This window comes from Haliotis rufescens, unplaced genomic scaffold (assembly GCF_023055435.1).
Source record: "Haliotis rufescens isolate VD_foot unplaced genomic scaffold, xgHalRufe1.0.p SCAF_8, whole genome shotgun sequence".
Taxonomy (NCBI): domain Eukaryota; kingdom Metazoa; phylum Mollusca; class Gastropoda; order Lepetellida; family Haliotidae; genus Haliotis; species Haliotis rufescens.
The window spans coordinates 1,478,526-1,615,774 of NW_025964372.1; the positions used below are offsets into that span (position 1 = coordinate 1,478,526).

Consider the following 137,249-nt stretch of genomic DNA (forward strand, 5'->3'; position numbering starts at 1 on the left):
CTTTACTTCAACACCACACATCCGGTTATGACAACACTGTGTATTGTTGCAGGGTCAAGCGGGTACTTCAAGCAAGGTTTGTTCACTGTCTTACCACCCGTTAAATACCACACAAAGCAAAGTACACTAATCTATGGTGGTACTTTACAAATACTGACAGATAAAGGAAGTAACAACGTGCATGTTGAACGTCGCTACGGATCTACAGTGAACAATATTCACGTGGACTGGACACCAATCCCAAGGACAACATATAAAGTAGGGACATGCACAGTTGGTTCGTCAACGTTCATCCGCTCAAATACATCTTTCGGTGTCCTGGGATACAGTAATTATCGCATCGACAATGGAGGCTTCAGTTTCAAATCTCCAGATCATACACGTAAGTATAACCAAGTTTAATTCTTGTTCTCTTCAAAGAAATTGAATTGTTACATAAATTTTGATTGATATGTTGTGTATGAAATAAACCTTTTTTTATAATTGGCAGAATAAATCTGATAACTGAGATTGTTAGTGGCTGTATCCTCGAAGGGGGTTGAAGTAGTGCAAAAGAATTGTCTCCTGGAGAGGGGATGTAAGACCACAGTCATTCAAAGTCGATTTATTCCTACCACGTAATCGTAGAATACGTGTTCTATTAATGTTTGGCTTAATGTGCCAATGATTTGCTAACACCTGAAGGGATGATATAAACCCTGCTAGGGTCCATGCAGGTAGAAAAAAGTACTGTAAGTCCCCATGGTCCCTAATATGGTGATCCGTCTTCAGTTGCTGGTGATCTATAGCCCGTTTTTATATTGTGTTTCTGAAAAATAGTGTGTTTTATCATGCTCTCAAACTAGTTTTAAATAAATCAACGATTTGATATGATTTTATACAGTCTAGATATACTTCTTTTTTATTAATGCATAATTTTGGAAGATGGAAGATTTACTCCAATGAATGATCGTTGATTCATAACATATCTTGCGCTAGTTTACTTTGCTGATTTGTAACGAAAATCCGGAAAAAGGAATTAAATAAATATGTTGCATTTATATTGGCAGTCATGGTATCAACTCAATATCAATTAATATTTGCTCATATTTTTCAGAGACGACACAAAAGATTAGTTTTCAAACACCACTCCAAGGCCCGATGTTTGATGACAGTGAGTATTTTATTATTTACTCTGTAAAAGTTTATGTATAGTATATAGTATATTTCGCAACATAAAAAAAAAAGCATTGAATCAGTTTGAATCAATTTGCATTTTTACGTTTTAGCAGATGGTTGTGCACATGATAAGTCAAGATGATTCTTTCAATCAGGTGTTCATGTGAGTTATGGTCATTGAACGCAGACATCAACTCGTGTAACCCTCTTGGAACATGATGCATGTCTGCAAACTGGAGGCATTGACATGCAAAGATATGAAAATGAGCCTTCGACTGAGTGTGCACGTGTAACAGATGGATGCACGTGAAGCACTGGAGGTTGGACATAAGAAACGTCTCCAGTGGTGTTGTACCGAGTACTGGGTCTAGCAATGGCCGACAAACTAATTTCCTGGTTTCAACCATTTGCCTGGCTGCTCTCCACTTAACAAAGTCGTTGCCCTTTTCTGTCAAGTGACCAACGATGTGTGACATGGGTGCACAAAATGCACGTGCAAAGTCTAAGTCAAGTATGGTTGTGTTTTTATTGTCAGTGATGTTGTGTTTTTGTGCCAGACTACACTGACAATTACATGGACCCTTTGTGCCCATAATCTTCATATTCAGGGACTAGAACATGAATCACTACCTCGTGCGATTTTGGCAACACAAATTAGTATAATGACTCCAACTATTTAAAAAGGGCAAAATGCATTCATTTTGTGATTGATTGGGGTCTCTTTACCAGAATGTTGAAATATGTATTTAAAGTACCATCACATTTTCCATGTATACATATTTGCTTGTATTTTGTTTAGGGACGACACCAACGATTAAGGGACAAACTCCTCTGCAAGGTCCGCTATTTAATAACAGTAAGTGACTTGTTTAAGTAGCACCTCTGTGAATGTACAACTATTGTGTGACATATAATTAGCGACATTAAAAACCCAGTTTTAGGTTCAGACCAATGTGCATCAATTCACACGTGTACGTTCCTTCAGGAACATGTTGGTCTGAGTTATCGTTATGGAACTGTGTGTTGCTGTCAGACGTGCGTTTTACTTCAACACAAGTGTGAACACCCTGGATCCTGATGCATGCCACCAGACGTGGGGTCATTGACATGAAAATATATTAAATGAGCCTGGGACTGAGTGTGCAACTGCAACATACGGATGGACATGGGTGCACAGATATCAGTCAAGTTCGGTTGCGTTTCCGTAATGTCCGTGGCGTTGTGCTTTTTACATTCACAATTTGTTTATTCTATGATTGAGTGAACAGTATCTCTGTCAAATCACAGACTGGCAGCTTGGGGTGGAAGGAAAACCCGAAGTGATACAGTCTTAGAGGTTAAACACTTTGAGGAAACCACCTTCTATGAACATCAATGAAATGTACAGAAAATATATTTTAAAATGTTTTTAGAGACATTAAGCTTTGCATGTAAGTGATGTCCATTCTAGAACAAAACCCTAAAGTTTAGTTTGTGGTACTGATTTGTTATATGTTTCCAGACGCTGCGATGATTGTGGTAGTGTGTTGTGGGGTGATCATTGTGTCCCTGCTGGTCGGTTTCATCGGATATGTTCTCTATGTGTAAGTATTGCATCCTGCTGTGGTTGTCTATGTGGTGGGTGGTATGGGAGTGAGACACAAAGTAGGCAGACTGCGACAAATATCGGAGACGTCTTGTTGACAAACCCACAACTACCTTCAATCTGTCCTAGTGCCTTCAACCACTTTGATGCAGTTTTCCTTTGGAATGATTAACTACGAACAATTAAACCATAATAATATCACAGCATTGTTATCACTCCTATTTATTTTACAGAGAAAATGATTTAATTTGCTCGTCATTTTGAAGGACGTCGTCGTTTCTTGCAGGCGCAGGAAGATGAAATCATCTAAGGATAATTGCACACAACGTCATCCGGCTCCACCGACACCCACAGAGAGTTCTCTGAACGCTCCTTTCTCCCAGCGCAGTAACATATACCTGGAGCTAGATAGAAGAAACAGCCCAGAGAATTTCTACGAAAATATCGTTAACATCAGCGACAATGCAGACAACATCCAAGCATAAAAAAAAGTTGATATCTTTGTAGTTCTCTTGACTGTAGGTCATGTAAGTGTACATGTATTTGCGACGCGTCGTAATGCGTTTCTTGTTAACATAATGTTTTCGACATTTCTTCTGAAGGCGCATGAAACCCATATGATTAGAGTCATGTCTCTGAAATATATGAACTACTTCTGACATATATGTAATATACCTATATATATGTGTGTGTGCACATTTATACTATAGATGTTGTCTTTTCACTGTATACCTTGTACTCTTCATGAAATGGAGGAAATAAAGAAGATCTATCTATCTGTGATTAGAGTCATGTCTCTGAAATGTGTTCACAAATTTCGAATCCCATTTCAAAGTGTCAATATTTCTGGATGTAGCCTGTGGAATAACCCTTTATTTGTTTGGTATATTTTGGTGTTTGCCCCCGCTACGACCCTTGATCTTCGCCACAGTTATCTCCCCTTCTGGTTTATGACGCCGTATTTTATGACGTCAGCATGTTGACCCTAAAATTTGATCACATGTCTTTTCGCAATATTTAGCCACATGGTGTTACTGGTCTGCTAAATACCTTAGCTTATGATCTTAATTTCACTTCCAAGCATTTCAAAGTATGCTATATGTTTCATGTATTCACTTTCATCCACATGCACACAGGTGCACACTCATCCATTCATACACACACCCGCATTAAACTTTACAGAGTGTCCCTAAGTTACACTCAGTAATATAATTATACACTCTGTAATAATTTAACTCATACCATTTGTCATACCATTTGTGATACGCAATAACCATAACGACAACACGTGGCCTTGCTGCCAAACAAACACTTGCGCTTGTTAATCGTTTTTCAAATGACGTCATATTATGACGTCATATATATTACGTCATTTCACAAACACTCACTTCGCCATCTTGTAACTCCATACAATACGCTGTATATTTAGAAAACAGTTATCCTCCCTTTCCTTGCTCTTGTCGCAACTTCATGCACATTGCATCTTAAACGTCAAATACTATAAATGCTGTTATTGTTTATCACTGATTAGTGTCTTATATTATTATATCTCGTCAGGTGTGGCAAGGTTTGGACGGACGCTGGACCGATTAGGTTTCGCTCGTATGCTCGGTTGCCTGCTTGTACAGTGGGAGCCCATGCCAGCCCTCATGCTTCCGTGGGTGGACACAAATGCATAAAGCTCATCAGCTGTACAGGAGAGGGCACATGGTTTTCACTGCTGCTGGGAGTTATCTCCCTTTGCTTGATCTAGCGCCCGTCGCCGCTTTCCACAACGTGGCCTTTTGTACCTAAACATTCTCTTCTGTTGTTATTCTGTGCCATACTAGAAAACTGGTCGGCCGATAATTCTGATCCGTACGACATGGCTGTCATATTGATAATGTCATTTTCATTTACTCGCTTGAGAGAGTCTGCCCGGAGACTGCCTCCGTGGTTTAGTGGACAGGGCGTCTGCCCGGGGACTGCCTCCGTGGTTTAGTGGACAGAACGTCTGCCCGGTGACCGCTTCCGTGGTTTAGTGGACAGAGCGTCTGCCCGGAGACTGCCTCCATGGTTTAGTGGACAGGGCGTCTGCCCGGAGACTGCCTCCATGGTTTAGTGGACAGGGCGTCTGCCCGGAGACTGCCTCCGTGGTTTAGTGCACAGAGCGTCTGCCCGGAGACCGCCTCCGTTGTTTAGTGGACAGGGCGTCTGCCCGGAGACCGCCTCCGTGGTTTAGTGGACAGAGCGTCTGCCCGGAGACCGCCTCCGTGGTTTAGTGGACAGAGCGTCTGCCCGGAGATTGCCTCCGTGGTTTAGTGGACAAAGCGTCTGCCCGGAGACCGCCTCCGTGGTTTAGTGGACAAGGCGTCTGCCCGGAGACCGCCTCCGTGGTTTAGTGGACAGAGCGTCTGCCCGGAGACCGCCTCCGTGGTTTAGTGGATAGAGCGTCTGCCCGGAGACTGCCTCCGTGGTTAAGTGGATAGAGCGTCTGGCCGGAGACTGCCTCCCTGGTTTAGTGGACAGAGCGTCTGCCCGGAGACTGCCTCCATGGTTCAGTGGACAGGGCGTCTGCCCGGAGACTGCCTCCATGGTTTAGTGGACAGGGCGTCTGCCCGGAGACCGCCTCCATGGTTTAGTGGACAGAGCGTCTGCCCGGAGACCTCCTCCGTGGTTTAGTGGACAGAGCGTCTGGCCGGAGACCGCTTCCGTGGTTTAGTGGACAGAGCGTCTTCCCGGAGACCGCCTCCGTGGTTTAGTGGATAGAGCGTCTGCCCGGAGACCGCCTCCGTGGTTTAGTGGATAGAGCGTCTGCCCGGAGACCGCCTCCGTGGTTAAGTGGACAGAGCATCTGGCCGGAGACCGCCTACTAAGCTTTCTGGACAGGACAGACTTGTCACCGAATGTGTAACAGGAGCGACCATAATAGATATCTTATAAGACTAGTAATTGATATGCACATTTGTGCATTACGTAAGTTCCTAATTTCTAAGTCTTGTAATCAAACAGATTCGCATTTATATATTAAAATGATTTGAAAAAAAAATTAAATCGACTAGATGATCCGGGATCACTATTTGCAACCTCAATCATAAATGTCGAAAAATATGTGAACATCGAGTTCATGAAAATAGTAAAAATATCGACTGGGTGTACATTTGCACCTCTGTTGAAGTTCGCCAGTCTGCAAACCATAGTTGAGAGGGGGGAAGGGAGAAGATTTGTCGGGCTAGGGAGATTTATGTCTGAAGGTGATCGTGAGTGAGCCTTATCTTAAAGTAAACAGACTTGGCCAAAACGCGATATATGAGTTGAAAATCGATATGTGAGTTGAAGTGATTACTGTTTCTACTCAGTCACACAAACATACAAGTAAAGAGAAATGTACCCTGGACCTATATTTTGTTATTGATCTTGTGGCGTTGTTACCACGCAGTCGATTCAGCTCGTCAGGGCAAGTTCATCAACAAGAAGGAAGTTACACCAAGGGATTCGGTAAACATTCTCCACGACACACATAATGTAATAATGATAGACGTGGGTCAGACTCAGAAGTTGGGGACAACAGGTTATTGGCAATCAAGGAGCTAGCGTCATAGATTACATTATCTGTTCATCTGGGTTGTTTGACGTATGTTGTAATTTCAACATAGTATCACACACGGAATCCTCTCATCTTCCTGTCCTTGCTAGCTCAAATACTTCTGTGCAGAGTAAACCCGTGCAAGCACATAGTAATAAGAAGGCTTGGACATTTGTTTTGGGTCAACGATAAAAGCTTGCCAATTTATGAACAACTTGTTGAGCAGTGAATGCTATTCTTTATCAGAAAAGGCTGTTGACGAAGTGTCAGACAATATAGATAAAGACAAGTGTCAGGGGCCTTGTGGGCGGCAGCAAGTGATAAGAAAAGAGTGAGTGAGTGAGTGAGTTTGGTTTAACGCCGCTTTTAACAGTATTCCAGTCATATCGCGGCGTGTCAGCTTAAAGTGGGAGGAAAGCCCGAAGTGATGCAGGCCTCAGACGTTTACCACTTCGATGAAACCCACGAGCACGGGTATGGTGCTGACAAACCTAGAAGATAAGAAAAGAGCCTGTACGTTTAACACATGTAGACAACAGTGGTTTGACCGTGAATGTGAGCTACTTAAAAAAGAATGATGTAAATATTTAAACAATTTTAGGAGGAAAGGATAATAACTCATTTTATCATATAGTGGGTAGGTTTCTCGGCAGGATAAAGCCAACGGATAAAAACGATATCCGTTGGGGTCATATGCGGATAGAGATCGAATATCAAAGGTCAAGTAGGGGACTACTTTCACTGTTTATAAACAAACATGGCGTCGCCCTTGTCATTCGGCGATCGAGTCAGAATTAACCATCAGGAATCTGGATAAACTACAGGGATAATTGCTATCATTATCAAAAGAACAGTCTAATATACTGAAAATCTGTGTCTAACTGTGACGTAGCTGAGGCATTTTATAAGTTTTGGCAACTTTGGAGATATAAATTTCGAAACAATTTGGCGAGGGCACGAGGCCTAGCCAAGCGGGATCAGTAGCCATATCTGTGCTTGTAGACCTCTGCGGCTTGAAACCTCCTCAACAAATTAAAATAGTTGGATTTGGCGGAAATATGTTTGAATTGTTACCTTGTTTCGTTTTGTCGCTGTGTGTACATCTGACGACACTTCTTATCGTTATGACAGGACAGACCGACTGTCAACAACATCTGACCCTGGTCGTGACGTCTCATAGACTAGGGTTAGATTAGCTTCCCTTTGACAAAGGGCAGTTACTCTAGCGGACAGACCGATGGATTGCCGCGAAAGGCAAATAAAAACAATTGTTGTTTTGCGTATATGTTGCTTCGCCACTGTATAAGAAACAGATTTCAGTTGGAACTATATTGGTTACTGTCACTGTCCGACTGACACATTACTTACCCTGTGACGTAATAAATATTAATGCGCGCATTCCAGGAAAATTCGCAATGTTTCGGTAATGTTTTTTGAGTGAGGGAAAGCGATTTTGAAGCACAGAATTAAAGAATGACATTATATGATAAAGAGGTTATCACGTTTGTGTGTTTGGGGATGGTAAATATCCTATATTAGGAATAAACACTATGTATTTAGCTCGCCAAGGCTCGCTAAATACAATGTTTATTCCTAATGCAGGATATTTACCAGCCCCAAACACACTCGCGTGATAACCTCTATATATGAGTATGATTATATTAGAAATAAATATAACAGTGTCTGCAGAGAAAAGAAAGCGCTTTTTTCAAAGGGAAGCAAAAACACTTGTACATTGTATACCCGATTCTAAACAATTTTGGACCACTCTTAAAGGGCTAAACACTAACTGTTATTCACAAAACAATATTCCAATTGATGATAGATTTAACTATTTCAAGGATCTGTGACGTTAAACTTTAACTTACTCAGTAACTCAAGAATCTATTTTCAACCTCGGAGAAGAAGGAAAGATGTTTTGAAATCGACGAATCGAATGCATTTGTTAACTCTTTTTGCCAGCTTACTTAAGATATTCTTGAATCACCTACAAGAAATGAAATTTCAGAAAGCAAATTTCAAAAGTAATAAAGCAGCAAGTGAAGCAGATGTTCTAGCGATGTTCTAGCGTTAGAGCGTCCGCCCGGAGAGCGGAAGGTCCGGGGTTCGATCCCCGGCCGCGTCATACAAAAAGACGTTAAAAGATTGTACTTGTTGTTACCCTGTCTGGCGCTCGGCATTAAGGGGCTAAAACAAGGACTGGTCGGCTCGGAGTCAGTAAACTGTGTCTGAATGGGGTATTCATGTTAAACTATGGTATCTCAGTGAGCTAGCACTATAAATCGGCATCAGTCCGGACTAGTACAAGCAGCCACACACACACATACACACACGTGCATGCACGTCGCTATATAAGTGCAATAATCTTGGACGCGACGTTAAACCCCATTTCACCTCACCTTCACGTACAAGCTGTCTACAGAATGTGTTCTAAACGCACCAAAACAGGCTTAGTCCTCGGTGGTGTGTCGTGTTTAATTTTTTCATATTGTTTTTACAGGCCTCACCATAAACAACGGACCCGTAGTCAAGTTTTTCAGAAAGTCAACAATGACACCTTAACCATTATGAAATGTCAGCAGGTTGGCTGCGGTGAGGTGAGGTGAGGTGAAATGGGGTTTAACGTCCAAGATTATTGCCCTTATATAGAGACGTGCTAGCCCACTGAGATACATCGCCGCAGTTTAACATGGATACCCCACTCATGCACAGAGACTCAGAGCCGACCAGTCCTTGTTTTATGCCCTTAAAGGCCAGCGCCAGGCAGGGTAACAACAAATACCATCTATTAACGTCTTTTGATATGACGCGACGGGGATCGAACCACTGATCTCCAGGTAGACAATCTGTCCACTAGACCACGGAGGCGGTCGGTTGGTTATGGCTAATGGCGCGCCATTTTAGTGACTTCCTTAATTATATTCATTATTTAATTCATTTTTTTATTAATTCATGAAAAATGAATACAAAAACATGAAAAATCGTATTGGATACATGTGCCAACTATCGCTTTGCTGAGATGGAATAACAAAATTTACAATGCCCCCTGCTGATTGGTTGTTTTGTCCGCGGAGTTCGCGCATGCCTGTTTCCAGCACGTGCAAGTTGTCGGCAGCAGGGTCGCCTCCCCTGACGCTCCATCCCCACGTGCCGCTGTAACCATGGTGATAGCCCCAGCTGAACTGCTGGGCCGCTGACAGTCCGGCTCCTTTCTTCTGACTGAACTCACCGATGATGACAGGCTTGTCCAGGGCGTATTTTGTCGCCGATACCTGTGGAACGTTCATACTGAATCATATGTGTTGATACTGAATCATATGTGTTGATACTGAATCATATGTGTTTATACTGAATCATATGTATTGATACTGAAGCATATGTGTTGATACTGAACCATATGTGTTGATACTGAATCATATGTGTTGATACTGAATCATAAGTGTTGATACTGAACCATATGTGTTGATACTGAATCATATGTGTTCATACTGAATCATATGTGTTGATACTGAATCATATGTGTTCATACTGAATCGTTTGTGTTGATACTGAATCATGTGTTCATACTGAATCATATGTGTTCATACTGAATCATATAAACCACAATTCGACGTATCCAGGGCCCCGTTCCTCAAAGCGTTTTAGCGCTGAGACGACCGTAACTCCCATACTTTAACATAGAATTACAATAGTCGAATAATGTTACCCTGCAACAATCTTCCGTTCAAAATGGTTTTCATCTGGTTTCAATCTCATTAACATCAGACCTTTTTCTCTCTGCGAGAAGATCTGTTGTTCTGTCAGGTGAACTTTCAAATGAGCCAATAAGCATCGAGTGAGTGAGTGGGGTTTAACGCCGCTTTTAGCAATATTCCAGCAATATCACGGCGGGGGACACCTGAAATGGGCTTCACACATTGTACCCATGTGGGGAATCGAACACGGGTCATCGTGACGAGCGGACGCTTTAACCACTAGGCTACCCTACCGCCACTTCGCAGCTTCTGAAGTATTTAGACAAGCATATCTTATTTCTGTATCTCGAAAATGTATACAATTCAGTTCCGATTGCAACATATCATGTCGCGCAAGTACATTATTTTGCACACCCTGTCGTTTCTGGGCGCCTTTGAATATGAGATCAAAATTTCCGAATTGAGGTGGTGAAGAAATTAAGCCGAATTGATTTAGAAAGCGGACATCTGATTGGCTGGAGAAGCTTCAAGGTCCGCCAAGGAGTCGCCTTACAAGACCCTCCCCGTAGATGTCCTCGGATCTTTACACTAAGAGTTATGGTGTTGGAGTAAAAGATGTAGGTTTAATTAGGTTGATCTAGAACGATAGCACATTGAACACAAAAATACCTATGTAATATAATTCAAAACGTTAATATTACTTGATTGCATAAGAAACTTTTGCTATAGTTAATATATGATGCAACTGAGAAAACAGATCAATACATGCAGGTTTATTCCACTCACTTTAAAGGGATCTGTTGGCCAGTAAATGCCCAGCGTGGAGTAGGTGTGTATCTGATAAAGGTCAAGGCCGCTGTTGTTTTGACCGCTGGCTAGCTGTAAACAGTGGTCAGAGTAGAAGTTGCGTCTCGCAAACTGATTAGTGACCGACTTGTACGTCCACGACCCCACAGTGACCAGAGCCTGGAGTAGAGGTAATATGGTGTCATATCTACCAGGGAATAGAGTAGAGGTAATACTGTGTCATATCTACCAGGGAATGGAGTAGAGGTACTACGGTGTCATATCTACCAGGGAATGGAGTAGAGGTAATACGGTGTCATATCTACCAGAGCCTGGAGTAGAGGTAATACGGTATTATATCTACCAGAGCCTGGAGTAGAGGTAATACTGTGTCATATCTACCAGGGAATGGAGTAGAGGTAATACGGTGTCATATCTACCAGGATATTGCATTTATATTGCGACGTGCATGCACGTGTGTGTGTGGTGTGTGTGTGTGTGTGTGTGTGTGTGTGTGTGTGTGTGTGTGTGTGTGTGTGTGTGTGTGTGTGTGTGTGTGATGCTGATTTACAGTGCTAGCCCACTGAGATACCATGCCGCATTTTAACATGAATACCCCACTCAGACACAGTACACTGACTCCGAGCCGACCAGTCCTTGTTTTAGCCCCTTAATGCCGAGCGCCAGCCAGGGTAACAACAAATACCATCTTTAATCGTCTTTTGGTTTGACACGGTCGGGTAATACGGTGTGAGATCTAAGACTTTATCTACAAGTGTCTGAGGTATATGTAACACGGGAACAGGGGTATAGATAATACGGTGTGAGATCTAAGACTTTAGCATAGGTGATACAGTATCTACAAGTGTCTGAGGTATATGTAACACGGGAACAGGGGTATAGATAATACGGTGTGAGATCTAAGACTTTAGCATAGGTGATACAGTATCTACAAGTGTCTGAGGTATATGTAACACGGGAACAGGGGTATAGATAATACGGTAGGGGAGCACGGGTGGCAACCAGTGATCAATCTAACGCGCACCAAATCGTTGTGCAGAGTTGCGTCAGGATCCGCTAATCAAGATTCCTCCTGTTTATGATCCCTGGTTTGTCCGCAGCATAAAATAGCTCGCGGTTTTACCCAACTGATTTCTGTCTACGAATTTACTTAGTTTCTTCCTCTAACATTAGGTTGTAAAAATGTTCAAAGTTGCTTAAAAGCCAACTCACTCACTCACTACTCACCTCATTATCCTCCTCGTGAATGGCCGTCACCTGTCGTCCAATGAAAACAAGGAGTCTCTGTAATGGAACGTGAGCGTGTGTCCAATCAGCGAAGTCCAAGAAATTGAGCGACGTGGTGTCATAGCAGGTCTCGCTGGAAGCGTGGTCTGGAAGTACAAGAGCAGGAATACGTTTTAATACTCCACAAGTGCATCTTGGTGAATCGGTTATTAACGTGTACTCCATAATCCAAAGTCCCCATTTGCTGGTATTTTCTTTCTTTTTTTAAAAATATTTGTTAAAAAATTGGAAAACAATAATTTGTCCTCTGTTTTTGCCCCCAAACAATTTTTCGCTGGACATGTTTGCAAATGGCTTCTCTTTTCAAAGAAAAATACGTGTTTTGAGTAAAATGCTTTCAACAGAACACTTTGGTCGTATGACAAAAGCTGAAGCATGTGCGGCAAACAAAGAGCTAGGCCTACGGAAAACAATATAAAAAGTCCTAGTTGGTACGCAATAGGTTGTATCGGGGGTACGGGTGGCCCAGGCGTCTAAGGCGCAGTGATTCGCTGTGCAGAGTTGCGTCCATTGGGCACGCCAGAAACCTATGATTGTGGGTTCGAATCCCGGTTCGCCCCGATTATGTTTCTAGGTTTGTCAGCACCATACCCGTGCTCGTGGGTTTCACCGAAGTGGAAACGTCTGAGACCTGCATCACTTCGGACTTTCCTCCCACATTAAGCTGACACGCCGTGATATGACTGGAATACTGTTAAAAGCGGCGTTAAACCCAACTCACTCACTCACTCTAGGTTGGATCGTTCTATTGTATAGGCCACTGTGGCACTTATAACTTTTCTTTCGTTAATGCTGTTCCTAATCGTGCCGTGCGTTTCACTTTAGGCTTACGCAAGTATGAAGCGAACAATGGTGTTATCGGCGATATGGGTTGGCCGCCAACTGGCGTTTATCAGTGGAGAAGTGTGTCAAGATTTTATAGACGCTTGTGTAAATTAGATTGTAATGGAGTAACTTCCACTTTTTTATTTGGAGTAATGAAAAAGACAAAACGTAACTGGAATTACAGAGTTCGTGGACAACTTAATTTAGCTCATTTTAAAAACATAAACTTTGATTATTATATCGTATATGTTGTATCACAAATTACTGACGTTAGTTTTTGTGATTATGTACATAAATGAAACATGAAGTGTCACGAGCAGGCAGTAAAACTGGAAGAGGTGGTAACAAACTGCGAACCTTTAATATAATACCTTTAATACTTTTAAAAATGAATTTGGTTGTGTATTTTATGTATATTGTAACATGTCTCGTCCACATAGAAGGGCACTGGCCCTTTGTAGATGTGGTGTAGCTCCCCTAAGAGTTGAAACTGGAAGGTATGGGGAAGGTTACCGGTGAAGGGACCACATGGTCGTTCAAAGATTCGGAGGAATCAGCAAAACTAAAGATTATAAAAAAACATGTATGATTTATTATTGTGTGCTCGAAGCGTGAAAAAGGACTTAAATGCTACGTATGGACTGTAAAAATCATGATATATGTCTATTAAAGCCTTTAAAACTGAAATTATTTAGTGGTAAGGTAAGGTACCACACAGACGGACGCACTTTTAGGCAGCATAGAGTGAGGACAGAGATGCTGCAGAACACGCAGGGAAAGCAATATTTTACGTTCGCTTCATCGGGCACCTTTCATCATTCCTCACAGGGTAACAGCGACCGCGATCTGTTTCTTACTGCCCCACATATGCTTGCTCTGACCAAGTTTCTGGTGGAGGTTCATGAGTCTCAACATTATAACATGACTGACTGACAGAGTATGATTTTAAGCCGATTTTAGCAATATTCCAGGAATTTATCACGGCGGGGGACACCAGAAACGGGCTTCACACATTGTACCGAAGTCGGGAATCGAACCCGGGTCTTCGGCGTGACGAGCGAACGCTTTAACCACTAGGCTACCCGACCGCCCCTCATTTTAACATGAATAATACAATATGTTGACGGCAAAGCGACTACAAAATACTGAAGTCAGTAAAGGCGCTAACCGACGTCCACGCATCCTTCCGGTTCATTGACAATCTCCCACATCCCTAAAGCTGAGTTGTTCCTCAGGGCCTTCACAAGCGGTCTCAACCCGTTATCTATGTACGACTGCAGCTTGGAGTCGTCATACAGAAGGCCGCCCAATCTGTGCCCTGATACAGAACACAAAAGGTAAACCATGGTTTATCATATGTTTAAGTACAATGACATTCCTTAAGTAAACTGCCGGGGGAAAGAAAGTATAGGCCTAGGTTTGACGGTGGCTAACAATGAAACAAGAAATGGTTATTCGATGGTGATGTATTTGATACGGATATGATGGCACCTTGTAAAAGTCCAATTTCCACCCTTGCCTTAGCTGGAATTTCTGGGCTTGATCGTAGCCCATTAGAGGCTATTACGAGTTATGTTCCTTCTATGTCCCGCTTATTGACCAATCAAAATCCACCTCTCATATCACCTGCATTTGCTTCAAACAAAATGGCGGCGCTCAGTCAGGACGATCTGATCGATAATCAAAATCTGCATTGTGATAAAACGGGTCTTACATCGCGAAGTGCATCAAATCACGTGAACACCTTGATTGAAAACATGAAAAGATTTGGAAAATATCTGTTGACGCTGAGTTGGCGGTACACATGTTTCACAAATTCTGCAATCGACCGAAATCTGCAGTTGACGAAGCGGGTGTTCATTTCGTTACGCGATTTTGATTGGATTGTGCATGGACTCGTCAGACTTCATAATTCCAGCCTAGTTCGGCAAGGGTGGAAACTGGACTTTTATACTCAGTTAACTCTCTTGCCTCGGGAAGAATATGGAAGTGGTTTGGACCATCAGTTGGTGACTGTTTTCACCCAAGTAACTTTTTATGACGTTTGTAATTTGTTTAACACTTCCATATGCGTGGTATACAGGTGACAGTTTAATGTGAATAACATGGTATTCTGACTTTATAAAAAGCAGACCGCAACAGTGGGAATTGTTAAAGCTAATGTAAAAAAAAAATCTGTGTTTTCCCAACTGACCGTTATCTTGAGCTGCCGACCCAAAACCCTTTTTCTTCTTTTTTTGGAGTTGTATCATAGCTTCCATAGTTGATCGTTAGGTTCTGAGCCTCACATAGAAGAAATTGTGTAAAAGTGAAATATTGCGTTGTGGGCGTTACATGATGGCATACAGATGTACCCACAAGAACTTCAGTCAATTGACTCATTGCTGTGAAATATACAGGGGTCTGTTACCTTTGGAAAACGAACAAACTTGAGAAACATCGTTGATCAGGAACTTGCAGAATAGGAGCTTTTGAGATTTTGAGATTAGGCTGTGTGAAAATTACCAGGTTTAACGGCGCAGTTCCACAACACTAAGGTGATGAGGATGTTTCTCTTCCCAGCCTCGTTCAGGAAATCGGTAAGGTCATGGATGAGGTAGCGGTCAAGGCCGGTCACAAAGCCAGAGCTGTTGAAATTCGGTGTGGACGAGCCATCGATGTGGAGCCACATCCCTGCATGTACAGAAACAGGGTTCATTTTATTGCATACTTTTTTTACGCTAACTCCCATCAGCAATGGAATTGGGAACAGCTACCATCTATCAGGTGAAGTAGAAATAATATTAACCAAAGCTACCGTAAAATATATTTTCATATCCAGAAAATACGCGGTATTGGTCATTGAGTTGTGTTCAACACCCCTGTCGAACAGTATTGGAGTTATATCACGGTGTGTGAGGTTGATGTGGTAGGAAAGCCCGCAGTGATGCAGGTCTCAGACTTTTACCACTTTAGTGAACCTCACGAGCACGGGTATGGTGCTGTACAAAGTAGTGGACAAATCGTGAGAATTTGTGTGATTTCTCCAACAAAAACCATTTTTCTGGTTGATTTATAATTTATCTATACTTTTGCATAATGACCTTATAGTTGCGTCAGTGTTACCTGTAAAATACACGCTCACAATGGTGAAGATCCGGGTCAGAAAAGGTCTCCACCACCCATGCTTGCCGTAAGAAGCGACAATGCTTGTCGTAAAAGACCACCATCACCACCCCACCCCATCAATATCGCGGCGGGGGACACCAGAAATGGGCTTCACACATTTTACCCATGTCGAGAATCGAACCCGGGTCATCGCCGCGACGCGCGAGCTCTTTAACCTCTATATGCTACTTCGCCGCCTCCGCTCAGACATGAGTGCTCGATGAATCCCATTAAATGTATTCTAGGTGCGCGTTATTCTGTAAGGCACGCACACACAGAGGAAGTGCAATATAGTTTCAGTTTCACTCAATAGGCGCTGAGAGAAATACGACCCGGAGTCACCTGACCTACTTCTTGTTCCAACTTCCGTTTTGAAAGGGTCAATTATTCGGACATGTAACAATCCAACTCGTACTCTGACAAACTGGTTCACGAGGACCAAAACGTTTCTGACACACGCGGTTACACAGGATCTTTTACATGTATGAGACAAGCGTTCTGTCCATGAGAGTGTTTAGGCGTTTGTTGTATTCATTATTATTATGAATATGTCGACCCTAAATTTATAAATGTGAATTAAAATTTAAATTTATGAGGGTCATTTTTCAGTTTATTGTTCAACGACGCACTCAACAATTTCCAATTCATATGACGGTGGTCGGTGAGTAATCGATTCTGGACCAGACACGCCAGTGATTGACATGAACATCGATCCATGCAGTTGGAATACGATGTCATGCATCAACCTCATCACAGAGCCTCATCATCCGATGCTTGGCTTTAACAATGTTTCGCTTTAACTGGTGTGATATATTTTATCTTTCACGCTTCCGACTGTAATATTAAGACACCACTTTAAACAAGTATTGTTTTGCACAATTTTAAATATTTTTTCTGGAATAATCCGTAGATCAAGTAACAGAAATTAAAAGGCAATAATTAGAATAATCAAACCAGGCGTGAACAGCCACGTACAAAGACACTCTCTCTCTCTCTCTCTCTCTCTCTCTCTCTCTCTCTCTCTCTCTCTCTCTCTCTCTCTCTCTCTCTTTCTCTCTGCTTCGAATACTTACGTAACGAGTTACCTCCATTATCGTAAATACTATCCAACGTTTTCATCAGCTGAGGCCGAGTTTTGTTGTAGTGTCCTTGTCCGAAGTCACACGCGTAGTTGACCCAAGCCTGATTGACCCCTGAGAGATACACCTTCTCCCCACCCAGCCTCAAAGCCCCGTCCCCCACATACAGCTTACTCTGCCCGAGGGACAGCACAAGGAGGCAGGAGACGGTCAGAGCGTGCAGCCACGCACCATCCGAGGCCATTGTTGGGCAGTGTGCTTGTTGACAGCAGAGTATGCCCATTATAATCAGGTATACGGCGTCTAAACAGACCGTGTCATATCAGTTTCAGTGATTGAGCTAACGACACGGTCTCCGTGTAGCCGAGATACACACAATCAGCTGTCAACAGCACACACCAGCTTGTATAACGCAGATATGGAAGTGCCAGTTCCTGCCAGCTTATTAGGGCAAACGTTCATTGTTGTCGCATATGAATTCCTTTGCCTGATATTAAAATAATAATGATTTCCCATCTTTTCTATTTGACAAAATACATTTGGGGCAGAGTTTTCGAAGAGTTACGTTTGTAATCTATGCTGCCAGGCAACAGAGAGTATACATCTATGTTTGACGGTGGCTAAAAATGAAACGAACACACGATTTATGGTGATGTAATTGATATGGGTGTCATCGTTGTTTTTGGACCGCCGCAGGGTTTCGTCTTTTGCTGTAAATTCTTATCAAGGCAAAAGTGAGTGAGTGAGTTGGGTTTAACGCCGCTTTTAACATTATTCCAGTTATATCACGGCGTGCCAGCTTAATGTGGGAGGAAAGCCCGAAGTGATGCAGGTCTCAGACGTTTACCACTTCGGTAAAACCCACGAGCACGGGTATGGTGCTGACAAACCTAGAAACATAATCGGGGCGAACCGGGATTCGAACCCACAATCATAGGTTTCTGGCGTGCCCAAGGGACGCAACTCTGCACAGCGAATCGCGGCGCCTTAGACGACTGGGCCACCCGTGCCCCCTATTAAGGCAAAAGGAACTTTAAGTTATAGTTATGCTTTATATTGTTGGCAAATAATTGTCTGCCACACAAATTACATTGTTGCAATGTGTTTTTAGAAGAAAATACATATTTTGACTCATTGCTATGATTAGACAAATATCAGGTTTTGCGGGGGAAAATGTCTGGTCTCAAGACAAAATCTCAGTGATCTGCCACCAGTTATGTTATCATTCCAATGGGAGCCGTATGTTTTGTTCGTGCAGATGTAGAAGAGAGATACTTTGTCAGCAACGACATCACATTTAGGATGGTGTTTGTTGTGAGGTGAGGTGAAATGGGGTTTAACGTCGCGTCCAAGATTATTGCACTTATATAGCGACGTGCATGTAGGTGTGTGTGTACTAGTCCGGACTGATGCCGATTTATAGTGCTAGCTCACTGAGATACCATGCCGCAGTTTAACATGAATACCCCACTCAGACACAGAATACTGACTCCGAGCCGACCAGTCCTTGTTTTAGCCCGTTAATGCCGAGCGCCAGACAGGGTAACAACAAGTACCATATTTTAACGTCTTTTGTTGTGACGCGGTCGGGGATCGAACCCCGGACCTTCCTCTCTCCGGGCGGACGATCTACCACAAGACCACGGAGGCGGTCCCCATCATTTTATATAAGACCAAATGATAATTATGTTTATTTATACGTTAAGCTAACGTTAGCGCATCTTGCATTGGCATTGCATGTAAACCAGTTCCTGGATCTTTCAGCGCGACATCAATACAGTGAGTGAGGGAGGGGGTGGAGTGGAGCGGGGGATGGGTTTGCGCTGCTTTGAACTGTTTTGACAAAACGACACGACGTGTTAGCTTAATGTCGGAAGACAGCAAGAAGTGATGCAGGTCTCATACGTTTACCACCTTGGTGAAACCATGAGCACAAGTATGATGCTGACAAAACTAAAAACATAATCGCGGCGAACCGGGATTCGAACCCACAACCATAGGTGACTGGGCCGGCAACCCGTGCACCCTCAATATAGGGTCCAACAAAGCTAAGCCGGATGTGAAGTCAAAAAAACGGACTGAGCGTTTAATTAAAAAAGATGGCCTTTACCGGCTCCTAGACAAATGCAAGTTTACGACGCGCGTAGAAAGCCGGAAGCCTAACCTGAGACGACAACGCAAGGATGAAGGTGAAGGTATATTATAACCAATCATCTTGCTTCCTTCCCGTGAACACGTGACATCATTTTGACGACAGGATTTATCTCCCTTATACCGTGATCGTGGTCGCTCTCAACACTCTGAATTGTGTACAAAAGTTTATCGTTTAAATGCTCTTTTTTCAGATATTTTCAGTTTGACATAGCATCTGGAACCCCTTTACCTATCGTAAGGTTAATATTATTTTCTAATGAGGAGGCTCATATTGATATAATATAGACAGGCATACATTTAATTGTGTTATTAATTATATTTGAGTAACCACGGGGCTTGGTGATATTGTGTTGTTTCTGCCAGGGTCACTGAACTCTCTTTTCTTTCTATAATTATATACCTTAACGCAAATCTGGACACTTAACCGCCTATTTGCAACTGTTGTTCATAATCATAAAATTATATTTGCTCAGTCCTTGGCCTATCGTTCGCCCTTAGGTTTCACCTATTTCGTGGCATTCTGTTGTTTATGACTCGTGATTGAATACTGAAGGAAAGATTGATAATACACACACACACACACACACACACACACACACACACACACACACATATATATATATATATATATATATATATATATATATATATATATATATATATAATTTCATCCGATTTGTACTGAAACAAAGAGGAAACATATTTATTCTATTTATCACTATTTTATCGCACAATTTCGAACGAACCACCACGGAACGAAGTACTGTGTGTAACCCAGTATCCTACACTAGCCTTAATTTTAAACATCATATTCATATCAAATAAAGATCAGTAAACCAAGCGAACCTGTTATATATTTAAAAAACGTCATTTTAAGGCGCTTCTTTTAATGAGGGTTCATATTTAGAGTAGCTTCCCTTAATCGCGCTTCATGTACTACAGTTCGCGAACTCTCGCGAGATTGCTATGACAACAGTGGAAGCCTCAAGATGGAGTACACGGGCAGCAGCTACAAGGGAGACCATGAAAATGGACGGTAAATATTGATTACAATTCTGTTAATTCAAACAGAATAGAGATACAAGTGTTTTGTGAACGTGTGTATTAGTTCGAACAACAGCTCCCCGAGTTGTCATTTCGTGAACCTGTTCTTAAAATGACGTCAAGTGATGCACGTGAAAAAGATCTTTTTAGATTATCAACAAACGATTATCAGCTGATAATTTGGCAGTGTTACCGTTTTTGACAAATTGACAACACACCATGAAGATTGTAAAAATGACTATCCATGATACATGGAGGTATGTACGAATTTAGTAATGGGATGACGTTCTGTTTTCCTTTTCTAAGCAAATAATATTTTAAGTTATATTGGGGGGCTGTATATTAGGTGTAGAGTTGGCCACGCGAAAGATTTGAATTTTGGGAACTTGGGGTAGATCTAGGTAACGTTGCATTGCGATAAAACTCAAAATTAGCAGAAAAATAATTTGTTTGCATTTGTATGGTTTTGTTAATGAATAAACAATTAAATATCCATAAACATTGAAAGTTGGATGGTTTCTAAGTTTTTCAGCTGCCTCGCTAAATGAGGGGCTTGCCCCCAACACAACGCCTTGAATTAGACTAAATGCCTCCATAAGTAAATGTAAGTTTGTTACAAAAGTTCATAAAAAATCCTACGTGTCAGTGGAAATGTGACCCTGATGGATGTCAGTGAATAGGTTACCGCAAGCCATTATGGAACTCTTTTTGAGTAAGTTTTTGATGTTGACATCAATTTTCAATGTTTATGGATAGCCTGGATCTTCATCTTTGATGTTTATTCATTCAAATACAAACAGATTTTTTCTGCTGATTTTGAGTTTTTTCTTGTGTTGTTATTTGAGAAGCATCAAACACAGTGGATAGGTGCCAGTAAAATGCAATGTTACCTTTTATGTTGGCCATATCTGTTTGATGCTTCCATGCGACAGAATGTCCATTTGAAAAATTGGGGAATAAAGCTGAGAACACGCAAAAACAAGTACCCCCGTATTCATTTGTATTGTTTAATGTGATTTAACCACAAAATTGAAGATGAAAGCAATTCCTTAGAAAATCAGACATCAACATTGAAAAATTACTCGAAAATAGAAGTTCCATACTGGCATGAGGCAACTCGTCAGGGCCACATTAAACCAAACATGTAGCGTTTTTTATTAACTTATGGTGACCGAGAATGATATTTACTTTGAAAAGCTTTTATTTCAATGACTTGTGTTAACCAACCCCCTTTTAAGTAAGCAAGATGGCTAAAAATGGCTGCTGAAGAACTTATATCAGTTACTTAGGTAGGAGCTCGCACACCCATTACCAAAATGGCGAAAGATATCCGGATGTGTGTGTGTGTGTGTGTGTGTGTGTGTGTGTGTGTGTGTGTGTGTGTGTGTGTGTGAAAAGACAAAAAGTAATTCTCACCTAGTCTTTGCTCATTTAAAACAAGAAACAGTCAAAATGCAATCATTAATTTCGTCATTGATTTTCATCTTTAGAAATGATTTGTATATTTATTAATTGTTTTCCTTCCTGCCTACAGGTTTTGGTCTAGTTTTATTTATTAAATTTTATAACAAGGAATTAATTAAACGTGATTATTATTTTGTTTTTCTTAAAGAATAAAGTCAAATCATGAAATGGTAAATGTATTTTCAGAATGGAGGGTAAGGGAACGTATATGTTCCCCACTGGAACCCGTTACGAGGGTGAACTGAAAGACAGCATGTTCCATGGTAAGGGAACGCTGTTCTTCACCAACGGCAGCAAGTACGAGGCAACATGGGACAATGGCTATGCTGTAGAGGTAAGTTGTCATGTGCAACACACATATGGAATGATGACATTTAATGACTTTAACAATTTTTGAAAGGACATTTTCCATATTACAAAATTTTAAAAGAATTTTTATGGCAATACGGAAAACACTCAAGTCAGTGTCCCAGAATAAACTGATCCGTGTTGTAATGCTAGGAAATATGCTAAAATGTTTTGTAAATATCACCTGAAATAATCCTATATATAAATACTGGCTTTGCCAATACAATCTAACACATAATTCTATCTAAGTGTTCAGCCAGCGGGGACCAAAAATATCAAAAGATGTCTCGGTACCCTTTTGCTGTTTGTTAGTCAAGTCCTGCTACTTGGACAATTTCATGCTTCATGCAGGGCATGGACTTTGTCATGCTATAGTCCTAAGTTAGGAGTAGGGGTAGATTTAACAACAAATTGGTATGTAGCCAGCAGGGAGGACACAAAGGGGCTGAACCCGAGGACATGTCGCCACCTGGCAGGGCTTTGGAAATTTTAGAATTCCTGAAACGTCTTTTCCATCAGTCTGAAATTAAATTGTGGATTCCATTTGCCTCATTTTTTGGTGGTGATTAATGAGTTAACCATTCACAAGACCTCATCCCCAATAAATATATTTTCATCAAAATTACATGATTCACCCAGAGTCCAATTAAAAATTTAAACACCCATGGAGAAGGGCTGAAATTTTGACTAGCCAGACGGGCCTTCTACTTAACGTTTCAGCAAGCCCTTTGTAATTGTAACTGGCCACAGGCCAATGGGCCAGCAGTCATTTCAACCCCTGCATGACAGAGGACAGGCTTATATACCACGATGTAGTTGGAACATTGGTGACTGCCATGTTTAACAAAGTTCCCTTTCACTCCGGAAGTGTTCTATCAGTACAAGTATTCCCCACACCACAGGGCAAGTACACATTCTCGGACGGCCTGGGGTACGAGGAAGAGAAGTGGGAGTACTGTGATGGCTATGACAGGAGGTTCTACACTGAAATCTGCAATGGACTCAAGCCTGCAGGTAAGTCCCATACTCGTGCTCGTGGGTTTCACCAAAGTGGTAAACGTCTAAGACCTGCATCACTTCGGGCTCTCCCACACACCAAAAGACGTCAAAAGATGGTACTTGTTGTTACCCTGTCTGGCACTCGGCATTAAGGGGCTAAAACAAGGACTGGTCGGCTTGGAGTCAGTATACTGTGTCTGAGTGGGGTATTCATGTTTAACTGCGGCATGGTATCTCAGTGTGCTAGCACTATAAATCGGCATCAGTCCGGACTAGCATAAGCAGCCACACCAACACATATACACATGCATGCACGTCGCTATATATAAGTGCAATAATCTTGGACGCGACATTAAACCCCATTTCACCTCACCTTTCCTCCCATAACGTACACGCTGTTATATAGTGAGGGAGTGACTTTACTGACTTGGGTTTAACTCCGCTTTGAACTGTATTCCAGTTATGTCACAGCATGTCAGTTGTGGGAGGAAAGCCTAAAGTGATGCAGGTCTTAGAGGTTTTCCACTTTTGTGAAACCCGTGAGCTCGAGTATGATGCTGACAAACCTAGAAACATAATTGGGGCAAACCGTATTCGAGAGCAACAAGGGATGCAACTCTTCCTCTCCCTGCCGTCATATAACTGAAATACTGTTCAAGACAGCAAGTCGCTAATTCATTTTAATGAGAATAACAGTCTATGAAAAAAAATATATTTGGCCAACTAGCTTGAACATGTCTCTTAACATCATCTTATTAGATTTTAGTGTTGTCATATGGACTTTCTTAGCTGAATTTAATGGATTGAACAGAATTTTACTGGCATCGTTCTTCGGACTAGTGGCTGTAGTCGCTGACTGGATTAACCAAAATCAGATTCAGCAGATTAACATACAATCCATTGCAGGTCGATCTCAGCTGACGAACCGTGTCCCCCCACGAGACATCCCCGAGGGCTGCTACGACTGTGGCGATGGCTTCTACAATCCAGTATCTCGTGTAGTTGTTGATTATAACCAAAAGTTCTTAAGGAATGCAGGTGAGTTGTTTCAATGTTTGACAATCTCAAAGAATATACTGACAGCGATCATACCAAGGGATAAATAATCTGTAATTTCAAGAGAGTTATTCTAGTATTGTCATGTTAGGAAAAATACAAAAAAAGTCACTGAAGTCCACCTGCTGCTATGAAGTATTGTAAAACAATCAGGAGTGGGTCTCGCAATTGGATTGACGGGAAAATGTGACCACAATATATCATAAGATTTTCATCCACATTTACAAAAAGATTGAGACGGGAGGCATTTTACTTTACATGAATGTATGATTATGACACAACAGTGTATGATAATGACACAACAGTGTATGATAATGGCACAACAGTGTATGATAATGACACAACAGTGTATGATAATGGCACAACAGTGTATGATAATGGCACAACAGTGTATGATAATGACACAACAGTGTATGATAATGGCACAACAGTGTATGATAATGACACAACAGTGTATGATAATGACACCAACAGTGTATGATAATGGCACAACAGTGCATGATAATGACAACAGTGTATGATAATGGCACAACAGTGTATGATAATGACACAACAGTGTATGATAATGACACAACAGTGTATGATAATGACACCAACAGTGTATGATAATGGCACAACAGTGCATGATAATGACAACAGTGTATGATAATGGCACAACAGTGTATGATAATGGCACAACAGTGTATGATAATGACACAACAGTGTATGATAATTGCACAACAGTGTATGATAATGACACAACAGTGTATGATAATGACACAACAGTGTATGATAATGACACCAATCGTTTCCCTCCAGATGATGATGAACACGACTGGATCGTGAGGACGTGCAGGAAGGGCTGGGACGAGTACGTGGGCTACACAGCCAAGCCCACAGCGTGATGCCCTCCATCCTCCTCGCCCTCCTTCTACACACTCCGTCCAATCTTTTGTAACAGTTTATATTTAAAACTCAACTTGTTGAGGATTTAGCCCCTTTTATTTGAGATATATTTATCTAAACTTTTGAGAGTAAATTCATACAAGGTAATGAGAACCATTTTACATCAAATTTTGTATATTTCTACAAACACTTTCATAAAGTTTCTAAAGTATTGTGTTCTGTAAATCACTGTTTTCATGACTTACATTTCTTCCAACCCATCCGTATCAAGAAAGAGCACACTACCATATTTGTAAATATGTATATTTATTGGTGTATGTATGAACAGATGAATAAATATTCCCAAATGTACAATTATGTGTTGGTCTTTATTTCAACAAATGATCTATTCAAGCAATCATTGGTGCACAACGTAAGAGCTGGCTTGTCACAAGGCCGTCAGAATCTCAATTCATGGCCTTTACAGTCTAGCGCTTTCCCTGATGCCAAAATCCAGTAAAACATGTGGGAGTCACAATAACATCAAATATTAGATAGCTGTGCAATAAAGATCAATGAAGAACGAAGCATGTTTTTTTTCATGATGAAACGTTGTTTCATCATGACATCATTTCTGGAGATTTGAACATGCGCTTGCAACTTCATGACATTATTTTTGAGAGGGAGGTGAGTTGTTACCCATAGAAGTATCTGGGCAACACAGAAAAACACAATGGCCAAATGATTGCACCCAAAAGTGGCAACTGGTCATGGGAGAAAAGGTACCGATAATCAACGTGAGAATTATGAAAAAATCTGGGAAATACCAAACTTAACCCCCCCGTTCATAAAATGAACTCATCCAACATTGCCAAGGTTGGATTGTATTCTGGGATGTTTACTGCAGGGAAAATATACCGTTCAGGGTTGCACCCCACATGGTTTATTCTCCCTGCAGTGTTTTATTGTACGATAAACAAGTTTCTTACATAAACATCTGCACAGATTATTGACAGAGAAGTTAGAATGAAATGAGGAAGTTTGTACATGTTAAACATGATAAGCATAGAAGGACAACAGACAGCAGCATCCGCAACTATCCAAGGCATCCTACCTGTATTCTGTTGATGATGAACACCCTGGACCCATTCGCTACAACAGCTTCATTTTTAGCCCTGTTCAAACGATGTGATGCTAAAATAAGCTGTCCAATCAAACAACTCTCACAACTTAAATACCAGGATCCCGTTCCACAAAGTTATCTTTGCGCTAAGATGATCGTAATTCCCCTACTTTAACACAGACTTACGACAATTGGTAGTGCTAAGGTCATCGTAACTCCCCTACTTTAACACAGACTTACGACAATTGGTAGTGCTAAGGTCATCGTAACTCCCCTACTTTAACACAGACTTACGACAATTGGTAGTGCTAAGGTCATCGTAACTCCCCTACTTTAACACAGACTTACGACAATTGGTAGTGCTTAGGTCATCGTAACTCCCCTACTTTAACATAGACTTACGACAATTGGTAGTGCTAAGGTCATCGTAACTCCCCTACTTTAACACAGACTTACGACAATTGGTAGTGTTAAGGTCATCGTAAGTCCCCTACTTTAACACAGACTTACAACAATTGGTAGTGCTAAGGTCATCGTAACTCCCCTACTTTAACACAGACTTATGACAATTGGTAGTGCTAAGGTCATCGTAACTCCCCTACTTTAACACAGACTTACGACAATTGGTAGTGCTTAGGTCATCGTAACTCCCCTACTTTAACACAGGCTTACGACAATTGGTAGTGCTTAGGTCATCGTAACTCCCCTACTTTAACACAGACTTACGACAATTGGTAGTGTTTAGGTCATCGTAACTCCCCTACTTTAACACAGACTTACGACAATTGGTAGTGCTAAGGTCATCGAAACTCCCCTACTTTAACACAGACTTACGACAATTGGTAGTGCTAAGGTAATCGTAACTCCCCTACTTTAACACAGACTTATGACAATTGGTAGTGCTAAGGTCATCGTAACTCCACTACTTTAACACAGACTTACGACAATTGGTAGTGCTAAGGTCATCGTAACTCCCCTACTTTAACATAGACTTACGACAATTGGTAGTGCTAAGGTCATCGTAACTCCCCTACTTTAACACAGACTTACGACAATTGGTAGTGCTAAGGTCATCGAAACTCCCCTACTTTAACACAGACTTATGACAATTGGTAGTGTTAAGGTCATCGTAACTCCCCTACTTTAACACAGACTTATGACAATTGGTAGTGCTAAGGTCATCGTAAGTCCCCTACTTTAACACAGACTTATGACAATTGGTAGTGCTAAGGTCATCGTAACTCCACTACTTTAACACAGACTTACGACAATTGGTAGTGCTAAGGTCATCGTAAGTCCCCTACTTTAACACAGACTTATGACAATTGGCAGCGCTTAGGTCATCGTAACTCCCCTACTTTAACACAGACTTACGACAATTGGTAGTGCTAAGGTCATCGTAACTCCCCTACTTTAACACAGACTTATGACAATTGGTAGTGTTAAGGTCATCGTAACTCCCCTACTTTAACACAGACTTACGACAATTGGTAGTGCTAAGGTCATCGTAACTCCCCTACTTTAACACAGACTTATGACAATTGGTAGTGTTAAGGTCATCGTAACTCCCCTACTTTAACACAGACTTACGACAATTGGTAGTGCTTAGGTCATCGTAACTCCCCTACTTTAACACAGACTTACGACAATTGGTAGTGCTAAGGTCATCGAAACTCCCCTACTTTAACACAGACTTATGACAATTGGTAGTGTTAAGGTCATCGTAACTCCCCTACTTTAACACAGACTTACGACAATTGGTAGTGCTAAGGTAATCGTAACTCCCCTACTTTAACACAGACTTATGACAATTGGTAGTGCTAAGGTCATCGTAACTCCACTACTTTAACACAGACTTACGACAATTGGTAGTGCTAAGGTCATCGTAACTCCCCTACTTTAACATAGACTTACGACAATTGGTAGTGCTAAGGTCATCGTAACTCCCCTACTTTAACACAGACTTACGACAATTGGTAGTGCTAAGGTCATCGTAACTCCCCTACTTTAACACAGACTTATGACAATTGGTAGTGTTAAGGTCATCGTAACTCCCCTACTTTAACACAGGCTTACGACAATTGGTAGCACTAAGGTCACTTTGTGGAACAGGGCGCTGGTCCCATTTCCATGATGATAGTGCTACGACTGAGAATCAATGTTCACATATTTCTGCCACTTGTCGCAGCGACCGTGTTGTGGAACAAGGTCGGTAATGAACATGTTTGTGAGACGAGGAATGCGAGCATCATAACAGGTCCAGCTGGATCCCAAGCTTCCTGACTGTTTCCTCCGGCATACAGAAGACCGGATTGACCGGGCAGATCGTTGTCTCCCCCATGAGGGACAATCCCGCGACCCCGAAGAGCGTGTGGAAGGGGTCCACCTGAAACCAAACACCAGAGATCAACCGGGAGGACATTCTAGATCAAGAACAGTGAGGTTCAGAGTGAGTGAGTATGGTGTTACGCCGCTTTTAGCAATATTCCAGCAATATCACGGCGGGGGACACCAGAAACTGGCTTCACACATTGTACCCATGTCGGGAATCGAACCCGGGTCTTCGGCGTGACAAGCAAACACTTTAACCACTGGGCTACCCGACCGCCCCAGTGAGGTTCAGAGATGATGTGCATTGACAGGGGGATCAAGAATAAATGTTGTATAAAAATGGGGTTGGGTGGTGTTTGTGTCAGCATCTATAGCTAAAATGGATTGAATTATCATAACTTGATAATGCCCTAATATTGCTTGACGACGGGCCATTATCACGCCCATTGGTAGGTGACGTCATATTGATGTTCAATAGTGACATCATCTGGTTTGTTCTATGACGTTTCCATATTTGTAAAAGTGGGTCAGTGACATTCTTTGTGTGTTGATTGCAGTAAATGTTTCAAAACCGATATTGTTTATTTTTATTTGATAACAAATTCTATCCATTTTAGCTATAATAATGGTAGCACTATTTTTCAGGGCATTATCATTTGCAGAAGCCCTCAGTCTTTTCAACTGCCCTCCTTCGTTGGGCAGTTACCGGAAGACCTCAGGCTTCTGCAAATGATAATGCCCTGAAATATAGCATTACCCTTGTAATATCATACAGGCCTAAGACTCCTACAATACATGTCCTGTCCCTATAATGACACTTACAGCTGTACAGCTGTCATGTGTGGTGAACTATTTTCCGAGATCGGATCACACACAAAGTTTAAGCTCAATGAAACAAGAGTAAGGAGAAGATGACAAATCCCCCAGCGCCCACAAAAGCAAATGGCACCACTTCAGCCTCTGTTTATACAAGTACCAAGTTTGGATGTAAAGACATTCACGATTTTCAAGTTATGCTCCAGAAACAAAATAAAATACAGACAGACAGACAGATGGACGGACAGGCGGACGGACAGACCAGATCCCGGGGGAATAACAAGAGGGTTCAAAGGTCAGAGGTCATAGCAGTGGAAAAGATAACTATGCTCCAAAATGTATTATAAGTGCAGCATATGCTTACTGTATATCAAATTTCATAATTTTACATGTAGAAAAGGTTAGGCAATGGTCAAAAAGGACAATTTATTCACATGGCAGTGATTTTTAAAGCAGTGTGCAGTTCTGAGAGCTCTTTTAAGAAACAATATTGCTTGGATCATCTGTACAAAGTTTAGCTTCATTGACATTTCCAAGTTTATAACTGGCGGTGTGAGGTTGGAAACACTGCCCTGCTGGCGCCAGAGTATGGAGATACCCACCATGTCTCCGGGGCGGTCAGCGAAGCCTCCCGTCTCCTCGTCCTGGCACGCCAGGATAAACTGAATCAACTTGTCCTGCAATGTAAACAGTCAGTGAGGGAGCGAGTATGGCTTTGAACAGTATTTCAGTTAAATCACTGTGTGTCAGATTAGGATTACATAAGTATAATCAAAAGTTTCTATGTTTGTTTGTTTGTTGTTTAACGCCACACTCAGCAATATTCCAGCTATATTATGATGGTCTGTAAATAATCGAATCTGGACCAGACACTCCAGTGATTAACATCATGGACATCGATCCACACAACTGGGATACGATGACATGCATCAACCAAGTCAGGGAGCCTGACCACCCAATCCTGTTAATCGCCTCTTACGACAATCATAGTCGCTTTTTACGGCAAGCATGGGTTGCTGAAGACCTATTCTATCCCGGATCTTTACAGGTCTTCACATGCTACAGCTCTCTTTACTATTGTTACCTTGTCGATCCAGTTCAGTTTCCCGATGATCTTGAGAGATGCCAGCACCCACCAGGAATAGCAGACATCTGGAAGCTTCTCTGGCCGGCCTGGATGAAGAGAGAAAGACTTTCACATCAGTGGACAGACTACCATATACCGCCGTCTATAATGACCCCACCTATAAAGCGCCCCCCCTAAAAGCCTTCCAGCTTGATGCTAATTTATATACCCGTCTATAAAGCGAATCAGAATTATGCACTTCACTAACGCATACACAATCCCTACATTTACAATAAACAAGTGTTTGTCTTCCCATATCCCTTTAACGATATATTATTTTTACCCTATGCCTACTGGAGAAATACCACACTCCCTTATCATGTCAAATCTATGTCTGTTAGAGGGGGACCTTCTCCGAAAGCCTTTCCATCACTGAGTACTTCGCATGACAATGAATGCTGCATTGTAGATCATTTATTACAAGTAATGATTGATTGTTACAATGTTGATGTTAATTGATAATACATGTAATATGTGTTGACACATCTGTCGCTATTCCAGGAGACACATCACGCATCGACATATCATTGACTGTAGACATGATTCCCTTTTTGTAGTGATACGTCAAACAGATCAACAATCAGGTGTAGCTGATACACACCAGGGTATGTTGCACTTAGCAATATTCCCGCTATATGATGGCGGTCTGTACAAAATCAAGTCTGTATCAGACAATCCAGTGACTGACATCATGAGCATCTATCTACACAACTGAGATACAATGACATGCATCAACCAAGTCAGCGAGCCTGACCACCCGATCCTGTTAGTCGCCTCTTACAACAAGCATAGTCGCCTGTTACGGCTAGCAAGGGTTGCTGAAGACCTATTCTACCCCGGATCTTCACGGGGAGACAAGCATGGGCTGCTGAAGACCTATACTTCCCCGGATCTTCACGGGGAGACAAGCATGGGCTGCTGAAGATCTATTCTACCCCGGATCTTCATGGGGAGACAAGCATGGGCTGCTGAAGACCTATTCTACCCCGGATCTTCACGGGGAGACAAGCATGGGCTGCTGAAGACCTATTCTACCCCGGATCTTCACGGGGAGACAAGCATGGGCTGCTGAAGACCTATTCTACCCCGGATCTTCACGGGGAGACAAGCATGGGCTGCTGAAGATCTATTCTACCCCGGATCTTCACGGGGAGACAAGCATGGGCTGCTGAAGACCTATTCTACCCCGGATCTTCACGGGGAGACAAGCATGGGCTGCTGAAGACCTATTCTACCCCGGATCTTCACGGGGAGACAAGCATGGGCTGCTGAAGACCTATTCTACCCCGGATCTTCACGGGGAGACAAGCATGGGTTGCTGAAGACCTATTCTACCCCGGATCTTCACGGGGAGACAAGCATGGGTTGCTGAAGACCTATTCTACCCCGGATCTTCACGGGGAGACAAGCATGGGCTGCTGAAGACCTATTCTACCCCGGATCTTCACGGGGAGACAAGCATGGGCTTCTGAAGATCTATTCTACCCCGGATCTTCATGGGGAGACAAGCATGGGCTGCTGAAGACCTATTCTACCCCGGATCTTCATGGGTAGACAAGCATGGGTTGCTGAAGACCTATTCTACCCCGGATCTTCATGGGTAGGACCTGTACATAGGAAGGTGTCTGGCTTGTATCTGCCAAGTTTTGTTTGTCATGAAGAAATGTAACAGGTATGGGGTGCATCAGCAAAGCATGATACAGGGACACTTGGACCAGCCATCTCGGACCATATCAGCAACTGTCCCAATCACATCATCAACTGGGACAACGTCCAAATCCTCACCAACAACCTCCATGATTTCACAAAAAGAAAACTAACAGAAGCAGTCCACATTCGCCGCCACAAGCCATCAATCAACAGAGATCAAGGCTATTTCATCCCATCCGCCTACTATGAACTCATCAAACAATAATCACTACACCTATATAAACTTATCCTGTTTATTGGCTTCATGCCCCTATTGGCTTCCACCTATGTGTTCTCTGTCCATCGTGTTGTGACAGCATCATCCCTTTGTTGCCAACACCTACCTATGTTATCCCACTCATGTATGCAATTGTTGTTACTGTTAATCCTCTACTGTTAATCCTCCACCTACTATATATATTCTGTACCATGTCCCTCATTCAGTCTTGCTTGACAATGGTATAAGGATCTATACCAAAACGCCGCTTTTCACAGTATTAAAGAAGTTGTTATCCATAAAATTGTGTCTATCTTGTCTGATACTTGGACCTGTTTGAGGAAAACACTGGTTCAGAGGAGAATAGCTGTGCATTGTTAGCAATCACGTGATCAAGTGTGACAGTGTAATGTCGTCCTCTCACCATTGAGACCTCCAGAGGGCAGCTGCCGCTCACACAGCCACCACCCCAGCAGGTCGGCGTTGATGTGATGGAGTCGCCCCGTAATCGCCAACATCCCCACACAGCAGTAGATCTGAAACACAGTTATCTCCCTTCCATCAGTATCATGTACAGGAAGCCTTTTAACTCCTTGGAACTATCAGCATCTGTAGGTCCAGACAACCTTAGTGTCCATGTGATACTATTTGGCTGATACTAGAAAAGTGTTTGTTAGTATTGGTCAATACAGCTGTGGTTTAATATGTTACACAAAAAAACCTGCAAAGAAGTCAGTCGTGGGCTATTAAAAAGTTACTGTAAATGCTTGATTAATTGCCCATACTCAGTTTAATATCCATCCCCGAACAATGCCTTATAAATGCCAATTCTGATGGAACTTTGACAACAAATGCTGTACTTGCCCTAATAAGTGCTCTGGTGACAAAATTGACAAAAGGGGTGATTACAAAACCTTACACAAGTTACATTTGATGTAGAAAAGATGAAACATCATTGAAACTTATAAATAATCGTCACCGGGCAACTATACACCCTCTCTACACTGCTGTGGGTTTTTTTAAAAATCTGTAATATACACACAAAAATACTGTAAATTATTTAGCTAAGTAAGGAGCTTATAAGGATTACTTACAGATTGGTGTAGAAGGTGGTCGAGTGGACACTCGACAATTATGTCCAATAATTGCCTCACATCGTAGTCCATGCAATAGTAATATACACACGCATGCTGACAATGTTTTTACTCTGAACTACACTGGCAACATCCCTTCATCAACAGTGCTAATTTCTATCCCATACATGTAGTTACTAGTGCATCGATGGATCGGGATTTTTTACTTCTCGATACAAGTATCGATCACAGTCGCACACTGAGTACAAAATATCAATTCTGACCTTAAATGTTTGTTATAATAACTGTTCCACTGAACACGAAACAGTAGTGCAAGTTAATAGCGAAAACATACATATTTTCAATTGTGGTGCGATACTTCACACTGCCAACTGTAAATCTTCAGTGTGCCATCCTCTCTATGAAAAAGATGGCTTACGTACCACAGATAAGAGCGCATGGAAGTATCGTGATACATATCGGATCGTGAGTAAGGTATCGTGATACATATCGGATCGTGAGTAAGGTATCATGATACATATCGGATCGTGAGTAAGGTATCATGATACATATCGGATCGTGAGTAAGGTATCATGATACATATCGGATCTTGAGTAAGGTATCATGATACGTATCTGATCGCACAGTTCGGGTATCATCCCAGCCCTAATATTTTCCCTGTTGCCCACTTAATCTTAGGATAAATGCTGAACACTGTTCATCCCCGTGCTGAACACTGCTCATCCCCATGCTGAACACCGCTTATCCCATACTGAACACCGCTCATCCCATACTGAACACGGCTCATCCCATACTAAACACCGCTCATCCCCATGCTGAACACCGCTCATCCCCATGCTGAACACCGCCAATCCCTGTGCTGAACACCGCTCATCCCCGTGCTGAACACCGCCAATCCCTGTGCTGAACACCGCTCATCCCCATGCTGAACACCGCTCATCCTCATGCTGAACACCGCTCATCCCCATGCTGAACACCGCCAATCCCCATGCTGAACACCGCCAATCCCCATGCTGAACACCGCTCATCCCCATGCTGAACACCGCTCATCCCCGTGCTGAATACCGCTCATCCCCGTGCTGAACACCGCTCATCCCCGTGCTGAACACCGCTCATCCCCGTGCTGAACACCGCTCATCCCCGTGCTGAACACCACCAATCCCCGTGCTGAACACTGCTAATCCCCATGCTGAACACCGCTCATCCCCGTGCTGAACACCGCTCATCCCCATGCTGAACACTGCTCATCCCCATGCTGAACACCGCTCATCCCTGTGCTGAACACCGCTCATCTCCGTGCTGAACATGGCTCATCCCCATGCAGCAAATGCTTAGTACAGTATAAGCAAATGTTTATTAACTTTTGAAAGTTTGAGCTATTACCATCTAAATTTCTTTCAAGTTGTTTAGTCTCTAAGAATTCCCCATAACGTAAACTTTTTAAATAAAATTAATCATCCATCGCCATCAATCGCAATCGTCAATAAATGAATCAGCTGACCTGCCCTGAGTGTGACTCACTTCCCGGCCGACACCCGAACCCTCCGTCAAAGTTCATGCAGGACAACACAAAGTCAACAGCCTTGTCAACATTGATGGCGTTCAGCTTGCCCTGGAAATAAACATACTGACAACATCCTGGGCAAAAATAATTAAATTGAGTCTGTAGGATCTGTAGCAGACCTGTATGATCTGGATTATTTGAAGAACTTGAATACAAATGTCATAAGAAGAGGTTTGTAAAGAATATGAAAGAAGAAGTCAGAATTAATTTATCAGGTTAATAACTGGCTGAGAATGGAAAAACTTACAAGTACTGCCTTGTAACACCCATGGCACATTAGGTTGGTTGGTTTGTTGTTTAACGCTGCACTCAGCAATATTACAGCTATATGACGGTGGTCTGTAAATAATCGAGTCTGGACCAGACAATCCGGTGATTGATATCATGAGCATCGATCCACGCAATTGGGATCGATGACATGCACCAACCAAGTCAGCGAGCCTGACCACCCGATCCCGTTAGTCGCCTTTTACGACAAGCATAGTCGCCTTTTACGGCAAGCATGGGTTGCTGAAGACCTATTCTACCCCGGAATCTTCACGGGTCCATGGCACATTAGGATTCAAGTTAATAACTTGTATGTCTGCTGTCTAACAAAATGTACAGCATCCAACTGCAAGATACATTCATCATGCATTACGTTACGTCAGCTGTTGTTGTCTTGATACTCGGAATACTACAATATTTGTCAATATTACTGTGTGTGCAGGTAACTCATTTGTATATGGGGGGCGGTCGGGTAGCCAAGTGGTAAAAGTGTTCCTCGTCACCCTGGAAGACCTGTGTTCGATTCCCGACATGGGTACAATGTGTGAAGCCCATTTCTGGTGTCCCTGCCGTGATGTTGCTGGAATATTGCTAAGAGCAGCGTAAAACCATATTCACTCACTCGTTTGTATATGGGCCAATGGCCTTTCATTAAACATGGAATTGAATTGAATTGAATTGACTAGATGGTTGTTTTTAGTGGTGTGCCAATCCAATCTCATTAAAATCAGATCTTAGTTCTCGCTACCGCTAAACAAAGATCTGAGGACATCCCATTAGGGTTCACGTCAGAACGACCTTTCATCCGACCAATCAGAGCGTCGCTTACCAGATCATGAAAGTGACAGTCGGAATGTGATTTCTAATCATACAGCCTCGAAAACTTTAAAACGGGGTATTCCAAACAATAGTTACGGGCTTAACGACTGAATCTATACAATCTAGACCATCTATTAGCCATTTGAGAATGTTCTTTTGTTCAGGTTTCAAATTTTTAAGCAAGAATTTGTCAAAATATGTTTCGAAGTGTAGTCGCCAATTTGAAATTAGTGCCATAAAGCACGAGAAAGCTGCCTTCTGATTGGCTAATATCAACTTCTTGTCAGTAATTCCATTGGTCGGTCAGAGTTCGCGAAAGGTCGGTCTGACGTGACCCGTAATGGGATGTCCTCAGATCTTTGTTTAGCGGCAGCGAGAATGAGATTAAATGAGATTGGTGCCAATCGGGTTCGGAATGAAATTATGGTTGAGAATAGTCCAGAAGGGAGATAATCGAGCCTCAGGTAATCGAAGCTTGGGTAATCGAGGCTCCTCTCCATCTCCCATCTCTCGTACATACCAGCAGTGACAGGCAGGCCACAGCACAGAAGGAGAATCTGGTGTCAACTTCACCTGCAATACAAGTGGAACATTGAAGGAGATGAGGGGAAATAGGATGTAATTTGAAGACTGTTGTGCTTACATGGTGTGTCTGTCTGTCTCGTACGTCTGTCTCTCCTGTCAGTCCGTCTGTCGGTTTGTACTAGACAAATGCCATGCTGCGATACCACGCTGCAGTTTAACATGAATACCCCACTCAGACACAGTACACTGACTCCTAGACCACCAGCCCTTGTTTTGTCCCCTTAATGCCCATCTTCCCGAGGCAAGAGAGTTATCTGACTATAAAAGTCCAGTTTCCACCCTTGCCGAACTAGGCTGGTATTATGGAGTTACATTTAGGCTGGACTAACGAGTCTATGCATAGTCCAATCAAAATCTTGCACCGAAATCGAAATCCGGTTCGTAAAGTGTCATGAAAATTTCGGTCGACTGCAGGATTTATAAAGCATGTGCACCGCTAACTAGTTGTCAACAGATATTTTCTGAAGCTTTTCATGCTTTTAATCAAGGTGCTCACGTGATTTGATGCACTTCGCGATGTAAGTCTCGTTTTATCACAATATAGATCTTGATTATCAATCAGATCGTCTTGACTTGGCGCCACCGTTTTGTTTGAAGCAAATGCAAGTGATAAGAGAGGTTGGATCTGATTGGTCAATAGGAGAGGCATGGAAAGGACATAACTCGTAATAGCCATTGGTGGCGCTACGATCAAGCCCAGGAATTCCAGCCTAGTTCAGGAAGGGTGGAAGCTGGACTTTTAAAGTCAGTTAACTCTCTTGCCTCGGGAAGATGCTTAATGCCGAACACCAGGCAGTTTCATCTTTAAACATCTTCAGGTATGTCGCAACTTGCGATCAAACCACTGACCTATCACTTTCCAGGCAGATGCTCTATCCACTCGACCACAGAGGAAATATACATCTTCTATTCATGTCTAGTGATGTTTTATCACAAATTTCACATTTTCATTGACAAAGTTTGTTATCTCCTATTTGTTGACCTGAAGCAATTTGATGTAGCTTTTTAATGCAAATAATACTCAAAAGATCTCTTTTTTTCCAAAACAGAGCATCCCAAACAAGGAGGTTCCCATTATGCTTGTATGCACACTGTAGTGACGGAAATGTGGTATTCACTCATACAATATAGAACCACAAGCATCAGGAGGTCAGCTGAATTATTCCGACATATTTGCATTAGATAATTAAAGTGTCAATACTCAAAAATTAAATTACAAGCTTGTGTGTAAAAATAGGATTTGTAAGTTGAAAAAAAAGGAATTCAAATTCTCTGTTTTCATTTCTGTGACAGGAATGTTAAATTTTTTAAAGTGTGATTCCATAAAGTCAAATTACGATTTTTTCCACATTTCTGTCCCCGACCCAAAGATGGAGAGACTGACTGACCCCACTTGTCCCCGACCCAAAAATGGAGAGACTGACTGACCCCACTTGTCCCCGACCCAAAGATGGAGACTGACTGACCCCACTTGTCCCCGACCCAAAGATGGAGAGACTGACTGACCCCACTTGTCCCCGACCCAAAGATGGAGAGACTGACTGACCCCACTTGTCCCCGACCCAAAGATGGAGAGACTGACTGACCCCACTTGTCCCTGACCCAAAGATGGAGACTGACTGACCCCACTTGTCCCCGACCCAAAGATGGAGAGACTGACTGACCCCACTTGTCCCCCACCCAAAGATGGAGAGACTGACTGACCCCACTTGTCCCCCACCCAAAGATGGAGAGACTGACTGACCCCACTTGTCCCCCACCCAAAGATGGAGAGACTGACTGACCCCACTTGTCCCCCACCCAAAGATGGAGAGACTGACTGACCCCACTTGTCCCCGACCCAAAGATAGACTGACTGACCCCACTTGTCCCCCACCCAAAGATGGAGAGACTGACTGACCCCACTTGTCCCCGACCCAAAGATAGACTGACTGACCCCACTTGTCCCCCACCCAAAGATGGAGAGACTGACTGACCCCACTTGTCCCCGATGAAGCTGCCGTCTTCCTGCTGCAGACTCTGAACCCAGGCCACCACTCGGTCGGCGTTGATCGTGTCCAGCGACCCGTACAGAGTGAGGATCTGCAATTAACATCACCATTAGACAACATCAACATCAGACAACATCAACATCAACATACTACCAACACTACAGCTAATGTCCTCACATCCTACCTGTATTGCACTGAGTGTACACAGCAGATGAGGGTCGTGCCCAACACTGCAGCTGATTCCTCCACACTCATGCTGGCACTGTTTAACAAAGTCAAGAACTTCCGGTTTCTCCATTCGGTCCAGCTGCCCAACAAGAGACATGGCCGTCAGACCCCAGTAGATGCCGTTCATACGCAGGTACTCTGTCATGATATATTCCTGAAACAGAAGCAAGACAGAGGTTTGTGATGCAACATGGTGGTGATTCGTGTCTATTTTTAATGGTCGCCGCACTCAGCAATATTCCAGCTATATGACTGCGGTCTGTAAATAATCGAGTCTGGACAATCCAGTGATTGATATCAGGAGCATCGATCCACGCAATTTGGATCAATGACATGCTTCAACCAAGTAGGCGAGCCTGACCACCCAATCCTGTTAGTCGCCTCTTACGACAAGCATAGTCGCCTTTTACGGCAAGTATGGGTTGCTGAAGACCTATTCTAGAAGAAGAAGAAGAAGAAGAAGAAGAATCTGCTTGTTAAGTGCATAAGTCTATACAAAGTGTATGATGGAAGCACTGTAGTATTATTCCCCCAGTCAAAGGATCAGTGGGGGGCACGGGTGGCCCAGTCGTCTAAGACGCCGCGATTCGCTGTGCAGAGTTGCGTCCCTTGGGCACCCAGAAACCTATGATTGTGGGTTCGAATCACAGTTCGCCCCGATTATGTTTCTAGGATTGTCAGCACCGCTCATGGGTTTCACCGAAGTGGTAAACGTCCAAGACCTGCATCACTTCGGGCTTTCCTCCCACATTAAGCTGACACGCCGCGATATAACTGGAATACTGTTAAAAGCGGCATAAAACCCAACTCACTCACTCACTCACTCAAAGGATAAACAACCCAAGCCGCCTGTAAGGCGCAAGGAGGTAAGCGTCACTTCTCATCCTACCGGGTACCCATTCACTGCTGCGTGATCAGAGCCACATTCAAACGTCACTTGCCCAAGGAGACATCACGTGTGCTACATGTGCTTCAGACATGCAAAGAGACGCAGCAAGGCTATGACACATGATGCAAACACATCACTCAAGGAACACTGCCGTTTGGTGAGGCAACTGAGCGCCCTCCGTTCCCCTCGTGCTGGACCTCGACTGTCACTGCATTTGTTGGTCAAAAATATACTGCTCTACTTTGATAGAGACATATTTATCTTTCCTTGATCCACAAAACTGATTCTCATATGTCTCCTGACACTTGGTCCCTTGAATCATTCAAACCAACATAATTGATAACAGAAGTGTTTTTTCAAGTTTTTAAATCGAGCACTGCTACTACAACAGGTGACAGTCAAGACCTTATTTATAGTCAGTGAGTATGGTTTTACGCCGCTTTTAGCAATATTCCAGCAATATCACAGCGGAGGACACCAGAAATGGGCTTCACACATTGTACCCATGTCGGGAATCAAACCCGGGTCTTGGGCGTGACGAGCGAACGTTTTAACCACTAGGCTACACGACCGCCCCCTTATTTATAACCCCATGCACCACACACATATTGCTTCATTCATCTATCCAACATCACATCGATGATTGATGCATCTGATTTAAGGCCCACTATCTCCAACTCGAGAGTTCTGTGTGAGGAATATTAGAACAGTACTTCAACCTGTATTCATTACACACATGGAAACACACTCACAAAACTACTTGAAAAAAGAAAATGTCTTTATTTATTTTTTTATCAGCCACTGTGCCCAGGGATTTACACAAAATATAACCAAGAAAGAAGGAAAGTTTGGCTTTACCTGTATATTTCGCAGTGCTCTGCTTAGCATTCGAAACATCACACTTAATCAGAGCTCCAGATAAGCTTTTGGTGTTGTGGGTATTTTACCCATGCATTTTAAAATCGTTGGGTATCAGTAATTCTATCTGGGTATTCAAATTTCTGTTACCCACTAGTTTTTACACATGTGGGTATTTAAGTTAAATATTTAAAAACACTAATCATCTAGTCCCTGCAAACTGGTGTCGTGTGGGTTCGAGAGCTTTGTAGGACTCAAAAATACCACGATACTTCCACAAGAAAGTGTGATGGCAAATGATCATGATGTAACTGTCACCGTGGAGTTTGGCAAGGTTGACGGAATGCCCGTTTATAATTTCAAAATAAGTTGCTAATTTGCTAATCGAATACACAGGGTTATTTCACAATATTTTGATGATACACACAAGTTATATTTTTATAGTGTATCTGTAATGTTCGTTGCGTATTTGATACGCTTGGATTTTCTTTTACTGCATATTTCTGCATTTCTGATGCGTATTTTACGCAGATACGCAGCTTATCTGGAGCTCTGGGTATATCTAACTGGTGGCTTGTGGTCCTGTGCACAGCGCACAGGTCACACATCAGGTGAGTGAGTGAGTGAGTTGGGTTTAACGCCGCTTTTAACAGTATTCCAGTTATATCGCGGCGTGTCAGCTTAATGTGGGAGGAAAGCCTGAAGTGATGTAGGTCTCAGACGTTTACCACTTCGGTGAAACCCACGAGCACGGGTATGGTGCTGACAAACCTAGAAACATAATTGGGGCGAACCGGGATTCGAACCCACAATCATAGGTTTCTGGCGTGTCCAAGGGACGCAACTCTGCACAGCGCACAGGTCACACATCAGGTGAAGTTCAGCTACATTGGTCTCGGAGAGCAGTCACATGGGTGACTGTGTTCCAATCTCATTAAAATCAGATCCTAGTATTCGCTACCGCTAAACAAAGATCTCAAGACATCCCATTAGGGGTCACGTCAGAACAACCTTTCATCCGACCAATCAGTGCGTCGCTTACCAGATTATGAAAGTGACTGTCGGAATGTGATTTCTAATCATGCAATCTCGAAAACTTTAACATGGGGTATTCCGAAAGATAGTTACGGGTTTAACGACTGAATCCTTACATTCTAGACAATCTATTAGTCATGCCAGAATGGTTTTTTTGTTCAGGTTTCAAATTTGTAATCGAGAATTTGTCAAAGTATATGTTTCGAAGCGTAGTCGCCAATTTGAAATTTATGCCGTAAAGCTGGTTTCTGATTGGTCATTCCTTTGGTCAGTCAAAGTTCGCGCAAGGTTGGTCTGACGTAACCCGTAATGGGATGTCCTCAGATCTTTGTTTAGCGGTAGTGAGAACTAAGGTCTGATTTGAATGAGATTGACCGTGTTCAGTTGCTTGACTCCTGAGTTTCTAGGGCTTCGGTCACGCCTAGGTCACGCGCCACAGTGAAACACATGTAGCACATGTCCTGTCTCCTTTGGCACTGACTTTGTTCGAAATGTGCCTCAGCAGTGAATGGGTACCCGGTAGGATGAGATGGTAATGTGACTGTTTATCTTCTTGCACCTCACAGGCAGCATGGGTTGTATACTCCCGAGGGAGCTGAGAATGATTGTTGAGTGCATACTGATCCATTGTTCAGAGTAATGTCTGAAGAGCTTAGAGCATGTTCATGCATGGATATACAGTGCCATATAAATGGTCTGTTATTATTATCATTATTATTATTATTATTATTATTAAATAGAATGACATATCTGATTATCCCTATCCAAAGTTGATAAGTATAGTAAAAAAGCAGTCTCTGTATTCATGGGCGATGGACAAACGTAGGACGTCCTATTTTGTCTGAACATCATGAACGTGGATAACTTACATAATCATCCTTCTTGGCCCCGTATGCAGCAATGTAATCTGCATGTTTCTGAAGCAGCAGGGATTTGGGAGCGTTGTCCGGGATGGCCACGTCCTTGATGGGAGTCCCCTGTCAGATCAAATGGAGTAAGTGAGTGAGTGAGTTGGGTTTAACACCGCTTTTAACATTATTCCAGTTATATCACAGCGTGTCAGCTTAATGTGAGAGGAAAGCCCGAAGTGATGCAGGTCTCAGACGTTTACCACTTCGGTGAAACCCACGAGCACAGGTATGGTGCTGACAAACCTAGAAACATAATTGGGGCGAACCGGGATTCGAACCCACAATCATAGGTTTCTGGCATGCCCAAGGGACGCAACTCTGCACAGCGAGTCGCGGCGCCTTAGATGACTGGGCCACCCGTGCCCCCCAGATCAAATGGAGGGGAGTTAATATATAGGATATGCTTTGATCAAATGGGGGTGACGTGAGATATTGTAAGGACAAGATATCTGGCAGAAATTTGCCATATATTGGGTTTTTTCTCTCATAACTATCAGGCCTCAAAGTTTAAATTTTTACCAAGTAGCCATATGGCTACAAGTATTTTATTCCAGGTAGCCAGTGGTAAAATCAAGAAGTCAAGCCAATATTGTAGGTAGCCAAAAGCATTTGAAATGATCTTTTATCAAATAACTATTACATGTAAAAGTCATAGCACTAGTCTTGGAATTGTATAATAGTGGACACTGTACCTGAGTTGTGTTATTTGTGACAAGAACAATGATGCAATTTTTGTTACTATATTACATGATATTATATAGGTATATCCTTGCTTATCCAATTAATCAACAACTAAAATCCAATACTCATTATAGTAATATTTATGTATTTCGGTTCATTGTTGACTTTAGGAGTAATTATTTGTGAGTACAATTAGTAGCGGGCATGTTTATTTTTGTGTCTACATATGTGTAGCAATAGAATTTAGTCACCACAAGATATTTTTCAATGTAGCCATTTGGCTACCTCTGAATTTTAGACAGTAGACAAATTGAAATTTAGGGTGCATTGGCGACTGTTTTAGTCGCAACTTTGAGACCTGTAATGTCATTATTATATGTTCTCCGACATCATACGTTTTCAGACGGCTCTGTTTATCGCAATTACTCGCACTATGGGGTGTGGCGTCACACTGACATTGTAAATACTCGGATGATGGCTTGTCTTTAAGATAAAGTTGTCGTTTATAAGTGAGTGAGATGTTTTACATTTGTTCATGTGATTAGTGAGAATACAACAAATATTTCTTAAGCGTTCAAAAACCCATAACACATGGATATTGTCATTGTATTAAAGGACTATTGAACTAAAAGTGTTAGTTTCTATTGCCGAAATTGACAGCAGTGATCATTTTTCATTCTGTCAACTACTTCTTTTACCTGGCCCTGTTAATATCTACACGCACCCAGAGTCTTACTCTTAGCTGAAATCACAAGCATAGGAATCAAATTCGGCGTGTGAGTTTAAAGGTAGATATAACATATCGTAATATGTACTTCATGTGTAATGGATACTAGTAATCGGGTTGTTATACCGCAACTCACAACCGAAAGAAGATATCTGTCTTCTAATAATACTCAGAAATGATCGAAAACTGAACAATATGAAACGCGATATCGCTATTATTCCAAATCTATTAAGTATTCCTTCTGAGAATTGTTGCTAATTATTCTGATTGCAACATGGTGATTAACTTACCATATTTTCTGTTGTTAAAATGCGACTGTTTATTCTTAATAACCACCCTTTGTCTATAAACGGTAAATTTACTCATCGACAGGGGAGGTAAATTTTCCCTTTCCAAGGGAGGCAAGTATCTTTGATCGGTATGTTTACAACCGCTAACAAAAACAAACATTTTAAAACTAAATCATTATTACCATAGCATGATTAACCAACAATGATATGGACAACGTGAAGACTACTAGCATCTTTATGAACTTAAAACATCGCCCATGTGTAAATACGGGAAAATATTAACATCTGGAACGCCGATCAAAGAATATTGGAAACGTTGGTCTCCACGACAAGAGTGCCTCTTATAATCTAATTCCCACTAATCTAATTCTAATTTAATGGGAAATTTGTCGTGACAAATTTGGTCTATTTTTTCATGCCCCTCCCAAAGGTTGCGAAACTTCAATGTAGATTGTTGAACAACAATTCCATCAAGCAAATCAACGCCCCAGTTTTAATTATCCTTTTAATGATTCGCATGTTTTTGCACAAGCCCGATAAATGTTTGAATGCCAGTAACTGTGCGTTTTACAATACTGGTGTGTTACTATATATCCAGTATATATGTCTGAATGTCACTCTCTATTGTACAACGCTGGTGTGTTATTATTGAATATCCAAGATTATTATTTTAAAGTGTCAGTATGCTCAGTATGTTCAGCTAATGCAGTTATAGATATATCTGTCAATGTTACCTGTTAGTGTGAAGCACATCCTTAACTGACAATCACCTATTTTACTGGGCAGCTGAAACATCTTCAATCAAGTCACACCAATCAATGAATTAGCTTTACAGTAGCCAAAGCAAAGAACGTCCCCGCCTTTTGTTTGGATGATATAATTGTTACAATTTAAACCCGAATGTGGTCCTGATTTGTTTGGAAAAGGTTACACGACCCTATGGTTTGTTTGTTTGTTTGTTGTTTAACGCCGCACTCAGCAATATTTCAGTTACATGACGGCGGTCTGTAAATAATCGAGTCTGGACCAGACAATCCAGAGACTGACATCATGAGCATCTATCTACGTAATTGGGATACGATGGCATGCATTAGCCAGGTCAGCGAGCCTGACCACCCGATCCCGTTAGTCATCTCTTTCGGCAAGCTGGTGACCTATTCTAACCCGGATCTTCTCGGGTTCGCTCGTTACCTCGAAAGCCCGGGTTCGATTCCCACATGGGTACAATAGTAGAAGCTCTTTTCGGGTGTCCCACGCCGTGATGTTGCTGGATTATAGCTACAATTTGGGATTTTATTGGGGGAAAATATTGTCCTCGGAAATGCTTGAAAAAAAAATTAAAATGCGTCAGATTGTTGTGAAAAATATTAACTGCCACAAAAAATACATTGTTGCAAGTTGTTTTGTTTTTATGAAAACAAATATTAAGGCTCATTTTAGGTTCAATTTTTTAATAAGAAAATATCCAGTTTTGCAGCTGCAGCTGAAAAATATCTTGTCTCCATGGGAATATCCCACTCTTCATCATTTAGGGAACAGCTGGCAATTGACAAAATTTCATTTCGCTTCATTTCCAAGCGTCCTACCCCTATGAAGGTGATGGGCTGTATATTGACGGAGGAGGAGAAGAGGGCTCTGTACTTCCCTGAACTGTTCGTAGAGATGCCTAGATCCGGGTGCTGAGTGGATGAATGGATATCTGGGTTCTGATGAGTCGGAGGCAGGGTGGCCCAGTCAAGGCGCCGTAATTAGCTGCCCAGAGCTGCGTCCCTCGGGCACGCCAGAAACCTAGGAGTGTGGGTTCGAATCCCGATTCTTCCCGATTGTGTTTCTTGGTTTGTCAGCACCATACCCATGGTCGTAGGTTTCATCAACGTGGTAAACGTCTAAGACCTGCATCACTTCGGGCATTCCTCACACATCAAGCTGACACGCTGTGATATAACTGGAATACTGCTTAAAGCGGAGTTATGTCAAACTCACTCACTCAATCTGTAATCTGGCTGATCGACATATCGGATGCGGTGAATTCGTAGACACCCCCAACTCGGAGAGACAATTCACAGTGAGTTCGTACACAAACCGGAAGTTAATTCGTAGACACATGTGTATATTGGAATTAAATAATTACTGTCCGTGTCTTTCACTTTAATAACCCCTAAATGAAACACTTCTTCATTGGTTACATTAACAATTTCACTTTTACATATAAACGCAACATCCCAAGGATTTTTATCAGACGAACTTAAAATGGATATCAGTCCTATACGCCCAATCGCCGTATACACGAAGGGAAACAGTGAGTGTGTGAGTGAGTGAGTTTGATTTTACGCCCTTTTAGCAATATTCCAGCAATATCACGGCGGGGGACACCAGAAATGGGCTTCACACATTGCACCCATGTCAGGAATCGGACCCGGGTCTTCAGCGTGACGAGCGAACGCTTTAACCACAAGGCTACCCGACCGCCCCGAAGGGAAACAACTCAACACAGTAACAAAATCCCCATCTGGGGCTACCGCCTACATTGGAAGAGTTGGACTATGCTACCCCTTGCCTATTGAAGGTTACTATCCATCACCATCTTGTCATATTTATACACATTACTTGCTTGTCTAGTCCCGGCAGACGTTCGTCTGAACATTTACGCCGCTTTTAGCAATATTCCAGCAATATCACGGCGGGGGACACCAGAAATGGGCTTCACACATTGTACCCATGTCGGGAATCGAACCCGGGTCTTCGGTGTGACGAGCGAACGCTTTAACCACTAGGCTACCCGACCGCCCTCATGGCGATAAACATGGCCGTCCGAAAACGTATGATCCGACGATACTTCACTTATCCTACGATGTTTGTTTGATGCTCTACTGGCACTCAGCAACATTCCAGCTACACCACGACATATTTTCTATTTCATGGTCCCTGCTGTAAATAAAGTTTAGACAAGACAAACCAATGGCTGATATTATAAGCAACCAAACCTCACCGTGGGGGAGCTGAGGGTACGAATCATCGAATATCCGAACTTTTCGTTTTTCTGAAACAAGATGACGTGGCATTGACCTGTGACAAGAAAAGGGAGGTAAGTCTAAAAGTACCGCTGAAGATATCACATGATCAAAACGCAAGGATCTCATTGGTTGATATCGACATGACCTCTCCCTGTGCTAGGTCATTTGTTACTGCGGGAACAACGCTAGCCAAGGCAAGTCGTGTTTTTTCAGCGTGAACGCTAGTATTTGTTCCAGTCGCTACCATGCCGAAGAAGAAACGTAAAAACCGTTGTCTACCAATTTGCTGTGGTGGTAAGTGTTTTATTGTGATAACCCAGCATTTATAATCTCATGTCATGAAGATAAATCTGTGATTAGTCTGATAAGATGGTGATGCCACTGATTGCAGCTTGTTTTATTTGAAAGACGGATAACAAACGTTCCTTATCGTATATTATATTAAAAGTACATAGTCTAGCGACAGGCAGAAATTATTAGAAATTTAAGATGATTAGATGAGATCAGAAATGAAGCTAAACAAAGCAATAGTTAGCAGTGAACAAACCTTTAACTTATAGCCCAAGTTGATAGGCTTAGGCTTAGATCTAGATTCATATGACGTGATGACGAAGGTAAGGTTTGCGCCGATCGTTTTTGATGGAGAAACAGGATAAATCTGTTTCCATGTATTAGGCTATCTGGTGTCAGCACCAAATTTATATTTATCTTTCTACGATTAAGAACTTAACCCAGCCCTAAATAGTGAATTCAAGTGGTTCAAACACGATATTGTCTGTTAAAGTTTCAAAGTATTTCAGTCAATAAGTAGACTAACACATAATAGGAGTTACTACAAGGTGTAGACCTAGACTGCTGCTGGAAATGGCAGCAGACCAGTGGCCATGGATCAGTTGAACCACAGGGGTAGAAATTAGCAGCACCAATGACTATGACAGCATAGGCAGTCATGGGAGGGTGCTAGCATCACACAAATACTATTCAAACAAGCAACACTTGTTAGGGCTTCTGCTAACATGTGGGGATTACACCCCTGTCATGCCCCTGTTGTTTTCTGAAATGAAAAATGTGTTTGAAGTCTTTCAAGGTGTCTCATTGTGATATAGACTTTGGAAATGCTGAATAATACCACAATATACAAACATTGTTATTTCATTTGTTTATTTTCCAGGGACAGTTTCTCCATTTGATGACTACTTTGGTGAGCAATAAGTACTCTGATAAATCATGTATATATTTTAATGTCAGAATGTATTAGAGTTGTAAGTCACCAGTCTGGAGCATGAGTAAAGAATTCCTGTGACTATCTAGTTAGACCTCCTCTGAGACTCAGTTTCACAATGGGGATTCCAGGTTAGTTCAGTTGGTCCCCAGCAACCTATGCTTGCTGTAAGAGGCTACTAAATGGAGAGGATGATCACTGGTCAGACTTAATTGACTGCATGTCATTGTGACCTACAGCATGAGACATTGCTCATTATATCAATCACTGGTCACTCAGTCAAGACTCATTTAATTACAGGCCTTGACCATATTGCTGGAAAAAACACTGCGTGCAGCATTAAACAATAAACAAATAAAATACAAGTATCTGAGGCTGTGTTCTGTTATAAGCATGATGGACACACATAAAACATGTTATGTTTTCATCACCACCTGACTCTAAAAGTACAACCGAACCAGATTTCTTATTTATTTATTTTTGGACATTTCTGCAACACATGTATTCTTGTGTCTGCCTCCACAGCACCATCTGATGAGTCGCCTCATACAGGGGAGGCTACGGAGGTGGAGTCGGGCAACTCGGAGGATCGGCAAGTCTGCCCCATATCTCCAAACTTCACATTTTCTGGAATAGATGTTTCTAATTTAGATCAGATTGGTAAGTAGTATACACAATGTATTTCTTTTTGTGTAGACCCGTGAAGATCCGGGGTAGAATTGATCTTCAGCAACCCATGCTTGCCGTAAAAGGCGACAATGCTTGTCATAAAGGCGACTAACGGGTTCGGTTGGTCAGGCTCGCTGACTTGGTTGATGCATGTCATCGTATCCCAATTGCGTGGATCGATGCTCATGATGTTAATCACTGGATTGTCTGGTCCTGACTCGATTATTTACAGACCGCCGTCATATAGCTGGAATATTGCTGAGTGCGGCGTTAAACAACAAACCAACCAACCAACTTTTTGTGTAATTTTCTTCATATCTTGATTGTGTGAAGAATAGTTCCTCTGTACCTCATGCTTGTCTGAAATGAGGATTGGGTGGTTGATTCTGTGACCTGGCTGATTGGATGTCATGGTATCTTGATGGTTTGCCTGGGCCAGACAGGGTAAAGTGTAATGGGAGATAATATTTCCATAAGAATGTTTGTTATTTCTTTATTGAAGAACCAACGCCAACACCACCCCCCACCACCACACTTACTAGATTTACACATTATCCTTACCAAACCACATGAAGCCTCATGACATTTGTCTTTGAGCCTGCAAGGTAAGGGGGCAGAGGATCACAGTGGTGTTAGAGAGTGAGTAGGAGAGAATGGTTTTACACCAATTTTAGCAATATCACCGCGGGGGACACCCAAAATGGGGTTCAAACATTGTACCCATGTGGGGAATAGCATCAAGGGCTACAACCACTTGGCTACCCCACTGCCCTCACAGTAGTGTAAAGACGCCCTCACAGTAGTGTAAAGACGCCCTCACAGTAGTGTTAAGATGCCCTCACAGTAGTGTTAAGATGCCCTCACAGTGATGTTAAGATGCCCTCACAGTAGTGTTAAGATGCCCTCACAGTGGTGTTAAGATGCCCTCACAGTAGTGTTAAGATGCCCTCACAGTGGTGTTAAGATGCCCTCACAGTGGTGTAAAGATGCCCTCACAGTAGTGTAAAGACGCCCTCACAGTAGTGTTAAGATGCCCTCACAGTGGTGTTAAGACACCCTCACAGTGGTGTAAAGATGCCCTCACAGTAGTGTTAAGATGCCCTCATAGTGGTGTTAAGACGCCCTCACAGTAGTGTTAAGACACCCTCACAGTGGTGTTAAGATGCCCTCACAGTAGTGTAAAGATGCCCTCACAGTGGTGTTAAGACGCCCTCACAGTGGTGTTAAGATGCCCTCACAGTAGTGTTAAGACGCCCTCACAGTGGTGTAAAGATGCCCTCACAGTGGTGTAAAGATGCCCTCACAGTAGTGTTAAGACACCCTCACAGTGGTGTTAAGATGCCCTCACAGTAGTGTTAAGATGCCCTCACAGTAGTGTTAAGACGCCCTCACAGTGGTGTTAAGATGCCCTCACAGTAGTGTAAAGACACCCTCACAGTAGTGTAAAGATGCCCTCACAGTGGTGTTAAGACACCCTCACAGTAGTGTTAAGACACCCTCACAGTGGTGTTAAGACACCCTCACAGTGGTGTTAAGACACCCTCACAGTAGTGTAAAGACGCCCTCACAGTAGTGTTAAGACACCCTCACAGTGGTGTTTAGACACCCTCACAGTGGTGTAAAAATGCCCTCAGAGTGGTGTAAAGATGCCCTCACAGTAGTGTTAAGATGCCCTCACAGTGGTGTTAAGATGGCCTCACAGTAGTGTTAAGATGCCCTCACAGTGGTGTAAAGATGCCCTCACAGTAGTGTTAAGATGCCCTCACAGTGGTGTAAAGATGGCCTCACAGTAGTGTTAAGATGCCCTCACAGTGGTGTTAAGATGCCCTCACAGTAGTGTTAAGATGCCCTCACAGTGGTGTAAAGATGCCCTCACAGTAGTGTTAAGATGCCCTCACAGTAGTGTTAAGATGCCCTCACAGTGGTGTTAAGATGTCCTCACAGTGGTGTAAAGATACCCTCACAGTAGTGTTAAGATGCCCTCACAGTGGTGTTAAGATGCCCTCACAGTGGTGTTTAGATGCCCTCACAGTAGTATTAAGATGCCCTCACAGTGGTGTTAAGATGCCCTCACAGTAGTGTTAAGATGCCCTCACAGTGGTGTTAAGATGCCCTCACAGTGGTGTTAAGATGCCCTCACAGTGGTGTAAAGATACCCTCACAGTAGTGTTAAGATGCCCTCACAGTGGTGTTAAGATGCCCTCACAGTAGTGTTAAGATGCCCTCACAGTGGTGTAAAGATGCCCTCACAGTAGTGTTAAGATGCCCTCACAGTGGTGTAAAGATGGCCTCACAGTAGTGTTAAGATGCCCTCACAGTGGTGTAAAGATGCCCTCACAGTAGTGTTAAGATGCCCTCACAGTGGTGTTAAGATGCCCTCACAGTGGTGTAAAGATACCCTCACAGTAGTGTTAAGACACCCTCACAGTAGTGTTAAGATGCCCTCACAGTGGTGTAAAGATGCCCCTCACAGTGGTGTTAAGATGCCCTCACAGTAGTGTTAAGATGCCCTCACAGTAGTGTAAAGACGCCCTCACAGTAGTGTAAAGATGCCCTCACAGTAGTGTTAAGATGCCCTCACAGTAGTGTTAAGAGATCCCTAACAGTAGTGTTAAGACACCCTCACAGTAGTGTTAAGACACCCTCACAGTAGTGTACAGACGCCCTCACAGTGGTGTAAAGATGCCCCTCACAGTAGTGTTAAGATGCCCTCACAGTAGTGTAAAGACGCCCTCACAGTGGTGTAAAGATGCCCTCACAGTAGTGTTTAGATGCCCTCACAGTGGTGTTAAAATGCCCTCACAGTGGTGTAAAGATGCCCTCACAGTAGTGTTAAGATGCCCTCACAGTAGTGTTAAGATGCATGATCCAGTGTTAGAATTTGCCACTAGTCCTGAAGTCCTTGTCAAACTGCCCAATAGTTAAGGTGTCATGAGGACTCGTAACAATGTTCCATTTGTAAGGGTTTTACTATGTGCTATCATTATAAGGACTATATATAGTCCTTATAAAACTGTTAGTTTCTCCCACTATAATTGGTGTGATAAAGAGATCAAACAGATTCAGAGATGAAATCTCCCCGAGGTGTTCTTGGTTAGAATTGTCCCCGCATACAGCGGCCTATGCTTGTCGTAAGAGGCGACTAAATTGATCAGGTGCTCAAAGACTTGACTGCTTGTATGTCGTCATAGTCCAATGGTAAGGGCAGTCACTTAATATCCATCTCTGGTTTGAGCCCAGTTGTGATTGTTCACAGCCTGCCTTCATACAACTGGAATATTCCTGAGTGTGGCATTAGCAACAAATAAACCAAACAGTCTGGGCAAGTCTAGTTACCATGATATTGCTGGAGTATTTACTCAGTCATGAAACAACATTCACTCACTCAGAATTAAACAAAACATAAATACCAAACCACCATTTACTCCACAGCCATAGACAGTCAAGATTCTGCCCAAGAGAACCATCTCTCATTGCCAGAAGAGCCAAGTTCTGAAACCTCCGATGAGGGACAAGACACCAAGCTGACACCTGTAGCAGCAGACAGTAAGACTCCAAGAAGAGATGCACAGTCTCACCTGGGGACAGGTAAATGCTGGATAGTGTCACATGAAAACACCATTATCTCCTGCTCTTGTAGCATGCCAGAAGACACTTTACGGACATGGAGCCTCGAGGGTTGAATCCATATCAGTGACACACAGACTGCAAATCTATTTACACCACATGGGCTCTTTACACAATAATGCACAAGCCTGAATCATGGCTTTACTTCTCATCTAAATCAAATTGTGAACCTCTGCACGTGCACATACAGTGAGTTACAAAGTAAAGCAACCTATTGAAACAACAGCCAGGGTCCGGCTTGAGATGAAAGTCCAGGGATCCTTGCTGTTGCCCTTATGCTAATGTTAAGGATGTAGGGCTCCCTAGATTCAGATACTATATGACAAACCTCAAGGACCCAGCATCCCCCAGCATCAACAGTGTTTGAAATTGTTTGGCTGCCATCAGGACCCACAGACTTTAGAAGCTTCAGACCCTGACTAAATTCTTCACACCCTCATTTATAAAACTGCAGCTTATTGTGCAAAATGAAAAGACACATAAATCTATGGCAGATAAGCCAAACAAATTTGATACTACTGGCCTCAGTCGCCTGACAAGAGATCTACCTGCCACAGGCCTAAGGGCAAGCGCTTATTTCGAACACTGTTAGAGCATGAGGAACTGGTGTCACATCATTCATCATTGAAAATTTGGAATAGTTTGTTAGAGTCTGAGGCACGAAAAACATGTTATTTTTTTAATACTGACTTCCACAGGAGGTCTTACTTGTGTGAGACCAAATGACATCTGAGATGTTACTTTCCTGATCAATCATTGGTCAGTGGACACGCCAGAGCTTGAGGTGAAAATGTTCAAATTCTGTTTTAGCCTATTTTATACTTGAAAACATAATTTTGATTCTTTTTAGCACAACAATGCATTAAACTAGCAGTCAAAATATATTCCTTGGTTAGGATTTGATTGAGACCAAGGCCACAATATTCTGACATTGAGCAGAGGTAAACACAATGAATCCATGGTTCAAGGAAACATCTTATAACAACTAGAAAGAGCCTGTGGATCCTAAACTATATAATTGTTTCTATAATGCATTATGCTGTCGAAATATAAATATATTTGTGTAGATGTATATTATTTTATCTTATTTCGTGTAAATTTTGTTTGGGAAACATAATGGTAATTCTGACTAAAGCAGAGGAAACAAACAAGAAATGGCTATTTGATGATGATGGATTTGATACAGCTATCCAAGTTATGGTTTGGAACTGAAGTTTGCAGTGTTTTGGCAACTGGCAAAGTTTTTATAATATTTGTAATTTTTTTGTCAAATCCAATTTTCAAGTTTATACTTTCTTTTGCCCAGCTGTTTATGTTATTAGTTCTGACATTGTCTTGTTCTCTCTACGAAGTGTTTCCACTCTCTGTGTATGATGCAATCACTAATCACACTAAAGGTCCTATTTCATTTCAACCATTCATAGTATGGTGCTTTGTTCATTCCCAGGATTACCCCCTGTCAATGAGGTCGAGAGGTGGTCACTTGATGCTGACTTTGATGTCTCAGCTGCACCAGCACCAGCACCAGCACCTGCACCAGCACCAGCACCAGCACCAGCGCCAGCGCCTTACCCTCCTGCCACCAGGTCATCTGAATCTGAGTCCATCCCCCTGGACCGTACAGCATCATCAGGCAGTGACTGCTCCTCAGATGCAGATACTCGCAAGACATTTTGGGCAAAACAGGACTTAAGGACCGAAAGTGGTAACTTGCGTTTGTGCTTGATATGTGTTTAATTGTTTAAACATTTGAGACCCTGTGGGAATTCTGGGTTGGAATAGGTCCCCAGCAACCTATGGTGATCGTTAGCACAGACTTGTATAACATATATTATTTTATAGGTCCGTGTCCTAAGTAGACTCAGTGGATCGAGTGGTCTGATGAAAATGTAATGATTATGTATTGTGGCCTAAAAAAACATGTGCATTTGTCATCAGAGATTGACATATAGTTCTAATATCAGCTTTAAAAGTTCGTTCATGTGATTTTACAACACTCACCCCTTAGACTTCAACTCGACCCTTCAGCCCTAATTCTTATCTGTCCATGATGCTCCCTTCAATCACCCTATAGTGAACAGCTGGCACAAATGTCACTCTACACTGTCTGGTGTGGCCCACAAACCCATGGCTAAAGCATCTGTCTGCTATTCTTGTACATGCAGCTTGAGCAGTATTGATGCATTAACTGTAAGGTTGGAGTACATTATTAGGATATTATTATAGTAAATTATTATAGTAAGTTCTCGTTTACCGTTAATTACCAGTTTTTTACCGGTAGAATTAGGCTTGGACCAGTAAGAATGTTTGTTATTTCTTTACTGAAGAACTAACACCAACACCACCCCCCAACACCACACTTATTAGATTTACACATTATCCTTACCAAACCACATGAAGCCTCATGACTTTTGGCTTTGAGCCTGCAAGGTAAGGGCGCTGAGGATCACAGTGGTGTTAGAGAGTGAGTAGGAGAGAATGGTTTTACACCAATTTTAGCAATATCACAGCGGGGGACACCAAAAATGGGGTTCAAACATTGTACCCATGTGGGGAATAGCATCAAGGGCTTCAACCACTTGGCTACCCCACTGCCCTCACAGTAGTGTAAAGACGCCCTCACAGTGGTGTTAAGATGCCCTCTCAGTAGTGTTAAGACGCCCTCACAGTAGTGTTAAGATGCCCTCACAGTAGTGTTAAGATGCCCTCACAGTGGTGTTAAGATGCCCTCTCAGTAGTGTAAAGACGCCCTCACAGTGGTGTTAAGATGCCCTCACAGTAGTGTTAAGATGCCCTCACAGTAGTGTAAAGACGCCCTCACAGTAGCGTAAAGATGCCCTCTCAGTAGTGTAAAGATGCCCTCTCAGTAGTGTAAAGACGCCCTCACAGTAGCGTAAAGATGCCCTCACAGTAGTGTAAAGATGCCCTCTCAGTAGTGTAAAGACGCCCTCACAGTAGTGTTAAGACACCCTCACAGTGGTGTTAAGATGCCCTCACAGTAGTGTAAAGACGCCCTCACAGTAGTGTAAAGACACCCTCACAGTGGTGTTAAGATGCAAGATCCAGTGTTAGAATTTGCCACTAGTCCTGTAGTCCTTGTGAAACTGCCCAATAGTTAAGGTGTCATGAGGACTCGTAACAATGTTCCATTTGTAAGGGTTTTACTATGTGCTATCATTATAAGGACTATATATAGTCCTTATAAAACTGTTAGTTTCTCCCACTGGTCTTCCCACTATAATTGGTGTGATAAAGAGATCAAACAGATTCAGAGATGAAATCTCCCCGAGGTGTTCCGGGTTAGAATTGTCCCATCATGCAGCGGCCTATGCTTGTCGTAAGAGGCGACTAAATTGATCAGGTGCTCAAAGACTTGACTGCTTGTATGTCGTCATAGTCCAATGGTAAGGGCAGTCACTCAATATCCATCTCTGGTTTGAGCCCAGTTGTGATTGTTCACAGCCTGCCTTCATACAACTGGAATATTCCTGAGTGTGGCATTAGCAACAAATAAACCAAACAGTCTGGGCAAGTCTAGTTACCATGATATTGCTGGAGTATTTACTCAGTCATGAAACAACATTCACTCACTCAGAATTAAAAAAAACATAAATACCAAACCACCATTTACTCCACAGCCATAGACAGTCAAGATTCTGCCCAAGAGAACCATCTCTCATTGCCTGAAGAGCCAAGTTCTGAAACCTCCGATGAGGGACAAGACACCAAGCTGACACCTGTAGCAGCAGACAGTAAGACTCCAAGAAGAGATGCACAGTCTCACCTGGGGACAGGTAAATGCTGGATAGTGTCACATGAAAACACCATTATCTCCTGCTCTTGTAGCATGCCAGAAGACACTTTACGGACATGGAGCCTCAAGGGTTGAATCCATATCAGTGACACACAGACTGCAAATCTATTTACACCACATGGGCTCTTTACACAATAATGCACAAGCCTGAATCATGGCTTTACTTCTCATCTAAATCAAATTGTGCAACCACTGCACGTGCATGTACAGGGAGTTACAAAGTAAAGCAACCTGCTGAAACAACAGCCAGGGTCCGGCTTGAGATGAAAGTCCAGGGATCCTTGCCGTTGCCCTTATGCTAATGTTAAGGATGTAGGGTTCCCTAGATTCAGATACTATATGACAAACCTCAAGGACCCAGCATCCCCCAGCATCAACAGTGTTTGAAATTGTTTGGCTGCCATCAGGACCCACAGACTTTAGAAGCTTCAGACCCTGACTAAATTCTTCACACCCTCATTTATAAAACTGCAGCTTATTGTGCAAAATGAAACAACACATCAATCTATGGCAGATAAGCCAAACAAATTCGATACTACGGGCCTCAGTCGCCTGACACGAGATCTACCTGCCACAGGCCTAAGGGCAAGCGCTTATTTCGAACACTGTTAGAGCTTGAGGAACTGGTGTCACATCATTCATCATTGAAAATTTGGAATAGTTTGTTAGAGTCTGAGGCACGAAAAACATGTTATTTTTTTAATACTGACTTCCACAGGAGGTCTTACTTGTGTGAGACCAAATGACATCTGAGATGTTACTTTCCTGATCAATCATTGGTCAGTGGACACGCCAGAGCTTGAGGTGAAAATGTTCAAATTCTGTTTTAGCCTATTTTATACTTGAAAACATAATTTTGATTCTTTTTAGCACAACAATGCATTAAACTAGCAGTCAAAATATATTCCTTGGTTAGTATGTGATTGAGTCCAAGGCCACAATATTCTGACATTGAGCAGAGGTAAACACAATGAATCCATGGTTCAAGGAGACATTTTATAACAACTAGAAAGAGCCTGTGGATCCTAAACTATATAATTGTTTCTATAATGCATTATGCTGTAGAAATATAAATATATTTGTGTAGATGTATATTATTTTATCTTATTTCGTGTAAATTTTGTTTAGGAAACATAATGGTAATTCTGACTAAAGCAGAGGAAACAAACAAGAAATGGCTATTTGATGATGATGGATTTGATACAGCTATCCAAGTTATGGTTTGGAACTGAAGTTTGCAGTGTTTTGGCAACTGGCAAAGTTTTTATAATATTTGTAATTTTTTTGTCAAATCCAATTTTCAAGTTTATACTTTCTTTTGCCCAGCTGTTTATGTTATTAGTTCTGACATTGTCTTGTTCTCTCTACGAAGTGTTTCCACTCTCTGTGTATGATGCAATCACTAATCACACTAAAGGTCCTATTTCATTTCAACCATTCATAGTATGGTGCTTTGTTCATTCCCAGGATTACCCCCTGTCAATGAGGTCGAGAGGTGGTCACTTGATGCTGACTTTGATGTCTCAGCTGCACCAGCACCAGCGCCAGCGCCTTACCCTCCTGCCACCAGGTCATCTGAATCTGAGTCCATCCCCCTGGACCGTACAGCATCATCAGGCAGTGACTGCTCCTCAGATGCAGATACTCGCAAGACATTTTGGGCAAAACAGGACTTCAGGACCGAAAGAGGTAACTTGCTTTTGAGCTTGATATGTATTTAATTGTTTAAACATTTGAGACCCTGTGGGAATTCTAGGTTGGAATAGGTCCCCAGCAACCTATGGTGATTGTTAGCACAGACTTGTATAACATGTATTGTTTTATAGGTCCGTGTCCTAAGTAGACTCAGTAAGTTCTCGTTTACCGATAATTACCAGTTTTTTACTGGTAGAATTAGGCTGGGACCAGTAATTCATGTGACTACCAGTCCCTGTGGACTGGCAAATAAAGTACTTCATAAATGTTTGTTGGCAATAGTATATTTTTTTTAACAAAGTCAGCCTGTCTGTTACTATCAGGATTTTCCAGTGTCTATTTTTAATTTAAAAAATTAATAACATTTTGCTTTATTTCATGGTTAAGGTTATATTTGTCTTAAATATTAAGAAAAAAGAGACTGTACTTTGTGTGAATGACGTGTAGATCTAATTAAGTTACTTCAGAGGACGTCATTGCATTGAACATGATGTTGAATTAGTTAAATTTTCATACGTTTTTCTATTTCTTGAAAGTTGGGATTGACAAAACTTGGATGGATTGGTAATTTTTAGAGTAAACAGTTGCCAGTCCACCAGGATTGGCATTTTCAAAAGCTAGCAGGAACACTGGTAAATGGCAAACCCAATTGGCAAATACACATTGGATCTGATGAGAAAAGGGTTTAGGCTGACACCTAAGGGTAATCTCGATGGTGTGTGTAGTTTCGATCTGGGTTGCTGTCATCAGCCTGGGTTTGTGAGCTCCTTATAAACCTTCTGTTTCCCACTGGATCTGATAGAGTTGTGCTCTTATACTTTGGTGTTAAACATTAGGGTTGTGACAAGGATCCTTTTGATTTTCATTCCTAATATTGATGATGATGATGATGATGATGATGATGACGATGACGACGACGATGATGATGATGATGATTGATGATTGATGATTGATGTATCCATCACAGAGAGAAGTTCAACACCACGTCGTCCAAACAGAGTTCTTGCCATGGCACGTGAGAGCCGTGTGGGTCTAATGCGGGAACTGTTCCCAAGCCCTCCACCTAAGAAGAAGACTGTGAGGAGACCAGAAGAGAAATGCACACCAGACACCTCCAGCAGTGAACTGTCTTCAGATGCAGAAATGTACAGACTTCTTGGATTGGAGAAACCAAAGTCATTCAAATACAACATAGGTAAGATTGAACTTCCCATGTTACAAATACCATGTTGAAATATATTGACCCCAAATGCTTTTCTAAATGAAAAATCAGTCACATACAAGATAGGTCAGATTTAGCTTTAGCATGTGGGAATGTTTTGACACAAAAGTCTACTCAATGCAGTGTGGACATTTTCAAGTTGGGTTCCAGGGCAAAATAAGATCCAGTGATCCATGCTTGTCATCAGATCAGACTAATGATGATAGCGTGGTTATAATGTATGACCCAGGAGTTTGTGTCAGCGCGCACAAACATCAATTGCTCATACTGTCAACCACTGGTTTTACTGTGAAGTCTTGATAATGTACTGGGAGTTGGACTTCAACATTGCTGCCTAGCATAAAACAACCAATACACAATACCAAAGTTTTCTGTTGTCTGTATGCAGTGTGTACATTTGGATCTTGGTGAAATAGCTGACCAAGTGTAATACCCTTTCATTCACAGATGGAGTCATTAGCTTGAGGCGAGCATCTACCAAAACCAACTTGCCATCGTTTTTTGTCAACAACTCCGATTCTCTTGTGGATTCCCTCCAGTCAAATTCAGGCAGCTCTACAGAACCTGAGCTTCGTAAACTCCTCGACATGAGCAAGAGTACTGATGAAGATGATTTAGAACCAGTTGATGCATTCAAGAAAGGGAAGCCACTTCCCCCTGTGAAGCACATGCGAGATCTGGATAGTCCTCCTAAAGTTCTGCTTGATATTACTCCAAAGGAGACAAAGTTTCTGAAAGCAGTGAGCAATGGGTCATACAGAGCCCAATCCCCTCTCGCACCTATTCCTACCAGTCAAAAGGAGGGTGAGATCCCTCGAGATGTATCAGAATCACTTACCTCCAAAAGAATGTCAAGACGCAGAGCCTTTGCATCTGCAGGTTCTGCCATTTTTCAAGAGGAGCAGAAAGTTCATTCCTTGAAACCCATTGGGAAGCCATCTCAAAGGAGCTCAGATGTTAGAATTAGATCCTTCAATAACCTTGATACAAGGACATCAAGAGGACCTGATCCAGTAAATACTGAGTCCAACAGGATTGAATCTGTAAGTCCACCAACATCAAACCCTAGGCCATCCTTACATCCTTCTCCACCTGACAGAAAGGCACCAGAGACGGGGGCAAGGTCTCTTTCAAGGTATCCACAATCAAGGGCACCAAGCAATAAGGTGTCGGAGAAGAGTATTGAATCTGCAAGGCAGACAGTGGACTCACAGAAACCTGACTCCACCACATCCAGACTACGACGTCCAAAAGAGCATCAGTTCAAGTCCTTTGGTAAGATGTCCGCATCAGTCAAACCAGAAGAGACATCAGTGAAATCTGCCATGGTCCTGGATTCTGGATATGGTCTTGGTCCATCAGTAGTAAAGGATCATCAATCCAGCCATAGATCAGGCTTTGGATCATATGCACCACGTCCACCAGTAGGGAAGGTGGCAGGCAGACATGGCAAGTCATTCAACAGCATAGCTCCATTGCCTTCAACTTCCAACTCAGTGGATAAGCCACCTGTTGCAAGGAGACAAACAGGCTATGAGCAGGCTCAGTCTCCCAAATGGCAGTCACCACGTGGACCTAAATGCACACCTGAAATGCTCACTGAAAGCCAAACAAAGGCTGCAGGCCTGAAAGATGGACTGCCACACTCTGTAGGATCCAAGAAAGGGATCCAAAGACTACCAAGCACCAGTAGGTTAGAAAATGTTCACTCCTCTGGTTCAAGTTCCTCTGAGAGCGTTGCTGTCTCTCCAAGACCAGCATGGGACATAATGAAAGCTGGTTCCGAACTTCTTGCTGAAGTATCCTCTTCCTCCTCCTATGAAAACAGAAACTCGAATCTTCCTCACAAGTCATCATCATCATCTGCACACTGTTCAACTTACCCCACTTCAACATGTAAGTATTTACTATTTACTGTTTCTCACTGTTTTCAAAGCCTCCAAGCCAAACAGTATTTGGAGATAATTTAATTTGTTTTTATAAACTGCAGCATGCTCCATCATCACAATCCAATTACCCTGGCAGGGGTAGCATGTTAAGAATAGATTCCTTTTAAAATCGGTAAGCTTGAGTCTCATTAAAAGTTCTTGTCAGATCTGCTGATAATGGTCCCTATACTAAAATCAAGTAACATGATGCCAGAACACACGTTGTAACAATGGACTTCAAAGTTGTCACATCTTGTTGCTGGGATAGATGTATGGATATTACTGAGATAAAGAGATACATTTTGACAAACCTGTAGCTTGCCTTCTAATTGAATATTTCTTTTTTCAGCATCACACCACAGACCACATCAGTAGGACGATAGGGACAAGTAGGTATTATGTGGCTTGATCTTGGTAGATACATTACTAGGTTTTGTGTGTTTTGACAATTTGAGCCCCTGAGTATCTGTATCCCCTTACATCCCATGGCTATTGTCTGTTTTCACCAGCAGAATCCATCACCATCTCCATCAGAATTTCCAGTGACAGATTGTTGAAACCTTCTGTTGTGTTAGACTCTTGTTCTTCGGAGTTGAAGCCCTCTGTTATGTCAACTCTTATACTTGGCAGTTGATACCCTGTGTTGTGTCAACTCATATACTTGGCAGTTGATACCCTGTGTTATGTCAACTCATATACTTGGCAGTTGATATCCTGTGTTGTGTCAACTCTTATACTTGGCAGTTGATACCCTGTGTTGTGTCAACTCTTATACTTGGCAGTTGATACCCTCTGTTGTGTCAACTCTTATACTTGGCATTTGATACCCTGTGTTGTGTCAACTCTTGTACTTGGCAGTTGATACCCTCTATTGAGTCAACTCTTCTACTTGGCAGTTGATACCCTCTGTTGTGTCAACTCTTCTACTTGGCAGTTGATACCCTCTGTTGTGTCAACTCTTATACTTGGCAGTTGATACCATGTGTTGTGTCAACTCTTATACTTGGCAATTGATACCCTGTGTTGTGTCAACTCTTATACTTGGCAGTTGATACCCTGTGTTGTGTCAACTCTTATACTTGGCAATTGATACCCTGTGTTGTGTCAACTCTTATACTTGGCAGTTGATACCCTGTGTTGTGTCAACTCTTATACTTGGCAGTTGATACCCTCTGTTGTGTCAACTCTTCTACTTGGCAGTTGATACCCTGTGTTGTGTCAACTCATATACTTGGCAATTGATACCCTCTGTTGTGTCAACTCTTATACTTGGCAGTTGATACCCTGTGTTGTGTCAACTCTTATACTTGGCAGTTGATACCCTCTGTTGTGTCAACTCTTCTACTTGGCAGTTGATACCATGTGTTGTGTCAACTCATATACTTGGCAGTTGATACCCTCTGTTGTGTCAACTCTTATACTTGGCAATTGATACCCTCTGTTGTGTCAACTCTTATACTTGGCAGTTGATACCCTCTGTTGTGTCAACTCTTATACTTGGCAGTTGATACCATGTGTTGTGTCAACTCTTCTACTTGGCAGTTGATACCCTGTGTTGTGTCAACTCATATACTTGGCAATTGATACCCTCTGTTGAGTCAACTCTTATACTTGGCAGTTGATACCCTGTGTTGTGTCAACTCTTATACTTGGCAGTTGATACCCTCTGTTGTGTCAACTCTTCTACTTGGCAGTTGATACCATGTGTTGTGTCAACTCATATACTTGGCAGTTGATACCCTCTGTTGTGTCAACTCTTATACTTGGCAATTGATACCCTCTGTTGTGTCAACTCTTATACTTGGCAGTTGATACCCTCTGTTGTGTCAACTCTTATACTTGGCAGTTGATACCATGTGTTGTGTCAACTCTTATACTTGGCAGTTGATACCATGTGTTGTGTCAACTCTTATACTTGGCAGTTGATACCCTCTGTTGTGTCAACTCTTATACTTGGCAGTTGATACCCTGTGTTGTGTGAACTCATATACTTGGCAATTGATACCCTGTGTTGTGTCAACTCTTATACTTGGCAGTTGATACCCTGTGTTGTGTCAACTCTTATACTTGGCAATTGATACCCTGTGTTGTGTCAACTCTTATACTTGGCAGTTGATACCCTCTGTTGTGTCAACTCTTATACTTGGCAGTTGATACCCTCTGTTGTGTCAACTCTTATACTTGGCAGTTGATACCCTGTGTTGTGTCAACTCTTATACTTGGCAGTTGATACCCTCTGTTGTGTCAACTCTTATACTTGGCAATTGATACCCTCTGTTGTGTCAACTCTTCTACTTGGCAGTTGATACCATGTGTTGTGTCAACTCATATACTTGGCAGTTGATACCCTCTGTTGTGTCAACTCTTATACTTGGCAATTGATACCCTCTGTTGTGTCAACTCTTATACTTGGCAGTTGATACCCTCTGTTGTGTCAACTCTTATACTTGGCAGTTGATACCATGTGTTGTGTCAACTCTTATACTTGGCAGTTGATACCATGTGTTGTGTCAACTCTTATACTTGGCAGTTGATATCCTCTATTGTGTCAACTCTTATACTAGGCAATTGATACCCTGTGTTGTGTCAACTCTTATACTTGGCAGTTGATACCCTCTGTTGTGTCAACTCTTATACTTGGCAATTGATACCCTCTGTTGTGTCAACTCTTATACTTGGCAGTTGATACCATGTGTTGTGTCAACTCATATACTTGGCAGTTGATACCCTGTGTTGTGTCAACTCTTATACTTGGCAATTGATACCCTGTGTTGTGTCAACTCTTATACTTGGCAGTTGATACCCTCTGTTGTGTCAACTCTTATACTTGGCAGTTGATACCATGTGTTGTGTCAACTCTTATACTTGGCAGTTGATATCCTCTATTGTGTCAACTCTTATACTAGGCAATTGATACTCTGTGTTGTGTCAACTCTTATACTTGGCAGTTGATACCCTGTGTTGTGTCAACTCTAATACTTGGCAATTGATACCCTGTGTTGTGTCAACTCTTATACTTGGCAGTTGATACCCTGTGTTGTGTCAACTCTTATACTTGGCAGTTGATACCCTCTGTTGTGTCAACTTTATACTTGGCAGTTGATACCCTCTATTGTGTCAACTCTTATACTTGGCAGTTGATACCATGTGTTGTGTCAACTCTTATACTTGGCAGTTGATACCCTGTGTTGTGTGAACTCATATACTTGGCAGTTGATACCCTCTGTTGTGTCAACTCTTATACTTGGCAGTTGATACCCTCTGTTGTGTCAACTCATATACTTGGCAGTTGATACCCTCTGTTGTGTCAACTCATATACTTGACAGTTGATACCCTGTGTTGTGTCAACTCATATACTTGGCAGTTGATAGTGGTTGGAACAACTGGTTGTGTTGATTCTCTTTCCCAACAGTTGGAACCCTCAGATGTGTTGATTCTATATTGGGGCAGTTGGAACCTTCGGTAGTTTTGACTGCTATTCTTGGCGGTTGGTGCCAAGGGTATAGTTTTCTCTCTTATTCTCTCCAGTCGACAGTGTTGACTTTTTCCTTTTCTCCATCTTTGTATCATACCATCAAGAAGAACAAAATATATATTTTTAGTAGTAATCCTTATCAAACTAGATTTAATCATAAGATTTATAATAACTATCAGCAAAACAAAGCTACAGTACACTTAGTATTTTGTGTCTGTATGGGAGGCAGTATTTTGTGTCTGTATGGGAGGCAGTATTTCCTGTCTGTGTATGGGAGGCAGTATTTTGTGTCTGTATGGGAGGCAGCATTTTGTGTCTCATGGGAGGCAGTAGTTTGTGTCTGTATGGGAGGCAGTATTTCCTGTCTGTGTATGGGAGGCAGTATTTTGTGTCTGTGTATGGGAGGCAGTATTTTGTGTCTTCGTCGGAGGCAGTAGTTTGTGTCTTCATGGGAGGCAGTAGTTTGTGTCTGTATTGGAGGCAGTATTTTGTGTCTGTATGGGAGGCAGTATTTCCTGTCTGTTTATGGGATTCAGTATTTTGTGTCTGTATGGGAGGCAGTATTTTGTGTCTGTGTAAGGGAGGCAGTATTTTGTGTCAGTGTATGGGAGGCAGTATTTTGTGTCAGTGTATGGGAGGCAGTATTTTGTGTCTGTATGGGAGGCAGTATTTCCTTTATGTGTATGGGAGGCAGTATTGTGTGTCTGTGTATGGGAGGCAGTATTTTGGGTCTGTGTATGGGAGGCAGTAGTTTGTGTCTGTGTATGGGAGGCAGTATTTTGGGTCTGTGTATGGGAGGCAGTAGTTTGTGTCTGTATGGGAGGCAGTATTTTGTGTCAGTGTATGGGAAGCAGTATTTTGTGTCTGTATGGGAGGCAGTATTTCCTGTCTGTGTATGGGAGGCAGTATTTTGTGTCTGTATGGGAGGCAGTATTTTGTGTCAGTGTATGGGAAGCAGTATTTTGTGTCTGTATTGGAGGCAGTATTTCCTGTCTGTGTATGGGAAGCAGTATTTTGTGTCTGTGTATGGAAGGCAGTAGTTTGTGTCTGTATGGGAGGCAGTCTTTTGTGTCTGGGTTTATATACAGTATATAGTGTCTGTATGGAAGGCAGTATTTTGTGTCTGTATTGGAGGCAGTATTTCCTGTCTGTGTATGGGAGGCAGTATTTTGTGTCTGTGTATGGGAGGCAGTATTTCCTGTCTGTGTATGGGAGGCAGTATTTTGTGTCTGTATGGGAGGCAGTATTTTGTGTCTGTATGGGAGGCAGTATTTTGTGTCTGTGTATGGGAAGCAGTATTTTGTGTCTGTGTATGGGAGGCAGTAGTTTGTGACTGTATGGGAGGCAGTATTTTGTGTCTGTATGGGAGGCAGTATTTTGTGTCTGTGTACAGGAGGCAGTATTTTGTGTCAGTGTATGGGAAGCAGTATTTTGTGTCTGTATGGGAGGCAGTATTTCCTGTCTGTGTATGGGAGGCAGTATTTTGTGTCTGTATGGGAAGCAGTATTTTGTGTCTGTATGGGAGGCAGTATTTCCTGTCTGTTTATGGGAGGCAGTAGTTTGTGTCTGTATGGGAGGCAGTATTTCCTGTCTGTGTATGGAAATCAGTATTTTGGGTCTGTTTGGGAGGCAGTTTTTTGTGTCTGGGTTTAGATACAGTATATTGTGTCTGTATGGGAGGCAGTATTTTGTGACTGTATTGGAGGCAGTATTTTGTGTCTTCATGGGAGGCAGTATTTTGTGTCTTTATGGGAGGCAGTATTTTGTGTCTTAATGAGAGGCAGTATTTTTTGTCTGAGGTTGAGATGCAGTATTTTGTGTCCAGTATATACTCTGACATGGAGATGAATTATGCCTGTGTAAAACTGGCCACATTATCAGGATGTGTGTGGATACAGATGCAGCTAGAGTAATTTCAAAGTGGAATTCTTTAAGTTTAATAGATGCAATGATTCTTTTAACATTTTGGAGCGGAGATTTTGTTATGTTGACACAGCTTTCCCTTTGTTTTGGGAAATGTTTTGTCTATAAATATTCTAAAGCAACAGAGATTTTGACTAAAGGATGCTGAGTGTCTCAAAAGGACATTTGGTGAAATAGTTTCAGATGAAGTAAATTTCAGCATGATGAGTATAAACCCTCGGTGATATCTTTAAATTAAAGTTACTGTTTTAATAATGTTTTCTACCTGATCAGGCCAACATAAAGATACTTGTGTTTTAAGGTAACCTGAAATTAATGGGTTGGTGTTTTTCTTTCTGTATTAAATAAATTTTTTAAATGTTTAAAACAGATGGCTTGCTTCGAACTGCTGTTAGTTGCAAAGTTCTTCAAATTTGTTGGTCAAACTATCTTCAGCAACAACAATAATTTCTTTATGGCTGTTTCCATTTGGGTTGTAAATGAAACAAAGATTTGAAACACAAGTATGTGTTTTTACTTACAATTATCCCTAAAACTGCTGCTCATGGTGCTGTGGATGTTGACGATGATGATGATGTTGTGGATGTTGAAGATGATGATGATGATGATGATGTCAGATGATGATGATGATGGCAAAAAGGACAAGGAGGAAGTTGACTCGCAATTTCTGTATAATATTTGACATGTTTTTATAACAATTTCTGTATAATATTTGACATGTATTTATAACAATTTCTGTATAATATTTGACATGTATTTATAACAATTTCTGTATAATATTTGACATGTTTTTATAACAATTTCTGTATAATATTTGACATGTTTTTATTACAATTTCTGTATACTATATATGTGTTTATTTATGTCAGTCAGTTGTTGACATGTTCATTTCATTGAATGTGATATTAGTACACTATCTTGTCCTGTTGATTTTATAGTCCAGATGAAATCCACATGTAATGGATACTTTTTCCAGGGTTTTAATATCTACCAGTGGCATACAAAATTCAAGACACTAGTATTTGCTGATCAATTTTTATATTATGTTTTGTTTTACCTTTTGCATGCTTTTCAACAACAAAGCTTGGTAAGAAACTACCCAAATTAAACCAAAGCAACTGTTAATGGCTATACATAATGATCAAGGTTTATTTTAAGAATGGCAATCACTGCCAATGAATTCACTATCATTGTACATCTGTGGCTATGTGTTGTGATCAGCCATATAAAATTACAGCTAACTGAAAGGATGGATCATACACCCTGCAAGTGTCAAATGTTGCTTACAAGTCAAGAGGTATATTTACATGTAATGGAATTTACCGATCAAGCCATATTTTTCCGGTCAGGATCCTGTTGTATGAACTTGAGAACAGAAACATGGAGGTTGCTGAATGAAATTGTTATTATTACATGATCTTTGATGTTAACATTCTACATAAACCTTTTCTGTGCTAGTTTGTTTGGTGTCTTGCTCCTTATTATCCCCCGCCCAACAAAGTTGGCGGGGAATATAGAAATGGGCTCCGTCCGTCCATCACGTTTCGTTTCCGGAGCATAACTCAGAAGGCGTTCAATATTTTTTCATGAAACTTTGCAGGTCTGTCAAGTACATGCTGAACTGGTGCCTTTTGCTATTTTGAAATTTTAGAAAATTTTATTTTTTACGTTTCCATGGCAACAAGATGGACTTAGGTTCCAAATTTACATTTCCATGACAAGTTCCAACTCGGTTAAAAAAGTTTAGGGTTTGTTTAGATTTCATTATGTCATATATTCTGCAACAGGGGCGGGGGATATAGCCACGTTAGTGGCAAACTCTTGTTTATTTTGTGAACAACTTGCAATATTCTACCAACTCTCACCTGGCAGTGAGCTTGTCATGGTGAACTGTCTGGTTTTTCCGTCGTTAACTTGTACATTTTTTACATTACCTTTAAATCTTCCAAGGCCTATGAAGCAGTAATTTTCCATGAATCCCATCTATGGTGTCTCCATCAAGTGCAAACTGAATTCAGATCCTATTCTAAATATGGCCGACATGGCAGCCATATTGAAAAACCCATAAATGGCCAAAACATGTCGGAGAATAACGTACATTGAATAATATACTAATGTACATTACACCACAATCTATCAATAATATTCCCTCACTGCTCGGAGCTGTTTTTTCATTCGCTGTTTCTTATATGTGAACAATATGGCAATCTTTTTAAGGTGCTTATGTTTTCAAAAATGCGAACTGCTAACTACAAAGGCTACTTTCAGTCTTACATATAGTGGGAGCATCACAAATTTATTTGAAAACATCCCACCTGCTTATGTTATTTTAGGATGTCAAAATAATAGTGTAGTTTTCACAAAAGGTTTGTGTATTTATCAAGTCACCCCTTTCATGCAAACTGATGGAGTATTTGCTATCACATGAAACATTGAAATACAGGGCATTATAAACAGGCACTTTGTGTGTTCTATAGTCAGTTATGGTGTCATATGCAGAAACTGGCTAGATTGGATGCAGTTCGCAAACACTAAATTGTAATGAGATCATTGTCACATAAGTTTTCTGTGCTGTTCTGTTACATGTTAGCCGAGGGGGCACGGGTGGCCCAGTCATCTAAGGCGCCGCGATTCGCTGTGCAGAGTTGCGTCCCTTGGGCATACCAGAAACCTATGATTGTGGGTTCGAATCCCGGTTCGCCCCAATTATGTTTCTAGATTTGTCAGCACCATACCCCTGCTCGTGGGTTTCATCGAAGTGGTAAACGTCTGAGACCTGCCTCACTTCGGGCTTTCCTCCCACATTAAGCTGACACGCCGCGATGTAACTGGAATACTGTTAAAAGCGACGTTAAACCCAACTCACTCACTCACTCACATGTTAGCCGATTATATTTCGGGGTCGTGTCCCAAAGTGAATCCTGTCGCGAAGATTGAAGTTTCATAAAATTATTGCTTCATAATTCAGGTGAGCTACAGAATCTTGTTGCTCTGGGTTTTTTCAAAGGTCACATGGGCTTTGTGAAATGTGAACAAAGTGAGTGAATGCAAAGATGGCAGATTTCAGTTGTCATGGCAAGTAATGGAGTCGAGGCAAATCGGTGGTTGATAGCATGAGCAACAATGGACGCTATGACGACATGATGGTACAATGAATACATTGTTTGTTTTGTTTGTTTGTTGTTTAACGCTACACTCAGCAATATTCCAGCAATATGAAGGTGGCCTGAAAATAATCAAGTCTGGATCTGACAATTTCACGAATGGCCATATATAATGGACCAGGCAAACCAGACTGAAAGGTTCAAATCCATGTAGAATCATCTCTAAATCCAGGTGACACCACACATAGGAACAAGGTTACTGGTTTGTCATAACAGTCGTCAGTTCTAATGTGAGATAAACTCCATGTGGTTAATGGTGCTGAAACAGAGTCAGACTGGGAATTGGCATATCCTGGAACATGACTCCTGAAGGCAGGTGGCAGAACCTGATCACTGGGCTTCTAAACATTTATCCATGTGGAGACGACACTGGGTGTATCAAGTCACAAATAACATTGCTCTTTAAAGACTCAGTCAGCAGTATTCAAGCCAATCATGGCTACCTGTCAGTAATCGAGTCTGAACCAGACAAACCAGTGATTGATATTATGAGCAACATCACATCAGGGTGCGTGAAATCAACAGAGTCGCCAAACCTGACAAACACAGATTACTTGGGACTTACATTCTGAGCCAGCCAACAAGGGAGTCACTAGTACTTGGTACACAACTTTCCTATCACCCCTCTTCACAAGATTCAGTTGAGGTGAAATGGGGCTTACATCGCGTTCAAGATTATTGCACTTTAGCAATGCGCTTGTACGTGTGTGGCTGCTTGTACTAGTCTGGACTAATGCCGACTTTATAGTACTAGACCACTGAGAAACCATGCCGCAGTTTAACATGGATACCTACTCAGACACTATATACTGACTCCAAGCTGACCAGTCCTTGTTTTAGACCCTTAATGCTGAGCAGGGTAACAACAAGTACCATCTTAACTCTTGGTATGACATGGCTGGGGATCGAACCCCCGACCTTCCACTCTCCGTACAGACGCTCTACCACTAGACCATGAGGTGGTCTCAAAAGACAAAAGAGAACTTCTCCAATAAGTCTAAATATTTTATTACAGTATTCTACAAGGTTGTCTACAATCAGCATCAGCAAACCCATACAAACAGCTTTGTACACATAAACATGTACACCGGAGCCTAGGTACATTAATGTCTCCACCACAGCTATGTATTTCCCTGTATAACACTGAAACATAGCAACTAGGTTTTCAGGTGGTGGAAAATTTAAGTTCTTGAGTGTGTACATAGCCAGCAGATAATTTATAGCCTATTACCGACTATTCAACCAACGCTCCCATCACATACAGTACATCAGACACAGTATATAAACAAAACAGAAACATCAACATACTTACTAATTTTTTTCATTCAGCCCCTTGCACAAAGCTATATTAGGAGGCAGGTCCATGTTGTATTGAACATTAATACATTCAAATCTGATGACATGAAGATGTTTGACATGCTATTTCAACAAATATCCATCAGGACTATTTAAAAAATAATTTCGAAATATTTGATTTTTTGATTGGGTACTTATCTACTTAGGCCATACTCCATCGAAGAATTTGAAATTCAGTAACATCAAAATCACAAATAAAATCTGTATACATGGTCATGCTCAGAGGTAATACGTCATAAAATCGAAATTAAAATTTAAAAAATATGTTAACATTTTAGTAAAAACATTAAAATATTGCACCTGAGGAATTCACAAATGACAGAAAGAGGCATCAATAACTCAAAAATCATTTTTCCTTCAGGAATTATTGAGAATTAAAAAATGGGAAAACACTTTTGCAAGATTGATCAAATCGTTCATTTTTTTCTTTTCAGAAAACTATGGTCAGGTTTCAAAAGTTAAAAAGCATCTTCTGTGTGGAATGTAACTTGACCCAATTTTATCAAATTAAATACCCATTTCTTCATACAACAAACAACAGCCTTTGAGTGAGTTGATGGTGACCCGTACAATATTTTGCTAACAAATTTACTACAATTCAATTAAATTTAAAATAAAAAAGCTCATTCAATGCCATAAAAAAATAATTGCCAATACTAAAATGCTGTGGAAACTGATGTTAGTGTACAGTTGTGAGAAAAAAATATTTACAAGCTAAAAAAATATACTTTGGTTTGGTAAATGGCAAAAAAGAAAATTTACTAAAATTACAAATAAATTCATCAGATGATGAAAAATTTCACAATTACAAATTTGGCAAGATCTATCAGATAAATCATGTTAAAAGCTGGATATTGGCCTTGCTCTACCAACCTTTTGATCAAAGGGACAAATATTAATGAAGTTCTTTTCCATCTCAATTTACATATCAAAAACATTTTAGGTGCATGACGGTTGTGTTTTAACAAGTTCAAAATATCACCATCACCATCAGGGGATTACCTGTACAATGTAGACAAATTGAAACCCGTCTGATGTTTTACCAGTGGGATGCACATACACAATACACACCTACAAAATCCTGCCTTAAACAATTTACTTGAATATGATGCGTATATCTCAGTTGAGATGCATGACTCGATACACTATTATCCGATTAGTATTTGTTAATTAAGGAACTCAAATTAAAAAGTCAACCAATAAATTAACAAAAAAACAAAGGTATCACAAAACTGCCTGTAACAAAATGATCTTGCAACATCTGGCAGTGTATTTGAAAATGTATTCGAATGTTTACCATAATGTGAGACAGGTTTACATAACACTGAGATATAAAACAGCCGGACAAACATCTAAACTGAATTTGCAGAACCATTTAAAAGTTGAATCTATTCAGCCATGAAATAAATAGTCTTGTATTTTTCCATTAACTATTGTTCATCTCCATAGCCAGAACATTGAACCTCAGTAATTCTGGATGGAAGAATATTTCATTCCGATCATACATAGTTGTCATTCAAGTATCAGATCTGTTGATTCAAATCATTCAAAGACTTGTTGAAAAAGGTTTGTGGTTTCTCAAGACCAACCCTTATTTGTCATTATATTTTTAAGCACTGTTTAGAATACTCTTTCAGCTCAAATTTCGATTTTGCATTAGATTCCAACTTTTTGTTCACTACATGCTATTCGTGTTGTGCGTGATTAGCAGGGGACTCTGCATGTTCATCTCTTCGAGCTGCTGTGGGTATGGCACCTTAGAATCAAGTTTACACACAATAGTTCTTATTACTGACATAATCCAGGAATTACGATTTAAAGTATAAATTTTAGAGACTCGTGCAAGTCTATAATAAATCCTCCCTTCCTCCATACCCAGTTAATTATGAGAAACAAGATCTATTTTTAACTAGCCTAACAAACAACAATGTCCTCGGAGATACTGTTATCCTCAGTTGCCAATACCATATCATTTTACAAGGAATGCATCACAGTTCACACGTCACTGTTCTTCAGCATAAGAAAAATATTTTACAAGTCTGGAAATGATCAAGGATTTCAATACATGCAAAAAGCAATACTTAATATACAGCACCCTTGTATCCTGTCATCTCCAAATGTTCTGTGACGGTACCAGACACCTCCATTGAAGTCACGTTCCAAGCTCAAGTAAATCAGATCTTTTACTCCTACACAATACCGCCTCTGCATCTGACAATTAATTCATGTGTGTCAGGTGAACTTTCTAAACAGCCTTTAGTGTCAAGAGCATTCAGAGTTGTATGTCTAATTTCTGTATCCTGAAAATGAACTTAAACTGACAGTTCCAAATGGATATAATAAAAGCTCCACCATTACATCATTGATATGCTATGCACCGTTTTGGAGAGCCATGGCATCTACATCCAAAATAGAATACCATGAATACATATTTGTGTTCAGTGTACATTTTCTTTTGTAAAAGTCAAAATTTCCAAATAAAATTGGAAAGAAATTAAGCCATTTTTTTTTAAAAAGAAAGTTGACATCTGACTGGATCAATGTTCACACGGGGTATACTGACAAGACTGTTTCGGGATGTGTTGTCAGATCTTCATTCAATAGTGGTATCATAGAGTAAAACAGACTCCAATGCGACTGAGGCACCTTCAGAGAACTCGACAAACAGTATTGATTTTTCTATCACTCTACACAAGAGGGGGGCTGACGACTGACTGGGGGTATAACATCATCTACTAGCAATAAAGACATGAAGTATATTGGAGCACTGCAATAAGTGATCAACTCCACATGGGTCGAGATTCAGAACATTTCACAGATATAATATCTTGGTGCAGTCACCAATAGCTCCAGCACAATTCTCACACTCACACACACACACACAGCTATGAAGGAACCCAATCTCCCTGCAAGCAGCTAGCTACACACTCACCACCTCATAAAATGTTGAGTTATTAATTGTCAATAGTGGTATGTTTTAGAAAGTTTGTGTTTCGGTTTTCTATTTTGGTATAAATCCAGCGAGGATACAGCTTTCTTTTTCAAATTCATGTTGGGCAGACATGAAATATTGTTGAAAATACATCCCCAAATGACTAGTTATAGCGTTGACACATACCCAAAAATCGATAAGGCTTCTTAATGTTTCTTTTGTTTTAAAATTTGGGGTGCACAATCATGCACCTCCTCTGGATCAAGTATGAAATGGATCCGATGATCTCACATATTTTTCTTTATTTTCTTATACAAATAGGTCATGAAGGTGTGGATGGAGTTATCTGCCCTTGTGTTGAAAACAGGATCTGGTTGTGCAGGACAGACATTGAACTGACACTGCCAATCACAACTACATAACCTATACCATATCGTTATTCCTACAACATTCTAAAACATTCTGTACAATTACTAATCAGAAAACGTAGCTATCTAAAATCACTTCAATCCAAAAATTAGATTTAACACCCATATTATGTCATGTTTCTAAAAGCAAACAACTGTCCCTTCTCCAAGTGAATCTAAAATAGGTAAATGACATGTTACAATGTTACATTCAGTATGAGCATGTTACAGACTTATGTTTCACAAGGAAAATAATAACACCCTCTGTGTAGCAAGCATATCCAAATATAGTTTACATACCTGTACACCCCATCTATAAATATCAAACGCCAGAACGCCCAAAGAATTAATTTACAAATCTAATCATGTCAAAAACAATTGTCATGTGAATTACCAACAAATATCTAACATCAGGTATACCCAACTATCTACACTCTACAATGAGATTCATTTTAAAAAATGTGCTTATTTATCATGTTTATTTGACAAAAAATATTATTATTCACAAATCAACAAAAAATGAGAAACAACGCTTCCCAAATACCTGGCCCAAGCCTTGTTTTCTAGTTTTAGGTTGTTTGTCTGAAAAGTGTTTTTTCATTAAGTGTATGAGCACTGGTACTGATGGAGGAATTCCATGCTAGAGTAGATAAACAAGTCATAAGTGTTTCCATGGCAACTGCCACATGTGATCAGTCCATACATTTTGATAATAAAGAGACAACAACTAGTCTCACTGTATCCATATCAATACAATCAAATTTGGGTTTGCAAATTGGGTAATAGTTGTTGAAAGACTCGGTATGATAAGGTCTGTTTATACAGAAGAAATCCAAAGTTGAAATGGATAGGTCGTATTGTTATTTACATGAGCACATTTGCTAATTTTCATAACAATTTCAAGAATGGCTTATTTCCCCAAATGGATTCTTATCAAACCTTGTCCTTTGTTTGACAGTGATTCCCCAGAGAATCACATAACTCACAAAAAATATGTTCAATAAACATATTCAATATTTTAGGAATCTTGATTCATTGAAAATCTTTAACCCTAAGAAAACAATTCATATGTTTAGAGGCTAATTTTTTAACATATATTTCATCAACATACAAACACAAAAACGAACATGTACAGTCAGGTATTGTTTCTGTAACAACCACACCAAAGTAACAAGAAGCACTTGTCTTTTCTTGGATGAAATGCTGCTTCAAGTTATCGTCTGTCACACGAGTATTTAACACAACTTAATTACTGCATGTTGTCCAACAATTAACACCAAAACACTCAGTCATGGTAAAGATAATATATTTGTTGTTTATTAAACCTGTTACAACATGGATGAGAAGCTCTCTGTAAAACTGTTTACAGAAACTGCACGACATAACACTCCGCTCATAAACTCAAGGTTCAATGGGCAAGGTGAAAGGAACTACAAAAATATAGTTTAAATAACTTGTATACAAACAATTCATAATGGAAGTGGATGAAATATAACATTTGAGGAAACTGCCCCAAATATTGACAAGTTTCCAGAAATAAATTTTTAAAAAATATCCCCATGCTAAATGAAAAAAAGACAAAAACTGTTAGTGGCAAGAAATTTTCTAACTGATCGCATGGATCTACACATCATAAGGGTTATATTTAATATCAAGTCGATTGTCAGCATTTTAGACAAATAGAATTCTGTTCTTATTCTTAGTAAAAAATAAAAGATCTGGTGATGGATTAAAATATTTGTTTATAACACTCATGCCAAATTCTGATGGGATTCCTGCTCTAATGCAGAAATATCAGAACTTAAGGCACCGGTGCCATCTCTGTCGATGAGTGATAACCAGAGGAGTCAGAAGTGGTGAGGGAGTGAGTTGTGTTTGATGCTGCTGTTAGCTTCGTTCAGCCGTATCAGGGATGGTGGCACCAAAAAAGTGCTTCACAGATTATACCAAAAGGGGGACCTAACCCAGGCATTTGGTGTCAATGCCCCTAGCATCAACCTACCCAGCTGTCATTAACGATTGGTAGAGAAACTGAAAACGCAACAATTCTTAAATGCCATGTACAGAAAAGGTATTTCTAGATTTTCCAGTGTCTGTTTTGAACTAGGTATGTGCAGAACAATTATTATAAGCAGCCAGTAGTTGAGCTGAACTTTATCAAACCAAAAACGTAGGCAGTTCTTGTGGATTATATTGCACAAAGTACTGTAATAATGCCGTTGTTTTTTATTGCAAAATTTACAAATAAATAAAATAAATATGTTTACGATATTTGGCAGTCAGCAAAGACTCATGTTTAGGTTGCATTGAGTCTAGCAGATCAATAGTTGATAAAACAGTTTTGAAGCTGAGAGGGAAAGTAAATTCTGTTTCACGTCTGCTTTGGGGTTGGCTTATTAGAGTTACCTGCCCTTGGGGGCATGAAATGTAAGACTATTTTGGCGCCTTAACGAATGACGATTACTAGACACAATGCATATCAATTTTTTAAACATTTTTAAATTGTAAACCTAGCAGTAGAATAGGATTACTAATCCTAGCACAGCCATCAATGGGTGTTTTCTGCAACTGGATATATTCACTGGTTTCCAAGTAAGTATCCGGAACTCGAGCCTCGGGACCTTCCCAGAGAACTCATCACATCATCCATTCCTGCTAGAACACTCTTTTTCAACCTTTTTAAAATTGCACCTACAACGCTTGGTATTTCAACAAATATATTTTTCATCAAAAAAATCTGTGATGACAGAAATGCCCATTGAGTCACTATAAGAGTTTTGGCCGCACTGAATGTATTGTGAAACCCCTCGAGTGCCCTTTGTGGCAATGCTAATTAGTGGCCCATGTACCTGTTCACACATCACACTAACACCTACCACGATCTAGTGTCAACACACACCAACACTATCACGATCTGTCAGCACTGTTCAAGGGGTTCTATTAACACACATGAATATGATTATGATGAGGATGATTAGGCTTCTTAGGCAATCAATACAATAAAGGTACGAGGTTATAAAAACATCTTGTTTTTATGTAATCAAAAGAAGAGTCACAAAACAATCTTACTCCTACGACTATCGTATGTCTATGTTGAAGTATTTGAGGCCTGAGTCATTGTGCTACAATGGCTTTGTGAATAAGAACTAGTATATTCGACGTAATAAGCGCCCACGGCGATATTCGTAACATGTTGGCTAGCGAACAATCCCAATTAGCACCCCTTCCGGTTGATAAATATACACAAGACTTATTTATTCGCATATAACACACACTTGTGTGTTATATGCACCCTAAATAATGGGCAATTAAATTCTGGAATAATATATCTGTTGTATATAAACATTTTAGGCTGTCAGCATAAACCACGAAATTTATCTTTCAACTCTTTTTTTCCACCAAAATAATATTCTAATAAGAGCCCCCTATTTCTAATTTTGAGAGCTCCCTGGGCGCTTATTACGTCGAATAAGGTAAGCACCTTGGTTTGTTTTAAAACTTAACATATTTTCATCAGGATGTAATAATTTGACGCTGGTGTATATTTTCTTGTTTATGGACTCATATTCAGGATTTTTCAATAACACAAAACTCATACAAATTATGAATACTGAAAAAAAATATGTTTTTGTTCAAACCTATTTCATGAGATATTTTGCCAAACAACCCCAATGCATCTGCTAATATTAACATTGCATGACAAGGCAAAGAAAACTCATTAACAATAATATCAGTAGGTTTTGTCTAACAGTCTGCCAACAAATATTCCTGTATTATCTTAAGTATATGCTAGAAACATCAACAATTATTTCAACAAAATTTAAAAAGACAGGCAAGATCACTTTGGTCGAGCAAGCCCTGTCAATTCTATAACAAATCATCCCCTGTTGAAAGTCTAACGGTTCAGCAAGAAGATGCTCATCTTCAAAACTAATCTGCCCTGTGATGGTTTGGTTTTGGGATGGTCCAAACTGCAATGACATTATCTGATCAAAATGAGAATTCTTGATGTGGGCGAGTCCATTGTGTAAGAGGGTAGAAAGGTGAAAATCCTAAGCTTCATAGTCATTATTGTTTCTTGTTGTCTTCTGGGACGACAACTAGGAGCTTCTGAAGCATGGTTGTAGTGCTCTCTGAAACAGAACATGCATAGTTCAGTGAACAGGAATTACACAAATTAATTAATATATATAATATCCTGATTTACCTAAACAAGCACCTCCACTTTTTATTTTTAAGAGCACTTGACCATTTGACTGTTTCCTCTTGGGTGTATGAGAACAATACAAACAAGCCAATATGACATGTCCGCGTGTGTGCAAGCCATTAGTCAAAGTCATTGCGTTAGAAACTTGAAAAAAAAATTCCAAACTATCAATAGGCACCAGTTCACCACAATATCTATCTATGTACCAAGTTTGGTTAAGATATCTCTCATGGTGTTGAAACGAAATGTGATTTACAGACGGATGGATCGACAACCCATTCTATATCCCCCTTCCGCTGCGTGGCATGAAAAATAAATCACTTCATGATGTACCTAATATCCAAATGGCACTACAACAGACAGTAACTGTGATACTTGCGGCTGTCAATGATTGGATGTTTCAGAATCACATAAAACCAACCTTAAAAACATAACTTGGTTTTTCGATTTCAGATAACCATCTAAAGTATTCCAGACAGTATCTACCTAAAACATTCCCCACATTTCCGAAGTCATTTGAGTGAAGTTGTTTTGCGCTGTAATCAGCAATATTCCAGAAGCTTATTTCGTATTGTATTAACATCAGCTAGAAAACAGAATACCGGACGCCATGTTGGTGAGCGATGTGGCCCTTTCTAAGTTTTTCACCGGCCATTTTTTATTGATAAAAATGTGATTGATATTTTTGGGTACAATGACACACAATCACCCAGGTCAGCTGACCACCAGATCACTTTAGTCGTCTCCTACAACAACCTAAAAAAACTGGTGATTAACTAGATCAGAAAAAAAACATGTCAAAAACCTCAATGTCAAAAGTCCGCTGGGTTTTGTGTTTGTTGGGGTTTTTTTGAGAGGGGAGATAAGATTTGGACAGTTTAGTCTGGGAATAAGTGGACAAAGTTTAGCTTTCCACAACCCTTACAATGACTTACCCATGAAGTTGTCGAAGACTTGGGGCTTGTTTGTCCAGTACACGAAGATGAAGTACACAGGGACTCCTGTGGCGATGATGGCACAACCAATACCTGCAGCAGCCAACGTAAGGGGAGATCATTTAATGAGGAGGACACTTTCAGATTTCCTGGTTTCACAGAGTATTTAAAGATGAGGAATTACATTTAGAACATTAGGAAGTGGTCATTTATTATGGGGAGAGGGGGGTGGGGCTGTAAGATTAGGGGGGGGGGGGTGAAAACATGACACAGCAAAATACTGTGGAGAGTGCTGAAATAATGACATTTTATTTTTTTAGATATATTTTTTTTAATAAATTTGAACATAATATGAGGAGTGATAATTTATTACAGGGAGACGGTATTAAAAAATGTTATCTAAAAAGGGTGGCGTCGGTTGGTAGGGGGGGGGGAGAGAGAGAGCAGTATATACTTTAGTATGATACAGTACTAAGACCAGTTTCCTCCCTAGTAGTACATGGTGGTACATGGTGGTACATGGTACATGGTACATACCTGTCTCTACTGGGCTAGCGTAGAGGGGAAGCACAACCAGATAGATGGAACACAATGTGTACAGGATTGGCCAGAAAAGGTGAACCTAAAAAAACAAATATTCACTATTTTTAAACATAATCAACTTTTATAATAATCAATAATGACACACCTCTACTGAAAATTAACATTATTTCTTGCTAACGAAAACCATCATCTTCTTGATGTCAAAATTCTTGCTAATAGAAGTTAACAAAGGGAGATAATTTGTGCAATGGTAAATACTGATTATCTCCCTTTGACCATATCAGAACAAGCTCCTTCCCAGCGCGCGACACCTTTGTTACATTCTCATTAACATCGTTGCCTCCAGTGTGGGCGCAGCCATTACGGGAATCTTGAAATTTTCCCTCTAACCCCAAATGTAGTAACGTTTATACTTTTGTTTATGTCTTTGGGAATGCGATCATAATTCAGTTTAAAAAGGTTTACGACTGACCATGTTTTCCAGATGAATTTATTTTGTTGTTTGTTTGTATAATCAGATTGGTTCGAGATTGCAGACGAACGGAAAATCAACCAACTTCTCCCTTACATTCTTACCATATCAATTACATGATCGTTTTAACGAAATACAAATTCAAACTGACAAACAAAGAAAAGTAACTAGCAGGGCAAGTGAATGGCGTCACGACAGTCGTCACTTGTTTGTAAACATAACGGTCATTCAATTGCGAGTTCAACTCCAAGCATGGTTGTGGTCACCTATCACAGTGGGGAGTTTTGACTGGGGGCAGAGATAGTATAGAGAGCTCCGCAAATGGGCTATCGCTGCGAGGAGCTTGATATCAGAAGACTTGCCCAAAAAACTCATCTGTACAAAACAAAGTTCTCCATCATCCATACGGGTAACAGTGCTGTAAGAAGCAATATGTCTGCCGTGTCGTACCTTGATGGGTCGAGGCATGTTGGGTCTCTTCCATCTGAGGTACAGCAACACAACCACAGACAGGCCGATGGACAGCCACGTTGCAAAGCCGACGTAGTTGATGAGGGCGTAGATGTCCGAGGAGGCCAGATACACCAGCGACAGCAGGCCCTGAGGACGACACAGACGTGGTTAGTGTGTGTTGCTTGTGTACAACGTGATGGCAGATCTGGTTAGTGTGTGTTGACAATGTGTACAACGTGATGGCAGATCTGGTTAGTGTGTGTTGACAATGTGTACAACGTGATGGCAGATCTGGTTAGAGTGGGACTGTGTGCTTCACATTGTAACTAGCGCCCTGTGTGCCACGGAGACATTGTCTCTGTGTGATGAGAATAATCAGCAAATGCTGGACCGAAATACATCATTAAGATGACAAAACAAAAGGAGTTTTGAATTTCCTAATCGTTTTAAAAGAAAATTATTTTAAATATTTTATTTCATCTTTTTCTGTTTCAAATTTATTTTGGGTATTCCAATTGGCCCAAACTAAGTCCCTTCAATAAATAAAAATACATGAAGTGAGTGAGTGAGTGAGTGAGTGAGTGAGTGAGTGAGTGAGTGAGTGAGTGAGTGAGTGAGTGAGTGAGTGAGTGAGTGAGTGAGTGAGTGAGTGAGTGAGTGAGTTTGGTTTTACGACATTTTTAGCAATATTCCAGCGATATCACAACGGTGGGTACCATTCACACATTGTACCCATGTAGGGAATCGCACTAGGATACCCAACCGCCCCGAAACATATTAAGAAAACAGCAATGACACATTTTCAAAAGTGAATCAATCAATCAATCAATCAATCAATCAACTTGTTCAGCGACAATCAATCAATCAATCAATCAACTTGTTCAGCACCAATCAATCAATCAATCAACTTGTTCAGCGCCAATCAATCAATCAATCAATCAATGCTTGAAGTGCTGCACTAGTATTACCCCGGTAAGTGGATCAGTGCTTTCTTTCTCACCCTGTGAAGCACTAGAAGGTTACCGGTAACAGACATTACGATCTCATCCTACCGGGTACCCACTGACTGCTGGACTCACCATGAAGAGCACAGCAGGGAGAGGGGTCATCCTCTGGACTTGCACCATGCTGAGAATCTGAGGCATGTGACCCTCGCGGCCGCCCACGTAGAACAACCTGCAATCAACAGCAAGACGGTGACATTCAACAATCGTTAATTTCTAAACTAGTCCAAGATTGTAAATTGGTCAACACAAAATTGTAGCCATCTTCCAGGCCAAGCCATTTACAATGTCACACTCATCACTGACAGTTTATTTTATTTCAACAGTAAACAGTAAGTCATGTTGACAGTGGACATATCCTGCAGCAACGCATGCTTGTTGTAAGAGGCGACTAACGGGATCAGGTGGTCAGGCTTGCTGACTTGGGTGATGCATGTCATCAAATCCCAATGGAGTAGATCGATGCTCATGATGTCGATCACTGGATTGTCTGTTCCAGGTTATTTACAGGCTGCCGTCATATATCTGAAAAATTGCTGAGTACAGTGTTAAACAACGAACAAACAAATGATATATCCTGACATATTTCAATTACTGGAATTGTACAGGTTTTTGTTTGTTTGTATTTCAACAACACATTCAGCTATATTCCAGCTGTATGAAAACAATCAAATCTGACCAGACAGTCCAGTGATCGATATCATGAGCCACGATCCACACGTCTGGTACACCGACACACAATCAACCAAGTCACAGAGCCTGATCTCCCAATCCATTTAGCTCAGGTCCAATTCCAGCAAACCCCTTGAGATATAGACATCCGTAAACTATTTTATATATTTGTTTATTTTTTACCTGGCAGTAGTGAAGAGGATGCCATTGACTCCGCCGAAGGTTGACAGAGACACAAAAATGGGCATGATCCACCACATGAAGCCATACAGACGCTTGGAGAACATCTGGAAGAGGAACGTCAAGAGTTATCTCCCTTGCATAATAGTCAATCTCTTTTACTGGGTTTGAGTAACTTACATCTCTGTACTTGCTAGGGCTGGGACGAGTCCAAATTTACTACCCGGGTACCCACCCCCTATTACCCGCTATAGGTCTCCAGAGATCGGTACAAACAGTCCGATTGGGTAAAGCTTTACCATGGCCCTGGCAAAATGTTCTTACATACATAAAACGATCTAGTGTTGCATCACTGAAGTTGAATGAAGTTATATTTTTATTCAAACCTATAAAAGTCAGAAAGAAAGTGACTTGCAGTGTAAGCATAGAGTTTAAAATAATTTTTGTCACTAAACAATATATCACGTGACTAACCATGGGTCCGATAGTCCTGTGGGTACCCGGGTCCTACTCAGTACCCACCCAACCCGGGTACCCGAGTTACCCGACCCAGCCCTAGTACTAGCTCTTATTTGCTTTTCAAATACACTGTCTTGTCTCAACAAATTGTATAAGTAATTAAGTTTCTTGTTATTAGTCGAGACCAATTCAATAACTCTTTTTCACTGATTTTGAGAGTCATTAAAAACAAAGGAAATAATAACAAACGCTGATCAGTTCACTTGAGGTTAACTTCCTACAATACAATATTCAGACAATAACACCAACAAAACATTTAGAAAAAAAAGGATACACAATTTAACCTGCAACCTAAAAAGAGGAAACTAAACTTGTCTGTGTTAAATCCACAAAGAGCCTCGTCTATGTTTACTTACCACAGCGACTGCCGCGCCCCCGACTATCTCCTCACGCGAGACGGTTGTGAAGTATGCGACGTTGGTCAGCACATAGATAATGGTCACAAGGATGATGGAGATCCAGATAGCCTTCGGGAGGTTCCTGAAACACAACAATATGGAAATATGAGGCTGACATTTGGGGTAATTATGACTCCATGACAATAACTAAACACTGTCAAGAGAGAGATTTACATAGAGAGAGAGAGAGAGAGTTACCGAGAGAGAGAGAGAGAGAGAGTTACCGAGATAGAGAGACACAGAGAGAGAGAGTTACACAGAGAGAGAGAGAGAGAGAGAGAGAGGGGGGGCTGGGAAAACAGAATCAATAAAAACATTACGTGAGTCTGTTGTTTATCACCGCACCTGGGGCTTCTTAATCCCACCCACCCGAACCCTCCATGGCACTCCCAAAAAACCCACCACACCCCTATCCCCTCCACTGAATGTACAATATTCCAGCTATATGACGGCGGTCTGTAGATAATCAAGTCTGGGCCAGATCCTGTGATTGACATCATGAGCATCAATCCACACAATTGGGATATGATGACATGCATCAACCGAGTCAGCGAGCCTGACCACCTGATCCCCTTTGTCACCTCTTACGACAAACATTTTTGCCTCTTACGGCAAAATACAAATACACAAAAATTGAAAATACAAAAGATGTGTTTTAATGAGAAAACTCACTTGTAAGGATCTTTTAATTCCTCTATCACAAAGTTGAGGTAGTTCCTGAAACAAAGAGACAAAACCTATCTGTATTGTCCTGTGTCAAAATCATTCAAATATTTTCAATGTAGGACAAAATTACATGAAATTAGACTGTTAAAACTTTTCTACATGTACAAGTCACTTAAGCTCATATTAATATTTCCAAAACAGGTTTTGCTTAATAAAATTACATAAAAATTTACTTTCAAACTAAAATCAGTGACTGCAATGTTAATTTTTTTTATAAATGTGTGTTGCTACGTGTCTGCACTTTAAACTGTTTTCAAGCTAAGTCAGCAAAAAAAACTCACCACCCATTGTAGGCAAACAAGCCCGAGTAGAAGGCTAAGGATATTTTCCCAATATCAGGTTCTGTGTTTTCAAAGGGATTCTTGAAACTGTCAAACTGACCTGGGGAAAAAAGAGGGCTTTCACTGTTTACAAAGGTAAGAGAATTAATGGGTTACACTTTTTTAACCCAAAAATATCAGCAAGATTTCATTTTGTTTTCTTTGACAATGGAATGAAGGAAATAAAGAAGGAGATTTTTTGTGACAAAAGTCAAAGAGTTACCGTATTCGACGTAATAAGCACGCTGCTCTAATAAGCACCCACAGCGATATTTGCTAATATATTGGCTAGTGAAAATCCCAATTAGCACCCCTTCCGATTGATCAATGTACACAAGACTTATATATTCGTGTATAATACACACTCACATGTTATATGCACCCTTAATTACGGGCAATTAAATTCTGGAAAAATATATCTGTCATGTATAACACGCACAGACTTTTCTTTTGTATCATATCATGATGATGATGAGTATTAACGCTAACACTTTGCATTGGTGGATCTAGCATACAAAATGTTAAAACACCAGGTAATACGTACCTCTACCCAGCTGCACGAACCCTGTGATGATGATGAGTATTAACGCTAACACTTTGGCGTAGGTAAACACATCCTGGACTCTCGTTGCCCATTTCACGTCGTAACAGTTGACGAACGTCAGCACCACTGAAACAACAAGACGACCCATGAACCGGGTGCAAACTCGGCAGCTGCTCCTGTGCATCAGTTCTGGGTAAGATGTCGAGATGTAGCTTCAGCAGCTGACCCCTGTTCATGAAAACATCTCTCATCTGTGACATAATAAACAGACCACAGTACAGTAAATTCAGTAATCCGTAGTTCTAGAATAATCAGAGACATCAATATTATTACAATTAGAGTGAGTGAGTATGGTTTTACGCTGCTTTTAGCAATATTCCAGCAATATCACGGCGGGGGACACCAGAAATGGGCTTCACACATTGTACCCATGTCGGGATTCGAACCCGGGTCTTTGGCGTGACGAGCGAACGCTTTAACCTCTAGGCTACCCGACCGCCCCTATTACAATTAGACTGTTCATATACAGTAAACTCTGGTTATAGCGAACTCAAAGGGGCCACTATTTGTAGTTCGTAATAACCGTAGTTCATTATAAGCATATATACAGCATGTACACAACAAATGGCCAGGACGAAAAAAATAGGTTCGTTATATCGGTCAGTTCGTTATAAATGTTGTTTAATGTATGTTCAATTCTTTCTTTATTTTGAATGTTTTAGAGGTATACAAATGTTTAATTGCATGCTTCAATATGAAGTCACTTTCCTAACAACTGCTTCACAAACATTCAAAACAATTGAACAATATTTGTTTGTTATTTAATGCCACACTCAACAATATTTTACCTAGATGACGGCGGTCTGTAAATAATCCAGTCTGGACCAGACAATCCAGTGATTGATATTGTGAACAATTCAGGCCATCGGGGTACGATGACACACTAGCAACCAGCAGAGGTTGCTAGGGACTAATTCTACCCTGGAATCACAGCAGAAACTGATAGGGCTGAAACGATATCCAGGGACACAGATGCATCGCGATTCACTCCATACGCTACGGTGCGCGATTTGTGAGGTGCTGTATCTCAATTTTTCACGATACATTCTTTTAATAAACTTTTATTACAGATACGTTTTAAATGTGTTATAAATGAATTTCAATGTAGGGACAATATAATTGTCGTACGTCTTCAAAAATACAGCGGCTGTGCAAGCATTCTGATTGGCTGAGCAGCCTCTAAGTCAAACATGTCAGGAAAAGCAGACGCTCGTCCTTTGCCAGAGAAGCCACTGGGGACTTACTGTGAAAATGGCAAGTTACTGGTACTTATTTAGTTCATGTAGGACTGTTACCTTTGTGTTTGCTAGCCATTACATGGAAATGGCAGATTATTCATTGAGTGAAAATACTCATTACAGTATATATTTTATGGTATGTGTTTATGACTCATGAAAATTCATTCACTTTCATTTATTTTTTCATTTCAATAAACTAAGTTTCATTCATTTATATCTTGTCTTCACTTGTCACTATGAGTATCGTAGCGTATCGAGATACGTATCGAATCGTGTTGTAAGTATCGAGATACGTATCGTATCGTGACCTAGGTGCATCGTTGCAGTCCTAGAAATTGACCAATAGTGAGTGAGTATGCAAATATTAAAATTTAGCAATATTCAACCTAATCAGAGCTGCTGAAATTGACTGACAATTGTCCTACTTTTCAGAAATTTTAGTTAAAATTTGAATATTTTTCAGGTTTGGCGTTCCCATTGTTCGTATCCTCCTGACTGTACACGCAGCACAATATCCCACAATTCACCACCGGCTGTGACAGGGGGGCAATAACATGATAACATTGTCATACTGTTAGTCAATTATTACAGCTCAACAGCTGTTGAAATGAAAATTCTGAAGTCTTTTCTTCCTTGCTTCAACATTTATTAACACATTGTATGCAAAAAGTATAATATCAGTTGAACCTAACAGCTGTTCAACACCTAGAAAATGAAAGAACTTGTCAGTATATACAAGGCATAGACACGACCTGTGTTTGTTTGTTTGTTTGTTGTTTAACGCCGCACTCAGCAATATACCAGCTGTTTGACAGCGCTCTTTAAATAATGGTCCACACAATCCAATGGTTGACATCATGAGCATCAATCCACGCAATTGGGACATGATGACATGCATCAACCTAGTCAGCAAGCCTGACCACCCGATCTGTTAGTCGCCTCTTACAACAAGCATAGTCGCTTTTTTTGGCAAGCATGGGTTGCTGAAGACCTATTCTACCCCGGATCTTCACGGGTCACACAGCCTGTGAAGAATAGTAGATGTGTCATTTCCTTTACTGGAAATAAACACCATTTTGTCCAAATTATTTAAAAAATGATATCAAAAATACAATAAATTTTTATCAAATAAGATTTTCTATTCAATCGAGAATTATTAAAAATAATTGTCTTTAATAGTCTTGTGAAAACAGTGGCTAGGGTTTAGTGCATCTTTGAAGAGTATTCCAGTTACATCACGATCATGTGTCTGCTTGATGTGGAAGGAAAGCCTGAAGTGATGCAGGCATAGAGATCTATGGTCAAGTGAAACTCAGGGGTAAGGTGATCCATGGTGTTTGCTAACCTAGGAACACACTTGGTACAGACTGGTTTCTCTAAAACAGTCTTGTTTCAAAGAGTGACAATGTCAAGTATTTTCTACAGAGCAGATGCCTCCCACACTGAACATGGCTTTTCAATGATGCAGCACGTCTCCATCCCAAAGATCCAGAGATTTATCTGCATCTTTTTGTCTGAGATTCAATCAAAAACGTCGCCTCAATTCCACCCACGGGGTTCCCATCACCGTGGTAACAACACGCAAAATGGCTTACATTCAGTCGGACAGCGGGAAATTGTGCAATCTGGTTCAAAGCTGTGTCACCTCATCACAAGATAACCTGTATTGATTGAGATGCTCTTAATTGATCACACATTCCAATCACGTTAATGAATCGGAAGTACTGACAAGAGCAACCCCGCCACAATCAGAGTCTTTTAGGTCATTGACATAAGCCCAGCCATTACATAGAATTACTCGACAAACCAAACAGAAGACAACTACTGAGGTTGAAGGAGGTCTGGTCCACATGCACAGTGAAGTCTTAGCGCTACGGTGATCGTAACACCCTTACATTCACATAGACTTACGATAGTTGTAGGGGCTCTGGTCCACATGCACAATGAAGTCTTAGCGCTACAGTGATCGTAACACCAATACATTCACATGGACTTAAGATAGTTGTAGTGGCTCTGGTCAACTTGCACAATGAAATCTTAGCTCTTACACAGATCGTAACACCCATACATTCACATAGACTTACGATAGTCGTAGTGGCTCTGGTCAACTTGCACAATGAAATCTTAGCTCTCACACAGATCGTAACACCGATACATTAACAGAAACTTACGATAATCATAGGGGCCCTGGACCGACGTGCACAATGAAATCTTGGCACTTAAACGATCATGACTCCCATACATTAACTAAAAGCTCTACATCAATACCCAGAGTTTCCAAACAAGCCATTTACATCTAAATCAGTATGCCATACAGTATCTTGAATATATTAAGTAAGTCAAAACGAAAAGCTCAACATCAATACTCCAAGTTTTTTTAACAAGCCATTGTTCATCTAAATCAGTATGCCATATCTGGAATATATTAGTAAATCAAAACTAAAACCTGTACATCAATACTCCAAGTTTCTAAACAAGCCATTGTATAACTAAATCAGTATCCGATTTATGACTCTAATGACCTTGAACTTGGGAAAGTCATCAAAGCAATTTGAAAGTCACCTTGGCTCCTCCACTCAAAAAGGTGTGATATTGCCAATAACAATTAGCGATTATTTTGAATCAGCTCCGACATAAAGACACACGACATGTTTACCATTCAGTCAATACATCTACAAATCGAGAATTACGCATCTCAAACTATATTGATCCCTGACGAGTTCTCTACTCGGAAACGGATCAGGGCCACAGATTTAATAACCAGTCGCACTCCAAGGTAGCAGCGACGACAGCGATGAAGGCGAGATCGATATTGCACTATTATTGAATTGAAGCTGACATCTGGAGCTTGTAAGGCTGTCCTATTAATACACTGGCAGACAAGAGTGTATTTTCAACAAAGATACTAATTGTGGTTTTATTTGGTTAGTAATTGATCAATTGATTGCGTTGTTGAATGTTTATGTTTGCCACAGATCACCTAGTCCAATGTGGCAGTGTTTCTCTGGTGTACCTTCAGGGCTTTGTGGCTTATTGTCAGAGTGAAGTCAGTTGTCATTGTAAGGTGGTGTCAGGGAAGTAGCACTACCAGGGGAGGCAGTAATTAGGAAAACATTACCACCTGCACAGGAAGTTAGAAGGTCACTGGTATTTATTTTAAAGCATTTTTCTCACACACAAAATACATTTCCATGAAATATTAAAATTTTACTGCCAAACACTATTTTGAAAAAAAAACCGACTTGACATATTTTTGTTCTTTTGAAGGGAAATGGTTGAGAATGCACCATCAACGATCAGACCTTATCAGCTGAATTAATCCAACTGAAATGTCATTACAATGAATATTTTACTAGGGTATGTCAGCAAAGCTCAGATGTGTTAAGAGTTAAATGTATTGTGGAACGTTTGACTAAAATGTATTTCTTTTCATTTGACAATTCATCAACTTCTGTATCAGTAAACGCTGAAAGTCCTTCATCCTCATCATCTGTGATTTATTCAACTAACACAGGTTCCCAGGAAGTGATGACATTTTCCTGGCCGACCTCCAAACTGACACAAAGGTCAGTGCATGAGCAGTCCGGCTGTAACAGCCTTTCACAAACTAGGACTTGACATCATGACATGGATGGTACAGCTAACTTCTCAAAATGTTACCAATGCAGAAAAACACTGTTTGTATGTACATCAGGGATTCCAGTTAGAATTGCTCCCCAGCAACCTATGCTGGTTGTTAAAAGTGACTTAATGGAGTGAGAGAAATGGCTTTACGCCGCTTTTAGCAATATTCCAGCAATGTCACGGCAGGGGACACCAGAAATGGGCTTCACACATTTTGGGAATCGTACCCGGGTCTTCAGCGTGACAAGCAAACACTTTTACCACCAGGCTACCCACCCACCCCTAATGGATCCAGTGGTCAGGCTTGGTAACTTGGCTGATTGAATGTCATCATACTCAACGGGATTGTTGTTCATAATATCAATCACTGGGTTGTCTGGTCAAGATTTGTTTATGTACAAGCCGCTGTCATATTGGTGGAATATTGCCGAGTGGTGTGTTGAACAAACAAAATGGCAAACAGTTTACAAGAAATCATACCACACATCTGTCCAAGAATAATCTACAGCTACTATTTTGTAAGGGACTGTTCCTGCTTCTGTACGACATACTGTTTGATATACTGTTTGACTTACTGTTTGACATACTGCACGACATACTGTTTGACATGCTGTTTGACTTACTGTTTGACACACTGACTTACTGTTTGACATACTGACTTACTGTTTGACATACTGTTTGACTTACTGTTTGACATACTGTTTGACTTACTTTCTTTAAATAGAAGATTGTACAGACAGCGAAGTGAGAGTTGTGATTAATCGAGGATTAATTACTGAGAACATCTTGTTAATTTGAGTAAAATGTGTTTACAACTGTACATAAATACCTTGCATCATCGATGTACCTCATTATCCTCACAATGCTACGATACGTAACCTCAGACAAGAAGCGAAAGCGTGACGACAGCCAGTCGACCGATGCAGATCAGTCGAGCGGATCTGCCAAACCCTTAAAGTCATTTTGTAAGTCGTGGCTAACGACTTTCACTTGGTTGACATACTATGAGGATTTGCAGATTTTATTGTTTTCAGTAGCTAGTCGTATATTGAATCTTGATTGACCGCCATTTTGCTTTCTGTGACGATCGATATCAATTTCTTTTAAGGTCAATAATTAAGTACAGAGGAAAAAGTATTCAAATAACTATTGCTATCAACGATAGTTTAGGATTTAGGATTATATTATCTGTCTTGTTTTTAAATAATCTTTAGTTTAAAAAAAAACACTTTTCCAGTGAGGTCACGTGATAACCAAATATGGGATAATAGTCTCGATCCAAATGTTACAACGCGTCCATTTGAGCAGACTCATGAATATTAATTAGACCGTTCACAACGTTGACAGATCGTTATTATAACAGAAACAAACGTATGTTTTCCATATATATCTAAAATGATATTACTTGTTATTAATTGTCCGGTGAATTAAACAATTTAAATTGAAACAATTCATAATTCATCATATTATGAATACGTAACAACTTGTAATTTGTGTGTAAAAAGTCGTACTAAAACACGCTGTTTGAAGGGGGCGTGGCATAAATGTAAATGTCCGATTGGGATTTTAAATTTTCCGGACCCCTGGTTGTGACACTACTTGGTGGCATTACGCATCTTGTAGAGAAGATGACATTCGATACGTGGGCTCAATCCATAAGCATAGTCAGCAAAGAAATAAGCTCATGGCAGCTGACGTCTATTCTCTATCTGTAACCTGACTATAAACATATCTGTTATCATGCATGTACACACTGATAATTTCCATGTTTGTCCTCCTCCACTAATGGAGGAAGTAAAGATTATTCATTCATTGTGGCATTAAACTTAGACTGAGGAAAAAAGGTTTAGACATCACCTACTGCTGGAAATATTTCTTGGTTGGTTGGTTTGTTGTTTAACACCGCACTCAGCAATATTCCAGCTATATGACGGCAGTCTGTAAACAATCAAGTCTGGTCCAGACAATCTGGTGACTAATATCATGAACATCAATCCACGCAATTGGGATCAATGACATGCATCAAGTCTGCGAGCCTGACCACCCGATCGCCTCTTACGACAAGCATTGTCGCCTTTTACAGCAAGGATGGGTTGCTGAAGACCTATTCTACCCCGGGTCGGAAATATTTCTAAACATTTCTTTGGATCAATTTTCTTCTAACAAAAATGTACGTCCTAACGACAAAATCCCAGACAGCACTGAAGAGATGAGACCTATAATCCCCCTCACTGAACGATGCTGATCAAAAATAGCCTGTGTGCCTCCTTCATCTAAGCCGATCCACACCAAACCTTTGTCAAACCCTCATAACTGAATGCTTAATTGATTGACATGGGCACAAGACTCCCTGCAGGGGGGCTGGTCATGCGACAACTCCTTGACATTGCCCTCGGATAATTATCAATCATCCTAAGCTTCTAGCCATCATGACGAGACAAAAGCCATCACAATATGATTTCACTGGGAATAACAATGGTTTCTTAAGATCCTGTTTCATGTGTGTAGATTCTGAATCTGTCAGAAATATTTTTACAATTTATGCATGACAAGACATCTTCATCATGTTCATTACATTTTCTCTGACACTTCTGCTTTGTCAGCAGTACATAAAACAAACTTGGAAAAAAAGACATTTAAAAAAAAATTATTCCAGTTTTAACTGCAAAATGGGAACTTGTCACAAGGAGAAACACTTATTTACCTTAACTGACCTCTGACCTTAATGCAGCATTGACTACTAAACGAGGGTCAAACAATTTCAATCATGGAGTGATTACTGGATAAAGACCTCACGACAATCATGCCCCATGACCCACACCCTGTGGGGATTCCAGGGAGGAATTGGGTTACAGTTTGATTAAGCTCTTCACCGGCTCTATTAGGAAATACAATCAAAATAAACCCCACACAAGACAGTGAAGACACGACTATTCCTTCGATAGTACACCCCCATGGTTAGAGAAGCCATAATGTTTGTTTAACGAGGCACTGGAATATTCCAGCTATATGATAATGGATCTAGACCAGACAATCCAGTGATTGATATCATGAGCATCAATCCACGCAATTGGGATACGATGACGTGCATCAACCAAGTCAATGAGTCTGACCACCCAAGTCCGATAGTCGCCTCTTACGACAAGCATAGTCACCTTTTACGGCAAGCATGGGTTGCTGAAGACCTATTCTACCCCGGATCTTCAAAGGTCGCAGATGCCATGACATCAGAAATGACAGGGTTAATAAAATATCCACTACATATATGGTTCTGCCTTATTTATTTTTCAATCGAAACAGCTTGTTTGATATTTTTCCAAATACAGAAATCAGATATATGCTGTTCTGAATACTTTGCTCAAAGCCTTGATAGAATATGATGGTTGATGAGACATTACAGCACAGGTGTCGTAACGTCTTAAAAGACCTGATGTAATAACATTGAAAGTAACTTATGCTTGTCCCCAATGTGAGTTCAAACCTGGAACAACCCAACCAGTGGTCGATAGAATGAGCAATCAACCTCGTCACAACACAGATGTGCGAGTGACAGGAAATAGCCTGTTTACAGTGCATATGATTATTGATTTCTTCATGAAGTATTCAGCTCTAACCTCTCCTTTCTTGTCAATTTGTTATGGCAACTTGTAACTAAACAAGCTTGTGCCGTGAATAACACAGCTAAGTGCTTTTTACTGTAGTCTCTTCACGTAAACACTCCCATTTCTGTTGTCATGGGAACTAGCTGTTCAATGACGTAAAAGAATAATGTATGGAGACATGGATAGATTTGTCAAACAAAGCTGAACATGAGAGGAAATGTTAAATCAGAGCCAGCTATCTGGGACTCATTTACCAGGTCTGAGGCAACTCTTTGTTTAAAAATTATTATTTTTCACATTTTCGCCAATCCTAAAATATTTTAAAGTTGGAAAAAATAAATCTGGAAAGCCTCATATCTTTTCATACGACAGACTTCAAACTTCTATATTCACCACACACAAAACTGTGCATACAATATGTTACATCTGTAATAAATGGGACAAAAAAACCATTTGGTAACCATGGTAACAATAAGAATCTCTACCAAAAGCAGAGACTTTTGTATGATTCAGACAATGTCATATCGAAAGAATGTATTTCTCAATCACTATCAAGTAATGATCATACCAGGTGTCACAAGTGGCACAAACACATGCAAAGGCAAATCAATTGTTCACTATGACCAGCTTCACAAACACTGCACACATAAAATATTCAAATAACATCCTGAAAATAAAAATAACACCTTCTCTTTTTTCTCCCACCTACCAAATAATAAACCTATTTAAAAAAGCCCATAATACCACTACACCCATGTTGCCATAGTGGTGTTTGTGTCCAACAAGAGCTATTATCACTTCATTACTTTTGGATTCTGTTGAAGTCTTTAGAGACAGAGTTCACTAATGACATCGCACAGGGAACTGCTGAGTTGACAGATTCCAGTATCGGAAAAGTTTCACATATCATCCACAGAGAAGTAGTGAGGACTCAGTTTATTGATATTGTCTCAAATATCGAAAAGGGTATTTCTTGTTTCCCATCTCAACTTTGATGCTGTCAAGAGTGTATCGACTGTTGGGTCTATGTGGCTTTGGCTGCAAATTACCTCACAACATTATATGCTTCCCATGAATTTTAATTTTGAAGAACCGTATTTGACGTAATAAGCGCCCCGCTCAAATAAACGCAAGCTTTGCCTGCTCATTACCGGTACTTCCTGTTTGGAACAATGGATGTTGATGATCAATTTTCCTCCTCGTCAATGTGGAGTTGTGTTATCACAAATACATAGATATGTACGGTAATATGTGCAAGCATGCAGGTAGAATTATATTAAGAGACATATATATCTAAATGGGTAAAATACTGAGATCGGTCATTTTCTGCAATAAAAATTTATGATCTTTCAATTCTGTTTTTTGTTTAAACCAAAATCATATTCTAATAAGCGCCCCCTATTTCTAATTTTGAGAGCCCCCTGGGCGCTTATTATGTCAAATCAGTATATAATTTTTCAAAATTAATTGTTGTTAATTTTTAAAAAAACAATAAAAAATAAAAATTTATCTGTTATTTTTAAAGGAAAGTGGAAGTATGTAGTTTTTCTGTCATTATTACCTCTAAACTTATACATTGTGATGCGATTTGATCAGTATCTCGACACTCCAGTCATGACACAATAATTTAGCAAGTGACAGAATGTTTTTCTGCATCAGTCACCTCTCTTCCTGCTGCATCAACTCCATCATGAGGTTACTGCCAAGTCAAGGAGCCCTACCACCAGAATCAATGTAGTCGCTTCGTAAGACAAGCAATATGACAATGGGGACCCATTCTAAATTCTCACACAAATCATCAGAAATTAACATACCATATTTTCTTGAGTATAGTGCCCACCCAAGTATAATGCGCACCCCCCTCTAGTGGATTCAGTATTTTGGCAAGAATAATTTCAAATATGTACATTTATACATAACATCAAGCATATTAATCCTGTCATAGGCAAGCGTATTCAGCTCCAACGAGCTCTTAAGGCCAAACATTCCGGTATACAGAGCATGAAGACACACTGGGGGTAAAACTTGAACTACCCCTGTACTAACATAAGGACCCCTTGACCTTAGGGCACATTTTTGATGTCGGATGTCTTATCATTTAGCCGAGGGATCTGCCTTGTGTGGGGCAAGATGTCCTCTAACGAGTACTGATACCATCACAGATATAGTCCTGTTACACTTACATCTCACACCAGGTCACCGTTCCACAAAGTGATCTTAGCGTTACGACTGTCGTAAGCCAGTGTTAAAGTATGGGGCTTACGATCACCTTAGCGCTAAGATGGCTTTGTGGAAGGCCCAAACACTGCAGGAGAAGTTGGCAGTGTGATGCTATTTCATGAACAAGATACTTTGAATGCAGTATTAATGCTCAGTACTTATTCACAGTATTTATGCACAACTGCGCATCACACTAGGGATATCATCTTGTGCAGCAGCAGCAGCAGCCTTGACCTGAAACCTGACACATCCGACAGGCTCGACACTGATAGGACATGAATGTCACAGAAAAGTTATTCCGCCACAGACCACCTAGACTGACATTTAGTCTCTGAAATCTTATTTTACACAATATCCTTCTTGACTCTAAAAATAGAAAAAAATTCCCTATGCTGATTTGTGGAATAGAACTGGCTAGACTTGCTTTTGTATGCGTTTCTAGATTTATTTATTTTTCATAAAATAAATATATTCCACGGTCATGGTGCAGGACTACAGACCACTACATGAAGTAAGATAAGGTTCTGAAATACAAGCATTCAGCAGCCTGAATATTTTTCATCCTGCAATGAAAAAATAATAAATTTCATATTTCATTAAGAATAAGCTGTATCCAATGTTCAGGATGTTCCTAGCTCAGTATTTTTATCTTTAAGCACTCGAAACCAAAATAGAAACCATAGCACTTCAAATATTGCACAATAGCAATTACAGGGGATTATCTTTTGGAACTATTTTAAAATTCATGACAAGTTAAAAAAAAAATTAATTTTCTTTTTTTGTTTTTAAATTTTGTTTATGTTTACAAAGTTGTACAGAAAACTGCAAACAAAGCATTTGTCAACATTTTCCAGTGTTCCCATCTAAAGTATGCAGGGTCCATATCATTACAGGACACCTGTAGATGTCAGGCTGGAGTAAGTCCCCTGTAACCAATGCTTGTGGAAACAGGTGATTAAAGGAAACAGGTGATTAAAGGAAACAGGTGATTAAAGGGATCGGGTGGTCAGGTGGTCAGGTGGTCAGGTGGTCAGGCAGGAGTAAATCCCCTGCAACCAATGCTTGTGGAAACAGGTGATTAAAGGGATCGGGTGGTCAGACTCAGTGACTTAGTTTGGTCATCGTACCAACATTGGACTTTGCTCAGTCACTGGTTTGTCTGGTCCGGGAATATTTACAGGCTGCCATTTACCTGAATATTGCCGAGGGTGTGGCAGTAGTACATGTGCCATTGGCATGTCATACCATTTGTCTTTGTTAACTCTTTAAATGTCAAGGAGTAATATATAAAATAACATACTCCTATCTCAGACTTACGGATCTTCTGACTTGGGATTAACACCATTCACTCACTTCTGGCAGATAATCCGTAATCCCCCGTATCTCACTGGCTAGTCCTTGAATCCTTGAAATGTACGAAATCAAACGGAAACACTGATGAATCCTAGATGAATCCCTTTCACTACAGAGGACAGTGGCCTGAAACCTGGCTGAACTTGGAAGTTCAATGGGAGTGGTCTCCCCTAGACAATACTGTTTAACAACTATTCCTCACTCACATAATAAACTATGAATATCTACTGAACTTATACCTGTCACAATCTGTTCTTGGATTTCTGACATGGACCATTATCAGCTGATACAAGACCCAGATCAATAGTACTGGAGTGAGTGAGTGAGTTTGATTTTACGCCGCTTTTAGCAATATTCCAGCAATATCACGGCGGGGGACACCAGAAATGGGCTTCACACATTGTACCCATGTCAGGAATCGAACCCGGGTTTTCAGCGTGACGAGCGAACGCTTTAACCACCAGGCTACCCGACCGCCCCAATAGTACTGGACCCTGGCATCCGACTGGTTGCGAAGTTACAGACTACTTTTTCTATAACCAATAAAACTTAGAAAGATATATAGGACATACGATATCAAGATGGGTGAAATTATGTCCTTGGCGAGGCTGAAAAAGTTAACACAAATTTTTGAAAGCTGTGAATCTGAGAAAGACTCATCCTAGAATGTCTTGCTTCCGCTAGTATCACCCGTTTATCCAGGTCAGGTCACAGTGACCCACAAAGATAAGCATACTTGGCCACCAGGTCAGGTCACTGTGACCCACAAAGATAAGCATACTTGGCCAGGTCACAGCGACCAACAAAGATATAACATAGATCAGGTCACAGCAACCCATAAAGATATAAAATAGATCAGGTCACAGCTACCCACGAAGATGTTGACAGACAGTGATGATTTGAATGAAGCTACAGTTGAGGGGTACAATACCGTGGCCATCAGAACTCATATCTAATCACTGAAAATTCACATCTAGCATGGACAGCACATGAAGGACGACCACAGAGAAGTCAAAGTGTGTGGGGAACTCACAATCACTCATGCAATTGCGCTAAGCACATGCTTAAAAATGCCACTGAGACAGTATCTCAATGAACAGACAAAATGGTGAATTATGGATACAATAGAAGGGGCATCAATAACCAAAGTTGCTCGTTTGTTTGGCAAATCACAAAGTGTAATTTGGTTATTGAGTGAGTGAGTTCGGTTTTACGCCGCTTTTAGCAATATTACAGCAATATCACGGCGGGGGGTCACCAGAAATGGGCTTCACACAATGTACCCATGTCGGGAATCGAACCCGGGTCTTCGGCGTGACGAGCTTACGCTTTAACCACTAGGCTACCCGACCACCCCAATTTGGTTGTTGTGAAGGAACAGTGAATGGCCAGCTTATGATGATGAAATGTTGTGTCCTGTTCTTGGTCCATTTGTTAGAATTTTATCGGCAGAAATTTGGAACTGCAAGATGACGTTTCCACTCCACATCATGCCCCGGTCATCACTATTATCACCATCGAGAAGGCATACGGACATAGGCCTGACCCGCTCTGTCCATGCATATGTCCCAAATACAGCATCTGTGGGGGGATGTACTCAGGCAGAGATTGTTAAGCTCGACCAGCATCCGCAAACATGGCCCAGCTCTGGGTAGTTCTTCAGGCTGAATGGCCGTCAGTACCCAGGGCAACATCAAATTGTTGTGCGTCTATCACCCAACATGGAAGACACACCAGATACTGATCTACACGCCAAAAATCTTTTACGAGAGAGCTACCATCCAAAAATCTTTTACGATAGAGCTACCATCCAAAAATCTTTTACGAGAGAGCTACCATCCAAAAATCTTTTACGAGAGAGCTACCATCCAAAAATCTTTTACGAAAGAGCTACCATCCAAAAATCTTTTACGAGAGAGCTACCATCCAAAAATCTTTGCATGAACCAACATGTGTTTGATTTAATCTGCACGCAACTTTTTTACTCCCTGAACCCAAAGAAAAATAATTGCCATGGTTGTATTCTGAATAGCATCAGCTTCAGAACTGTTCCCAATTGTTGGTGTTGGCAAATCAACAGATATATTATTAGACTATCTTCTGGCATTGGCATAAACATTTACATGAGAATATAAACATTCAGTGCAAATTTGCACCTGCTCCAGACATGGTGCATATTTGCTCCGGGTGGAAATATACACACATGAGTAAACGAGTTCACATGACAAGTATAATCATGTGTGCATAGGTACACACATATGCAAATATACACACATATGTATAGACGTGCATGTTGACGGGGTATTTCAGATGGTATTGTAAAGGCAGGGAAGTGAGTGAGTGAGTGAGTTGGGTTTAACACCACTTTTAACAGTATTCCAGTTATATCGCCGCATGTCAGCTTAATGTGGGAGGAAAGCCCGAAGTGATGCAGGTCTCAGACGTTTACCACTTCGGTGAAACCCACGAGCACGGGTATGGTGCTGACAAATCTAGAAACATAATCAGGGCAAACCTGGATTCGAACCCACAATCATAGGTTTCTGGCATGCCCAAGGGACGCAACTCTGCACAGCGAATCGCGGCGGCATATTTGTGTAAAATACCAAAAATAAAACCACTGTTGCCCAATTAGTTTTGAGTTTCTTAACATTAAAAAAATAATCAAAAGCCAATTGTATAACTACACTGTCTCCAATTACCCAGTGCATCCTTTTCAACGTGTACATGTATTTCTAACAGATGTTTACTTACTGATGGAGTGTACGCATCACACACTTGAACTGGAGCCTACTGCTTTGTTTGTTTGTTTGTTTGGTTGGTTGGTTGGTTCTTGTTTAAAGCCGCACTCAGCAATATTCCAGCTATATGACAATGGTCTGTCAATTATCGAGTCTGGACCAGACAATCCAGTGATTGACAATATGAGCAACGATCCAAGCAATTGGGATCGATGACATACATCAACCAAGTCAACGAGCCTGACCACCCGATCCCGTTAGTCGCCTTATACAGCAAGCATGGGTTGCTGAAGACCTATTCTTCCCCGGATCTTCACGGGTCTGATCAACCAAGACACCGAGCCTGACCAACTAATCCATTTCGCACCTCTAATGACAACCCACGGCTGCTGGGGCCTGTCCAGAATCCCCACAGAGAATGGTAAGTCAAGCATCCTGTGGTGGCAGCTCATCCACAGATGTGATGGAAGATACAGTGACTGAGACTACTTTGTCAGCTGGAATAAACACAGCAACCAACAACAACTGTACTACCCAAGACCAGAGGCCATAGATGTGACATGGACTAAAGTATTATCTTCACCCTGATCAGGAGATGGTAACATGACACCATGAGAGAGGGTAGCTACACCCTTTAACATGTGCTGGTTGGGTGGCTCCATGCTTGGATGCTCATGAGAACATAAACCTCTGACATCAAGCACTGTCTAGCTGCTGATGAAGATAGATATCAAGGTCAACAAGGGCGACCTTTGAGCTGATGGACAAATTGGAGGTTGAAATCTGTCTGCCTTTATGGCATTTTAAAGCTCCAGGTTATGACCCTGTCATTCAATCCCAGGGCTCATGACACTGGCGCTGGTGTTGACTGGTTTGGGGTAGCCTTGCTCCAAGGCTGTACTCAAATAAAAGTCCCTGGATGTGTATTAATTCTGTCGTCCTCATAGGCAAGTCTCGATATGTGGACAGTCCAAGGACTCCAGTCTCTTATAGGGACAACTTGTTCTTATTCAATATTTACAAAATATAGAAATTATGATTTAAACTAATTATGCCTTAGAGACTTGTGCAAATCTAGGTTCAGGGGCTCTGTACTGGCTTGTATGAAAACTACTGGGCCCTAGTCTGTCTTACAGACCCTGATCCAAATATATATCAAATACAGCCCATGCAAGTCTATAATGGTTGGCAAGTCTAGATCACTGCAGTATCTGAAAATGAAGAGAGTCACTGGGCTCCTTTTTATTATATTTTTATTAAGATAACTAAACAACTGTTTTTTATGTACGATATGTTCATTTCAGAGACTAGATTTTAGTCTATACTGGGCCCCTAAGTTGGCAGAAACAAGATGTGGACTGACTTCTTGATGCAATCGGGGAGTTGTCACCTCGTCCATTGTAGTGGTTTATGTTTGTTTTTAGCTGCAGTTGCTGCATCCTATCGTTTGTTCCTTGTTTGTCCTCACTATCAATGCAGGCAACCACTCAAAAAGTGGGTCAGTGTGAACTGCAGGATTGGCTAAAAATAATTAAAAATAACTGAGAGGAAACAGAAACTATACCTCCCAGTTGATGTTTGATTTTCAATCGAAGATATTTTGTAAGTAGAAACATAATATTAAACAAGTGCAAAAGTGAGCGTGGCTCACTAATACCCCTGACCCGCCTAGTGTGTCAGTAGTTACAAATTAAATATCTAGGATAGGGTTAGGGTTTGAAAAATTCATAAAAAAATGGAAAATTAATTAAAAAAATATTTTCCTTTTGACTGCACCCCTCCCTATGACACAGATTATATTTACTAAGTTGGAGATGAATCCACTGAATAGTTTAAGAGAAATTGCGTGGACAAAGTTTTCGGACGACCGTTAGGGTTTGAAAAATTTATTTAAAAAATGGAAAATTAATAAAAACAATATTTTTCTTTTGACTGCACCCTTCCCTATGACACAGATTTTATTTACTAAGTTGGAGATGAATCCACTGAATAGTTTAAGAGAAATCGCGTGGACAAAGTTTTCGGACGACCGTTAGGGTTTGAAAAATTTATTTAAAAAATGGAAAATTAATAAAAACAATATTTTTCTTTTGACTGCACCCTTCCCTATGACACAGATTTTATTTACTAAGTTGGAGATGAATCCACTGAATAGTTTAAGAGAAATCGCGGACGGACAGACGGAACCTTGGTATAACTAGATACCCCGACATTTTGTCGGGGTATAAAAATTAACTGTACTGGTGCTTAGTCAGCACTTAAAGAATATTTCTACATGTTTTTTAAGTAATTTGATTTAAAACTCTTTTAAAAAATCACATAAAGGTATCTTAGACCTGTTATCATTGGAAATTAATACATGTGCTTATTTTTTCAGCACAAAGTAGAATTTCAAACATGGTGGGGGTCGTGTGGTAGCAGGTGTCCAAGTCTTCAGTGAACCACACCACAAGAACCATCCACAGGTTGGTTTTGCAAACTGTTGCAGGAATGAGTGATGGTTATATAGACATCATCAAATGTAACAATTCTTTCAATTGATGTATTCATTCAAACACAAACATGTCCGAAAAACTAATACCAACATGGATTGAAAAGTTTCCTGTTGATTAAACAACTAATTATGAAGCTCTAACATGATTTATTTCACAGTTATTTTTATTTAGTTTCCAACCAGAATTCAGAATAATATTTAATGTGTGTGTGTGTGTGTGTGTGTGTGTGTGACAAATGAAACGTTCAATACGGATGCACGCGAGGGTAATAATCTCTGTATTGTAAGTAAACGAAGTTTTGAGACGTTATTGCGATCACCAGTCACTTTAAAAATCGCGTAGGAATATAGTCTTAAACTGAGTGAACCGCCTCTTATGATATAGTGCCAAATGATCTGCAGCCATGTTTCTTTACATAAGCATACACATCTGGAAACCACAATCTAATTTTTCACGGAACCTTACCCCATTGTTTTAGCACGTACACACATCGGTGTAGAGCCGACTAAAGGTAGATCCTGTTTGTGGCCTTATTTGCATATTTATCGGACTGTTCGTTGGTTTATCACATCGATAGATCTAACTGATAAGGTTAGTTCTGTGTTGTAATCGTAACAGATAATACACAGCTGACTCATTAGAACGACTGCATTCTGACAGCTCGTATTCATTGAAGGCCTAACGGCACTTGTCTTGCATCAACGCAATACCCAAGAACGTGTTATCCATAAGCAGTGTCTACTTTATCACCGCCAGCTTCTAAGATATGCCTTTCATTTCATCAACACAATCAAGTGAAAATATTCGTGACCGCAACTTCAACTTCTGGTTCCCGCCAAAATACCCGAGAAGGTCAAGGTCCCTCGATCCCCGTCCTTCAAGGACGCTCGCCACATGCTGAAAGGTCAACCCTAAAACAAATAGCAAGAAAACGCATCGCCCTTGACGACAGAGGAGCAACAAGAATCAGTAACCAGATCCTTGTGGTTGTCAGTATTTCATATTACCAAAAGATGGTTGAAGGATCCTGAAGAGTGACTAAAGGCAGGATTCCTTCTAAAAGAGATCGCAGCAGTACAATTGTGACAACTTCTATACTTTATACAACGGAGAGACAGACTAACACAGGAGAAACAATTGTTAAATCATAGATAATAGACAACGGATACTCTCTTCAATGATACTGCAATAATTTTGACTTGGCAAATATTATAGACGTGCATGGGCTCTTTTGGATTTATTTTTTTCAGGGTCAGACAGACAGACAGACAGACAGACAGACAGACAGAGAGAGAGAGAGAGAGAGAGAGAGAGGGAGAGAGATCCTGTTATACCGAAAGAAAAATTGCTTATGTACAAAAACAATTACACGTAATATGCCCTATTTGTTTAAAAAATTTAATTCAGCAACTGTTTTTGTTCGAAAACAGCATTGAGCTGCTGTTCATTAAAAAAAAAATGCTGATCTCAAATCGAGTCAATAAATTGTGTGAAATCAATGATTAAACGTAAAACTCCATCAAGTGCTCATGATAAACATCCATTTAATATCATCTAATACCATTTGCAACAGCTTGGCTAATTTGGTAACCTAGCCCAAGAAATTGGAATATATTGTAATTCAAACAGAACTAATCCACCTTAGTCATGCGTTTACGGCTAATCGCATATTATTAATAACACAACCAAATGTAAATGGCACTTGCTTATCAGATGGAAAATAATTATCCCCCCATAACATGCACAAGATTAAATGGTTTCTGGTAATAGTCGTGGGACTGATTACAACTATTCAGTTTTATTGTATGTGCTCACACGTGAACATAAATTGCAAAGTACCTGTCTAATTAGAACATTGTACTTTCTAATTAGAACATTCTCCACGGTTTGCTAACAGATGTAATTACGTCCAATGATATCAGTGTTGCTCCAATATTCGTGCTTATAGAATTCACATTTCGGTTAACATATTGTGATAATGTGTATCAACACAGGTTCGCTGTCCGACGATTCAGCATTAATTTACATACAATAATCCTGTTGATATTCAGGGTCGAATTGGTGCTTCGGGAGAGGCAACAAAAACGAGAATCAAGTAATAATTTTGCTGAGTAGGCGTTATCGTTCCGTCGCTATATGGCTGAAATAATGCTGATGCGACTGAAATTGCAACTCACTCATGATCGTTCCCTAACACTTGGACCAGCTCATGCTTTATAACACTTCTTTGCCTGACATTAGCGCGCCACAAAGCTTGACTAGGACGTGTTGGTATAAAACAACATACAATCAGTCAGTCACCACACGCAACAAATCGGATACTAGTGGCCAGTCGGGTGATCGCAAACTAGTTTTGTTCAAACAAAATATAATCATATATTCCTGTGGGGCAAAAAGCTGCCCTTGACGTCAAAGATGTCAGATATTACGCTCGGCACTATTTATATTTTAAAGCATGGCAGAAGTTCAATAAGCTTACCTTTTCATCTAAGTATCAAAGACTTAATTAATATATGCTTCGCGTTAAACATGTTAAAGGCGACTATGCTTGTAAGAGGCGGCTAACGGGATCGGGTGGTCAGGCTCGCTGACTTGGTTGATGCACGTCTTCTTATCCCAATTGCGTGGATCGATGCTCATGATATCAACCACTGGATTGTCTGTCCTGACTCGATTATTGACAGACCGCCGTCATATAGCTGGAATATTCCCGAGAGCGGCGTTAAGTAACAAACAAACAAAATAACTGAAAAACAAATTTTCGGAGTCGATAACTGCTAAACGTTCAAAGATTCCCAATTCCAAACTTACGTATGCAAAGCGCTGCAAGCAGTCGGACGGCCAGGTCCGGTTGTTCACAGTCCGGGAAAAGAGGTTCAATGACGTAGTACGCAAATGTGAGCGCCACGATGGCTTGGGTACACGGTCGTACGATGATGCACTCCACCCATAGACGTACGAACGCTACGAACGGCCCAAACGCCTCGTAAATATACGCGTAGTCCGCTCCTGAGCGAACGATGGATGTTCCAAGCTCGGCGTAACAATACGACCCTACCATTGAAAATAGTCCGCATATCGTCCATATGAGCAAAGACGCACCTACACTGCCCGAATACATAAGCACACCCTTTGGGCTAACAAATATTCCGGAGCCAATGATACATCCGATTATGACGGTACATCCATTCAATAAACTGATCTTGGGAAGAAGTTTGACTTGGCCGGAGTCAATTGTCACTTTCTGTTCGTCACAAGGGCCGTCATTCTGTTGGGCAACCTTCCTATAAGACACGGAATCCGTCATTCTGTCAGGAGACCCTGTCTTCAATACGTCTTCAATACGTCTTAGTGATGTCTTCTTCCGATGGTGATGAGATCAATGGATGTCTCAATGTTGAAGCTTCTTCACTCCCACCACGTGCGTGAAACAATGAATCAGGCAAGCTTGTTCCGCCTCCTTTTGTCAAATCAGTGTCCACTGAAAAAGTCACCAGATGTTTCCGTATTATTTTTTTCAATGAAATGTTCCGTGTTGTGTGATGCAATGTGTCTACAAGTCAACGAGCTTCCGTCAGGCTTTTCCACCTCTTCAAATTGTCGTCAGCGTTATTGGTCTTGTGGCTGAAGAAACTGTCCACGAGCTTCAGCACTTCCTCGGACAACCTAACGTCAACAGGTGACCAGCTTGACAAAAACAGGCGACAACTCAAAGCCAGTTATCACAAAAGTGTTTTCCTTGCGAACGACACGTTGGTGACACTTCCTCACGTCAAAGGCTGTGACGTCACAAGGCACCTTTACAAAGATCCCTAACGTTGAGATGATCACACGATGACACAAACGTCCTCAAATGGCAACCAAATTCAGTTTCGACAGGTTCTGTCCAAATGCAAGTTCAAATGAAATGTCGTCTGCTCGTGTCGAACCGTGTGCTGCTGACGCTCCCAACTTGGTCGAGATACTAACGCGAGAACTGGCCAGATGAGGCAAGATATTTGACACACAAAATAGTGATTACATGTCTTAGATAATGCCTTCAATGGAGAGACGGATAGGTCCACCTTGCTTTCACGGACGTTGGGGACAAAGGGGACAATTCTCCTGTATCCCAGCAGTTTGGAAATGACCACGAGCGTCTTATCGTCCTCTCAGCAGCTTTAGAAAAGTCCACACTTGACATCAAGTGGATATCATATGATATCGACTCACGGATGTCAAGTAATACCCTTGCGGTTCATAAGGCGCGCCCCTCTCCACCCATCAACCTCCTTTCAAAAGCCTGCCAGCCATCACGATCATGGTAACGAAAATGTCTTCGGGATCTAGTCCTATTCATTTATAATCCTCCATTATGCAGAGTTTTATGTCTTTATTGTTCATGTACTCAAAACCCATTTGCCGCCATGGCCTTGTTATAATCCCGCTTCTTCCGACCCGACCCTGCCAATACCCGTCCAATCAAATTCCTCTCCTGAGCGACGGAAATTATGTGCTCGATAAGAGATAGGACGGATGGAGGTGGTGACGTCACTTCCGAAACGAAGCTAGGATGGCGATTGGATCCAGGGTATTGATCCTGACTGAAAGGGAGAGTACTACCACGGATAAACGAAGAGGTATTCTTTCTGTTGCAAACATACATAAGTACATTTCCCAAGAAAGAATTGAGTGAGTGAGTGAGTTTGGTTTTACGCCGCTTTTAACAGTATTCCAGTTATATCACGGCGTGTCAGCTTATGTGGGAGGAAAGCCCGAAGTGATGCAGGTCTCAGACGTTTACCACTTCGGTGAAACCCACGAGCACGGGTATGGTGCTGACAAACCTAGACACATAATCGGGGCGAACCGGGATTCGAACCCACAATCATAGGTTTCTGGCGTGCCCAAGGGACGCAACTCTGCACGTGCCCCCTCCCATGAAAGAAAGAAACGAGACAAAAACTTTCATCAGTCATCATTGCGTACCATTTGTTCTAAAACTCAATCAAAACTAAACCTTCGGTTTCGGTGAGTATGTTTTTTTGCGCCGATAGAAACAATCCGGCCATGTCACGGCGGGGGACACCAGAAGCATAGACTTCACACATGTTAGGAATCGAAGGAGGGTCTTCGGAAAGACGATAATCTCAAGGTTACTATTTCCCCCCCTTTTGTTTAACGCTACTCAGCAAGATTCCAGTTATATGACGGTGACCTGTAAATACTCGAGTCTGGACAAGACAATACAGTGATTGACAATGACAAGTGCATCGATCCACGCAATTGGGGATAGATGACATGCATCAACCAAGTCAGCGAGCCTGACCACCCGATCCCGTTAGTCGCCTCTTACGACAAGCATGGGTTGCTGAAGACCAATTCTAAACTGGATATTACCGGAATCTAGGCCACACAATCTGTTTTGCTCGGAGATGTCACGGATGTCCATGGACTGAGTGACATTGATTGACAGCCAATCAACCCCTCTCAAAATAACCCGGTAAATAATGTAGAACCACCCTTAGTCACTTGATAACAAAGAGAACAGCATCGTGATTTATTCATTCGTACGATGAGTTAGGGAGTAATTTACGAGAAGCCCAATAAAATTAGGGAAGTGGCGTGCTTTGATAAAAGGGGAGAATGTCAAAAAAAGTTGTTTAACATAATTTGAATTCCTATTAAGCAGGGACTGACTGAATTTATGAATAACGCGTTTACCCTTGGTCATTATGACTTGCTCCTCTAACTTCAGCAACAAAAGTAAAGAAAGATACGCAACACTACTTGCAACGTCTGTACGTGTTAAATTGATAGTGTTCTGAAAAGATACTTCCCAGGGAGCTGAGAAAGAAAATGCGCACTGTTCAATTTACCGGGGTCATTGTGTTAGCGCTATGGGCATGTTTCAACTAATAGACTATAGCACATTACAAATGTTCTTTTATTGCAGTTGTTGTAATTATATTGATGACACCCTTGAAAGAAACAGTAAACTTTTATCTTATATCGTGATACAGTGACATTCGATTAACCTCTGCTAATGTTACACTAGTTATTCATGACGTGAAGCAGCTTCCTACAGAACATTTCTACCTCTTTAATGAGAGGATTAGTTGGTTCACGAAATGAGATAGCAATTCTGTCGAGCGATCACAGGGTTCACCACAATCCCATCGGAATAAGCCGAGTGGATCCGAATGTGGGTGATGCATAGCTTCAGAAGATAACCCCACATCTCGATACTGTGTATGTCGGAGATCTTGTGTTGTAACCGCATTTTAATGCATATTTTTAGTGTTTCGTGCAGTCATTAAATATCAGACAGTTATCATTAATTTCTTTAAATTCTTGCACCTACATTCTTTCACTAGTGTTATTCAAGATCCGGGGTAGGATAGGTCTTCAGCAACCCATGCTTGCCGGAAGAGGCGACTAACGGGATCGGGTGGTCAGGTTTGCTGACTTGGTTGATGCCTGTCATCGTACCCCAATTGCGTAACTAGAAGTTCATAATGTCAATCACTGGATTCTCTGGTCGACAGGTCCAGACTCGATTATTTACAGACCGCCATCACAAAGCTGAAATATTGCTGAGTGCAGCGTTAAACAATAAGCAAACAAATCATTCAGCTGATTCCCACTGGTTATTGTACGGAACGGCAGAATTGGACCCTTCGTCATCACTCGAATATTCCGTATGTCGTAATTCGGCTTGTTCCGAGATGTCAAGAAATGATCTTATGACCGATGTCATATTTTCACTGTGCGTTTTTTTACCTAGTTATGGTCGACATTGTTTTGCAGAGTGTGTAGTCCTCAGTGCAATGGCCACCCAACAATTCCAGGTCAGGGAAAACCAGGAATAGATTAACAAAACGAAGATAAATCACAGTGCTATAAAATAAGAGGTGAAATGGGGTTTAACGTCGCGTCCAAGATTATTGCACTTATACAGCGACACATGCACGTGTGTGGCTGCTTGTGCTAGTCCGGAATGATGCCGATTTAAAGTGCTAGCTCACTGAGATACCATGCCGCAGTTTAACATCACTACCCCACTCAGACAGTGTACTGAACCCGAGCCGACCAGCCCTTGTTTTAACCTTAATGCCGAGCGCCAGACAGGGTTACAACGAGAACCATCTTTTAACGTCTTTCTGTATGGGGATGGAACCCCGGACCTTCCGCTCTCCGGGTGGACGCTCCATCACTAAAACACGGAGGCGGTCCCATATAATATGAAAATTTATAAGAAATTTATTAGCAATTTATTAACACTTCATACCCTATCCGAGGCAACTGCGTCCACTTTTCGCTCACTGGGTCGTCTTGTAATATACATCACAGTTACCCCCCTTTGTTTTTCGTGCCACATTACTTTCACAGCTATCCCTCAGTGCTTTCACCGAAGCGTACGAGACACGTAGCTCGGGTAGACTCGGCCTCAACATTATCTCGCGGCTAAAGATCAAACAAAATCCCTTTGCATTGCAACAAAGCTAACACAATAACAGACAATACAACGTCAGCGAAGCGTCACTAAAAGACACTATACTTGTCATTCGGAACTGACTCGTGTTATTCCGGGTCAGGTCGAATAGCGTCTTCTTGCAGGTTACGGAAAGGGACGAGTGGTGACGAATGGTGCCATTCTGGGAGAAGCTTGCTTGTAGGTTACGGAAGGATGCGAGTAGTGCCGAATGCTATATCTCATTCCCGGCGAATGTTCGGCGGGTTCAGTAACCGAGATCAACAAGACCGACATTGTGAAAAAACGAGGGAAGTCAAGGTCAATATCACGTATGTTGGTCCCCAATCTCTCGATAACAGAACACTAGCTGTACGATAACAGAACACTACCTGTACGATAACAGTAAACTAACTGTACGACAACAGGATCGATACACGTGAAAAACGAGTATAATGCCGTGTGTAAAAATAAATGACTGGGTGCTTGTTTGTACAGAAGCGCAACTCGCTATGTAAACAAAGAACGAGTTATGACTGCCAAGGGGTCGTCCTGCTATCATATACCCATGGCTCGACTATTTAGGAAATTTGATTCACGTATCTCAAACGACGGTTTAAGGTCTGATAGGGCAAATTATTAGACGTATAAAAATTAGTAGTTAATGACAACCGATATTTCACAGGAAAATGTTTAAGTTTGGTACATAGCGCAAATTACAAATCCAGACACACTGAAGATCCGTATTCAGAATGTTTTCAGCAGCCTATGCTTGTCGTGAGGTGACTATAACGGGATCGGGAGGTCAGGCTCTTTGACTTCGTTGATTCATGTCATCGTATCAAAAATGCGTAGTTCGATGTCAGTCACTGGATTGTCTGGTCCAGAGTCGATTATTCACAAACTGCTGTCATACAGCTGGAATATTGATGTACAGCGTCAAACAACAAACAAAGTATGAGTGAATTATACTCGAACGACAGTTGGTTAAGCGGATCCGAGATCCGAAGAAAATGAAAATATGATGCAGTGTGTGTATCGAGTGTTGTGGCAGGAATATACATCACGAAAGTCATTAAGTTTAAACAGGATTGCTGTTCTATCGAAATCCCATCCAATACATGCATCATTGCAATGTTAATAAATTAGGCAATTTACATTCCTCCTTCACATTGGGATTTTTCAATACTGTCTGGGTATATGAAGGGATGTTCCTTTTTTACTTATTCAGCACGTTACAAATATTATATAATAAACTTCATTCTAATGTACCACGTGATCTCTTGACAACGGCAACTGCGAGTTAAGGTATAGTATTTAAATTCAAACAGTCGTTTCTTAACAGTCCTAAAAAGATCGAATATTAGGAAGGGGAGAATTAACCTATAGTCATGAGAAAAATTAAGACTTAATATATAACCAAAACAATTGAGTACCACCCGATTCTTTCATATTACTATACACGTAGTTAATCGTGGCATGGCAGATTAACTATCGCAATAAAATAACCGAATGGTCATCGACATGTTTTAGTAGTAAAATTGAGTTCTATGAAAGCAGCAGTGCTCCGAGCTTTAGTTTCCTAACACTGAAACGGGTGGTCTGCGGGGCAGTTGGAATTCCGTAATCATAAATATACTGAATCGGCACCTGAGGTATACTGAAGGGAGGAAATAAAGGAACGGTTATAACTGGATCATGTGCTTGACATGACGCGTTGGACATATCGGGAGGTAATCGGGAGATTGACTGGCATTGTAGAAAACACCCCAGATTCTCAACTATATTATTGATGTGGAACACTTTTTGACAACATCAAAGGAATTTTTAAATATTAAACGTTCACATATGTTTTGTCCTTGAGTGTATCTAAAAACATTATTCACGTCCGTTTTTAATATAGACAGTAAGGAAACAATAGCATGGCCTTGTTGTACCCCTCTGGTAACATAATATTTTTTTTTAAAACGGTTAATAAAAAATGACACCCTTTTGATCCTGCGGTAGATATCGTCGCGGGTTCAGTAGTCTTGAAATGTCGCAAATGCTTGTTCATTAAATTTAGTCTTATTGACGGTCTTCACAACCCTTCCACACAACCCAACCGCCGACATATACATCAACTTGAGTGTGCGTCTATTCAATTACCAAGGGCGGTCACTTCTCTCTGTCCATTTGGGGATTTATTTCAGATCAATATGCCGAACGTTGGAAGCCAAGGCGTCGGATGCTACCCGCGATCGTGACACGCAGCAAGGTAGAGAGCAACATCTGTAGAACGTGACTGTGTGACATTTGACCTCCGACCTTTCACAAACACAACCTTGAGTTTCGCGAAATCTCGCTGCCTTTGAAGTCGGTGCTACGATGTGTTTGGTTTTTGCATAACTGGCAACCTGAAATGTGGGCATTTATCAATACCTGGGAGCCTTTTCTAAACAGCCGAAGCTTAGAAGTTGCCGTTTTCTCTGTTTGCCCATGCTGCTAGTTTCTATTTGTCGTGGGCCAAGACACACAGCGACTGAGACCTGGTCAACATAACGCACAGAAGTGAATGAGGATCCAGGAAGCGACACATGAGACCGTCAAGGCTGACAAGGCGCTCGACTCAATGTCTCAAAAACCTTCCAACGTGGACAGCCGAACTTCTAGAAGATGCTGAAACAGCAGTGGCGGACCCATTCTAGGGGTGAAACATGCTCAGAAGTAAAACTACAGTAAAGTACGGTTATAACGAACTCAAAGGGACTACTAATCTTAGTTCGTTATAAGCATAACTACAGTAAATAGTCGGGACCAAAAAGTAAGTTCGTTATATCCGTCAGTTCGTTATAAGCGTGTTCGTTATAACCGTAGTTTACTGTAGTTTTAAAAAGCCTACTCATCGGTTTACCAAACCCAACAGACAGGACCTCAGAGAGTAAAAATACAACACTAATGATAAGGGTAAAATGATTGTGTGTAAAAACTTGCCGATATTTGAAGTCGGATGACGTCACAAATTGATCACATTACGTCATCTGAACAATAGTCTGCCTTATAGCTAAAATGGATAGAATTATCATCAAACCGCCCGCATGTTATCAGAAATGAGCGGGGCACTGTAACTTGATAATGCCCTCATATTGCTTGACGACAGGCTATTATCACGCCCATTGTTAGGTGACGTCATAGGGATAGGTGACGTCACGTCCATAGTGACGTAATCTGGTTTGTTCTTTGATGTTTCCATATTTGTAAAGATTGGTCAGTGACATTCCAAATTCCGGCGCAGTGGCGACTTGGCATATGCTGGGCGCATGGAATTCTGGGTAGGAGAGAGACAGTGGCATTCGTGTTGATTGCAGTAAATGTTTCAAAACCGATATTGTTGTTTCTTTTTATTTGATAACAAATTCCATCCATTTTAGCTATAATAACGATAACGGTATTTTTCAAGGCATTATCATTTACAGAAAACCTCGAGCTTCTGCAAATGAAAATACCCAGAAAAATAGCGTTACCCTTATATCAAGTAAGTTTCTCTACGGTTGACATTTCATACGTTTTTCTTCATTTTGACTATTAAAATGTCAAGGGAGTAATAATAATTGGAATAATCTACAGGAAACTCATAATATCTGATTATCTGACCCTCGTGAAAGAATGCGGTAAGTCTCCCGCCAAGGGTCGCGATTAACACCATTCTTTCACTCGGGATAATCCATCATTCCTCGCAGCGTGTGGGTTGGTCTCTAATTGAATACCCAAAGAAAACTATCAATACCCAAGGTGAATTATAGCATGTGAGTAAATACTCAATAACTGAAAACATCTGGAAGCCTGCCGCCCCAGAAACAACTTCAGTGTTGACGTGGATATCGTTGACCTCGTGGTGATATGCTCTTTGGTAGACTAAAACCGACCTGCCAAAATACATGGTGTGTTATTACGTGTCAATCGATGCATGAGTTTCTTGGTAATAAATTTCAAAATATTTATGACGTAAATGAGTGATGCAATAGCGTAATATTTTTCATAATCGATTTCTGGTCCTGCTTATACAACGTGTTCAACGTGTTCGTAAACAGCCCCGGACAAGACTACGCAATCACTATTCAGATCAAGGTTATTCTTCGAATTAACCCAATTCTTTCCTTTAATCCGTGTTACGGTTGTACGTAAATCGGGCTTTGACAAATCTTGAATTAAACTAATTCAATAGGCAATGGTAAGCGAAAAAGTTACATTGTTACACAACCTTTGGGAGTTATCACACTTATATAAGTCCTTCCTTTGCTCGCGGCTGTGATATGACAATTGAAGGAGCGTACATACATCTCACCGACGTGTTGAGGGGCATGATGCAACACCGCGGGGAGCACGGGAACACATGTGGGATGTGGTCAACAGGTGGAAGAGATAGGGCAACAGCCTGCAGATCGATTAAATCGATATTACAGACGAGGGCAAATTGAAAACTGCGGAGATCTTGCTTTGTCGTCATCAGCAGGTGTTACCACATTTCCATCCACCGCACAGCGTGGGACGTAACCAATTTGAATGTTTAATCCCCCATAAAACAATCTGCCCGCTCAGTTCGTAAGACCCGCATCGATCTGGGATACAGCAAAGTATATCAATCAATTGTAAATGTCGAACAGGTAAACAAAATGGAACCGATGGTTTTTCATGCATTCGGAACACACCAGTAGGTGAGGTGATGAAGGACTGCCTGGTGATGGATTGCACTGATGCACTAACAGACACCTCTCATCAACTGCGCATGCCCACGTTAACGTCAATACCCTATCGGTGTATCACACTGACGAGGAGTGAGCGAGTGCATTCGTGAGGGAAATTGGTCGGTTCTCCGCGTGAGGCCGTTTCAACAATTATTGGTTATTCTAGCTGTCCAAAAAGTCTCCCATTGCTTTTACAGCTGTGGTATAGTTGTGCAACCACTCCTCTCTGTCACTGAAACGCCAAATCGATCTACAAGAAAATCCGTACAAGACAGCACGTCGCGTTACGTCAGCGTCAACATCGCGTCACGACAAGGACTACCTTTCGTGTCGGATGGAGACATGTCAACAGCTCCTGTGTAAACAGGCGCGGCTTGGTCACCGTGCTCGATTTCCTAGACGCATGTCAAGCTGACCTGACACTGAAAAACATCGAAAATCTAAGACAGTTGTACTTGGAACTTTATCGTCTTAAAACGTGTAACATTAACGAAATATTCCCCCAGAATCATCACATGTTGCTCTAGTTTCTCAGAAAATGGGAATTCTGAATGGTAAACAAGAGAATACGGATATCCGCTGGGAGATAGTGCTGGGGTTGAGCTGATGCAATCATGTGACATGCATGGGCATCCTGTCGTATTGAGTAAATATAAGGCTAGTGTCTTGTATTGAGTCAATATATGGCTCAATACGATGTATAAAGTCATACGTCAATGTATTTACACTTGCTAACGGATACACCACACCATGTTTCGTACATACATATATGACAACATTCACATTTGGTTAAAGAACATAATGTTCACGTTTGGCATTATTATAGTGAATGAGTTTGATTTTACGCCGCTTTTAGCAATTTTCCAGCAATATCACGGCGGGGTCACCAGAAATGTGCTCCACACATCGAACCCGGGTCTTCAGCGTGACGAGCGAACTTGAACCACTAGGCTACCCCACCGTCCCTTCGACGTTATTTAAATAACAAAAGAAACATCACAAGAGATACACGTGGGGTTCTATTGTTAACATTTGAGTGACCTCTTGAGATATTGAAATATCAGAAATATGACCAAATGTTTGTTGGCAGTGGTGAAAAGAAAATGAATACATTTTATATACTACTAACAGTAAGAGGGCAAAGCAATCACCCTGCCATAACCCCAGCGGCTATAATATAACAGGAAATGGTTATTCATCGTGTGGTATGTCGCCATTATACCATAACACGACGTGGCCTGGGGGGTAGTAGGAAATAATAATCCGTAGTTTTGTTACTACGAAAAGCTTATAACTGAATAACGGGGGCTAATTATTTTCCTCTATCCCCGGGCCAGGTCGTCTGGCAATAATGAATGGTGCAATTCCCGTATCGTCCCATATTCAACTGAGTGACTCAGAAGAATACCTATAGCCAGTTTAGCTGGTCCAGAGCTCCAGATAAGCTTTGGTGTTGTGGGTATTTTACCCATGCATTTTAAAATCATTGGGTATCAGTAATTCTATCTGGGTATTCAAATTTCTGTTACCCACTAGTTTTTACACATGTGGGTATTTAACTTAAATATTTCAAAACATTATTCATCTAGTCCCCGCAAACTGGTGGCGTGTGGGTTCGAGATCTTTATAAGACGATACTTCCACAAAAAGGTGTGATGGCAAATGATCATGATGTAACTGTCACCGTGGAGTTTGGCAAGCTTGACGGAATGTCCGTTTATAATTTCAAAATAATTGGTGATTTGCTAATCGAATACGCAGGGTTACTTCACAATATTTTGATGATACGCACAAGTTTTATTTTTGTAGCGTATCTGTAATGTTCGTTGCGTATTTGATACGCTTGGATTTTATTTTACTGCGTATTACTGCATTTCTGATGCGTATTTTACGCAGATACGCAGCTTATCAGGAGCTCTGTGGTCTCATATAAATACGCACAAATTTCAGCGAGGCTTGTTTATGCTAACCAGAGATAAGAAACAACATCACGTAAACAGTAGTCAGCCTAATTGTGGCACACAGGCGTGTTTCTGTCGGAATAATGAAATATAGTTAAATGAATAGTTTGTTCAGAAATATGCCCCAAAAAGCGAGTTTGTTCGCAGTGGTGAAAAAATGAATTTTTTGTGTGTGTGGAAAATAACAAACGTCAAAATGTTTTATCTTATGATACAGTAAACAACCAGAAAACGGACAGTGAGATTCCGCGCGAAAGACCACTCACTCGATTTCCTATACAGATAATAGGGAAAGACTTCCGCCCGTATCCCCCTCCAAAAGTTATATATGTAAGCATTGCCGATCAATCCTTTTAATTTTACATATATTTTTAGGGCGGAAGTCTTACCGATAATTGCAGGTATAATTAGGCTAATGTAATACAAATAGTGTTCTCCACAAGAAATAAATCGGTGACATGAAGATCGTCTTAAGCTGGTAATTAAATACTCTCCTTTCCTTCACACGACTGTTTATTATTTCTACACAGCATCCAGTAAGTACGTACATGTATATACAACTGGTACATGTATATACAACTGGTACATGTATATACAACTGGATTATGACAAGATATAGCTATTTACTTACATCGTGACAACTCAGCTTGGTTGCTAAGGTAACCAATAGTTTTACAATGCTGACAAGACAGTGTTACACAAATAGCTAGCAACACACATACAATCTTATTGATTCCAGCAGAAGAGACAAGCCAGCTTGCTCTATATAAAAATCACCTGTAACACGAGGAGTTAATAAAATCATATATAGTCGCATCTCATTGCGACATCTGTAAAACTACAGCGAGTCCTTTATCACGTTTATTCATAGCAGTCTTTGAAGCTAAGCAATGACAGGTGTATCGAATTTCAAAACCTCGTTTCGATCCACCGAGCTTGGGTGTCACTTTAAGCAGACAGTATAAGCACATAGGTATCGTGTTTACAAAACGTGACAACACCTCAAAACAAAAAACAACATTGATCATTTCATCGGCCTTCGCGCGCATGTATTCTGTCAACACATTTTCAGGCAGCGCAGTTTCGCGCGCACCTCAACACTACCACGTGGCTTGATTTCATCATCACAACCTGGTGGCTGTGGGTCATCGAGTGTGACGGGTGATGCAATTTTAATGTCAACATATATACCTTCGTCCTAACTACTAAAGCTACCATGGTCTTGCGTAATCAGTGTTAATATGTTCACAAATGTCACGCTATAAACAACGAAGGGAAAACAAAACACCGGATGTCTTTTGTCATTGTAACCGAGGTAAACACGTGTGGCTTTCCTCGCGCTTCCTTGCCACGAGGAATATGAAATCATGAACAGTCGGCCTAAATATAACTTGAAAGGAAAAAAAACATAAGGTTGTGTACCGTGATTACAAAAAAATGGATCAAATTATAAAATATAAATCGCATGATTATTAAACCTGATGAATCTTGATCCTGATGGGTGGGAAAAACGGGATTATTTGTACAGTTGAGGGAAAAGAACTGTGGTTGTAAATATGGTTATAGTTAATATACTAAATAAAATCGAAATGGTTAATAATAAGAAAAATAGTTACTTACATATACACACGACAGCCAGAAGTCTTACTGCAGTGCCCGGCTGGTCGCAGTCGGGAAATAGAGGCTCTATGACATAATAAGCGAATGTAAGAGCCACTATTGCTTGAGAGCAGGGTCGAACGATCATACATTCTACCCACAATCTTATAAACGCCAGAAATGGTCCAAACGCTTCAAATATATAGGCATAATCTGCTCCAGACCGTACGATTGAGGTTCCAAGTTCAGCATAACAATAAGCTCCGACCATCGAAAATAAGCCACAGAGAATCCAAACAATGAGAGAGAGACCCACGCTTCCCGCGCCTTCTACGACACCTTTGGGACTCACGAATATCCCCGATCCGATGATGCTACCAACGATGACAGTTACGCCGTTTAAAAGTGTGATTTTCTGTTGCAGTTTGACTCCACCCTCGCTCTGCTGTGTTTCGGGTGATCCTGGTTTTCCCTCACCATTTTCCGGTTTGAGAGGCATCGAGGAATCGTTGAGCGCTTCTGCCATGTTTTCTCGTAGATGTTAATTCCCCGCTAGTAGTAAAATGCCCTATTGATAAATAAAGGACCTGATATCAGAGCTTATCCACACAGCGTATCGTACACTGTACACACACACACACACTGATTCCACTGATAAGCAACCGGCACGAGAGCGCTTTCACAACGTGTTGTCTCAGTTGTAAACTATCAATGGGAACGTGGGTTGCGCCTACGTCACGCCTTTATGTGTATCACGTGATCATTTTGTTTGTTGCGTTGGTATGCACTTTCGTGCAAGCGCACTACCTTCGTGCCTCACCGGGTAACTCAATCACCGCGGGACAAAACTCCAACTGACGGTCATCTGTTATTGGGCAGTTGGGCTAAAATATGTCCTTTCAAATGATAATATGCGAAAAGTTTAACACGGTTCACACAAATTGTACACCTTTACAAATTACACACCCCATGAAATACCAAATATTATAAAAAAACAAACTGAATATTTAATGTTGACACAAATAAGAGTTTGTGTCAACTCGGGAGCTTTTTTTACACAAATCAATTTGTAGTGTTGAACATTACAATTAAGTATTATTTATTTATTTATTTATTTATTTATTTATTCACATTTTGATATGACAGGTGTCCTTTTGTATCAGCGAAAGTTGCATTCTTTTGTTTTTTTTGGTTGTTGTTTTTTGTAGTTAACTGATTCTCGTAAAGAGGACTGAAATAGTGAAATTATTGTTTGATATTGTGGGAGGTTTTTGTACTCTACATCGTGTCATGTTCCAGTCGTTTGTCGTTGTTTAAAAATGTACGTATAGATAACGCTGTGTACAAATTATTTACTTATCTAAAGGCAAATATAGATTTTAACAATCAGCTTGCGGCGATTTTAATGTCGCAGATTCATTTCTTGTGGGAACACTATTTGGATTATAAGAGCCTAATTGTACCCACCACCGCGGAATCGCGCTGTCCTTTCCGCCAGTGCCATGTCGAGGGATGTAGGGTAGCCGAGTGGTTAAAGCGTTCGCTCTTCACGCAGAAAGTACGGGTTTCATTCCCAACATGGGTGCAATGTTGAAGCCTGTTTCTGGTGTCCCCGCCGTGATATTGCTGGGATATTGCTAAAACCGGCGTAGAAACATACTCACTCACTCTGTGAACTGTGAACTCAGTTATTGTATAGTGGTCCACGTAGCCTCCTGGGTTCGAACTGGTCACTAGCATCCAATGCTGGTCGCAAGAGGCGACTAAATGGATAGGATGGTCACAATGGGGGTCACGGGTGATGGCTCGTTGCTCACAATATCAATCACTGGATTGTCTGGTCCAGACTCGATTAGGGCATTAAACAACAAACAAACCTAAAATAGTATATCGTGGAACAGTGGCCTCATAATAACGTTGGATATTCCAGCGTAAAAGCTCAGAGAGGCCCATACCAGAGATAAGAAATATTGTCACATATGCAAAGCTTTAATGCTGACTGTGCAAGACAGGCATGTCAATCTACTCACCTGTGGAAACCATACCATGTGTTACAGATATATGGAACATTCTTTGAAATGTGCACTCGGCAGAATCACTAAAATAAATCAAAACTACCGAAATAATGACCTTATAGCCATTTGAAGTTATGGAAATGTAAAAGCAAACGGTGACTTTTAACTGTCCACTAGTTCACTTCCTTATACTTCAAGAACATTACAAAACTGGTATTTTTAATTAGGTAAATGAATATTATTAGATAACAATCAACATGCATCGCAGCTGTTGTCCATTACAAAATGGAAAACGTGTTCAAAATTTAATGTGTGTGATCATTATTTTCCATCATCCAACATTTGGTTGTGTTACTAATAATATGCGATTAGCCGTAAACGCATGACTAAGGTGGAATAGTCCTGTTTAAATTACAATATATTCCAATTTCTTGGGCTAGGTTACCAAATTAGCCAAGCTGTTGCAAATGGTATTAGATGGTATTAAATTGATGTTTATCATGAGCACTTGATGGAGTTTTACTTTTAATTATTGATTTCACACAATTTATTGACTCGATTTCTAACAAAAACAGTTGCTGAATTATATTTTTTAAACAAATAGAAAAGGGCATATTACATGTAATTGTTTTGTACATAACAGGATCTCTCCTCCTCTCTCTCTCTATAACTCTCCCCCCTCTCCCTCTCTTTAACTCTTCCCCTCTCTCTCTCTCTATAACTCTTCCTCCTCCCTCTCTCAATAACTCTTCCGCCTCCCTCTCTCTATAACTCTTCCCCCCTCTCTCTCTTTTACTCTTCCCCTCTCTCTCTCTATAACTCTCCCCTCTCTCTCTCTATAACTCTTCCCCCTCCCTCTCTCTATAACTCTTCCTCCTCTCTCTCTCTATAACTCTTCCCCCTCTCTCTCTCTTTAACTCTTCCCCCTCCCTCTCTCTATAACTCTTCCCCTCTCTCTCTATAACTCTTCCCCTCTCTCTCTCTATAACTCTTCCCCCTCTCTCTCTCTATAACTCTTCCCCTCTCTCTCTCTATAACTCTTCCCCTCTCTCTCTCTATAACTCTTCCCCTCTCTCTCTCTATAACTCTTCCCCCTCCCTCTCTCTATAACTCTTCCCCTCTCTCTCTCTATAACTCTTCCGCCTCTCTCTTTCTATAACTCTTCCCCTCTCTCTCTCTATAACTCTTCCTCCTCTCTCTCTCTATAACTCTTCCCCCTCTCTCTCTCTTTAACTCTTCCCCTCCTCTCTCTATAACTCTTCCGCCTCCCTCTCTCTATAACTCTTCCTCCTCTCTCTCTCTATAAGTCTCCCCTCTCCCTCTCTATAACTCTTCCCCCCTCTCTCTCTATAACTCTTCCCCCTCCCTCTCTCTATAACTCTTCCTCCTCTCTCTCTCTATAACTCTCCCCCCTCTCCCTCTCTTTAACTCTTCCCCCTCCCACTCTCTATAACTCTTCCCCCTCCCACTCTCTATAACTCTTCCCCCTCTCTCTCTCTTTAACTCTTCCCCTCTCTCTCTCTATAACTCTTCCCCCTCTCTCTCTCTCTTTAACTCTTCCGCCTCCCTCTCTCTATAACTGTTCCTCCTCTCTCTCTCTATAACTCTCCCCTCTCCCTCTCTTTAACTCTTCCCCTCTCTCTATATATATCTCTTCCCCTCTCTCTCTCTATAACTCTTCCGCCTCCCTCTCTCTATAACTCTTCCTCCTCTCTCTCTCTATAAGTCTCCCCTCTCCCTCTCTATAACTCTTCCCCCCTCTCTCTCTATAACTCTTCCCCCTCTCCCTCTCTCTATAACTCTTCCGCCTCCCTCTCTCTATAACTGTTCCTCCTCTCTCTCTCTATAACTCTCCCCTCTCTCTCTCTATAACTCTTCCCCTCTCTCTCTCTATAACTCTTCCTCCTCTCTCTCTCTATAACTCTTCCCCTCTCTCTCTCTTTAACTCTTCCCCTCCCTCTCTCTATAACTCTTCCGCCTCCCTCTCTCTATAACTGTTCCTCCTCTCTCTCTCTATAACTCTCCCCTCTCCCTCTCTTTAACTCTTCCCCTCTCTCTATATATATCTCTTCCCCTCTCTCTATATATATCTCTTCCCCTCTCTCTCTCTATAACTCTTCCCCTCTCTCTCTCTCTATAACTCTTCCCCCTCCCTCTCTCTATAACTCTCCCCCCTCTCTGTATAACTCTTCCCCCTCTCTCTCTCTATAACTCTTCCCCTCCCTCTCTCTATAACTCTTCCTCCTCTCTCTCTATAACTCTCCCCCTCTCCCTCTCTTTAACTCTTCCCCTCTCTCTATATATATAACTCTTCCCCCTCTCTCTCTCTATAACTCTTCCCTCACTCTCTCTCTCTATAACTCTTCCCCTCCCTCTCTCTATGACTCTTCCCCCTCCCTCTCTTTAACTCTTCCCCCCCCTCTCTCTATATCTCTTCCTCCTCTCTCTCTCTCTATAACTCTCCCCCCTCTCCCTCTCTTTAACTCTTCCCCCCTCTCTCTCTCTATAACTCTTTCCCCCTCTCTCTCTATAACTCTTCCCCCTCTCTCTCTCTCTATAACTCTTCCCCCTCCCTCTCTCTATAACTCTTCCTCCTCTCTCTCTCTAACTCTCCCCCTCTCCCTCTCTTTATCTCTTCCCCCTCTCTCTCTCTATAACTCTTCCCCCCTTCTCTCTCTCTAACTCTTTCCCCCCTCTCTCTATATAACTCTTTCTTCTCCCCCCCCCCCCCCCCCACCCCCCACCCCACCCCACCCTCTCTCTATAACTCTTCCCCTTCTCTCTCTCTATAACTCTTCGCGATTGCGTGAGGTCAGTCTTCGTGAAGGACTAACAAGTGAAATGTGTCCACACCTGGCCGGCGTCTAGACACCTTCAGGTGTCAAACTGTTTGTCCCCACTTGTCGTCTTGTTGTCTTAGGCTCCCTGTATTGTCCGAACTACTCAGCCCCTTGTCTATCGGAACACACCGAGTCTCATTCCTAGCCGAAGCTTACGATGTAGGAGGAACGACGGGCAGCGAAAATATATTGTTGTGTAAAACTATTCAACTACGACGGAATAAGATGAAATATGATGAGTGTAAAATTTGGGACATATTTTAAGTGGATGGCGAGAGTGATATTCAACTAAGGCCCGCATTTCTACCGAGAGTAAATACCCATTTTTGATGGTGGCTACAACTGAAATCGAGAAAGGGTTATTCGAGTACTCGTGTTGGGAATCGAACCCGGGTCTTCGTGGTGAACGCTTGAACCACAAGGCTAAACTCCATAAACATTTTTATCACACACTTTTAAACCTGTAGATATGTCTACATTTTAATTATTAGTTTTACAAGTTATTGTTTCATGACTATATTTTACATAATACGTTAATATCTTTAGTTCCTTATTGAAGCAAGTCTAGATTTTCCTCAGGTACATCTCCCATCTCACCGGGTTCCTTTTCAATTAAAATGGAGTTATTTGTGTCTATGAAAATTATATATTTTCTTTAGTCTGGCATAGGATGGGCTTCCGTCGTTACAACATTACTTGTTTAATCTGAGGTGAGGTGAAATTGGGTTTAACGTCGCGTCCAAGATTATTGCACTTATATAGCGACGTGCATGCACGTGTATGTGTGTGTGTGGCTGCTTGTACTAGTCCGGACTGATGCCGATTTATAGTGCTAGCTCACTGAGATACCATGCCGCAGTTTAACATGAATACCCCACTCAGACACAGTATACTGACTCCGAGCCGACCAGTCCTTGTTTTAGCCCCTTAATGCCGAGCGCCAGACAGGGTAACAACAAGTACAATCTTTTAACGTCTTTTTGTATGACGCGGCCCGGGATCGAACTCTGGACCTTCCGCTCTCCGGGCGGACGCTCTACCACAAGACCACAAGACCACGGAGGCGGTCTGTTTAATATGAGAATAATTACTTATCAGAATGATTATTTAGGGGGAAAACACCGTCAAGTTCAGTAGCTGTCGACACGTTCCAGTCACATCAAGACGCGGATAATAGGGAAGCTTAGGGATTCGACATACGAACGTTTTAACCACTATACTCATAAGAGTTACTCCCCTTGGCCGCCAGGATCCGCTTCAATTATGATTATTCGTGTAACAGTACTGTACTATCATGAATTATCCTAAATGGGATTAAACAAGGACTGGTTGGCTGGGAGTCAGTATACTGTGTCTAGGTAGGGTGTTACTGTTTAAGAAGAAATTGCCTCGCTCAAAAATGACATGCACGACCAGCTGAACATCCTGACCGCTAGACTAACGCTTAGTCTCTGACTATACAATATATAATTTTGATAATAACAAATAGCCCCAGTGGGATGGGAGATTCAGAACCTGAACCGGAGGAAAATCTAGACTTGCTACATTTAGAGCGGTTATGACAGAAAGGGCAGGGAAGAAGGGAAAATAATATGGTTCAGAAACTGTGAGATAGAGTACCTGACCTCAACCCCACGGAACTTGACGTCATGTGTCCTGACGTCATGTGTACTAACGTCATGTGTCCTGACGTCATGTGTGCCTGTGTACTAACGTTAAGTGTGTCTGTGTCCTGACGTCATATATGTGCATGTATGACGTCATGTGTGCCTATGTCCTGACGTCATGTGTGCCTGTGTCCTGACGTCATGTGCCTGTGTCCTAACGTCATGTGCATATGTCCTAACGTCATGTGTGTCATTACGTCATGTGTGCCTGTGTACTAACGTCATGTGTGTCATTACGTCATGTGTGCCTGTGTACTAACGTTAAGTGTGTCTGTGTCCTGGCGTCATATATGTGCATGTATGACGTCTTATGTGACGTCATGTGTGCCTATGTCCTGACGTCATGTGTGCCTGTGTCCTGACGTCATGTGCCTGTGTCCTAACGTCATGTGCATATGTCCTAACGTCATGTGTGTCATTACGTCATGTGTGCCTGTGTACTAACGTCATGTGTGTCATTACGTCATGTGTGCCTGTGTCCTGACGTTAAGTGTGTCTGTGTCCTGGCGTCATATATGTGCATGTATGACGTCTTATGTGACGTCATGTGTGCCTATGTCCTGACGTCATGTGTGACTGTGTACTAACGTCATGTATGTCTGTGTACCAACGTCATGTGTGCCTGTGTCCTGACGTCATGTGCCTGTGTCCTAACGTCATGTGCCTATTTCCTGACGTCATGTGCCTGTATCCTGACGTCATGTGTGAGGTCATGTGTCCCTTTCAGCCCTGCCAGATGAGAGCATCCGGACACACACTATGACCCACATCGCGACCACGCCCAGACAATGTGTCACCAATGTGATACCCCTGACGTCAGACAGCACACACAATTTAACACACAAGTCATGATCACCGGTATTCCTGTCAATTAACGGAATGTCTTGGTCTTTTTCATTAGTAAATTAAATTGCATTGTCCGTTAAATACACTCACTCACTCACTCACTCACTCACTCACACCCCCTAGGGACGTGTTAAGATATTGAGATATTATACGAAGATACCAGTGTCTATTTCTGAATATTTGTCGTCAGTGAAAATCCAAGTTGCCTTTTGTTACACACTGAAAGCGGTGGGAAAGAACAACAAAACCCCTTTGATACTACGATAATGATAGTTGGAATAAAGAATTCCCTTTCAATATTCCGCCATGAACATTCGTCAGGATTAGGGCCAATTACAACAGCTACAAAACGAAAATAAATCTCAATCAACAGAGACATAAACAATAATTATTGATATTTCAGAAGATATGCATGATTGATAACTGAAATCCGTTTCAGCTTCACCGTGAGATGGCGCTCGTTTGACGCCTCTGCTTCCAGATCTACTGCTCCACGTGGAGACGGTGTGGTGTGTGTGTATGTATGTGTGTGGTGGTGTGTGTGTGTGTCTGTGTGGTGGTTGGTGTGTGTGTGGTGGTGGTGGTGTGTGTGTATGTATGTGTGTGGTGTGTGTGTGTGTGTGTGTGTGTGTGTGTGTTGCGGTGTGTGTGTGGTGGTGGTGGGGGTGGGGGTGTGTGTGTGTGGTGGTGGTGGTGGTGTGTGTGTGTGTGTGGTGGTGGTGGTGTGTGTGTGTGTGGTGGTGTGTGTGTGGTGGTGTGTGTGTGTGGTGGTGTGTGAGTGTGTGTGGTGATGGTGTGTGTGGGGTGGTGGTGGTGTGTGTGGGGTGTGTGTGTGTGTGTGGTGGTGGTGGTGGTGTGTGTGTGTGTGTGGTGGTGATGGTGTGTGTGTGTGTGTGTGTGGTGGTGTGTGTGTGTGTGTGGTGTATGTGTGTGTGTGTGTGTGTGTGTGTGTGTATGTTGTGTGTGTGTGTGTGTGTGTGGCTGCTTATACTAGTCCGGACTGATGCCGATTTCATAGTGCTAGCCCACTGAGATACCATGTCACAGTTTAACATGAATATGAATACCCAGTCAGACACAGTATACTGACCAGTCTTTGTTTAAGCTGCTCAATGCCGAACGCCAGGCAGGGAACAACCAGTTCTATCATTTAACGTCCTTTGGTATGAGGCGGGGTGGGGCGTCATACCAAAAGACGTTGAAAGATGGTACTTGTTGTTACCCTGTCTGGCGCTCGGCATTAAGGGGCTAAAACAAGGACTGGTTGACTCGGAGTCAGTATACTGTGCCTGAGTGGGGTATTCATGTTAAACTGCGGCATGGTATCTCAGTGTGCTAGCACTATAAATCGGCATCAGTCCGGACTAGTACAAGCAGCCACACACGCACACACACACACACACACACACACACACACACGTGCATGCACGTCGCTATATAAGTGCAATAATCTTGGACGCGACGTTAAACCCAATTTCACCTCACCACCCCACCTCACTCACTTAGATATACATGTATATTTTAACTTATGGCGCCATAAAATAAAAAAACGTGGCTCTGTATTTTAAGTCTCTAAATGGCTGAGATAATGCCGATGCGGCGTCAAATTTTAACTCACTCACTCACTGCATCTGTAGAAGGTTTAATCTCTGACTATGTGCATGAACCTGTCAATGTTATGCGTCCTTCAAACTAGCGTCGTACGTGCTGAAATATGGGTCATGTGACCTTAGATACAAATAAACCCGCCACTTATCCTTTGACTTTATTACTTGTGACAGTGAACCAAAATGAATATACACTGCCACTTAAGTGATGTTGTATATCATTTGTTATTTTTATTCACTGAAATGAAAATCGATATCAAGAGACTTACTATTTTTCAATGTTCTGGCAGTCGACTGGAAAACACTATCTGACTGTCTGCTGGCGATTTGGTGTGGGTTCGAATAACGGATGGGACTCAACCCCCCAAAAATTCACTATAATAGAATTCTCAAAGTATTCATGTCAAATTAAACATATCATAAACAACGTGTAGTAATTATTACCAATATTTCTCACTGTTGTTTCATTACTTAGTTATTTAATTATTTATACTCTTGATGTTTTGAGAATCTTCCGATTAATCTGGAGGAAATTCATTCATTCATTCATTGTTCTCTGGACATACTGGCGGTACTGAAAAATACAATGTGTTGGTGACAAAAATGAGACTTGTTCAGCTAATTCTGATACAGATTTTGTTTTTCGTGTTTTGGAAAAGTGACGGAAAAAAAACATTTCGCTACCATACCGCCCGGGTCCACCTAAAAAACGGTAAAACTACAATGAATATGATACCAGTGCGTTCGGGTAGCCCAGTGGTAAAAGCGTTCACTCGCCCAGGTAAGAAAGGCCCCAGGTTCGAAGCCCCACATGGGTACAGTTTGTGAAACCCATTGATAAAAGCGGCGTAAAACTACCCTCACTCACTGTTATTACGATTTGAATAGGCTTTCACAGTTGTATCGATAACCTGTCAGTTTTATAGCCAATAAACACATGTGTCACATTTGGTTTATCTGCTTAATGTAAGCTACTCAGACAATAAGCGAATTTATCTTTCTAAGTAATCGGTCAAAATGTTCTCAAGAGCCATATGTTTTCACTGTTGAAACTCACAAGTGGAGAACTTAATAACACGGCCATGACATTTCTGGAGATGGTATCGCACACAGTTGCATGTGTGGCCTGGTTTGGTAGATCATTGTTTATTTGGGAGTGCGTGTCTGCGGGCGCTTGTCCAAGAATCATAACAGAACATCTCAACACCACCTAACGTCTGAATTCGTAAAGATCCGGATTAGAATTGGTCTTCAGCAACCCATGCTTGTCGTAAGAGGCGACTAACGAGTTCGGGTGGTCAGGCTGGCTGACTTGGTTGATCCATGTCATCGTATCCCCATTGCGTATAGATCGATGCTCACGATGTCAATCACTGAATTGTCTGGCCCAGACTCGATTATTTACAGACCGGAATATTGCTGAGTGCGGCGTTAAACAGCGCGCGCGCACGCACGCACGCACGCACACACACACACACACACACACATATACACACACACACTGGCAAACTGCTAATGGTATAGGTTTTTTTTATCGTTCCTCGACTTCTGTTATCATAGTTGCGGGTCCGACTACTACTACTACCATCCCAATTGCGTAGATCGAATACTTGTGATGTTAATCACTGGATTGTCTGGTCCAGACTCGATTATTTACAAACCACCCCAATACAGGAATATTGCTGAGTGCGGCGTGGGTGGTCAGGTATAGTGTTGACAAATTCAGAAACACAATCGGGGCGAACCGGGATCAATCGAACCCACAATCATCGCCTTCTGGCGTGTCCAAGGGGCGCAACTCTACACGGCGAATTACAGCGCCTTTAGGGACCGACTTAACTGTCCCCAAAAATTCTTGAAAACAAAACAAAAATAATTATGCTTCAGACTGAAAAAAAGTAATTGCCTGTCACAAAAATGACATCGTTGCCGTGCCACAGCCGTCACTTCCAAAACGAAGCAATGGTAAGCTAATGGGCCAAGGGTGTATATCATAATGAAATGAAAGTATAATACCCCGTATTACCGAAGATGCAGCGGAATTTACACTGGCGTATTCACAATTATTCACGATTTTTCTCATAATGCGTAGTTTATCTTTTTCTATATAGCTCTTCCACTGATTCCGAGAGATTCCTGTAAAAATGTAGGTCCGGGGTATCTATGCTTGCGACCAGGCTCAGTGACTCGGTTGACCGCAAGCCACATAACTGGAATATTGCTTGGTGCGAAGTTAAATAATAAACAAACCACTGGACTCTATCATGTCAGTTGTTTCGCCGGACATGTGGATATGGCTGTCACCAATAATAGTTACACCAGTTAGAAGTTAGAGTTAGAGTTATAACCAATAATATCAATTACACAAATGTACATATATTCCGTAACATATCGTTTATCCCTGGTATTCGCGGCCACTGGAAACAGATTGCGTCATACAAAACGTGGATTGCATCACCGGTTTTCGCGTACTTTTAAACGTGGGCGAGTCGCGTCGCCTTCAGTAGTCTGACAGTTATCGATTAAAACACACATGGGAAGACCACAAGTACTCTCCAAGTCACGAACTGTAGGCTACCTTTGTGGTCGTGCTGCCTAATACGATATGTGAATCGATTACGGTTTTTTTCTCTTCGTAAAAATAGCGACCTCATTTACGGTCGATTCTCTAGCGCCTCACATGCAGCTTGGCTTGTATACTCCCCATGGAGCTGAGAATGAAAAATCGAGTGCACACTGACCCACTGACCGGGGTAGTAAACGTGGGGTATAAGGGATTTATTCCTCCGTGGAGAAATCTACGTGTAGTCTGGTTTCTTCGTGGCGGGGCGGGTATAAGGGATTTATTCACCCTCTCAGAAATGTACTTCCCTCGCAGGCGGGATACAGAGTATTTTATCAAGATCACGTGAACCAATCAGATCTCGTCATTCTAACATGTAGGTATGTTACTTTCCTTTACTGCGTACAAGGTTTTAGGACCATATATTTAAGAAATAAACGACGAGTGGAGGTTGTTTATCGTACAATAAAACACAGCAGGGAGAATAAACCATGAGGGGCGTAGCTTCGAGTAGTTTATTCTCCCTGCAGCGCTTTATTGTACGTTAAACCATGGCTCCATTGTCTTTGACAGTGGTCTAACTAACTGAATTGTTAGTTAAACAGCACTTGGCAATGACGGAACTTCATTTTTTTGTTAAAAAACATTTATTTAATCACGACAACAATCAGAAATTGTTCAGGAAGCGTCCCGATTCAGCCGTTTCCAGCTATAATCGTCCCGATTCTCCCGTTCTCAATCCGAATCTTATCTGATTTGTATCTTCCGCATGGTAAAAAAACGACCGAATCTGTCCCGACAGCAGCCCGATTCTCCCGAATGCGATCCGACAGAGATCAGACAGTGACCGGACGGTGAACCGTTCGCATTTGATCCGATACAGCAGAATCTGTCACGACATAGTCACGATTGTAATCCGAGTAGACAAAATCGGCTGAGTTTCCCGAATGTTACGGGACGCACCTACTTGTCGGGAGTGCTTGGCCGACCTCTCTGGACCTTTCCCGATCCGTAGGATACGACTGCGTTCGGACAATGATAGGACATTCTAGATCAATGAGGATAGTAATCCGACTTTTTCACTCTTCGTGTCGTAGCGCTGTCTGATCTCAAACGGGAGCCATAATCGGCACTGTGTGAACGCAGCTTAGTCGTCATTGCTACATATATACACAAAGAAAAAAAGTTAAGCACACCCTTATAGATTTCATTATTGTTTGGTCCCAATATTTGCAACTGTCATGAAAAATATTATTACGGGAAGAATTATGTTTTCTCGAGATGATGTAATCAGTCATGCGTGACGAAAGCTCACGTGCCATGCATGGTGTGCCCGTGCAGCATGCTACCATCGAGTATCTCTGAAAGAAGTCAGTAGATCCTAACGTTAAAATTGCTTTCTTTAGCTCGGTTTTAAACAGTTATTCCATGACATTGTGCGACCATGGCACGAAGGCGATTATCAAACTCTACAAGATGGCAAATAATCGGCATGCATAACGCAGGAATGTCTGTTAATGCCATTGGTCGGAATTTGGGGTAGTCGAGAAACATGCTTCGACCGGTGATGTACAGGACCGTCCCAGATTCGGAAGACCTCCCGTGATGACACATCGCGGGGACAGGGACCTTCCTCGTCTCATACGCCGAGAACCCTTTTTAACAAGTACTCGTCTGAAACAGCTGTGGCTGCCCAATCGTCGTTTCAGCACCAGGAACCGGCTGAAAGCTTCAGGACTGAGGGCTAGACGAGTCCTTGTTGAGAGATGACCATAAGGTCTTGCGCGACAGAACTGGAATCTGAGAATTTCGAGACGGATCCATTGGTCAGACGAAAGTCGCTTTCTGCTCCACGTCACTGATGGAAGAACGAGAGTTTGGAGGCACCGGAACACGGCCTACGCCCCCAGGAACATTAAACTGACTGTTGCATACGGCGGGGGCTCGGTAATGGTTTGGGGTGTATCTCTCATGATTGCAGGTTGGATTTGGTCACCATAAGGGGCAACTTAACAGGGGCTCTGTACATCCGGGACGTTTTGAGGCCAGTCGTCGTTCCTCATTTTGACAACCACCCTCTTGCTCCTTGACCTCAGTACATGGATGACAATGCTTAGGCCTCGTCGTTCGCATGCAGTCGTGGATTACATGAGGGCCAATGCAATAACGAATCTACCCTGGCCAGCAATGAGCCCAGATTTGAACCCCCTTGAACATGTTTGGGATATTCTGGGGCGGTGCATACAGGCACGAGATCCTCCTGTACAAGATTTACGCCAATTGGAAGCAGCATTGAATCAGGAGTGGTTGTTGTTGACCCATCAACAGATCCAACGTCTGACTGGCGGCATGAGACGTAGGGTGGAATGCGTCATCCGGGCACGTGGCAGTTATACCCACTGCTGATATGTTTCACGTGTCATGTCAAGTAGAGACTTTAAGGAACATTTTCACATGAAACATCAAACGTAACTCGTTTACTTAATCCTGCAGCTCCATACCTTTTTAGGTATTGTGTAAGGTCAAAAACAGTACCTGTGCTACCATGATGTTTTTGTCAGTAAATTTCAATCACAACTCACAAATATCTTCTTTATTTGTTGTCAAATGTTTGTTCTATCCGATGACATTGTTATCGCCCAGCTCCTGTGGTCAGTCATCCAATGCCATGATTTTTGCCATTTGTCATGGTTCAGAAATAAGGGTGTGCTTAACTTTTTGTCTTTGTGTATATATTTCAATTTATCTACAATCTGGGAGCACGGATGGCCCAGTCATCGCGATTCGCTGTCCAGAGTTGCGTCCCTTGGGCACGCCAGAAACCTATGATAATGGGTTCGAATCCCGGCTCGCCCCGATTATGTTTCTAGGTTTGTCAGCACCATACCCGTGCTCGTGGGTTTCACCGAAGTGGTAAACGTCTAAGACCTGCATCACTTCGGGCTTTCCTCCCACATTAAGCTGACACGCCGCGATATAACTGGAATACTGCTAAAAGCCGCGTTAAACCCAACTCACTCACTCACTCACTCACTCTTACAACAACATACTTGTGCTCAGTATATCCGTTTTAAAGAACTGTAGTTTTAGTTGAATATTTATGTTGGATATACATGAAAAACTTTGCGTCCGTCGAGCTCTGCCAAGCCAATTCATAAATATCATGCTTGCCGGACAAAACATTCTTGTTTCTCTTCACTTTGTCCAAATAACAATAATTGTCATCATTGGTCTTCAGGACGGGTTACCTCAAAAAGTGAAACTTTTAAAACGGAATTTAATCTGATGCTTAAAATGTTGAACCAGGGCCGAATTAAGCATGTAAAGAATATAAACAAATAAATCCCCAACAGTCGGTCGGTGATTAAACGAAAAGGGTGTTTATGTGGCCTAACCCGGATAGTCAAGGTCATATCACCAGCACCAGTGGAGCTCTGTTGGAGGGGTTTATGTAAGACTGGGAATGTCGGTAAGTGGGGCTGGTTACGGAAAGGGCAGGCCGTTTATTTCTGTCGAGAGGATAGATGAGACGCATTATGCCTGTCGAACATACTGACCTTTGTCTAACACTGAACCTGGATCTGTAAGAAGTATTCTCGAGGTAATATACATTCATTCAGTCCCGAAATTTTAAGGAAGGGTTTTTTTCCGTGTTCATAATCTGGAGTAGCCTCTTGACCCGTGATTGTTTTCGGTTTTTTTGCTCCACTTCCTTTATCGAAGATGATTGTATGGTTTGGATCTTCGGTTGTTTTCAACCTTTAGTTTGACATTTTGGTAAGGAATATATTCCTGATATTCGTGCCTGGTATTAAGAGGATATTCCACTGTTTGGGGATATATGGCTGAACAATACACTAACATTGCATGATAGATCGAGCATGCTCCGTGACGTTATTTGTATATCTATAATGAGTATATTAATTTGTAATTACAGGTACGTAGCTTCAGGTAATATTAGCATCACATGTCACGTGACACATCTTGCCATCACATCCGCTGGTCAGAATAGTGGGATCCGCTGGTCAGAATAGTGAGATCCGCTTGTCAGAATAGTGAGATCCGCTGGTCAGAATAGTGGGATCCGCTGGTCAGAATAGTGAGATCCGCTGGTCAGAATAGTGGGATCCGCTGGTCAGAATAGTGAGATCCGCTTGTCAGAATAGTGAGATCCGCTGGTCAGAATAGTGGGACCCGCTGGTCAGAATAGTGAGATCCGCTGGTCAGAATAGTGAGATCCGCTGGTCAGAATAGTGGGATCCGCTGGTCACAATAGTGAGATCCGCTGGTCACAATAGTGAGATCCGCTGGTCACAATAGTGAGATCCGCTGGTCACAATAGTGGGATCCGCTGGTCACAATAGTGAGATCCGCTGGTCACAATAGTGGGATCCGCTGGTCACAATAGTGGGATCCGCTGGTCACAATGGTAATCCGCTGGTCAGAATAGTGGGATTCACTGGCCAGAACAGTGAGATCCGCTGGTCAGAATAGTAAGATCCGCTGGTCAGAATAGTGGGATCCGCTGGTCAGAATAGTGAGATCCGCTGGTCAGAATAGTGGGATCCGCTGGTCAGAATAGTGAGATCCGCTGGTCACAATAGTGAGATCCGCTGGTCACAATAGTGAGATCCGCTGGTCACAATAGTGGGATCCGCTGGTCACAATAGTGAGATCCGCTGGTCAGAATAGGGGGTCATTGCCGGCGTTGCCCACAAGACTTCCCGTTTAGCATGGTACCTGGGTGACAAGCCGGTGTTGTCCATTAAACTCCCCGTCTCGCATGGTACCTGGGTGTCAAGCCTGCGTTGCCCACAGGACTTCCCGTTTAGCATGGTACCTGGTTGTCAAGCCTGCGTTGCCCACTAGATTTCCCGTCTCGCATGGTACCTTGATGTCAAGCCTGCGTTGCCTACAAGACTTCCCGTTTAGCATGGTACCTTGATGTCAAGCCTGCGTTGCCTACAAGACTTTCCGTTTAGCATGGTACCTTGATGTCAAGCCTGCGTTGCCTACAAGACTTCCCGTTTAGCATGGTACCTTGATGTCAAGCCTGCGTTGCCCACAAGACTTCCCGTTTAGCATGGTACCTGGATGTCAAGCCTGCGTTGCCCACAAGACTTCCCGTTTAGCATGGTACCTTGATGTCAAGCCTGCGTTGCCCACAAGACTTCCCGTCTCGCATGGTTTCGTCCCAGAAACCTATGATTGTGGGTTCGATTCCCTGTTCGCCCCGATTATGTTTCTTGGTTTGCCATACCCGTGCTCGTGAGTTTCACCAAGTCGTAAACGTCTGAGACCTGCATCACTTCGGGCTTTCCTCCTACATGATGCTGACACGCCGTGATATAACTGGAAATCTGTTAAAAGCAGCGTTAAGACCAACTCACTCACTCACTAATAAGAGCTTTTAGAGCTGATTTACAGTATTCATCAGACTGTATGACACGAGGGCTGACTGTAGCTGTCCAAATATCGAGCGATATTCCAGCCTTTGGTGTCTACATTTCACAATTTTTGAGATTCAATCGAGAATGCTCAATCTAATAAGATGTCAAAGAGCGTCATACAACTCTTGCCTAAACGTTACATCATTCAAGGAACCGTGAAGATCCGGGGTAGACTAGCTCTAAAAGGCGACTATGCTTGTCGTAAGAGGCGACTAACGGGATCGGGTGGTCAGGCTCACTTACTTGGTTAATGCATGTCATCGATCCCAATTGCGTGGATCGATGCTCATGATATCAATCACTGGATTGTCTGTCCAGACTCGATTATTTAGACCGCCGTCATATAGCTGGAATATTGCTGAGTGCGGCGTTAAACAACAAACCAACCAACATCATTCAAGACCCCGGTAAGGCTTTCAAAACGTTGAAGGGAAGACTAGTGAGGGCATTTCCAAATTTGATGCATCAGTGACCAAAATGATGTCCAAAGCATTTCTCTATTTTGACTTGTACCATATGTTCGCGTGTTTTTTCAGGTGTACACTGGGCCTACTTTTGCATGGGTGCCACAGGTGGGGCTGGATTACTCACCTTTTCGCGAACAGCTGGTACCATCACTTTTTGATAGTGATTCATAAACACATGCTTATGATATAGTCGGAATCGTACAACAAATTTCATGTTATTATGGGAAGGGTTTTGTCGCATTTATATTGTATAGTGAGTCCTTGCTTCCTGTGCAGCCACGTGCTCCGATAACCTTGATGAGTCTTCATGCTATCACGTGCAGACTATTTTAAGAGGTGAGGTGAAATTGAGATTATTGCATTTATATAGGGACGTGAATGCACGTGTGTGTGTGTGTGTGTGTGTGTGTGTGTCAGTGTGTGTGTGTGTGTCAGTGTGTGTGTGTGTGTGTGTGTGTGTCAGTGTGTGTGTGTGTGTCAGTGTGTGTGTGTGTGTGTGTGTCAGTGTGTGTGTGTGTGTGTGTGTGTGTGTGTGTGTCAGTGTGTGTGTGTGTGTGTGTGTGTGTGTGTGTGTGTGTGTGTGTGTGTGTGTGTGTCAGTGTGTGTTTGTGTGCTTTAGCAGTACTGGTGGGTTGTTGGGTACATGGACGTATGACTCCACCAATAAATGCTTCTTATAGCGTCAAAGAAAATCTTGTCTCATTTGCAGTAACTGATGCCACCTGTGTATTTGTCGTCATTCACTTGATGCTCAGTTAAAGACTTTATTACAGATAATTAGTGGTAGAACTGCTGATTTTAAAGACAAAAACTACGATATTTAACTCAATAACGTTCACCCCTGCCTCCGAGTGGTGGTGGTGTGTGTGTGTGGGGGGGGGGGGGGGGGGGGGGGGGTTGGGGAGGGGGGTAACGGGTCAAGGATATATAGTAATTAGTGGTTCGTATTTTACATTTCTTCTGTCTAGGGTAATTTTCCCCTAT

The 137,249-nt window shown here is 41.5% G+C and overlaps 6 protein-coding genes across 9 annotated transcripts in view; 3 read left to right on the top strand and 3 right to left on the bottom strand.

The window, feature by feature from the left end:
- The window catches only part of LOC124144656, a 9,413-nt gene extending 6,044 nt beyond the window's left edge, over nt 1-3,369 (top strand). For both annotated transcript variants that reach the window (XM_048389580.1, XM_046514189.2), the window contains exons 3-7: nt 1-382; nt 1,097-1,153; nt 1,958-2,014; nt 2,660-2,741; nt 3,030-3,369. The exon at nt 1-382 is cut by the window's left edge. In XM_048389580.1, coding sequence (XP_048245537.1) covers nt 1-382; nt 1,097-1,153; nt 1,958-2,014; nt 2,660-2,741; nt 3,030-3,228 — 777 coding nt within the window. In that variant the 3' untranslated portion in view covers nt 3,229-3,369. The remainder of the gene's footprint in view (nt 383-1,096; nt 1,154-1,957; nt 2,015-2,659; nt 2,742-3,029) is intronic.
- A 5,864-nt stretch (nt 3,370-9,233) lies between these two features.
- Nucleotides 9,234-17,539, bottom strand: LOC124127392 (mannan endo-1,4-beta-mannosidase-like). Its single transcript, XM_046490786.2, has 6 exons — nt 17,143-17,539; nt 15,428-15,595; nt 14,091-14,240; nt 12,038-12,183; nt 10,790-10,969; nt 9,234-9,580 (listed from the first exon to the last, which is right to left on the bottom strand). The coding sequence occupies exons 1-6, from the start codon at nt 17,429-17,431 to the stop codon at nt 9,254-9,256; spliced, it is 1,260 nt and encodes a 419-aa protein (XP_046346742.2). The 5' UTR covers nt 17,432-17,539; the 3' UTR covers nt 9,234-9,253.
- Nucleotides 17,540-20,199: 2,660 nt separating this feature from the next.
- LOC124144655 (MORN repeat-containing protein 5-like) lies at nt 20,200-25,884 on the top strand. Of its 2 annotated transcripts, none has more exons than XM_046514187.2 (5): nt 20,200-20,338; nt 21,997-22,144; nt 23,061-23,172; nt 24,064-24,195; nt 25,012-25,884. In XM_046514187.2, exons 1-5 carry the CDS (start codon nt 20,292-20,294, stop codon nt 25,095-25,097), a joined length of 525 nt encoding a protein of 174 aa, XP_046370143.2. In that variant the 5' UTR covers nt 20,200-20,291; the 3' UTR covers nt 25,098-25,884. The 2 variants fall into 2 exon arrangements, with proteins under 2 accessions (XP_046370143.2, XP_046370144.2); XM_046514188.2 differs by lacking the exon at nt 20,200-20,338 and adding an exon at nt 20,463-20,603.
- A 729-nt stretch (nt 25,885-26,613) lies between these two features.
- On the bottom strand, nt 26,614-47,397 carry LOC124144654 (geranylgeranyl transferase type-2 subunit beta-like). 2 transcript variants are annotated; one of them, XM_048389054.1, is made up of 10 exons: nt 47,308-47,397; nt 42,579-42,686; nt 38,884-39,081; nt 38,685-38,790; nt 36,644-36,696; nt 34,975-35,085; nt 32,804-32,915; nt 30,432-30,520; nt 29,950-30,024; nt 26,614-28,586 (listed from the first exon to the last, which is right to left on the bottom strand). In XM_048389054.1, the coding sequence occupies exons 1-10, from the start codon at nt 47,332-47,334 to the stop codon at nt 28,449-28,451; spliced, it is 1,017 nt and encodes a 338-aa protein (XP_048245011.1). In that variant the 5' UTR covers nt 47,335-47,397; the 3' UTR covers nt 26,614-28,448. The 2 variants fall into 2 exon arrangements, with proteins under 2 accessions (XP_048245011.1, XP_048245012.1); XM_048389055.1 differs by lacking the exon at nt 47,308-47,397 and adding an exon at nt 44,319-44,425.
- A 1,275-nt stretch (nt 47,398-48,672) lies between these two features.
- On the top strand, nt 48,673-68,368 carry LOC124144689 (serine/arginine repetitive matrix protein 1-like). Its single transcript, XM_048389237.1, has 9 exons — nt 48,673-48,685; nt 49,080-49,214; nt 52,656-52,811; nt 54,298-54,555; nt 56,489-56,644; nt 58,132-58,353; nt 59,327-59,554; nt 60,029-61,477; nt 61,859-68,368. The coding sequence occupies exons 1-9, from the start codon at nt 48,673-48,675 to the stop codon at nt 61,882-61,884; spliced, it is 2,643 nt and encodes an 880-aa protein (XP_048245194.1). The 3' UTR covers nt 61,885-68,368.
- A 9,746-nt stretch (nt 68,369-78,114) lies between these two features.
- On the bottom strand, nt 78,115-119,545 carry LOC124144653 (large neutral amino acids transporter small subunit 2-like). The gene is made up of 11 exons (XM_046514183.2): nt 118,832-119,545; nt 85,741-85,866; nt 85,158-85,257; nt 84,823-84,867; nt 84,109-84,232; nt 83,237-83,340; nt 82,457-82,553; nt 81,375-81,524; nt 80,447-80,531; nt 79,910-80,002; nt 78,115-78,900 (listed from the first exon to the last, which is right to left on the bottom strand). Exons 1-11 carry the CDS (start codon nt 119,334-119,336, stop codon nt 78,836-78,838), a joined length of 1,494 nt encoding a protein of 497 aa, XP_046370139.1. The 5' UTR covers nt 119,337-119,545; the 3' UTR covers nt 78,115-78,835.
- Nucleotides 119,546-137,249: the final 17,704 nt, after the last annotated feature.

What these genes read in the sequence shown, in the direction of transcription:
- LOC124144653 (XM_046514183.2), bottom strand. Translation starts at nt 119,336, where the DNA reads ATGGCAGAAGCGCTCAACGATTCCTCGATGCCTCTCAAACCGGAAAAT. An exon ending in TTGTTTGCCTACAATGGGTG is followed by an intron (nt 84,868 to 85,157) that starts GTGAGTTTTTTT and finishes TCTTTGTTTCAG; the next exon opens with GAACTACCTCAACTTTGTGA. An exon ending in CGCTAGCCCAGTAGAGACAG is followed by an intron (nt 80,003 to 80,446) that starts GTATGTACCATG and finishes TGGCTGCTGCAG; the next exon opens with GTATTGGTTGTGCCATCATC.
- LOC124144655 (XM_046514187.2), top strand. Translation starts at nt 20,292, where the DNA reads ATGGAGTACACGGGCAGCAGCTACAAGGGAGACCATGAAAATGGACG. An exon ending in ACAATGGCTATGCTGTAGAG is followed by an intron (nt 22,145 to 23,060) that starts GTAAGTTGTCAT and finishes CCCACACCACAG; the next exon opens with GGCAAGTACACATTCTCGGA. An exon ending in CAATGGACTCAAGCCTGCAG is followed by an intron (nt 23,173 to 24,063) that starts GTAAGTCCCATA and finishes AATCCATTGCAG; the next exon opens with GTCGATCTCAGCTGACGAAC.
- LOC124127392 (XM_046490786.2), bottom strand. Translation starts at nt 17,431, where the DNA reads ATGGGCATACTCTGCTGTCAACAAGCACACTGCCCAACAATGGCCTCG. An exon ending in TAATGGAGGTAACTCGTTAC is followed by an intron (nt 15,596 to 17,142) that starts GTAAGTATTCGA and finishes CTGTACATGCAG; the next exon opens with GGATGTGGCTCCACATCGAT. An exon ending in GGCCAACAGATCCCTTTAAA is followed by an intron (nt 9,581 to 10,789) that starts GTGAGTGGAATA and finishes AACGTTCCACAG; the next exon opens with GTATCGGCGACAAAATACGC.
- LOC124144654 (XM_048389054.1), bottom strand. Translation starts at nt 47,334, where the DNA reads ATGATTCGTACCCTCAGCTCCCCCACG. An exon ending in GCCCTCTGGAGGTCTCAATG is followed by an intron (nt 30,521 to 32,803) that starts GTGAGAGGACGA and finishes CTCTTCATCCAG; the next exon opens with GCCGGCCAGAGAAGCTTCCA. An exon ending in CTGACCGCCCCGGAGACATG is followed by an intron (nt 28,587 to 29,949) that starts GTGGGTATCTCC and finishes GTTTGGTTTCAG; the next exon opens with GTGGACCCCTTCCACACGCT.
- LOC124144689 (XM_048389237.1), top strand. An exon ending in ACAGTCTCACCTGGGGACAG is followed by an intron (nt 52,812 to 54,297) that starts GTAAATGCTGGA and finishes GTTCATTCCCAG; the next exon opens with GATTACCCCCTGTCAATGAG. An exon ending in AACTTACCCCACTTCAACAT is followed by an intron (nt 61,478 to 61,858) that starts GTAAGTATTTAC and finishes TTCTTTTTTCAG; the next exon opens with CATCACACCACAGACCACAT.